The 144,179-nt window shown below is 38.9% G+C and overlaps 4 protein-coding genes across 33 annotated transcripts; 1 reads left to right on the top strand and 3 right to left on the bottom strand.

Annotated features, from left to right (window-relative positions):
• Window positions 1–7,665: 7,665 nt before the first annotated feature.
• Window positions 7,666–30,255, bottom strand: slc2a1a (solute carrier family 2 member 1a). 2 transcript variants are annotated; one of them, XM_077214573.1, is made up of 10 exons: window positions 30,126–30,255; window positions 14,870–14,965; window positions 12,836–12,996; window positions 12,502–12,742; window positions 12,248–12,410; window positions 11,987–12,174; window positions 10,255–10,359; window positions 10,058–10,159; window positions 9,757–9,960; window positions 7,666–9,672 (listed from the first exon to the last, which is right to left on the bottom strand). In XM_077214573.1, exons 1-10 carry the CDS (start codon window positions 30,195–30,197, stop codon window positions 9,484–9,486), a joined length of 1,521 nt encoding a protein of 506 aa, XP_077070688.1. In that variant the 5' UTR covers window positions 30,198–30,255; the 3' UTR covers window positions 7,666–9,483. The 2 variants fall into 2 exon arrangements, with proteins under 2 accessions (XP_077070688.1, XP_077070689.1); XM_077214574.1 differs by lacking the exon at window positions 30,126–30,255 and adding an exon at window positions 17,337–17,591.
• A 6,461-nt stretch (window positions 30,256–36,716) lies between these two features.
• Window positions 36,717–86,371, top strand: phc2a (polyhomeotic homolog 2a (Drosophila)). 5 transcript variants are annotated; one of them, XM_077214630.1, is made up of 15 exons: window positions 36,717–36,838; window positions 64,893–65,109; window positions 66,896–67,039; window positions 68,903–68,980; window positions 69,221–69,382; window positions 70,324–70,458; window positions 70,552–70,864; window positions 78,212–78,573; window positions 78,691–78,841; window positions 83,221–83,420; window positions 84,109–84,205; window positions 84,490–84,607; window positions 84,719–84,842; window positions 84,944–85,217; window positions 85,290–86,371. In XM_077214630.1, exons 2-15 carry the CDS (start codon window positions 64,957–64,959, stop codon window positions 85,442–85,444), a joined length of 2,466 nt encoding a protein of 821 aa, XP_077070745.1. In that variant the 5' UTR covers window positions 36,717–36,838; window positions 64,893–64,956; the 3' UTR covers window positions 85,445–86,371. The 5 variants fall into 5 exon arrangements, with proteins under 5 accessions (XP_077070745.1, XP_077070744.1, XP_077070746.1 ...); XM_077214629.1 differs by having other exon boundaries at window positions 69,218–69,382; XM_077214631.1 differs by lacking the exons at window positions 36,717–36,838; window positions 64,893–65,109; window positions 66,896–67,039; ... (4 more) ...; window positions 78,212–78,573; window positions 78,691–78,841 and adding an exon at window positions 81,940–82,116.
• A 1,759-nt stretch (window positions 86,372–88,130) lies between these two features.
• eif4g3b (eukaryotic translation initiation factor 4 gamma, 3b) lies at window positions 88,131–136,218 on the bottom strand. 25 transcript variants are annotated; one of them, XM_077214599.1, is made up of 34 exons: window positions 135,620–136,218; window positions 132,070–132,145; window positions 124,947–125,114; window positions 122,456–122,548; window positions 122,080–122,112; window positions 112,466–112,645; window positions 110,981–111,095; window positions 110,025–110,128; window positions 109,678–109,803; window positions 107,558–107,648; window positions 105,033–105,815; window positions 104,877–104,956; window positions 104,098–104,317; window positions 103,885–104,009; window positions 103,022–103,141; window positions 102,624–102,779; window positions 102,201–102,398; window positions 101,866–102,012; window positions 101,071–101,307; window positions 100,347–100,451; window positions 98,681–98,819; window positions 98,460–98,548; window positions 97,361–97,457; window positions 97,115–97,226; window positions 96,391–96,605; window positions 96,161–96,279; window positions 95,872–96,044; window positions 91,585–91,710; window positions 91,402–91,483; window positions 91,188–91,286; window positions 90,945–91,091; window positions 90,779–90,860; window positions 89,364–89,510; window positions 88,131–89,125 (listed from the first exon to the last, which is right to left on the bottom strand). In XM_077214599.1, the coding sequence occupies exons 1-34, from the start codon at window positions 135,766–135,768 to the stop codon at window positions 88,944–88,946; spliced, it is 5,115 nt and encodes a 1,704-aa protein (XP_077070714.1). In that variant the 5' UTR covers window positions 135,769–136,218; the 3' UTR covers window positions 88,131–88,943. The 25 variants fall into 25 exon arrangements, with proteins under 25 accessions (XP_077070714.1, XP_077070715.1, XP_077070719.1 ...); XM_077214600.1 differs by having other exon boundaries at window positions 104,098–104,314; window positions 135,620–136,173; XM_077214604.1 differs by having other exon boundaries at window positions 104,098–104,314; window positions 107,558–107,645; window positions 135,620–136,173.
• lactbl1a (lactamase, beta-like 1a) lies at window positions 136,208–143,874 on the bottom strand. Its single transcript, XM_077214639.1, has 8 exons — window positions 143,760–143,874; window positions 143,597–143,671; window positions 143,199–143,337; window positions 142,571–142,680; window positions 142,267–142,424; window positions 141,175–141,413; window positions 140,127–140,232; window positions 136,208–139,994 (listed from the first exon to the last, which is right to left on the bottom strand). The coding sequence occupies exons 3-8, from the start codon at window positions 143,302–143,304 to the stop codon at window positions 139,016–139,018; spliced, it is 1,698 nt and encodes a 565-aa protein (XP_077070754.1). The 5' UTR covers window positions 143,305–143,337; window positions 143,597–143,671; window positions 143,760–143,874; the 3' UTR covers window positions 136,208–139,015.
• Between the last annotated feature and the right edge of the window lie 305 nt (window positions 143,875–144,179).

Raw genomic sequence — 144,179 nt, 5'->3', positions numbered from 1 at the left:
GTGTCTGAAATCAAGTATCAACTCACAGCAATCATGTTGACCAGCGACAGCCCATGCATCATCAGCTCGAATGATGAGCACGCAACTTGGATGTATAAAAAGGACGCCTAGAGACCGTGACAACATCCTTTTCGTCTTCAGTGACTGTTTTGTCTCCTAACCACCATTGCTCCCAGGCTCCTCCTAGATCAGGCCTGGGGTGGGGCCCATGATGAGTTTAAGAATTCTCTGATGGCCCACTTCAGCTTGGTTGATAGGAGCGCCTTACCTTTACTTGTGAAACAGTAAAAAAAAAAAAAAAGGGGGGTTACTGAGTTTCTGAGTCCTGGTGTGCTTCATTCTGCACGCTGCAGGTTTTTATGTTGAGTGAAGATGTTCTTTACTCAAATAAAATAAATATAATTTTATTAGGGCTGTCAGTTAAACGCGTTATTAACGGCGTTAACGCAAACCCATTTTAACGGCGTTAATTTTTTTATCGCGCGATTAACGGTCTTTTTGACCTAGCAAACTTTGTAGTTTTTTTTTCACATGCTTTTGCAATAGGACGCGGCATGGACGTTTTGAAAGCGCAAGCGGATCTAGCTAGACCGGAAACAAAACAACAGGCACGCCGCACACACTTGTTTGGGCTTGCGAGCCGGATGCGCGAGCGCGAATCTCTCTGCTCGCGCGTGGAATATAATGTGCCGAGCACGAATCTCTCTGCTCGAGTCGCGCGCTCTCAGATACACGCTGCTCTTGTTAGAATTTTCTCTGGGCTCGCTCAGACAATATGTGCCTGCACTTAAAACGTGTTCAGTGCAATCGCGAATCTCTCCTCTTCCCCAGCTAACAATTTTAGGTTATAAGAACGTTTTCATAACGTTCCCATTAAGTTATAAAAACGTTATTTCTGAATGTTATAGGAACGTTCAAAACGTCCAGTTTTGAGTGGATGACGAGCGCGAGACACCGAAATGGATGCCAATAAGATTCTGAATGGAACGTTTACTTTTAAAAAGTTGCCAAATGGTTCCATTGACGAGACCAAAGTGATCTGTGTGTTTGTCGTTGTGAACTGAGCTATCATCATCGCAGCACGTCCAGTCTGAAATACCACTTGATGATGGCCAAACACACACACACACACACACACACACACACACACACACACAGCTGATGCGAATTCTCCGCCCCCTCGTCAATATCAGGACCTCGTCAGTATTTCTTTCACCCTTTTATTGATGGACAGTGTTACATTGTGTGAGAGATTATTTGCTCCAAGTAAGAATGTTTTAGTGTGAAATTGAACACAATATATGCCAATGTTGTTGTCAATAAAAAACATTTGCACAAAGCAAGCCGATCCACTTTTCCATGTTGATAAGAGCATTAAAATGAGAAAAAATAATGGGACAAAAAGAAATCAAGAGACATTTAGAATAGATAAAAATGTGCGATTAAATGCGATTAATCGTGAGTTAACTATAACATTAATGCGATTAATCGCGATTAAATATTTTAATCGTTTGACAGCACTAAATTTTATACATTTTATACAAATAACATTTTTCTCTTCTTTTTCAGAACTCGCCTCCAGTACAGAGCCGGGGACATGTTTGGTGGGCAAGGATGTGAGCCGAGCTCCCACATACTGTGGTCGCCAGGTTACAGGCCTCACCAGGCCTTCCTGGTTATGAGCTTCCACATGTCAGGTTACAGGCCTTACCCGGCCTTCCTGAATGTGAGCTCCCACATAGTGTGGTTGTCAGGTTGCAGGCCTCACCCAGCCTCCCTGAATGTGAGCTCCCACATACTGTGGTCGCCAGGTTTACAGGCCTCATCCGGCCTTCCTGAATATGAGTTCCCACATACTGTAGTCGCAGGTTACAGGCCTCATCCGGCCTTCCTGGTTATGAGCTCCCACACACTATGGTCGCCAGGTGACAGACCCCAGCCGGCCTTCCTGGTTATGAGCTGCCACACACTGTGGTCGCCAGGAGACAGGCCCCAGCCGACCTTCCTGGTTATGAGCTCCCACATATTGTGGTCGCCAGGTTACAGGCCTCACCGGCCTTCCTGGTGATGGACTTCTACATGTCAGGTCACAGGCTTCACCCGGCCTTCCTGAATGTGAGCTCCCACATATTGTGGTCCGGCACATACTGTGATCAGGTTACAGGCCTCACCCGGCCTTCCTGAATGCGAGCTCCCACATACTGTGGTCGCCAGGTTACAGGCCTCATCCGGCCTTCCTGGTCATGAGCTCCCACACACTGTGGTCACCAGGTTACAGGCCTCACCGGCCTCCCTGGTGATGGGCTTCTACATGTCAGGTTTCAGGCCTCAGGCCTCACCCGGCCTTCCTGAATGCGAGCTCCCACAAACTGTGGTCGCCAGGTTACAGGCCTCATCCGGCCTTCCTGAGTATGAGCTCCCACACGCCGTGGTCATCAGGCCTTCCTGGTTATGAGCTTCTACAGGTCAGGTTACAGGCCTCATCCGGCCTTCCTGAATGTGAGCTCCCACATGCTGTGGTCGCCAGGTTTCAGGCCTCACCGGCCTTCCTGAGTACGAGCTCCCACCTACTGTGGTTGCCAGGTTATAGGCCTCTCTGGCCTTCCTGATATGAGCTCCCACCTGCTGTGGTCGCCAGGTTACAGGCCTCATCCGGCCTTCCTGAGTATGAGCTCCCACACACCGTGGTCGCCAGCCTTCCTGGATATGAGCTTCTACAGGTCAGGTTACAGGCCTCAAAAAAAAAAGGGGGTTACTGAGTTTCTGAGTCCCGGTGTGCTTCATTCTGCACGCTGCAGGTTTTTATGTTGAGTGAAGATGTTCTTTTGTGCAAATAACATTTTTCTCTTCTTTTTCAGACCTCGCCTCCAGTACAGAGCCGGGGACATGTTTGGTAAGCAAGGATGTGAGCCGAGCTCCCACATACTGTGGTCGCCAGGTTACAGGCCTCACCAGGCCTTCCTGGTTATGAGCTTCCACATGTCAGGTTACAGGCCTTACCCGGCCTTCCTGAATGTGAGCTCCCACATAGTGTGGTTGTCAGGTTGCAGGCCTCCCCCAGCCTCCCTGAATGTGAGCTCCCACATACTGTGGTCGCCAGGTTACAGGACTCATCCGGCCTTCCTGAATATGAGCTCCCACATACTGTGGTCGCAGGTTACAGGCCTCATTCGGCCTTCCTGGTTATGAGCTCCCACACACTGTGGTCGCCAGGTGACAGGCCCCAGCCGGCCTTCCTGGTTATGAGCTCCCACACACTGTGGTCGCCAGGAGACAGGCCCCAGCCGGCCTTCCTGGTTATGAACTCCCACATATTGTGGTCGCCAGGTTACAGGCCTCACCGGCCTTCCTGGTGATGGGCTTCTACATGTCAGGTTGCAGGCCTCTCCCGGCCTCCCTGAATGTGAGCTCCCACATACTGTGGTCGCCAGGTTACAGGCCACACCCGGCCTTCCTGAATGTAAGCTCCAAAATATTGTGGTCGCCAGGTTACAGGCCTCACCCGGCCTTCCTGAATGCGAGCTCCCACATACTGTGGTCGCCAGGTTACAGGCCTCATCCGGCCTTCCTAGTCATGAGCTCCCACACACTGTGGTCGCCAGGTTACAGGCCTCACCGGCCTCCCTGGTGATGGGCTTCTACATATCAGGTTTCAGGCCTCACCCGGCCTTCCTGAATGCGAGCTCCCACAAACTGTGGGCGCCAGGTTACAGGCCTCATCCAGCCTTCCTGAGTATGAGCTCCCACACGCCGTGGTCATCGGGCCTTCCTGGTTATGAGCTTCTACAGGTCAGGTTACAGGCCTCATCCGGCCTTCCTGAATGTGAGGTCCCACATGCTGTGGTCGCCAGGTTTCAGGCCTCACCGGCCTTCCTGAGTACGAGCTCCCACCTACTGTGGTCGCCAGGTTATAGGCCTCTCTGGCCTTCCAGATATGAGCTCCCACCTGCTGTGGTCGCCAGGTTACAGGCCTCATCCGGCCTTCCTGAGTATGAGCTCCCACACACCGTGGTCGCCAGGCCTTCCTGGTTATGAGCTTCTACAGGTCAGGTTACAGGCCTCATCCGGACTTCCTGAATGTGGGTTCCCACATACTGTGGTTACCAGGTTTTAGGCCTCTTAGGCCTTCCTGAGTGTGAGCTCCCACATGCTGTGGTTGCCGGGTTACAGGCCTCACCGCCTTCTTGAGTATTAAGATCTCACCTTCTGTGGTCACCAGACTTCAGCCCTCCTAAAAAAAAAAAAGACGGCCTTCATGGTTATGAGTTGTCACATGTCAGGTTGCAGGCCTCACCAGGCCTTCCTGAATGTGAACTCCCACTCACTGTGGTCGCTAGGGTGTAGTTGTGAGGTTTCACATGTCAGGCCTCATCAGGCCTTCCTGAATGTGAGCTCCCACCCACTATGACTATCAGGTTACAGGCCTCATCTGGCCTTCCTGATCATGGGTAAAATACAGGCCTCAAAACTGACCTACTGAATATAGAGTGATGAAGTACATGTACCTTTACTTAATCTATTTTCTTTGTACGCTCCGTACCTTCTTAAACCCATACTTATGGTAAGTCCCACGACGGAACGTCTTGTGCACTTCCTAAAATCCATTTTTTATGGTAAGGGTCATGCGCTGTACGCTTTGGTCCCTTCCTATGTGGCCAGACCCAGGTCTTTCACCTTGGGACCCACTCTAGATGTGTCCTGTCGTCGAAGTATGCTACGACAGACGCCTTTCTCTAGCTAACTTCCACTTTTCAGGCACTTTCGTTTCATGTACTTTCTAAAATCCATATTTATGGCCTTTCTGGAAGTAGCCCCCACATGGTGTGGTTGTCAGGTTACAGGCCTCATCAGACCTTCCTGAAAGTAAGCTCCTACAGGTTGTGGTTGCCAGGTTTCAGGCCTCACCAGCCTTCCTGAGTATGAGCTCCCACCTACTGTGGTCGCCAGGTTACAGGCCTCACCGGCCTTCCTGGTGATGGGCTTCTACATGTCAGGTTACAGGCCTCACCCGGCCTTCCTGAGTATGAACTTCCACATGCTTTGGTCTTCAGGTTTCAGGCCTCACCTGCCTTCCTGATATGAGCTCCCACCTACAAGAAGTGGTCGCCAGGTTACAGGCCTCTCCCGGCCTTCCTGAATGTGAGCTCCCACATACTGTGGTCGTCAGGTTACAGGCCTCTCCCGGCCTTCCTGAGTATGAGCTTCCACATGCTGTGGTCGTCAGGTTTCAGGCCTCACCGGCCTTCCTGATATGAGCCCTCATGTACTGGAGCTCCCCACATAGGGGCTTATCAGGTCTTAGGCTTCAGTAGACCTTCCTGGTTTTGATCCCTCTCTTACTTCCTCAGTGTTCAGATCGAGCACTGGGTAGACCCGTGGATTGAGCGTTTCTTGAGGTTGAGACACTCTCCGGCTGATCCCGTCTCTTTGATCCGGAACTGAATGGTTTCTGCCAGCTTCGCAGGCCTTCGGTTTTCGGATGCCTTATCCAAGGCAATTTCCGGAGGCTCTGTCTCGGACAGACAGGCAATGGCCAGATGGTGCATCTTATTATAGATCACAAGGCCAGCCTGGTGGCATTTCAGGAGGCATGCTCTCCTGAATAGTGACTGGCTGGGGCCCCTTGGGTCCCCTAGCCACACTCCCTAGAAGTGACCCCTTCTTTTAGGAAGTTGTGGTCCCAAGCCTTTGAGCTGGCCCAGATATACCGTCCATTAACTATGTTCTGGCAGTTTCTTGGCTCATTACCTTGGGCTATGACCGGTAGGGAGTGCTGTCACTGACAGCCCAATGTGACGGGTGAGTGGTTTCAGTGTTCTTTGAATTACTGGTTCTGACGGTTGTCACTGCCCTTGGGCATGCACTCCCCTCAGCATGGCGGAGTCCCTTCAGACGATAGGATGTTGTCACTGTCTCTAGGCGCCCTTTTTATACATCCAGGTTGCGTGCTCATCATTCGAGCTGATGATGCACGGGCTGTCGCCGGTCAACATGATTGCTGTGAGTTGATACTTGATTTCAGACGCCTGAGGCGTTCCCCATAGCATCGATGACGTATTGTCTCGTTCCCTGTTCTCAGGGAACATAGGTTACAGTCGTAACCTGAGACGTTTTCATGAGCACTGTAATGTTTGAAGTGGATGTCATATCAAAATGTCAGTAGACTGGGAAGATTTTAAAAGGAGCTGTTCATTCATAAATCCATATACCTTACCTTCATGCTGCGGAAATTCAGACCAGAAGACAGAACGAAACGGGCACAGTGTGGGCAGGTCTACATAAGATCTGGCTTTTAAGTAGGTTGAAGCAGCAAACACATTGTGATGATCATGCTAAATCTCTGACACTGTCAGAAAATTATTGCAGGGTATCTTTGGTCGCAAGACCGTGCAAACGGCCGTCTTTGAACCTCTCTCACTGTACAACGTAGGACCACCGCTAAGGAGCCACGGCCACATATTTAACGGCTCTGGCCAAGCTGTTTTATAAACAAAACGCTATTGGCTATTTTAAAAAAGAGGAGGAGGTGGACTGAGTAGCCTACAGAGACACTTTTTGCGTTTTTATTTTTTACACAAAAATAGATACTGAAAAGAGAATTTCCTCATGACATGCCACATGACATTTTCATTAGCTTGTGTAGACTAAGATATTATCAATCAATAATACCCATACGTAGTATATATTTTCCACAATTATCTCAAAAATAAGGTGCTTTTTGTCTCAACTGCAACGTACCCATATGTGTTTTTTCGTAATAGAACTCGCAGACAGTTGACACACGTGTGTCTCAACTGGCCCCCCCTGGCCACCTCGCACATTTCTCTAGATTTTGCAATGACCTTGCATGACCGCAAACTCCATGACATAAAAGTTGAAATATGCCAGTTTTTAGGGCACAGAATAACGTTTGTGATGATACCAGTTACGTTTAACAATAAGCTATTCATTGTGAAGTGTGCATGGTGAAGTGAAAGTCTTATCTTAGAAAAAAGACTTGCCGATATATTCGGATTGGAGATGCATCCATTGTTCAAATTTCCCACGATCAAAGAGGACACTAATACGTGGGAACTTTGTGCTGCACACGCAAGTTATTTAAGGTGTCTCAACTGTACACGTCTCTGAGTCTACTCTATAATTTATAATGGTTCAGATTCTAGAGAGTATTTGATTGATGTCATCAAAATCGTTGATCCATATTGGCAAAAGTGAGAGACTTCACATTTTGAACGCTTATATCTATATATTTGGTCATTGTTTTGAAGCACAGCTTATAGATCATCTTAAGGCTAACATATTCATACTAAAAGCCAAAAAACTAAAAATTTGATTTCATAGGGACTTTAAAGGGATAGTTCCACCCTTTAGGCCTACTCACCCTCATGACCTTCCATGACATTCCTCAACAAAAATTTCTGTTGAACACAAAATAAGATATAGCCTATTGACAAATCTACTTTTTTTTTTTTGGGTAACCAAAACTATTTGGACTTGTATACCGCCCAGATTGGATTGTAGAATCGCACAGAGAAATACTGCCATCTTTTGGTGTTGGGAATAATTGTGTATTTATTTATGAATTTTATTCATCTTAAACACCTTTATGTAAACATTTATACTAAGCAATGATCTAAACAGAGACTAAACAAAAAAAAAACCAAATTTTTTCTCTGTTGCGGTTTTGTTTATTTGATTTATTTCCAACTAAAAATGTATTATTTATAACACATAGGATACCCAGCAAGGACATGTCTTGGCACTTGTGTTTGATTTCTAATGCAATTACTGTGACATAGTGAACAAAACCCAATCTCATCTTTTAGGAAGTTGAAAAAAAATTCAAAGTACTAAGCATATCTATTACAAAATGCTTTAGTAAACTTGAACTTATTTAATCCTCTGGATGAATGTAGCACATATAACTTTATACATAAAAATACATATTTTTTACACAAGAAATATTAGAAGCCTGTTTCATTCATAATGCCTAGCATATGTGGAATAAATAAACAGGATGTGAACAATTATTGCACTTTTGCTAAATAAACAATATACTAAATTCTCATTATCACATAAGCATCATAAACATTATGCACAAATCTAAAAATATAAATTTTTATATCATACTATATCAAATATATTAGTTGAGTTAATTTATTAGAGGTCAAAATGAGATGGTCTGATTTGGAAGTACATTAAACCTCAGAGTATTGGAGACCAAATCCACACTTCTGAAAAGCAGGACTGCAATATAAAATTAAATAATTGTTTTGTGTTTGTATTCCTTGTGTTAGTATCTTGACACTCCTTGGTAAAGCTATGTATCATAATCTGACACCATTATGTTGCAATATGCAGTTCTAACATAATTATGATTGATATAAAATCAGCAGACATATCATCAGAACTCATCATGTGTTAACTGGACAATAGCAAAGAATCGTTAAAACATTAAAAAGTGCAAGTCTATGAATAAAAAACTTTAAGTTAAATTGTGCAAATTGAATCATTCAAATAATCTAGTAGATCACAAATATGCAATAACCTTATTCATATGCATGTGAACTTACAGAAATTCGGATTATTATTTAGATTTAGATGCTATCACCATTTCAGAATGAGAAAACAAACATTAAAGTAAAACAATCAGTGAAGGTAGGTTAAGTTGTGAGAAAAAAAGGACATGCTGCTATTTAGCTACTGTATATGAATAGGGAACGATTTGATGAAGTATACTACTGTATATGAAGTGGAATACTAAAATACTGCATGCTACACCATACTTATATAGCATATTATGTTTAAAATATAGTGTGTGAAAAATAGTACAGTATCTAAAATTATAGAAATGTATGGAAAAATTGTATGCTACAATTTTTCTTTTTTTAACTGTAGAAAGGTACACAGTTGTTACATTGTTGGATGTTTTACATTAGAGAAAGGTGTCTGGTTAAGATCTCAGAAATAAATATGGTTATTTTGCAATATTTAATACAACTTTGTATACAAATATTCACTCTTTTGTCAGTCCAGTGAAATAATGAGTACATATTTAGAAGTAGTGTGTACTGGTCAAATAATGCACAGTTTGGCAAATGTTTAGCTAGTCATTTGAGTACCCTACTGAACAATCCAGCATAAACCAGCTTTAATTCCAAGTTGGTCCAGGCTGGTTTATGCTGGTTAGAGCTATGCCGGTTAGAGTTACATGCCGTTCTAGAGCAAAACTGAGCTGGTGTAGCTTGTCCACCAGCACTCCTGCTTTCCATGCTGGGGACCAGCATGCAAAACATACCTTATGCTGGTGACCAGCAGTGCTTGATTTTTCAGCAGGGTATTCAAAGCAACAGGAAAAATATGTAAAGTAAACACTTCATAACCTACTGCATTCCTAGTAGGAGTAATATGGTAGTTTGCCATTGTGAACAGGATAGTCACTTGGTCGGTTTATAGCAGTACTGTATAAACATGACGCAGAGCTCAGAGCTGTGAGTCTGCTCCCAGTGTATTCAGATCATCTCGGGTATACTTCTCTGCCCCTGAGCGAAAGCTTGCAGAGATCTCGTCAAATGTTCGGCCTTTGGTCTCGGGAACTTTGAAGTAGGTGAAGACGAAGAATATCAGCAGGAGGACAGTGAAGATGATGAAAACATACGGGCCAGTCAGTTCCTATAAAGGGAACAAACAGTGAGTATTTGAACATGTGAGAACGACGAGAAAAGAAAGAATATTACTGTGTTCATGTTTACATACCGCAACATACTGGAAGGACATTCCCACCAAGAAGTTGGCAAACCAGTTGGAGAAACCAGCGACAGCGATGGCAGAGGGCCTGGGGCCTTGACTGAAGAGTTCTGCCACAATGAACCATGGGATTGGGCCTGGTCCGATCTCAAAAAATGCCACAAAACTGAAGATGGCTACAATGCTGACATACGACATCCATTTCACTTCTTCCTGAGAAGGATAGTTTTTGAAGAAACACCATTAAACATTAAAGTTTACACACAAAACTGTGACAGAAGCTGTAATATCAGTGTAATCATATACATACTAGTAGCGCCATAGCTATGGTCATGAGAACAGAAGACCCAGCCATTCCCATCAGCCCAACAAGATGTAATGATCTTCGGCCAGCTCGCTCCACTATGAACAGCTAAATCAGATGGTTACCGGTCAGACTGTAACTAAAACTCTGTTACCGGTCTAAACAAAAGACAATTCACAATAAATATGCTCTTACTAACTTACCGACACCACTGTGAATGCTGTGTTCACAACTCCAGCACCAATGGTGGCATAGACTGGCTCAGACACCCCTGCTTTCTCAAATATAGCAGTAGAGTAATAAAAAACCTGAAAAACACAAATACATTCACTGAACATGCAAATCACTGTTTATGAAATGGCAGCTACAGATAGTGCTCAACCAGAATAAGTATTTTGCCACCATATTTTAGATTTTTACTCATTTAACAGGTGTATGCAGTATTATTTATTATATAATTGAGTCCTATGTTTCTCTGTTCTAATGATTATATTATTCTTGCCTTAAAATAAAGAAAAGGTTGTTTACTTTGCACAGGAGCATTAAAGTTTAATTTATGTCATTAATTACTCACACTCATGTCGTTTCAAACCTATAAGACCTTCATTCATCTTCGGAACACAAATTAAGATATTTTTTATGAAATCTGAGAGGTTTCTGAACCAGCCATAGGCAGCAACATTATTGCAACTTTTAAGGCCCAGAAAGGTAGTAAAGACATTGTCAAAATTGTCCATGTGATTTTAATCCAGGTTAACCAAAACTTTCAAAAAGACCATAAAGAGATCATAATAAAATTAATCCATACAAACTTAGTGGTTTAATCCAAGTCTTGTGAATATAACAAACAGACTTAATAAACATCAAAACAAAGATTGACACATGAACATCACATTATGGTAAACAGAAGCTCAAACATGCGAGTATGATGCACAAGTTTTTGTGTTCACCATATGTGATGTGCTCTATGTATGTGTGTTAAATGTGATTAAAAGCCTAAATTAAGCCTAAAGTTCATCATATAAAACAATTGTGTCTCTTCACACTTGCATTAAACCAATCAGTTCATATGGTTTCATTTTAAGTTGCCCTTTATGACTTTTTTTTAGACCTTTTTGAAAGTTGTGGATCACCTGGACTTTCAATGGAGGAACAGAAACCTCTCGGGCTTCATTAAAAGCATCTTAATTTGGATCTCGAAGATCAACCGAAGACTGTTGGGGTTGAAAACACATGGGGGTGAGTAAATGATGACAGTGTGATTTTGGGGTGAACAAACCCTTTAATAGTTGTTCTGTATAATTATGAATAATAATCAGGGCTTGACATTAATGGTCCTTGTACCTTCAAATAATTTGTTTTTGTCTTTAAAACGGAAAAACAAAGAAAGCGTTTATTTATCACATTTTCGACCCTTCTCATTAACATAAAAAAACTAAAAACTCATGTATTTTTTTCATAATTTTATTTTCGTTTTTATCACACTTTGTTCTGATTCACCAAATGGAAACACAATACAACCAAAATGGATAAACAGCTTGAATATCTCTACATGGCTGGGAATTAAACGCCCCTTTCCACTGATTGGTCAACCAAACATCAAACTGTGCCATCATCAGTTCCGCGCAACAGAATAATAGTCATCCACTGCTACAGGTGTACAAATTGTGGTTAGTGAAAATGCTGAGTGGCTAGTAACTATAGAAAACCACTAGCTGGTGAACAAAAAAAAAAAGTCAAGTCCTTATATTAATAATATTAATAAAAATATATGTATGTTTTAAATGATGTTTTATTTACCTTAATAAATAATAAATAAATACCACGTATTTCTAAGATAAAAAACAATAGAATTTGAAGAAAATGTGGATGGATGGGTGGATGGATGGATGGTCGGATAAATATTAGATAAGGAAATAAACAAGGAAAACGTACAGCATTGATACCGGATAGCTGCTGGGAGAGCTGCAGCATGATGGCAATGAAGATGGGCTGGCGGTAGAGCGATGAGCGGAACAGCTCAGGGATGGTGACCTTCTTCTCCCTCATCATCTGCCTGCTCTCCTCCCTCATCTCCTGCATGTCTTCTTCCACATCATCAGTGCCACGCAGCTTCTTCAGCACTGTGGAAATGAGTTAGTTAGGGCGACTGGAAACACCCTAGACAGCATCTTAAGTGGGACATAAAAAACTCACCACTCTTGGCTTTGGCCTCCTCTTTCTGGTTGATGAGGAGGAAGCGTGGGCTCTCGGGGCAGAAGGGCAGCACGGCACACTGGAGTAAGGCTGGGATGAAAGTAAAGCCAAGTAGGAAGGGCCACATTGTTGAGGTCCCCATGATTTCTTTAATACCAAAGATCTACAGAAAAAAAGAACAAAAATATCTACAATCAGAAAGGCTTAATGATTGCTAAAGGTGGTCTCAAAATAAAGAAAACACTTGAATTAACCTGTGCCATGAGGATGCCTGTGACAATACCAAGCTGATGAAGTGTACCAAGCGCCCCACGTAATGAAGTTGGGGCGATTTCTCCTACATACATTGGTACAAAGCCTGTGGACAGGCCAGAGTAAAGGCCGACAATGAAGCGTCCAATAATGAGCATTTCCCAGGATTCAGCCAGCTTGGAAAAGCCCATTAACGCAGCAGATATGAAGGCCAAAACATTAACCATGAGCATTGAGTTCCTCCTGTTAAAAGATTAGAAAGAGAAAGTTTAAAGACATACGAATCCAGAATACAAGTGGAGTGTTTGTAAAGTTCTGATTGGATAGTCAAGTTACCTGCCAAAGCGGTTTACAAAGAGGCCCACTGAGAAGGAGCCGAAAATGCCACCAACAGAGAAAATGGCCACTGATACAGACCAGAGCGTAGTTAAAGTGGTTGGCGGTATGTACTCTGAATATCTACGTTGCCATGTCTCATTGTAGAAGGTTTCAATGATCTACGAGAGAGAGAGAAAAAAACATTACTCCTTGGGTATGAGAATCATTAGAGAGAGTGTTCATTTGATACCTCAATGCAATTTTTTCTTTAAAAAAAATGTTCACACTAATAATTTATGTTTGAATGTCTTTGTAACTTCAGTCATGTCATTTGCTCCAGCTATTCCACATTGCAGTCAGCAGAGGGAGCAGTGTTACTTCATACTGACCGCTGAGTCAGAAAGATTGCATAAGAAGCTGCTTCATTAGGTTTGATCAAGTTAACTGTCAATCATAAACAAGCCTTGGCTTATTATTGTGACTTCCTTTGTTCCTAAATAAATTAAAAGGAATTAAAAAAAATAAAAATAAAATCTATTCACTCACAAAGTTGAACATGAACAGTAAAAGTTTGGGGTCAGCAAGATTTCTTTTTAGAAACTATTCAGCAGTGATGCATTAAATTGACAAAAAGTGAACATTAAATTAAGCAGCACACCTGTTTTCAACATTGATTTCTAAAGGATTATGTGACACTAAATACTGGAGAATGGCTGCTGAAAATTCAGCTTTGTCATGACATGAATAAATTACATATTAAAATATATAAAATATTATTTTGAATTTTAATATCTCATAACTGCTTTATTGTATTTTTGATCAAATAAATGGAGCCTTGGTGAGCATGTTGACCCCAAACTTTTGAATGGTCAAAAAATGATCACCAACAAGCCCGTGTCTTTCCTTCGGCAGATCCTGCTCTGCCGTCGATGTCCGGTTGAGTCATAGGCTGTCATAGGCTGGAGCCACCCCAGTGACATTCCATATGTTGTACTGCCCGGTCATCGGCCCAGTCCATATGTGTATCCTCCACATCTTACCTCCCTTCGGGCAGGATGTGGCTTCCGCTGCGTAGGCCTACTCCTTTCCAACGAAAGAACGTTTTCCCAGTGGTCTTGTTGAACAGCAGTGACTTCCCTGGCCTAAGCCCTGTCCCATCTCCGCCTCAAATAATGTGAGGGAATCAGAAGGCTTTTGTCTAGGCACTGGAAGGTGGCAGCACTATTGGCGTTTTAATTGGGATCCCAATCAGTCGACACGTCGACTACGAGCGACTGAAAGGGAACGTCTTGGTTACGTATGTAGCCTAACCCTCGTTCCCTGAAGGAGGGAACAGAGACGTAGTCCCGTCGCCACTATTGCTGGACCACCGCTGACTCCGAGTTACGCTCAGCTCCTCAGCGAAAAACAACTAGTGCGTGAATCCACTTCTGTATTTCTACCCCGCGCCGCGGGGCGGACTGTGAGATGACAGGCTCCCTAAGCGTGATCCCAATCAGTCGATACGTCGGCTACATCTACATCTATATCCTTCAGGGAACGAGGGTTACATACGTAACCGAGACGATCCTTACCATCTCTTTGACTTTTAACTTTCTCTCTTTATCCCATTAAAAGACTAATGTAACCTATGGCACATGATTTGCCACTCTATATATAGAATTCTCTCAAGTATGTGGGATTTATCCAGAACCCTAAGCTAATGTGACCCATAAAGGGTTCAAGGTCACTTATTCATTCATTATTCATGGAGAAAAAGCGTCAGGATATAGTTATAAGAATCTCAGTAGTGCTTGTCTATTATTAGAATGCTGTGCACATGTGAATCAGCAAATTTTAATAGGCTATTCTAGAAGGAGGGTTAATACAGCATACAGTTTACAGCTAATCTAAAATTAGATGCATTACATAATGACACTAACATGCAAACATCAACATTACTATAACAATGAATACAGAGAAAAAACTCTATATCCATTTATCAAATTGCCATATGCAGATATATAAGTGCTAATATGACACTTCGTGTGTCATGTCTGTATAAGTGTTCACCTTCTGAGGGGCATTGATGACTCCTGTGTTATAGCCAAACTGCAAGGATCCAATCACAGCAGTCCCAACAGCCATCAACAGATTAAATGTCAACTGCTGTAAGGGAAGAGGAACAACATTTGAGTTAAACTATAAAGCAATATTTTAATTTGGTTTGCAATTATTATTACTAAGATTCAACCTTTTATAGAACAATATTGAGAATACTTCTGTTTAAGGCAAAATCTAAAAGTCCAATGTGACAATTAATTGCTGAATTGCTGATAAATAAATTGAATTGACTTTGTGAAATTGATCAGACTTTTTATGCAGGGAAGTTCTAACGGAATGTGTGTGCTGATTGTGCTCACTCAATCAGTAGCTTATCTAACAGTCAAAAATCTTGCAAAGTTTTGAAGTTTTTTTAACCACCAAATAACAACTGTTCTCTTTATTCCACAGAACTGCAGACTCACTATGCAGTAACATGCTAAATGAGGGAAATCCTGTTGATTATCAAGTATGATCCTATTACAAATCCGGCAGCACCTGAACCAACGCACGCACACATACCACAACTACTCCAGCCTCTAATTCCAATCCACTCAAACAACCGCAGGCTCTTACATAACATGCTCAACAGGCCTTCAAAGACAACCACTTTATCCTGAGCACTAGCACGTAGAGTCAGATTAACCATACAAAAAACACTGTAACTCCAACATGTAAATTTATACATGCTCCTAAGCATTCTATCATGGAATCCAAGCGTCTACCCATCAACACCCAGTTATTCTCAAGTTTAAGTAGGTTACATCAGTAGCCTTTTAATAGTGTTTTAATCTGGCCGCTGTGTTTTAGCAAACATTCCCTGCAATTGAAGGTAACTGTTGTAGCAGGTTCAGGGTGGGCCAATTGCGCCCCCTGCCGGCCATGCTCGGTACTGCTCGGACTCAGAATGTTTGCATGTAACACTCAGGCTAAACCTAAATAAACTAAACTAAATATTATATATCCACAGGTTAATACATGCAATTAATTGCATGTTACCGTAAACAAAATTAATAAAAACAAATTAGCTGAGTTGTCTTTTTTGCATGTTCACTGGATAATGTATGCCTCAAATCCTTAGGAAAAGCTTAACATTCCAGATTAAATGAACATACAGACACATAAATAAGCAATGCAATGTCTACTGAGGCAAAGGGGTTTCAACTTTAAAGGCTATTTTTTCCTAAAGTATTGCCCAATAATAAGAGCACTGCTCTCTTATTGACACACAATTATAAAAATAAACCAAATTTCATGGTTGTACAAAAATTTGTCAGTTATAATGAACATATGCACAAATATTAATCAAGTGCAAAGCACAACTTTTATTTTATTTTTGGAATATACACTGAGAGAAAAAAAGGAACAAAAGCTGTCAGTTGTAGGCTACACCTATGTACATAAAAAGTACATATTAGTATAGACTATACCTCAAAGGTACATTTTGGTACCAGAAGTGAACATATTAGTACCTAAATGGTGCGTATTAGAACCTTTTTAAAAGGGTACCGTCTGAGTGACAGCTTTTGCACCATTTATTTCAGAGAGTGTAATAAGGGAATCAATATGCTGTGTAAACAGTTAATGTTATAAATTAATTTGATAATTTCAACATGCCAATCTTTCCCTAATGGACCTTCTAGATCTAAAAGCAGGGGTTTGATGCACAAGAAACATACAATTGTCTCGAAAAAGCAGATTTTCTCTTATTTTGTAAATATTCTGTAAATACTTATGCAAAGCAGCATTGTGTGTATTTTTCCTTAGAGAATTTAACTAACCCTGCAGCTGTTCTCTTGTTCAGAAGAGGCTGTGATCATCTTTATGTTTAGCATCACTTTACTTCCCTGGCAAACAGGATAAATCAGATTTATGTCAATGTGAAACCAAGGGTTAAGGTAATTAATCTGCCTCTCCCCTAAATATATTAGCAATGCTGTGGTCTGGGAGGTCTTTAGAAGGTTTTATCACATATTTCCTTTAAAAATGGATTTAAACCTGGTGACATGAGACCATTGTTGCAGGAGACAAAAATGGGAATTTGGGAAAAAACTGAGTAACATGGCTCAGTGTAACCGTGCAAAATTCAATCAATTTGGCACACAGCTTTACTATTAATTTTGTCGAGGTACAGATATAAACTTCAATTTAAAAATATAGGTAATAAACTACGTTATATCAGTTCATTTTTTTCATCTCGAATCTCTCTAAAATTTAGTTTTAGATGAAATATAGTTTTGCTTAATTGGCAGTTCTTTTTAAGTATTTACTGAAACAGTTACAACTCTTTCCTTGTTATATTCCTCGGGCTTTACTGGCAAACTTTCGAAATGGTAGACTAGATGACAAAATTAGGAAATGCATCACCTTTATAAATAAAGTATGGCTACAGTTAAATCACTACACTAGAGTTGTAAGGCAGGCAATATTAACTTACCTTTTTATTAGACTCCATGATGGCAGGTTAAAAAAAGTATAAAAAAATATAATAATAATACTAAAAAAGTTAGAAAATAATTATTTTCTTTTCGTCGTGGTGAAAAAAAAACACTAAAATCCACTTAAAAAAGCAAATTACATTCGGTGCGAAAATATCATAATTTAATATCCTCAATGTATCAGCCCATTTGACATTTTGAAAGAAGCCTATTAGTCGATCATTTAGTCTGTGAGGTGTTTTCAAAAAACTGCCATCAGTGGTGTAAAGCGCTTAATATAAATTCTCGAACACAGGTTCTGATTGGCTGTTGCTTGGTTACCTGTGACCGTGTGGCTATGTGTACACAGGCATGTACGGAAATGGGCGCCCCGATTGGCTGCACGTATTCAACGGAGTGACGTAAATGCGTCGATTTGTTGTTGTAATCTGGAAAATCCTGAGAGTGTTTCTAGATTTGTACCAGAATGAGCACACATGCCTTATCCAGATTTAATATGCATGGTTTTAAAAAACAAAACATTCATCTAAGACAAAAATATAAATAAAAAATTCTTAGACAGACCAGTTATAACTTGTGTATCCACATGATGTTTTGTCGTAATACATTTAATAAATAGAGGCATTAACAATCTAAAGGAGAAATATAGGCCTAACTATTTTTAAGAATGAAAACATGTGTTATATATCCTTACTTATGGATAGGACTGCACGTAAGTCATTCTAAATATTGTTTGATGTGAAAACAAATACATTATGATAAAAAGTTAAAAGAGAGAGAGCAATGTATAGTGAGAAATTAGGCTACTTAAATCTTGAAAGAAACATGCTTCTTTTATATAATTTTGATTTTATACGTTTTTAAATCTATAATTATTTTTATAATTTATCATACATGACTATGCTGATCAACTATGCCATAACTAATAGATTAATGCATCATAACTTAGTTTAAAATAGGCCAATGAAAATATCTAGCACGGCCAACACATCTGACTTTTTATCACAGAGAAAGATGCAGCTTTCTATAATAATAATAAATGTATTACATTTATGGATAGGTTTGATAATATGGTAGTGCTGGTAGCTTTGTCATTGTTATTTTATCCTGACACCATATCCTTGCCTTTTGTTCATCACAGGAGGAAAGAGTCCGGCACAATTGTATGGATGGGGGGTGGGTGGGGGATTGACAACGACTCTTCTCTTTTATTGGCTTCATTTCATAAGAAAGGATTTTTCCTCAAAAAGAAAGGAATGTTTCTGATGACTTTGGTTCCACAGGATTAAATAAATGCTCTTTGATAGGCATTGTAAATAATAACAGACAAACGATGGATCAAAGGGTGGGTTTGGAGGGTGAATCAAAGATATGTCTATGCCATGGCTTATTTATTCCCTTAAATGTCATTTTCTTTTTTTTAATTAAAAACATTTTTTTCCAGATTGATTGTTTACAATTAGGGGGAAATATATCAGTAATTCTAAGATTCTCTTAATTTAATACAGTGGAAAGTCCACACAAGACTGAGCAGATGAGAGTTTGAATCAGCTGTACTGCCTGCAGTCCACTACACACTTATCTCTGGTCTATTTCTGAATAGGAGACTTATCAATGAAAGCATTGTTGTTTGCATGGCTATAATTGCCAACACCTCTCACTTGACAGCAATCTGAGAAGGATGTAATGAAAAGGTCATCCATATATGTATAAAGTAAATGTGCTGCAAAACTATTGCAGGTTGTCAAATACAATTCAAAAGGTTCTATTTTTATAATGTTGTGCATTTACCAAAATAGGTAAAAAACAAATACATTATGATAAAAAGTTGCCCTCACAGCATTATAACTTTATTGTCTTAAATAACTAAATGAAGTGACTTTAAGTGAAAACAGTGCCATTAATATGACTGTACTGAGTGAATTTCCAGTCATGCGAAGTAGAGTCAGAGAGAGAGGTGCACCAGCCATGTTTCAGCTTCAAGAGGTCAAATGACTGGAGGATTACAGTATCATGTCCTTAAACTCATGCTTCACAGGAAAATGTCATGGCAACCATTAACACTACTGTAATTGTTACCCATTCTACCTGACCCGACCCTCTAAAAAATACTTTTGTTAGTGTGTAATGTAGTCAGGTTGATTATATTATAGCTATATAAATATATATTTAATATATGTAAAATATATGAATATATTATTATATTAATGGCACTGTTTGGACTTAGAGCCACTTCATTTAGTTATTTATATTTCATATAAAGCCATCAAGGGCAAGAACTGTAGTTGAACGAGTTCCTGGGTTCTGACCGGCCCACCAGGGCAAGTGTTCCCTATCCAGCAGTCTGTACAGTACGGACGTCACGGTTCGGTGCATGCAGTCGCATGGCGAAAACATTCAGTCACAGGTGATCCACGCTTCAATCCAGAAGGGGGTGCACACAGTTTGTTGCAGCACTCTGTTTGCTACCAGTAAAAAGTGCAGAAGAAGAAGAGACGATCTATATGTTTACATCTCCGGCCCCGTCCCAAGTGGTGCAATTCATGTGGACTTTCGGTCTCGTGGACTTAAATTACGCATGCTCGCTGAGTCTACGAGTCTGTAAGCCGTCCCATTCATCATTTTAACGCTCTGAAGTGTGCTCAGCAGCGCCCCCTTTGTACTCTTGAAGTGTTCTTCCGCGAAGCCCGCAGGGATGCAGGCTCCACACACTTTAACTACCCAGGAATCCTTGCGAAAGGCCAATCACACAACGGATGGGAGGAGATTTCCCCGAACCTGCAGCTCCTGTCCATAACAACAACCAGACCGTCTTCCTATTTCCGGCGTGACAATCGAGTCTGTCCCAAAAATACTTCTCAGTGTGCCCTCGTGGACTCGCGCCAAGGGCTCTATAGGTCTGCACTACATGACGTCATCTAAGTGTTGACTCTGAGGAATTCCACAAGTCCGGAGTGTTCCATTTGGGACAGGGCCTCAGTCTCAACCAGGGTTTGAACTGCGGATGCGGAAAGATATAAATAACAGCTTGAAAATAATATCTCATCATTACATTTACCTCAGGCATTTAGTGTCAACAGCAGGTTAGTTCACCAGAGAAATGAACTCTAGAGAGAAGCATTTTGTGTATGCACTATATTAGCCATATTTATTATATTTGCTTAACCTGTTAGTAATGTCTTTATTATTTAAGGACTGTTCGATAGGGAACACTTGCCCTGGTGGACTCAGGAACCCAGGAACTCGTTCAACTACAGTTCTGGTCTTTGATGACTTTACTGTAGCTTAAAAGCATGGAATATGTGTGTGGTTTTTTGCACACACAAATATTACTGTACACTTCAACTTCGATCGGCATGCATTTCTCCTTCACACAACGCTTTGCTGCATCATTTTAAAATGGCAACAAGATTTAAAGGGGCCATACACGCAAGCCGCTTATACAGCTGCCCCCAATTGTGTGTTCAGTTTGAATTGTGAGAAGGTTGCAAAAAGGATGCTCATCTGTATCATCTTCTGGGATGCGGGGTAGGGCCACAAGTCATGTAACCAGTCTAATATAAACCTTCCCTTGAACTTGGATTTCCACTAATCTCACTTGTGAGTCATAATTAGGGTGCACTTGGACTACTCTTCCAATAGGCCAATGTGCACTGAGCTGTTGGGAATCCATCATCATAACTCCTGTACCTGTGGCTATATTAGGGAATGTACGTGGCATTTCTGTTTGACCTGCAGGTTGGGTCATGCCAGATAAACCAAAGGTCTATCCCCTGGAAGAAGGCAGACCTGGTGAAACATGCCTCGAATATCAGCACTGATGGTCACTGCATGCTCACGAAATCTGAGTAAGACCCCTAGGAATGATAAACACAAAGTGCGGCCAGAAAGGAGGGAATTGTTCACGCTGAGGCCTGAAAGGAAAACTGAAAGGAGCAATCAAACACCACACAATTATTTTCTTTGCGGCACACCATGTGGTGTGGAATAAACCATGATTCACCATTTCTTTCCCTTTCTTCTTGACTGAGCTTTCTGATAGCTCCTGACTTTAGCAATTTGTAGATCTCTGAGGAAAAAGCTTCAGTTTGTTGCGGGTCTTCTGGCCACTTCTGAGACGTGGAATATCTTCTTCAATAGTGGTGTGAAGATAGGGCATGTCACACTTATATACTTCATAGCAGCATATTCCATCCACCTCTACTCTAACTGTCTTGATTTCCAGTAGCTCAATGGCCTTTCAGTCCTGCTTGGATCTGGTGCATTACTTTTCAGTTTTTTGAAAGGGCAGAACATCCACTTGCCACAGCCTTTTGACATTCTTGAACAGCTTTGTGGTGCTAAGGGGAATGGATATGTTTAGACACTGTTTTGGCTTGATTCTCTGCCCCAATAGGCTGGTCCAACCAAGTGTTTGAATTGCTTCTGCAGCTTGTGAATTTGGTATGAGTGATCAACGAGATCAAGCTGTGGGGCAGTAAAGGCTCCAGATATGAGCTATCACAAGATAGAATGAGACAGAAGCTCCATCGAGGGTTTGTACAGTACATCATGACAAACTGTTCTCAAAACTAAGCTTTCGAGTCCCTCACAAGCCAAGCTTCTGCTTCATCGAGGATTACAAATCTGTCTGATGTAGGAGTACTATGACAACCTTGAGTAAGACTTTATTATTGCTGACTGGTTTGTTCAGGTACAATGTCTATGTTGCTTAGCTGACTAGGCAAGTCTCTGTTTTGGATGCCTCTATGACAGGCTTCTCATTTACCCCATGGAGAATTTGTAGATGCTTTCTCTGACAAAGCGGAGATGGTTTCTTTAGACAGCAGTGGGCAGCCTGTTGAGCAAGGCCATATGCCAGCATCTCCTATTGGTGCATATCCATTCAGAGTGCTGGTCTTAAGTGAGGGTTGGAATTTTGGGGCATTGACTGAATGCATGCTACGAGTTCTGACAGTAAGAGCAATATACAGTGGGCCCCTTCTTAGCATTATAATTAACATTAGCGGAAGAATATGTAGTGGTTATTACCTCAGCAATGTTCAAAGACCCAGTTAGTACAGTGGCAGTGGTTTGACATGACCGCTTGATCAAAACCCTTGCTGTCTGTTCATCGTAGCTTTGGCATCAAGATTCATATTTTAGCCAGTCTGTAAATTATCTATCAATGAGTATGTCACCCCAGCTTGTTATAAAAGGAGAATAGAGAAAAGTAGCAATCTTTCTTAATGCTATCTGGTGGGGCTGACCAAACTGCTCATTGAGGGCCATCATGGTGTTTTTGCAAGGTGTAGGGGAGTGCAAGAAGGGGTCCACTATTATACAAGCATAGTCTAATTTCAGATGGTCAAACAGGACTTGACATTTGTTACATTTCAGTACTACCAGGTGGCAAGAGCGTGAGAGGGATGAATAACTTGGATCTTTGTTGTAGAAAAAAGGAATAATGGGACATGACCTTTTGTAATATTTCTCAGTCAGATTCATAGATGCCATGGGAGGTGACATACTATAGGATGCCATTCTGTGATGTCCATGTCATGGTCATGTATAAACTGAGGAACTATCTGTTGGGCAGGGTACTGGCCATACCTCAGCTGGTCATCATTCTGACTTGCATCATACTGGCTTAAATCTATAGTCTTCGCCACTGAAGTGAGTCTAGGCTTAAGTGTTGATTTGGCCTTTGTATTGCTGTAAAGCCTTTGTTTGTCATTATGCTGATTCATAATTTCTGACAAATGCAATTGGTGGAGGAGGCTCTGGCTAGTCTTCATCACCCGCATGCGCTGTCTGTTGGGATGTTAACTGATGGATGATTAGACAGAGTGTCAGGAGTAGATAAAGTATTTTGCAGACTATAAGCTCTATCAAAAAGCTAAATCAGCTCATATTTGGTTGTCTCGATTAATTTAAGTTCAGCTTGAATGGCCAGTTGTGTTTTGTGGAGTCTTGAATTCTTCTCAGAGATCCTTTGCAACTTTAGAGAGCTATTATCTGATTGATCGCTCTGGCATCCATCACCTTTATCATCTAGGGGAAAGAACTCTACATTGGGTTCAGACCAAAGTTTTCGGTTTGGACATTGTGGCGATGACTTTTGGGAAAAGTTTGAATCCAGGATCTGGGAGTTCACAACACTCAACCCTGACAGTTAGCCTCAAAGGGGGAGAATAAACAGGTAAACTGTGTTTTTAAGGTTTTAGAGCAGATGCTCCAATCTATAATGAAGAATAATCGTCATCAGATGACTCCACTGCTCGTTCTCTAGTACTAACTGGTGATGCTGATTTACAAAATCCACCTCATAAACTTTTTCCTCTAAAGTCTGTTTTACCTGATGCCTCTGTTATGGCCGCAGGGCACCATTGATCTTTCTGTGTCCCCGGACGGCTCCGCTATGACCCTGCAGGAGTTCCTGTCAGCCCTGACATGACCACAGAGGTCGCCCTAGTATTCCGTCTGTCCGGTTATGACCACTGCTCTCGCCCTTGAACTCCCTGCCTTTCCAGTTACGACCGCAGGGGTCACCCTAAAATCTGTATCTGCCTCGTTATGGCCACTGAAACTATTTACAAAACCTGCTGCCTGTTTCATCTCAGCCAGAGAGGCCATTCTAAGTTCTCCAGTCTCGTCGGCTCCCCATAAGTGATCTTCAGCTCCACCTGTTCTGCTGTGGTGGTCTTCTGATCTGCCGTGGGGGATTTGCTGTGGTGGGCTTCAGCACCACCACCCGGTCTCTGTCATAATGTGCTCTCGGTTTTGGGACTTTTGTGTTACTTCCTGTCTTGAGTGTTTCCTCGTTGCATGTTAAGCCTGTTTGCACCTGTGTTTATATAGCCCTTGTGTTTCCATTTTGCTTTTTCAGTCAAAGTTTGCTGCTCCTGTTGATGGTTCTGTCCCTGTGCTCCCAGTGTTCCTTTTGTTTTTGTCTTCTGTTTATATTTGTTTCTTAAATAAACCCTTTGCACATAGATCCACCTTGCCTGCCATCTTTTCAGCTCCAGCCTCATTACACACGTGCTTTCCCAGCAAACAAAATTATGTTCCAAGAAGGTTTTGCTAACGTTTCCATTAAGGTATGAAAAGATTATACGGCATAGAAAAATTAAGGGATTGTTCTATTTTATCATTTTGCAGACATTAGGGTAATTGAAACTTAATTTCTTATCCAAGGTAAATATGGAAAAGTGTGAAACAGAAAAGATAACCTAAACACAGGGTTGAACTTAAAAATGAACAAATCATTTTTAAATGTGACAAGCCCTTATGAGTATTTTTTTTTTATTGTAAGGTCTTGCAACTCAAGTTTTTGCATATTTTAGTTTCAAATAGCTCTTTGAAACATTGTGAATCTAATATGAATAGACACATGCACTGGTTTTGGGTCAGTCAGTTCACAAAGTTCAAACAGAGACCGTCATTGTCTAAGCGAGGCTTGACCAATCTGATCAAGCAAGTGTCCAGCACCATCTCTTTGTGTCCTCATCTCGGTCATTTTCATTATCTGGACTGACACTGTCATTGAGGCTCATGGCACTGAATGAAAGAGCACCTTCTTGTGGATTAAATGGAAACTTTAGACTAACAATGATGGAACATTATGACTTAGGCTAATGGAGAGGCCCATTCCAACTATATTGATGAGGAGCCTTGTGTTCCCTATGAGTAGTGCTGTACCCTCTTTTTCAAGTGGTCCAATTAGAGACATGTCCTGTCTGCTCTCAGAAATCTGGAGAAAAAAAGCAGATAATGAGCCCTTTACAAAGCATTCACTCGGAGCTTGTGGACAAACAAAGCACCAAAATACCCTGTACGATAGGCATGAATCCCACTTCTGCTACAACTGTGTATATCTGCCTTGGTGGCCTCGATCAGCTGCGAGGGCCCAATAGTAAGTCCAAAAGGAATGTGCTTCTTGTGTTGGACTTTAAACTGAAGGATTTGGATTAGGGTTAAAATCATTAATCCTTTTGAATATAGGATTAAAGTAAATATCATATTAGTAGAGTCTTAAAAATGAACTGCATCACGCACCAAAAGTTGTAACTATATACAGTGTTAATAAAGTAAAGTTATATATATATATATATATATATATATATATATATATAAAGATAAATTGAATGCAATGTAAGTCACTTTGAAAAAAATAAACGTATAAATGCATAAAGTAAAATGAAAAATGTCAAGAATATAATACAATTTTAGCAACGTTTCAGATGCAAATTTCACATTTTGGTCAACATTTTTTGATTATACATAAGAGTCCACAGGGAAGAGTTATACAAATCATCCCACAAAAGACACATCACGAGTTTGAGTTGAAGAAGAATAATTGCCTATATGATGACACAACTATGAGTAGTCGGTAGTTGAATATACTGTATTAAGACAATTATTTTACATCAGCCTTACACTTAAATGTATAAATTTAATGTATGCAATATTTCAGATTAAGGAGCAGGTCGCATATGCCTAAAGAAAGCACTTAAAGACTAACTTAAAGACATATGAGAGGAAGAAGTGCATTTTCATTGCATAATTGAAAGATGTTAAGTAAAAAGTTCTCCCCTCTGTTTTTTCTTTCCCCTGGGTGGGAATGATTTGACAGGGGAAGTACGCAACGAGGAACAAATTACTTCTACCCATCTATTGTTACAGATGGAGTCTATCCGGTCTAGCCCCACTGAGCTTCAGTCTCTTATTTATCAGGAATAATATTTTGTATAAGAACCCTGCGGAGGGGAGGGAATTGAGAACAAAGTTACAAAAAAAAATGGCCTCGGAGATGCCAGGACTCCCCATGAGCTTGTGGAATAACTGGTGACAACAAGGCAATGTTGTTCTTCCTCTTAAGCTCAAATACAAAAATAAACTCTGTCATTCACATTATAAGAGACTAAGCAAGTATTCCTATGACTAACTTAGTCACAAGGCAGTGTTTCTAAAAAAAAAAATCTAAATTTTAAAATTTTAAAAATTCTTATTTAGCAATAGAATGAGCGGTGTAATGCTGACCTCTAGTGAACTAGACTGTGTAACTGCCAAGAAATGTTTTCGAGTGAGTAGTAGAGATATGTTGTTGCATAAAAGGTCCCAATTTTATTCTTTTCATTGCAAAATATAACTGTAGTCTTTAAATGAAGACTCAATTCTCAGGTTCTAAATAACTTAAGAGAAGTATTTATAGAAATCAGTAATGACATGACTGCTTTAAAATCTTCTAAAACAGAAATTCCCTTTTTGTGCAATAATGCTAAATGTTGTCTTCTGTTTTGTATCTCTGAATTTGAATACCTAATTTGTCTGCTATGCTAAATATAAGGATGTTTGGAAAAATCTTTTAATGACAGAACAGTATTCTATAGTGTTAGCAGTGTTAATAAGATCAAAAAGTTGTTTGTACAAAGCAAATCACTGTAGAACACAAATTAGGTAGGCCTATGTAATAAAATACAGCTAATTGGTAAGAACTAAGGTGCTGATGGGAGATCAGTTTGCAAGAGCTACTGTGTCGGAGTAGAATGAATATACCTATATTCTTGACATATTTTCTTGAATATTATTACAGTTGTTGGTGTCCTCCTTGGCTTTGCAAGCAAAATACTCTGGTGGCTTGCCTAATTTTCCTTTCCTTTTCACTAATTGCATCGTATTTGTGAAAAGAGTGTATACAAGCTTTCCGTAAAATAGTCCATGTTAAATTTATTGTATCTTTTGATTATATATTAAGCAGTCAGTATAACAATCACAGTGGGAGATTCTTATCACCAAAATCACTTGTGGCTGTCATAAAAGTTCATATTACTCCAAATTAGTTTACTCCCAGTCACAAGAGCAATACATTTTTTCTTCCCTCTCTTTTTACTCAGGGCATCACAGTTTGATCATATATGTGACATTTGCTCCCGGACATGGACATTTGCCGAAATACTTGTCATATGGCATGCTTGATGATTAGAGAGTATTTACTAATGACAGCACTTCTGATGTTTTTTCTCATCCCTTTGGCCAACTGGAATTTCTTTCTACTGTCTGGAGAGATCTTAGGGATTGCACAAACTTCAAACCCGGCTATTTCAACCTATTTTCTAGAAATGCAAATCTAACCCTGGGGCTTCGATATCTTATTTTGGTTCTACGACTCCAGTAGAACTATAAAACAAAATATATGAAATCTTATTATACTAAATAATATGAATATATATTATATACAGTTTGACTAACGTGATTTTGTGTTTCTAAAATGTGTTTTGTATGAAGATGTTTTAGTAAATAAGCAATTTTACTAATTTATTTTAATAAAATTACAAAATAATGATTATTGGGAAAAATATGGCACATAAATGTAGACTGAAGAAGGATTTTCACACTACAATTGTACAAACTAAATCTAAATAACTAAACTCCATCACTTGTTCATCCCTGAATCAAAGAGAAAAGTTTTTTTTAAGAGACAATATCCAAAATATTTAATAATCATTAGCTTAAAAACTTTTTAGTTGGGTTTGTTTGCAGAAATTAAATGAATTTTTTTTTTCACAGTATATAGAAGAATTATGAAGCTAGAAGCCCAATGGTTTCCAATTTAATGAGTATTATCAAATAATGAATATCAGCTTCTGAACACCACAGAGCTGTTGATTTAGTACTTGGAAATATAAGATTAATCTGACCATGTAATGAGCTCTAGAAAGTTACTGCTTTCAGTGTCACAAAAGCTTTTGTTTACTATTTTAATAGAAAACTGGTGTCAATATTCTACAACACTGGAGCTAGTCAGTTCTCCATGTTATACTACAGTTGCTAGGAATGAAATCATTTTCTAAAAATGGTTCCAATAATGATTTTGTATTTTCAGGTCCACTCCTATTTTTAGTTAATCTTAATTTGAGTGTGTTTTGTCTGCACTAATAGTTCGCCCTGAAGCTGTGATCAGGCGCCAGCGTGCTGGTTCTCATGTGTGGTGACAGGGTTTTACCCTAAATACAGTATATCACTGTGGAGTGGATGAACATCCAGCCTTAAATGGAATATTAAAAGGTCTCCTGCCAAATCATGACCAAACATACCAGATTCAGATGACAATTATGTTATCTGACGCTACACACAACTACTCCTGTCAAATAAAGCACTGCAGTCTTCAAGAACCGATGGTCCTTACATGTGGTAAGAATAGATCACAAACATTTCTTTATAAAACACTATTTTTAAAAATTCTCTATTTTAAATAATCACACTTTATTTTACAGTACGTGTACTTGCTGTGTACTTAGTGGCCAATACAAGGTAGTGTGTTGGGTTAGGGGTTAGTACCTAGTTATTACCCAGTTATTATCATTTCGATAATAAGTTTGTAGATGCAGAACAGGACTGTAAAATAAAGTGCTACTAAGTTATCAAGCAGCTCATTATGACATGATTGACATCAATCTGACTTGATCTTTCTGTTGCTTTCCATCAGATGCTTCCTCAAGTACGACTGATGAAAACAAACTTTATTATTATATATTATTTTCTAAACTTTATAAGTCACTGTCATCCTTAAAGCAATTTTCTGCTTACTATAATAAATTTGCTAGAAAAAGATCAAATTTATATGATAAACTTTATACTTAGTTCTATTTGTATTTTTTTATTTTCTAATTTATTATATGTTTTTTTATATTAAATTGATTGTCAGTGTATGTTACATGAGATTAATGTTGACTGTCTTTACTTCCTTTACATTTATTTCACTTTAATAAAAAAATAAAAAAAATAAAACATTAGCTAGAACTGTTTTGAACTTTACATGTTAATCATTGATTTTTACATCATTTTCTGATTTGAGACAAATTATCCAATAAATTAAGATTAAGATAGTGTAAGATTTAATCAACGATTTATATTACATTTTTATACTGTATGTTTTATTAGAGTATCTTCTGTCCCAGACGTAATTACACAGCAAAGCATGTCGAATTTGTTTATTCCATTAACTGCAGTGTCACTCCTCTTGCATTTTAGAGAGCAAGGGTTTGGATCATGTGATTTGAGATCATCTGGGATAGAAAAGTGAACATCAACTGATGTATGAAGCTAAACACTGATCATGTTTCAACCAAAGACAACTCCTTTGTTCCAGCCACAGAATTGAACCAGATTGCATGGAAATATTAAGATGACAGACTGGGCGGAGTATCATTTGAAAGCAACAAAGCACATTCAGTCCCATCTAATAATCTGATTAAACCTCAAGCACTACTTCCGTCCAGACCACTTCATCTCTCTCAACACAGATGAAAAGGGAAACCCTGCCCGAATCAGCTTCTCTGTTGAGTTACACTACAACTGTCCAATAATAGTCCGTTTATAAAAATCCAAAAATCAGTTTATACTTTTATGCATCAGTTTTGGTCCAAAAAAAAGTAGGCTATATGAACACTAAAAAAAAAAATAATAGGAAAATAAAAGTGTGTTAGGTGTAGAATTATTATTTTTTTTTACATAAAGTGTTTGGTCAATATCTAGAAAGTGGACTTACATATTTAATTTTCTAATGCAATCAGATTTATGTTTACATGCTTTTTTTGCCCACTGTATAATCCAATAAATACAGTAAAACTATAGCCAGAAATCCATTCTGTGTAATCTGCAGAAAATAAATATAATATGTAGGTTTATGTGCTATACAAACCATTAGCACATGCAAGAATAGTTTGTGTGCACAGTTTTGAATCAAAATGTTGTATAATTTAATTAGCTTTTAATGAAAATGTTCGGATGCTGAAAATGAGACTTACCTGTTTGCTGCGGTCACTCGGCCTCACTAGGCTGGTGGTCTCACCAGGTTTGGCCTTGTCTGAGCCGGTCATGCTGACGAGAGAAAGACAGAATCAGAAGCACAGAATGAAAAGCAGCTGTCTGCTCCTCCTCCACAAAAGAAAACACAAGCCACTACCCACATCTCCTTCATCACTACATGAAAACACCAGTTACATGCTTCTCATCACCTGATGCCTCATTCAGCAACTGAGCAAATATCCATATCATCAGCCTTTGAACACTATTTTAACACGTCGCAGTGGAAAGGCTCACTGATTGTTCAGACTCACATTACAGATTATTATACACATACAGTACTGTCTAATGCAATCAAGCCACCAGAGGTTCCACAAGCAGCTTATTCTGACCACTGGATGCATGACAAAAATTCTCTCTACACACTGCCAAGTCAGAAAGATTTTCTAAATGTTTTGAAAGTCTCTTATGTTTACCAAGTCTGCATTTATTTGATGAATGTAATTCATTCATGTGATGCAAAGCTGAATTTTCAGCATCATTACTTCAGTCTTCAGTGTCACATGATCCTTCAGAAATCATTCTAATATGATGATTTGATGCTCCAGAAACATTTCAATATTAAAAACAGCTGTGCTGCATAATATTATTTTGTGGAAACCGTGATACAGTTTTTTCTAGGATTCTTCGAGAGAGTTAAAAAGAAAAGCGTTTATTTTATTTAATGCATTCTTGTTTTTTTAAGTATTAATTTCTTTTAAAAAATGTTTTGCAAAAAATCTTACTGACCTCAAACTTTTGAACGGTAGCCTATAGTGTATACTGGCCGGGTTTGATTTGACAAAGTAATACAGTCACGGTTCCATTGTTTTTGTCTATGCTTTCTGTTTTCACAGCCTCCCCACCTGAGTTAGTTTATTAATATGTCACCATAGTTACTCATTTGATTATTCATCTAGTTCAGCTGTGGTCTAATTAGTGGTCTTTTTGTCAGTGTAGGTTATACAAGTTCCCTTGTTTCAGTGCTCCTTTGTCGGCTCTTGTTAATGCATGTTCTGGTTTGCTTTCATTGTAATAAAGTTTATTTTGTATTCATTTTTATCATCATCCGGTAGTCTGCGACACCAATGGTTAGACTTTGTGACAAATACATTCTGAGTTAAATAAACAACAACAACAAAAAAAATTATTTAGAGTATTATATTATTTATATTATTTCTGTATAGATATATTAAATCTATTATTAGTAATGTAGTAGTGTCAAATTTACCTAGTAATTACAATAATACTGCAATCTGCTTTCTAAAATCAAAAGATTATTTAATTTTATTGACAGCCATAATTTTAGGTTTATGTTTCTCAGTGAAATGTGACGTCAACATGCATGTGTCAACTTAACCAAAACTTTTATAATATTTTACATAAATGTGTATATATTGCTATATATTACTTTAACATTTATATAATAGTTTATATATAGGTTAAATTTTAATTTTAACTTGAAAATATATAAAAATCATAAATACATAGCTGACTTTATGCTTTAAGGGAGCCCTTCTCAAGGCAACCATCACACAGTATTTGGGGGTCAGTGGTCTAAAAAAAAGTGTTTCTTTGTTTTGTTTTGATTTAAAGAGTGTAAACAAACCCAATAAAAACTAAATAAAATTGCAGGCCATCCCTACACTGAAATAAACTTGTAGTAGCAGTTTAAAAGGGACATACAATATGTCAGTATAACAGTATAATTTCTGTATGTAATTTCTGTTTTTCTTTAAAAGGAGAAAAAAAGGTTTTCATTTTAAATAAACTTTCATATAAGCCCTGCAGAGTGCAGACATGCTTGTACTGTGCTGTAACGTTACTAGGATGTGGATTTTCAGTGAATCGCCAGTAGATGGCAACAGTGAAATTGTAAGGTTCAAATGTTTCTTTGTTTTATTTATCTCCGTTCCACATTTACAACAGCTTTCAACAGGTAAATTCTACTCACGACACTTATTACATTCTGCAATCTACATATCCAGTGTATGCATTAATCCAATGTTATTCTAAAGAAGCAGAGCAAATACCTCAGGGATATTCCATTACTTATCATTAATATTTCAGAGACAAAGTTTTGCATAATGGATCATGTTGACAGTAATTGCGCGTTATGTCAGCTAAACATTGATTATGACCTCTGAACCTTTGCGGTGTTGACATAAGAGATGGAAACATTTCTTCCAGCCAGCGTAACCAGGGGAACAGCTTCCATGAAGCCGGTTTAGGTGGCAAGCCCGATATGTTTCAGTTTAGTTTACGCTAACCATGTGTTTTAGGCACCATGAAATTAGTTTGGCTTTTTAGCAGTGTTCATCGCCATAGTAACTCACCCTCCACGGGTAACCTGGTCATAGGCAGGTTATGTTCCAGGTAAGAGGTTGCAAACCGAACTTGGACCAATCAGCTGTGAGCAAAATGACACATGTCTGATGCGATAAAGTCGCCCCACATGTTTCCACTCCAAATTAAAGATAGGAGATGGCAACGTTTCTTCCTAGTGCAGCCCGCGTAACCTGGTTTAGCCAGAACTAAACCAAAACAGTGCCATAACTCCACCCACATTGAGCCAAATAATAAAAACGTGTAATTAAATATGTAATTATTGTATGTTTGAGTTCTGTAAAGGGCTGTAAAAAGCCATTATGTAACCACATCTGTGTCCACACTTTTTTTTTCATTTAAAATATTCATTAAACAGTAAATCAAACTGTCTTAAACACAAAAACTTATTCAGTCATTTTTTTATATTAAATATAGCATCTTAAACATACTATAATATGTCTGCTGATGGTAGTAATGCTGGAAGTGTCATGTCTCACTAATCTTTCTCACTCACTAGCCTATCTAAGAAAAAAAAGACTTTAGAAAAGAAATAGTTAGTACCAACGGCTCTGGTTAGTACTACACATTAGATATTATTTAAATCAATATATTAAAACAAGCGCATAGGCCTTTTACAAATTTACAACACTACACACATTCTGTTTCTACCACTTAAGACAGCCTATAGTAGCATTACCTTATCATTCAAAATCTAGTAGCCGGCTATTCTTAGAAATTTAGGCCTATTACTTAATAATACTCATTATTAGTAAAAACTTTTAAAACAAAAATAGCACTTACCTGAAGCTAATTAGAGTTTGCTTGTGCAATTGCTGTTGCTGTAAAGTGAGAACAGAGAGGGACATAACGGATATAACGGAAATAACTGCTTTTAAATAGTTGCCAATAACATGTTTAGTAATCCACCAATAGGAAATCAAGGACTGCCACTAACCTGCCGCATATGACTACAGCAGGTACCAAATGTTAACCATAAGTTAACATATTCCATGGTGTGCCATAGCCAAGCCACATATGATCCTCAGTTTTATACCGTCATCTGGGCCATATATCTCAATACAACTAGTGATCCAAAAGAAATTCCTTTCAATTCAAAAGCCATGGCAAACCATGTCATAATTATGACATAAAAAGTCACAATTATGACAGTCAAAATTATGACTTTCTATTACATTTCTGTCACAATTTCAACGTAGTATGTCATAATTTCGACTTTTTAATGTCATTAATATGAATTACAGCGTGTTTTTTTGTTTCTTATGTGGCGGATATAGGCTTCGGTGTGCTACATGTGTGTATGAACTGGCAGCAGTCTGCCCCCATTGAGAAGAGGCGAGTGATTTACAGCACAACACAAGGGAGATGGATGGGAAAGGGGTGGGCATGTCGTATATGGGGGCAATTACAGTGACACTGGGGCGTTTTGGGCTGATAAGGAACAGTGCAGTGGGGGTGAGCTATTTTTCGCCCCTGACAACAGCTTTATAAAAAGTGATGGATCCCTGGTTGCTAATCCAGTGTCAGTCTTTCCTGTTCTGGAAATTGAAATGGGATGTTCCCATTGACTGGATACACAGAGGTGTAACTCAACCGTTGCTCAATTTTATGCTCCCTTCAATGTTTTTTTTTCCCTTTACAGCTTAAATAGAACATCATCTGAGGGAATATTGCAACGTCAATCATTCAAATCATTGAATACCTATTAAAAATAACTAATCATCTATCAGTGCCTGCGCATTTCTTTTTTTAAAAGGAATGTACCAGTGTTGTGGCAGCACTGACGTCAGTGCCGTTTGTGTTACAGTATATCAGCCATATAAAGTGGGTTTAATTCTTACTGGATTTATGTAGCCCCATTTCCTACGATTGCATCAGTGACATCTAGAATAAATTGTTATGACAAGCTTAATGCTAATCAGTCACACATCAGGTGCACTTTAATTTGCATTTTATGCAAGTACTCTGCAGTATTGTTATAAAGATCTCTTTGATTTACATTACAAGCTGTCAGTATTTCACTTCACATTTTGGGTGTATAAATAAGCCCATCAATAACTGCACCAAACTGCATATAGTTTTGCTCAGTTTGGGCTTCTGAATAAAATCAAGGTGTTTTTTTTTTTCACATGGCTTTACAGGATTAAAATAAATAAAACATACCTTTCAAATATAGATATTTTTTCAAGATTATATTTCAAAAATGTTTTTATTTATCTTATTGCATCTAAGTTTGAATGGATAAAGCAACACCAAATCATTCAAACTCAAACAACAAATTCAAATTTTAACAACAACTGAATTTGCTTTTTATATTGCTTTTTTTCACAGTTAAAATATAGAGATCATCATTAGTTTCACTAAAAAAGCCCATGATCAAAACAAAAGTTTTAAAACAGTCTATTGCATAATATAAGACATACATACATAATACATACAACTGTGACCACACCTGACAGACTCCCATTGGTAACTCAGTTGCCTCACCATGTTCAAATGATATTTAAATAAAACATTGATATTTAAATGTCAGAAAACCTCAAATAATTTATTGTCATGTCTAACCACACAAAACACTGATTTACATGTAGAGTTAGAGCATATCTAGCTAAAAAAAAAATCCAGATTGAATTTCTCTTATTCCATGAACTCCAGAATTTCTTGCATTTTTCCATTTAGATTATTTGCAATGTTTTCCCAGCCATGTGGATGCTCACAATACCTGCGATAATTAGCTAGTTGCTAATACAATTCAAGGACTATGGCTAGACCTCATACCAAGAATCACACAAGTGGATTAAATCAGGGGTTTTCGATCAGTGGTTCAGGGTAAGAGGGTGTTATTTGGAAAAGATAAAAACTAAATATTTAAGTACATACATGTTTCTATTTTAATTGCGACTGTCACCTTTATAGATTTATCTATTTCTGTTCTTTTCTCTTATATTAAAACTGTTTAATATGTTAGTAAAATTGTAAAAGCAAATAACTTTGAATAGAAAATATTATTCTTTGTATTAAACAAATATTGGGTTGATTTTTTTTTAATATTTATGTAAGATGATAGCATAAATAAACAAGAATATAAATTTAAAGAAAGCAAATATGTTGCAGATAATATTTCAATAATTTATTTGGGAAATGATGACAAATAAGAACTAATAATTTAATAATGTAAACAACATGTTGACTTCATGTTATCAGAGTTAAAACTACTGATATATTTCCCTGCTTTAAATAGCTCTCACTCATTCTAAAGCATAAAACACTGTACAGGCTCATTACAGGATAATGATCTTCTCTTTCTCACACACACATGCAGACATAACAGAAGCATAAGGAACTTATTATCAGAGCAGAAAACAGCACAATCACCCCCTTCATTCTCCTGGCTGTCCTCTGACCTGTTTAATTATGTCAACGCTGCTCATGCACCTGTGTGTCCCAGGCTATTACACCTCCCATCACTTAACGGCTTTTAGTATCTCAGCATCCTGTTCCACATCCAGCCACTTTATTGCCTCACCCCACAGCCCAAAAAAACCCTAATGTTTGAGTCTCCCTCGAGCGAGACCGGCGCAATCGCGTACTTTAGGTGTTCAGCATTCAGCCATGATTGCCGTTTAACGCTCTTTGTTGAGGTGGACTCGTAAAAACCAGGGTCAAGCAACAGAGGTGTGCTGTAGGCTTCCACCCCCCACCGGCTGTAATGAGACGCATAGACTTTAATAAGATGGAGGATAGTGCACACATGCAGAAAGGACATTAGCACGCTGTTGTTGGACTACAATTCTCCCTCCCACCCATCACGGCGGAGGCTGATCTGCTTTTTCACGGCATCTATGATAGGACACATGCGTTGCAGCTTGATGCATTTACACTCTCTTTGTGGCACAATTTTTGCATTTTCATTTACATGTTATCACAGTATTTACAACCCTTTTTATTATACTATCCTTCTATTTATTGTACATATTTACTTTTGAATATGTAAACTGAGGGTCTGATTTTTAATATCAGAAGTTTGATAGCAAAAATAGGTGCATCAACAGTCCACATGTATGACAACACTGTCAAAGGGTTTCTATGAGAGAGCGAAACAAGAGAGAAGGGGAAGGAGGAGCGAGAGGTGGATCATAGCGAATCCGTGGAGGCTTATTGGTGCAGTGAAGTCACATGATTGCTTTAGGAATGCTAATTCATGCTGTATTTTTTCTCCTCCTCTGTGCTTGGTGTAGTCTGTGCCTGTTGGATAGAGCAGACTTCAGACATGGTGTAGGATATCGAAAAGGAACAAGCGATTGAAGTTGAGACGAGGCCTGTGCCGAGGGTAAGTACAGCTTGATTAAGACGTGCAGTTGTTTATTGCTTCATATGTGATTGTAAATGTCATTTAAGCAGGAAGCTTACTTATTTTTCTATATGTCTCTTCAGGCTAAGAGTCTTATATCAACAGTATGTGTGGTCTGTATGTTAAATAGAGTGCATAAATATGTGTATTCCTGTGCATGTACGTCTCGTCACTGTGAAAGCAGTTTACTTTGGAGAATTCCACCACATGTCTCCACTGCTTTCTGTGCGGTTACTAACATCAGAGAGAGCGACAGAGATTGACAGATATTATGTGGGCTTGAGGAACTAAAGACCCTCTCTGATAAAATTATGCTTCACCTAAACATTCTTTCATCTTTTACTCATCCTCCTGTCGTTACAGACCTTTCATAATTGTGTTGTTTTGTCCATTAAGGTGAAAGTCAGTGGGGTCCAGGGTTGTTTTGGAACCCATTGACTTTCATTAAAACATTCTTCAAAATATCTTGTGCGAGTAATTTTTTGGGTTGAATCATCCCTTTAATGAGTCAACCTGAATATATAATTCAGTACTATCAATGAGATAATAGTAGTTCAAGTCAAAGCTGAAGGTGAGTGATTTATATGGACATACGCCACATCATTCGCGATATTTTAAGGATTATCGATGAGTTTGCTCAGTGTACGTTTACACAAGAAGCTTTTAGACCTCTCACAAAACCAATCAGAGACAATACATTCCCGGAGAGGGGAGTGTTGCTCTATAGTGGACTGACTGACAGCTAGTGCTGATACAATTCATTTAACCTATCGCCTCTCAAATAACAGGACCATCTGCACTCTTTCGGTACATGCTAGTTCGACCCAACGCTCTGTAAACAAATCCAAGGCAGCGACGCTTGTGTGTAATCTTGCCAGTGTCATCTTATGAATATGACACTGAACATCTGGACTCTTTTAACCTGGGTCGCTTTGTTGTTACATGATATGCCATGGTTTATTATGCAATTGTGTTGTAGAGTGAAATAAATAAGTTTATCGTTAACTATTTAGGTTCATGTTGTGTGTCTTGTAGTACTGAGGTACTTACAAGTTTGTTGCAAATGAATCATGCAAAGCTTGTCGGTCTAAAACCGCCAATGGGCAGGTCACTTCTGTACGGTAATTGGGGTAAGACCCTCATGTTTTACACTTGCCTTTCCTGTGTCATGGGCCTCACAATGAGCTTGAGTAGTTCACCCTCACCCTCAGGTCACTCTTATAATCAATCAAACAGGAGGGATATAACTTTGGTTCCCCTTAAAGCTCCAGGAAATGAGGGGCACATTGAGTAGTGCACGAGGCTCCTGTTGTAAAAAGAAAGAGATAGAACTTAGCACACTCATGCAAGGTTTTTCTTTGCATCATTCTCTCTTAAGGGCTGATATTTTCTGCAGAGGAAAAAATGTTGCACTTATCTCCTAACAATCTTTGTTTCTAAGTGATTAGATACTTGTTGAGTGCACACAGGTGGATTATAAAAACTGCCTTTGATTTCATCAAGAAATTAACTAAATATAAAAATCACAAAATCACCAACAAGTAAATGTAAGGAGTATCTTTGACCATAAACTATTTTCAAAGTTGATTAAAGCAAAATAAGAACACATGTTTGAAGACAACACAAGGCCACTTATGGACAAACTGTAGTTCTTCATTTTTGTGCAGAAAACTGGCAGAAGTGAATTAGTGATGCCATATTCTATTATTATCAGTGATTTTGGACTTTTTTCCCCTAAAAATCCATCTATAAAAATGGACAGTCACAGCAGTGTGCATTGATTTTTGGAATTATTTACAGAATGCACCAGAGGAAACATATTTGAAGTTGGTATTAAAGGAAAATCTAATTTGTTAATGCATGTTAAACAGTAGATGTTACTGTGAACAAAACATGCATGTATACGTTTATTTTATTTTTTTTAAATTTTGACCTTGTAATTTTTAATCAAGATCTTGGTCTTTCAGTAATAATGATGGACTTCTATTTGTTGTTTCACTTAAACCCAGTCCTTTAAAATCAGCTGCAAGCTCACATTCATTTTTGAGTGTATATAATGCACTAAAGACAAACTCCAATCAACAACTGAGGGATGGAACCAATTCCCCACCTTTTTTTTTCTTCAATAATTGGATGTACATCTCACAGTACAGAAGAAAATATCTGTTGCTACTTCCATTTCATTGTGACTTTAGTAGTGTAAATATTACTAGATATTCTAGTGGAAAAGTCCAGTTGACAACGATTTTATAGTAGACCAAATCCCTCATGCACAACCCACAGAGCACTAAAAACAATTGCTTTCACTTTTAACTGACAGGGGCCCATTTGAGCCCATATATCACATGTTGGTGATGGTTCTTTTGAGGGAGGAGGTCTGTGTTTGAGCACATGCAGCGACCCCTTGATCTCTAATGAGCTATACAGGACTCAATATGCAATATGTGTTATGTGGCATCTAATGGTGAGATCCATCTCCAGCGATGAAAGCGGTGAGAACCAGTAACAGATGAGCCAAGATGTTTTCATACAGCGCTGTCCGAGCCCTCATGAAGATGAGACGCAGACCCACAGAACGAACGCATTCACCTCACTGCTCACCATGACATTCTTCTGTCATGCCTGATGATGCTCTCGTGTGACGCACCCATTAACACAAACTCAAAACAGACCATATGTCAGGGCTCTTTCTTTCATTTCTGACAGTTTCTGATACTTATCTGAAGTTTAGATATGTGTACAGCTCTTCTCTCCTGTCTTTCCTGAAGAATGACAAGTTTTGTCCTCAGAGAAATATTTGCAGAATGGGTTTATGCTTGTGATGCACAGGTTCAAGAGTCAAAAACCGCCGAAAGTGATTAATCAAACTGAGTGCTGTATCAGTCCTTGAGTTCAATAGGTCATTACTACGAAATCTAGTATTTGCAACAACAAGCAGATGAAGATGCCCTGATTTTATTCATTAATGCCATAATATAACACAATATAAGTAATATAACACAGTACAGTGCAAATTATTAAATAATTAAAAAAATGAAAATATAAATAGTTTTGATTTAAGATATTAATATGAATCTATTTTATTATTTATCCACTAACTAAGGGGTCGTTTACACAACACCGGTTTCAACTAAAAACAGAAGACTTTTTATGCGTTTTGAGGGTGCCTGAAAACGCTAACTTTTGAAAATGGGTTTCAAAGTGCAAATTTTTTGTGCAACGGTCTCTTGTGTATTCAACAAAAATCCTAATGTCTGAAGACAATGACGTCATGCACATGCGTATTATACATATGTTCAGTCTATAGTGTTTCATCGCCATCTAATGGGAAGGCAGAAGAATACAACTTTTTAGTCGTTTTCTCAGATCCGTGTGAATGGGTGTCGTCTGTACGCAGAAAATTTAAAGGAAAAACTTCTCTGTTTTAAGCATATCGTTGTTGTGTAAACATACCCTAAAATAGTTCAAAATAAAGTAAAAGAAGGATCATTCTCTTCTTGTTATCGAGCAAAACACAGTAGCCATGTTTCATTTCTGAATGAATCAATGTGTTTTAAGGAATCAATTGAGTGAATGATGCAATGACTCACTCATAACGACAGTCACTTGTATATATCCTGAATGAATAAGTCTATTTGAACGAATCGGTTGAATGAATGATTCAATTTCACATTCATAAAGAACACCTACTGGCGTAACATCGTAACTTGGTGAAAAATGCCACAGCCCAATCCAATTCAAGAACCGGAACTTACGGTTATATAATGAGTATACAATGTGCACAGGTCTCACTTTCCTGGCAGATGGATTTTTTTTTCCAGAGTAAAGCAGACCAGCATCTGAATGAGAATGTGTGAAAGGTGCTGACAGCCTGTAGTAACTGTTTGAGAGTGTATGAAGTGAGTGCAGACAACTTTCTCTCTCTCTCCTTCTCTATTTCTTTTTCCCTGCCTGGGCAGATGAAAGTGGTTCTTGCCTGCCTCTGAGCTCCATGCCCAGGTGTTCTCCATCCTCCTCTCCCTCTCACTCAGCAGCTACACATCTGCTTGACATAAATCTCCTTTTTTTAATGCCCTAAAGCTTAGGGCATTAATGATTTGGTTCCTCACCATTAACTGGCTGATATTGGTAATGTTATATATGTTAAAGCATTCATATTTAAATATTTAGCTTCCGTGGATGTCAAGACCTTGGAATTTCCCCAAAATGCGGTCACATTTCCGGTTTTGCATATCTAAAGTAAGATATAATGTACAGTCATTAGGTCAGTATTGCAAAATAACATCTCAACAGTGTTTCCATCTAATCTAAAGCTACTTACCAAATAAATACAAAAATGAACATAAAATACTGATTTGATTTTAAATCATTTTAATATAAATATAATATAAATATACATATTCATATAATAAATCACATAACAGAAAATAATAATTTCCTAGAATAACATTTTCTGATCGGGTGCAAAAATTCAGAGGAATGTTTAAAGGGGTGTTCAATAAGGAATTACCATATTATTCATTTTATTATGAATGTTAAATCTTGGACACAAAAGAGGAAAACTCTAAAGTGGTACATTTGTCAATCAAGTGTCTTAATTAAAACTGATATTGTCGGTTCTAATCAGATTTGGAGGTTCAAACACTCAATGTCTAATGGATTTTTTGAGTGTTACATCACTTGACATTGCTTGACAAATTATAGCAACAGAGACATGAAAGCTTCATAGTTCTGAGGTTTTCAATATTTACAGTCACTTTTCATTTCTTGTGTTACTCTCTAGGCTTTCTACCTTAGGACTGAAATAAATCAAAGATTAGAGAGACAGTTTAAATCTGAGGGCTTAAATTACATGCAGGATCTGTCATCTCTACCTCCCTGTTTGCTAAGTACTATCTGATAGCTTCTTGCTTAAGGACAGTCACAGGTGGTTGTGTTTCACAATAACAAGGTTTGCTCAGGTGTTTTAGCTATGTGTTCAACTGACAACTACCAGTCAACATCTACTAAAACTATTTTGTCTTAAATGGTGTTTCAAATACGGGAAAACTAATGCTACAAAACTGCAAATTTTTTAAGCAAAATACATTTTAAAAATAGTTGATTATTTATACATTTGATCAGCGCAACAGCAGCTTTGGCTCAGCCAATGCCATGAGTGTGGGGTGGGGCTTCTGTTTGTTTGGCCAATAGAGTGCAACAGTGACCCATTAAATTTTTTAGCAGCCTTTGTTCCGAAAGTATTTCTTTCATTAATGTTTCCCATAGGGATATTTTTAAAAGTGTTCAAGCCTTGTTTGTTAAAAAGTTATGCGCTTTGAATCAAACTGACCAGCCAAGAAGTGAATCACCATATTACAACCTTTGATTTAAAGAAAGAAAATAAATAGGACAAAAAGACAAAGGTACAAGACTGTACTTAATAGCTTTGGTGAGGAAAGAACTACAATCCCATAAAGCATTGAGAATGACATAATCAACTGGAAAAACTACATAAATATAAAATATTTATTTAATGATATTGGCGGGCACTAAAGAGTTCTTTTGGCATTATGGTCTTATTTTGATTCTCTGATTGGTGGAGTTCTTTTGCAGATTGATGGGTAATGTAGTTTTTCATAGGGAATTCTGATGTTGATAATTTAAAAATAATTCAGACTGATGGCTTCAACAAAAGCCTATGCCATTGATTAACAACCTTGTAGCTCACAGTAGGTCTTTTTTTAAAGGCTTATATGTTATAATTAAAATCAATTATCCTATGGAAAATACAAATGGAGTTTTTACTTGAAGAACATCTCGGTTACGCGATTAACGAGGCGTAGTCAAGACTGATTGGGATCACTCTTAGGGAGCCTGTCATCTTCGAGTACTGTTAAAACAAGGCAATGCACTTTGGCGTGCGAGATCTGCATCTCACACTCTGCCCCGCGGCGTGGGGTAGAAATACGGAAGTGGATGCACGCACCAGTTGTTTTTCGCTAAGGAGCCGAGCGAAGCCCGGAGTCAGTGGTGGTCCAGCAATAGTGGTGACGGGACTACGTCTCTGTTCCCTCCTTCAGGGAACAAGGGTTACATGCGTAACTGAGACGTTCCCTTTCAGTCGCTCACGTTCGACGTAGTCGACTGATTGGGATCCCAATTAAAAGGCACTTCCAGTGCCTAGACAAAAGACTTCTGATCCCCTCGCATTATTTGAAGCGGAGATGGGACAGGGCTTAGGCCAGGGAAGTCACTGCTGTTCCACAAGACCACTGGAAAAGCGTTCTCTTTCGTTGGAAAGGAATACGCTGCGGAAGCCTCATCCTGCCTATAGGGAGGTAACAATTTGGAGGATACACATATGGACTGGGCGGATAACCGGGCAGTACAACATATGGAATGTGCACGTCCGTAGCTGAAGGGTATGGAGGAACTCGACAGGGTTCGGCTAAAGAGGAACTCTGCTGGAGAAAGAATTGCGCACATATTCAGTCCATAGGAGGGGAATGGTGCAACAAGCCAACACTTCGAACCGGGCTTACAGTGAAAACTGGCTTCATGAGAAGGGAGCCCACGGGAAGCACTGGTTTGACACATAGGCTATTTTTCTAGCGAAAGTGATAGGTGTCGCCCAGCCCGCAGCTCTAAAGCATCTGTCAGCAAGGCACTCTGTGTCAATGCCTAGGCAGGAGCTATACTCTCTCTTTGGAGGAGCTCACTGCCCAGGGGGCACGTGCACCTTGGATAACACATCAATATGGCAACCACTATGCAGTGGGCCAACCTCTGCTTGGAAACAGCCTTCCCTTTCTGCTGGTCTCTGTAACAGACAAGAGCTGGTCTGAGGTCCTGAGGCTTTGCATTCTGTCCAGTTATAACCGCAAGGAGCGGAAAGGGCAGAGAAAAGCCAAGGCTGGGTCTGCTTTCTCCGGGGCAGCATTTTCAGGTTTACCAGGACGATTCGTCAACAAAAAATGTGGGCAAGTCCCCTACCCTCTTGATAGAGGCCAAACAAGTAGGAGAACTGTTCTTTTAAAAACAGGTTTTTAACTCAGCTGCATTTAGTGGCTCAAGCGGAGGTCTCTGCAGTGCAGCAGCACCAGAGATAAGTCCCAAGAGGGTATAAAGGGGGCGCAAGGCGATTCAGTTTCCTTGCTTCCCTCAGGAACCTGACGATCAAGTCATGCTTCCACATGGATTTGTATCCACTACATCATGATGTGCAATATAGAGTCAAACATTTTGAGGGTGGAGGGAGACCACCTTACTCAACCCATCTTGCAGGAAAGAAAGCACAGAAGTGATCGAACACCTTCGGGGTCTCCTCTCAGAGAGAAGACTCAACTCAATGAAAAGGTTCCACTCTAGGGAGTAAGCATTTCTTCGTTAGAGGGTGCTATCGCAGAAGTTATGGTGTCTACGACATGTTTGTGGTAGATCACCCAGAACCACCGCATCCCGTCCTTTCGGGACCAGACATGGATTTTCCAGAGGTCTGGACATGGGAGCCATCATGCCTCGTCCCTGAGAATGTATTCAGAGGAATGAGTCAGGAAGGGGCTGTCGAGAGGAGCAAAAGTTTGGGCAAACTAGGTACGGTTGGGCCAATAAGGGGCAACTAGCAAGACCTGCTCCTTCTCCTCCCTGATTTAGCACAGCGCTGTGCAAGAAGGCTCACTGGGGAAACGCTTTTCTGCGGAGGCCCTGGGGCCAGTTGTGAGCCAGTGTCTCCGTAGCGAGGGTTGTCCGCTTGGACAGGGAGTAAAACAACTGGCAATGGGACGAGTCTGGAGAGGCAAACAGATGCAACTGTGCGGCCCCGAAGTGGTTCCAGAACAGCTGGACCCCTGGGGATGGAGTCTCCACTCTCCCTGAGCCATTAGCTGTCATGAGGCCTTGTCGGACGCACAATTGAGCAGACCAGAAACGCAAGTGGAATGAGGCGAGCTCAGAAGCTTCTGACCCCATAGGAGGAGGTGGGGGGCGAGTTGTAAGATGCGAGGGAAGCGTAGCGCAACTGTCGCAGTGTTTGTACAGACCAGTACAAGCTTGCTGAGCAGCAATGGCTATGTAGCACTCGAAGGGTAGGATTTGTACAGAGACTTCGAACCCTCAAACGCAAAAACACAGGATGACTTGCGTTGCGGAGGATAGAGATCTGAAGTACGCGTCCTTCAGGTCGAACGCTGTAGAACAATCACGGGGACGGAGCATTTGAAAATGCATCTCTGCATTAACAACTTGAACGGGGGCTTGTACAGGGCCCGAATCAAGAATCGCAGGTTTAAGATTGGCCACAACCCACCACGTTTCTTGGGTACAACCAGGGATCTGATTTTTCCGGATTAATCCGGAATTCCCGACCCGAAAATGTAACCTACGTGAACCATGCAGATCTGTAAAAACAATAAATAGCTGTCGGAGAGAAAAGGAGAGGATAGGAGGACATAACAGGCTGACGTGCGTACAGATTTTTTCCTTCCTTTCCAAGTATCAACAAGGACGTATTTGCGTTCAGCTTGTTCACCTGCTCAATTTCGTACCTCAGTCGCTCTCACGCTACAGTGGTATCTTTGTCAGTTGACAAGAACATCGCCGTTAGGCCACAAGTAGGGCTGGGCGATATATCAATATAAAAAATATATCGATATATTTTTAAATGTGAAATGGAATTAGACCATATCGCATAATAGTTTAAATTTGCGCTATGATCCTTGCCCCAAGGAAGCTGCTGACTGCTTTTGTAGAAATATGTATATCGTGCATTGCTGTGCATACAACGCGACAAATACTCACATCAAATATTAACACAGAGGAACGGGACACATCAGTTCAATGAGTTCACAAAAGTGCATTATTTGCATGTGCTTTAAAGCTTTGCCGGTTAAACATGACATTCACTGCTGATGCGCTGTTCTAACATGCGCTTTACTGAGCGCGAACACCCGATGCGCACATGCACTAAAAGTCTGTCTAACAGCACCTGGTTACTGGACTAAGTTATCTTTCGAGTCTTATTTCGCTAATACTCTCAAATACACACAAGGTTTACATAAGGAAAGTTGGTTATGTCTAAACTGAAAGCAAACCGAGAAAATTTAGAGAAATCTGCTTGTCAAATGCGTGTATAGACGCGTCGCGTACAGGTCTTAAAGAGACAGTAGCCCTAATAGTAAACATGCAGCCGCTTGTCCTTAAAGGGATAGTTCACCCAAAAATAAAAATTCTGTAATTATTTATTCACTGTAATGTTCCAAACCTGTATTCATTTATTTCTTGTGCTGAACACAAAAGATGATATTTTGAAGAATGTGGGTAAACAGACAGTTGCTGGTCCCGATTGACTTCCATAGGGAAAAATATACAATGGAAATCACTGGGGTACATCAACTGTTTGGTAACCCACATTCTTCCAAATAACTTCAACAGAAGAAAGAAACTTATTCAGGTTTAAAACAACTTGAGAGAGTAAATGATGACAGTTAAAGTTCTCCCAAAAATTATCTATTTAATGTTAATAAAACAACAAAACACAGAGGAAATCTCTCACTGCTCTTGACTGAGAACTTTAAATGGTAGCTTTAATAAGGGGGGGGGGTCTCTCAGTATATTTTCCTGCTTTTTTGTCCTTAGCCAATCACATGCCTGACAACGAAGTACGAGCGATTGAAGCTGGTCTTCATATCAACTGGAGGAACCGGTTCAATCGGATCTTTCGCCAATAGGAGTGTGGTGTCCGCGCGCATGTATATGGCAGATTGGAGGAATGTTCAGGAAACCTGTCTAAAACTACTATTATCTTTTTGGTCACGCTACTAGCACTTCGGCTTTAAATTGTGTTACTCAGGGAAAAGGTGCAAACTGATTTTCACCTGTGTTCTTCAGGTTCTGTCAGTAATAACTCATAGGCTGGAAGGCTTAGAGGTGCTTTGTAAACTGAGTGGACTCTGGGGAATCTGTGTATCTGATTCCTTCCCTGTGGTAATGTAGTTTTATGGCTCTCGGAGTTTGCACAGTGAGGGCCACGTGTGCTGCTGGCTGCAGTCTATTTATGCTGAGACAAAGGGGATGAAAAAAGCTCTCACTCTTTTGGCAGGAAGAAGGTAATTTATAGTCCCAGTATGAGAGCATCTTTGAGCTGGACTAGTGACCTATTTTAGACAAGCAAAAGGAATAGGTCATTCACCCCAAAATATAATAGGTCATTCCCCGGTCTCATTTACTCACCCTCATGTCTATGGAATTTTGTATGATTTTTATTTATTTATTTTTTTTTATGCAAAAACAGATATTAATAGCAACAAGTTTTTTCCATACACTAAAAGTGAATGGTGACCATAGTTAATTAATTTTAAGGCACTATTTTCAGTAAAATGTCTTAAATTCCTCTCTCAAATCTATTAAAGGATACATAGATACAGATACATAGCATACCGATTTTATGGACTAATTTTATTAAACTTTTATGGTGCTTTTTGTTCTTTTTGGAGATTGACTCCCTATTGTGTTCTAGAGAAGAAAGGTAGGTTTGGAACAACATGAAGACTAAATAATGACAGAATTTTCATTTCTGGGTGAACCATCCCTTTCAAAAGACAAAACTTTTGTTCATTTCAGGATCAGCAGCATTTTTATATTTTTACACTGATTAAACTGTCACCTCACAATCCTAGGAAAAGCCAGAATGTAATGGGCTTCAGTCAGCTATTAGACTCCTTATTCAGATTCCTTAGGAACAGCACATGGCTCCCAAGAGTGCTGATTAAACGTTTTTAAGTGGTTTTGTGCCACTAAAGGCATTATAATTTTGATTGAGACAATAATGAGATGGTGCAAATGATTGTGTGCTTGGGAGGCCTGTGTTGTTATAGCGTGGAAATGCTTTACTGATGTTCAAATTTAGGTTATTTCACGCTTGGACTCCACCTGATAATCAGAAAGGATACACATCCAGTTTGCGAGCAGTCGGCTGAATAAAACAAGATCAAAATGGCCAAAACCATGCTCCCGTTTCAATTTATCTGGCTCGGTAAGCACCTAATTTATATGTTAATTGCGCTGTTTTAAATGATAGCTTTGAATGCACAGAATCCCAGTTCATTGTGAAATTACACCACATAGTTGGCATTCCCGTTTGGTCGCTAAAGACAAGGTAGCTCTATATTTTAACCGGACTATTTTAATATGCAAACACATGGTCTGTATATTCATCTACACTTCCATTTACATGGAGCCACCCTGATATTTTTGACCTCCTGGATATTTGCATGTGCAAAATACTGTCTGGCTTTTGTGTTCAAATCCCTTTCTGACATTGTCAACACGTATTATGCAAACTACAGAACCTCAAAAAACACTTGTGATAGCAGCCAGACAGAGAAGCCCCCCTCTGTCGGAGTCTTCACACTGATACCAAGGCGACTGGGGGTCATATTTCATGCTTTCTCAGTTCATGTGGCCCTTGCAGACAAAGCCGGCAGTTTTATGGTGGATCTTAAGGAAATGAGGGCCACAAATCTCCTGTTGCCACATAGAGGGAATGTGCTAATGTGTGGAGAATGATGGATACCAGAGAAGAGAGATTTCTGGCAGGACAGAACAATGGCTTGTCAAGTTTAAGATACATTTCTTACTTTGAACTATTTTGTGGTTGGAGAGCAACTCGAGAAGCAGAACTTCAGTTGAAGTACAGAAGAACTGCTCTGTTGACCCATTGCATGTCTTTGAGTTAAATGAAGATGGTTACTGAACGTTTCTTGTTTCTGACTCACACAAGCTGGAGGTTTGTTCTCTTTTCTAACTCTCCTCATCACTGATTTACGGCAAGCATTGATATATGCTCAACAGGGCACACTGTAAAGCGAACATGTCTTGTCATAGTCTTTCACAGCAGTGAAATCTTTCTAAGTGATATACGCTGTTGTGCTGCAGAGCAAGTATTCATCATTGAATCTGACAGAATAAATCTCTGGAGTGTCGGACACGGACATATCCACTAACAGCAGGGGCTCCTAATTGCTTTACTGTTTACTCACACTTGGCCAAAGGTGTCAAAACTGACAGCAAGCATCCTGTAATGAAGCTAATATCCTCCTGACAGATTGTTAGTTTAACTAGCAGTGTGGTGAGCATGACACGCTTAATTTCAGGTCTAATTTTAAATTGAATGTCACATGTTTACAAAACATAGACAGTTTTGGACTATATAATGTAAATAACCATTATAATAATAAATCTTACGACTTTGGTATATCAATTCAAAATATTACAAACAATATAATATTACACAATAAAAATGGTAACACTGTACATTTCAATCTGTTCAAATATTTAATGCATTAGGTATCATGAATGAACCTCAATTGCCAAAACCAATGAACCACAGCAATTATTCATCTAGGCAATGTTAATTTAAAATATATTTTTGTTCATTAATTCATGAACAAATGTTAAGTTTTATATTTTTATCTAAATTTTATATTAACTTAATTATAAAGTTAAAAATATCTTTGAGTTTGTTTATATAAATATATATATATATATATATATATATATATATATATAAAATATATATATATATATACACATACATACATTTTTTACAAATGTAATTCTATATTAACTAATATTACACCGGATAAATGGGTAGTTGTAAGATAGAAAAAAGTTTTCTAATCACCTTGTCTCTCAATGAATATTAACTCATAAAAGATACATGCATAATGCATTATATATACAGAAAAATGCAGTTTTAAATACAAGGATAGAACATCTCACACTGAATGACATATGAATACACATATGTGCAGCATTCAGAACAGTGACCGCCCATTAATCAGTTCTCTTCAGTCAAGCTGTCATTTTATGACATGACAAATGCATGACAAGACACACGACTGGTTTTAGCTTATCTTTTGATGGCTGCGTTGCTGTGATCATAGCAGACTGGTTTAACCTGGCTGTGTCCTGTCCAGACAGGCACAGATGGAGTGTCTCATCCTGCAGTCCTTTACCCTGAGGGTTAGCCCTGGTTGTTTGATGTGGCCTCTGCATTGTGCTGATAACTCATCTCTACCTGAACGCCTCGGACTAACCTTGTTTTTTACAGCTCCAGCTCGCCTGTATTAATCCTATTGTATTGCTCTGTGCAGATCTCATCCTGGTTGCTACACCAAAAGCACTTTTGTCTTCACTGAGTGCAACTCAATTTGCTGTCTGGATGTAAAAGGGTTTTGTGGACAGGTTACTCGGCTGATGATGGCACTGGACGTTCGGTTAGATGCAGAGGTGTATGGTGAGGAGGGCTCTAATGCAGACTAGAGAGCAAATTGAGTGGAATAATGTGTAGTTTGCTGGTGGAGTGTATTAAGCTTTTATATGTCCTTGAAATATTTCACATCTAATGGAAGGTTAAGTGGGATCAAACAAATTCCACAAATATATTCTGATGACTTCTATATCATCAGTACAGTCATAATAGAAAATCTCGCTGTGGTACCTTTTTCTCTTAATGTGCACCCAAACAAATGCAAAAACCTCCAAATTGGAGATTTTAGGGCCTTCTGAACGTGTTAGACATAACAGCAGGTGTAGTGCACTACAGAAGAGGATCTCTCCCATTTGGTTGTGTATCAGCAGCCTCGCTATTGGTCTAGCTGTTCCTCGGGCTGAGTAAAGGAAGTGAGGTCGGGTTTATTTTGACCAACAAGTGTCCTCCCAGCCCCCAAAAAGAAAACCCCACCTCATTTCCCCTGCAGCAGCCTTTGATGTGTGTTTGTTTAATGACATTATTGGGTCCCAGTCATCTGTGATGGGAGGAGTTCTGGTCCAGAGAAGAGTCAGAGGTTGGATTCTCCTCACTGCTAGCTGTATCCTGTCACAAGTTGTGGTGGAAGCTGTCAGACTATCTGAGTGAGTAGTGCAACTGATTCGGTTTTGGCTTGTGAACTGTTTTTACAATTTTTGTTTTAGTTCCCTCCTAACAATTTTTCTATCTAAATCCCGGAGTTAATGAATCAGCTGTAGTTAAAATGTTCGTGGAATGTTCAGCAAACAATTCTATGTTGAAAGGGGGCGGTTCACACAAAACGCATTTTTGCATTGCACTATGCTGATTTCACATTGTTTTTCTATGTAAACATGCTCTAGGCGGACATCTTTGATGGCTGCACTCATTTCTCGCATCTAGTGTCTCATGCATGACATGGCGTTCCAAAAATGAAAGTAGTTTAACGTTTAAAAAAAAAAAGAGACCTTAGGTTTTTTCCTTTTCTACTGCCCTGTGCCTTGTGTTTTTAAATGCAAAATGCATTCTGTGAGTGCTTTCGTAAAATTCCCATTAAGTTATGACAACATTATTTACGAACGATCATTAATTTTTTTCTCCTGAATATTTTAGGTATGTTAAATAATGTTTTTCAAAAAAATTAACATTCACAGAACTTTCTGAAATAATGTTTTCATAAGTTATTTAGAGCATTGAATACATTAAAATAAGGTGATTGTGAAGGGTGGATTGGGGGTCCAATTACTATGACTGAACTGAACAACTAAATTGAAAATTAAAGACTTTTAGTGTTTTACTGCAGGTGATTCATTAACCATTAATCATACACTAAAACACAATGTAAATATTTTTTTAACCTGTTAACACTGAAAGAACTTACTGCTATAATGTTTTGTTTGTAACTTTGAGAGAACCTTTACAGAGCATTGACCATAGTTCTGAGAATGTAATCTTTCTGTCATTTCAAGTGCAGATTTGCTTTTGGCATACTAACTGGCTTGTCACATGCTTGACTACACCTAAATTAGAAAATCACCATTTCAAGTGTGGCGTTATCAAATGCATTCCAAAGACACAAAAACAGTTTTACCTGAGTGGAAATCAAAGCATTAATAATGCTTTCAGCAGAGATCAGCCTGTTGATACATCTGTTATGGTCCATGAGATCCCCAAGATGGATCAAAGCTGCCTCTGGTGCTGATGACGTCATGACTGCGTTATGTTGTTCCAGCCATTCAGTCTTCACATTTGTTCAGAGCTACTGGAGCTGGCGTGGGCATGTGAATCATAAAAGAACTGAGGCCTGCAATTCTGAGAGGTGTTACAGTTAGTTAGCCATGAACTGCAAATCATCCAACAAACTATGAAACTGTCACTTTCAGTGCGAATTCAAAATATGAGTATTTAGTGGTGAAAAGGACCTGTCTGCATGGATTAAATCATGATCCTGTCAGATGGGACTGACTGTGAGAGTGACATGGATATTTATTGCAGGATGTTTAACACTGCAATCCACTAAAGTTTATTGGAAACAGGTGAGAGTCTGTGATTGATTCAATGCTGATCTCCACTCAGGTAGCGCCGGAGAGCGGAGTTTTTTGAGTGAAACTGTTCGTAGCTTTGAAACTAGCTTGTGAAACAAATTATCATGCTCATTTCCCATATTTTTACATTAAGGTGACCTTTGCCATCATCTAACAATTCACTTAATCTGTAAAATCACTAATTTATTTATAGCCTACTGTTAAGTGTAATCTTTAGCAAATCTCAAAATGAATGCCCATTTCTCATAGTGTACATTATGTGGTGGTGACTAAATTCACTTGGTTGATTTAAGATTATAGCGTTTAATTTTTAATAAATTTTGGCAAAATAGAATCAAACAGTTATCAGCCATAGGATGAAAATAATCAACGCCTTTTCAGGAAATATCAGAATTTTAGTATTGTGCATGCCTTTCAAATTTTTGATTAAACTATTATCATATAATTTGTGATAAAGAAAAAAATGCATTAAATCCAAAATAGCATTGGACCGGAATGTATGAACGCATACTCATATACAGGTCCTTCTCAAAAAATTAGCATATTGTGATAAAGTTCATTATTTTCCATAATGTAATGATAAAAATTAAACTTTCATATATTTTAGATTCATTGCACACCAACTGAAATATTTCAGGTATTTTATTGTTTTAATACTGATGATTTTGGCATACAGCTCATGAAAACCCAAAATTCCTGTCTCAAAAAATTAGCATATTTCATCCGACCAATAAAAGAAGTGTTTTTAATACAAAAAAAAAATTTCAACCTTCAAATAATTATGTTCAGTTATGCACACAATAGTCAATACTTGTTCGGGAATCCTTTTGCAGAAATGACTGCTTCAATGCGGCATGGCATGGAGGCAATCAGCCTGTGGCACTGCTGAGGTGTTATGGAGGCCCAGGATGCTTCGATAGCGGCCTTAAGCTCATCCAGAGTGTTGGGTCTTGCGTCTCTCAACTTTCTCTTCACAATATCCCACAGATTCTCTATGGGGTTCAGGTCAGGAGAGTTGGCAGGCCAATTGAGCACAGTAATACCATGGTCAGTAAACCATTTACCAGTGGTTTTGGCACTGTGAGCAGGTGCCAGGTCGTGCTGAAAAATGAAATCTTCATCTCCATAAAGCTTTTCAGCAGATGGAAGCATGAAGTGCTCCAAAATCTCCTGATAGCTAGCTGCATTGACCCTGCCCTTGATAAAACACAGTGGAACAACACCAGCAGCTGACATGGCACCGCAGACCATCACTGACTGTGGGTACTTGACACTGGACTTCTGGCATTTTGGCATTTCCTTCTCCCCAGTCTTCCTCCAGACTCTGGCACCTTGATTTCCGAATGACATGCAAAACTGAGCAACAGTCCAGTGCTGCTTCTCTGTAGCCCAGGTCAGGCGCTTCTGCCGCTGTTTCTGGTTCAAAAGTGGCTTGACCTGGGGAATGCGACACCTGTAGCCCATTTCCTGCACACGCCTGTGCACGGTGGCTCTGGATGTTTCTACTCCAGACTCAGTCCACTGCTTCCGCAGGTCCCCCAAGGTCTGGAATCGGTCCTTCTCCACAATCTTCCTCAGGGTCCGGTCACCTCTTCTCGTTGTGGAGCGTTTTTTGCCACACTTTTTCCTTGATACAGCACTCTGGGAACAGCCTATTTGTTCAGAAATTTCTTTCTGTCTTACCCTCTTGCTTGAGGGTGTCAATGATGGCCTTCTGGACAGCAGTCAGGTCGCCAGTCTTACCCATGATTGCGGTTTTGAGTAATGAAACAGGCTGGGAGTTTTTAAAAGCCTCAGGAATCTTTTGCAGGTGTTTAGGGTTAATTAGTTGATTCAGATGATTAGGTTAATAGCTTGTTTAGAGACCCTTTTCATGATATGCTAATTTTTTGAGACAGGAATTTTGGGTTTTCATGAGCTGTATGCCAAAATCATCAGTATTAAAACAATAAAAGACCTGAAATATTTCAGTTGGTGTGCAATGAATCTAAAATATATGAAAGTTTAATTTTTATCATTACATTATGGAAAATAATGAACTTTATCACAATATGCTAATTTTTTGAGAAGGACCTGTATGTGTACACAAACACATACATGACACTTTCACAAAGCAGCAGAATATTGTTCTCTTACGAGAGGTTCTCTCGTATTGCGTAAGTTTAGCTTACGCTACGGGAAAGATTCATCTTCTCGAGATATTGAAGCCAAAAAATTATCCTTAATTTTGTATTCATTGTCAACGCAGTGCAGCAGCTAGCAGACCTAGAGCAGGCCATGTCGCGTGCTCATTGGCTGCCCTGCGGGCAACTGCTGCAGCCTACCAGTGAGCCCGGCGTGACGTCACACCCAATAAAGGGCGCCTGCGCCTTCATAGCGTCACAGCCCGCCAGAATGGGCGTGGCTTAGCAAATAAAAGTAGGGGCTGTATGCTGATTTCCCTGATTTTTCGTCTCTTCGGCGAGCTCTTCGCATCGCTGGATCTGAGAGAAGCCACCGCCGCCGTCGAACAAGCGAAACAGCCAGCTTAGGACAGCACTGTGGAACCTGGCCGTCTTCCCCACCTTCAGCCATCCGTGCGAGCTACGCTATCCGGCGACATATCCTTTTATCTCTGTATTCTGTGTTCTACACTTCCTAAAAGAGCAGCGAGACGTCTTTTTCAAGATGTCTCGCACTTCCTATGGCTCGTGCAGAGCCGCTCAGCGTTGGAGACCGCCCACCTGCGCTCTCTGCCTGGGCCAGGAACACGCAGCCTCGCCCTCTCGATGGAGGATGCGAGCACTGCGAGGAACTTCCGATGTCGACCCTGCGGGCTCGAATCGAAGTCTTTAACCACAGCGCTACAAGAGAGCTACCCTGCCCTCGCGTCACCGTTCGCGTGTAATGCAGAGCCCTCTCGAGCTCTCTGCATGACCCGGACGGGCATCAACATACGCGACGTACTGGATGCGTGGTAAGAGCAGACATTTTTATACAGTTCTGCCCGACCAACGAGCACGCGGCTAGCTCTCTTTACGTTACAAGAGAGCTACCCCGCCCTCGTGTCCCCGTTCGCGCGTCATGGAGAGCCCTCTCGAGCTCTCTGCATGACCCGGACGGGCATCATCTGTGTCACATGTAGGTCCTGTGCCCACTACTTGTGCGCGCGCCCTCATACAAACACTGTTCGCAGTTCTGCTCGATCAACGAGCACGCGGTTAGCTCTCTTTACGTTACAAGAGAAAAGCCGCTCGAGTGTTGAATGTAAGAAATGTGTCCACGGGTCTGTGCCCACTATCTGCCCGCTCTGTTACACGATAAAAATAAATAAATAAATAAAAAAGCAGGTTATGAATGTAAGTCTCGTGCCCGCCAGAGAGCGTTCACGCTTGCTAACACAAACCTCCCCCCGGGCTCCGCCCGCGCGTTTAAGTGTTATCACAAAACGCAGGGCATTAATAAGACACACCCCATCCATTATGATCGGGGCGTCAAATACGCTTGCAAATCTCGTGCCCGCGCACACACGCTCACGCTTACAGGAAGCTTTTCCGCCCGGAGCGCTGCTCGCGCGTCAAAAAGTGAAAAAAGAATGTTCCCCATCCCTTATGATTGGGACATCTCACATAAATCAGACGGTTTCGGCTTTCAGCGAGCAGCCATTGCCGAGAGCGCGCGCGCCGGTTCAGTTTCACAAGCCCGCAAATGGCGGCGATCTGAACCCGGAGGCCATTCGCCCCCTAGCGGCTCACATAGCTGCATGGGAAACTATCCCAGGGATTTCAGAATGGGTGCTGAGCACAATAAAGCAGGGCTATACACTTCAATTCATTCGCCGTCCCCCGCGCTTTCAAGCCCGGACCGCAACGATAGTGAATGCGGAAGTAGCACACCTACTTCACGCAGAAATAGCAAAGCTGCGGTGCAAAGGGGCTATTTTCAGATTCAGATAATACCCCGTCACAGGCAATTTTTGAGATTCGCCTTCGACGGTCAGGTATATCAATACACCGTCCTGCCGTTCGGCCTGTCCCTAGCACCCCGTACATTACGAAGTGCATGGACGCGGCGCTCGCCCCCCTGAGAAGTCAGGGCTGCGAATAATGAACTATCTGGACGATTGGCTGATATTGGCACAGTCAGAGACAGAACTGCTATCTCACAGAACAGTGCTTCTCAGTCACTTGGAAAGCTTGGGTCTCACGGTCAACTGGATCAAGAGCTCATTACTGCCCAGCCAGTCAATTTCCTTTTTAGGAATAGAACTGGACTCGGTGACCATGACGGCTCGTTTATCGACACAGCGCGCCCGCCGTGTTCGCCACCTAGCCGCATCTTTCCAAAAGGGCAGCTTTCTCCCTTTGAAAACATTTCAAAGGATGTTGGGCTGTATGGCATCAGCTGCAGCGGTGCTTCAGCTGGGCCTACTGGGCATGCGCCCGCTCCAACGCTGGTTGAATGCTCGCGAGTCCCGCCGAGCCTGGGTTTCTGGCGGCCAGAAAATCAGAGTGACTCAGACCTGCATAGCGGCTCTGCAGCCCTGGTTAGTAGCCGACTGGTACCAGCAGGGAGTGACGATGGGAACCATCTCTTATCGGAAAGTCATTTCGACAGATGCGTCCAACTCGGGTTGGGGCGCGCTGTTCGAGGGCAGACCGGTCTTCGGCCAGTGGTCAGACCAAGAGAAGTGTTTTCACATAAATTGTCTGGAAATGATAGCGCTCGAGAACGCGCTGAAGCGCTTCCTCCCGTTCATACAGGACCAACATGTTCTTGTCCGCTCGGACAACATGTCTGTGGTATCCTATGTAAACCGTCCGGGCGGTGTCAGATCCAGAAATCTCTGCAAACTGACGGAACACCTCTGTGAGGGCAGATCTCCTCTCTCAGGCTCGCGGCGCGATCTGGCATCCCCATCCAGAGCGCTGGTCTCTGCACGCATGGTTGATCAACGGGTACTCGTTGCCCTGCCAGAAGGAGTGATGATCACGATCACGCAGTCTAGAGCTCCTTCCACGAGAAGGCTCTACGCGTCTAAATAGTCGATGTTCTCTGGATGGTGCAACGACAGAGGTCTGGACCCACGGACATGTGGGGTGGTGTATCTGCTCACCTTCCTACAAGAGCTGTTGGATAAGGGGAGGTCCCCATCCACGCTCAAAGTATACGTGGCGCCCGTGGCAGGGTTCGCAGAATCGACGCACGGCCAGTCACTGGGAAGACATGAGTTGGTCATCTGCTTCCTAAGAGGAGCTAGAAGGATGAACCCGCCGCGCCCCCCGTCGGTTCCTATGTGGGATCTTTCATTGGTCCTCGAAGCCCTAAAAGCCTTTCCATTTGAACCACTAGACTCCGTGGGGTTGAAATATCTATCACTGAAAACCGTCTTTCTGACTGCACTGTCGTCAGTAAAACGTGTGGGGGACCTGCATGCGCTGTCTGTCAGCCTGTTGTGTCTTGAGTTTGGGCCGAATGACTCTAAAGTCATCCTCAGACCTAGACATGGCTATGTTCCTAAAGTGATGGGCACTCCATTCAGAGCGCAAGTTATTTCGCTGTCAGCTCTGCCAGCATCTGAGGTGAATCTCCTCTGCCCTGTCAGGGCACTGAGATTTTGCATTACGCGCTCTGCCTCCTTCAGGCGTTCAGAACAGCTTTTTGTTTCGTTTGGTGGGCGCACCAAGGGTCTCGCCTCCTCGAAACAGAGCCTGTCCAGATGGATAGTATACGTTATAGAAGCTGCTTACGCGTCAAAAGGTCTGCAATGCCCTCTGGGCATCAGGGCTCATTCCACGAGAGGCGTGGCCTCGTTGTGGGCGTGGTCCAGTGGGATTTCTATCCATGACATATGTGTAGCGGCGGGTTGGAGCTCTCCGTCTACCTTTGTCAGGTTTTATAATCTAGAAGTTCCTGCCTTGCAGGCTAAACTTTTGTCAGTTTGAAGGAGAGGTGTATTCTGCCCAGATCTTCCTGCTCAGATCACTCTCACGTGACTCAGCTCTCCTAATTGAGCTGCACTAGTAGGGTATGTGCCATGTGCCTATCCAACTTATTCTGCTCTAAACAATGGGCGCCGCCATGACGACGACTCCGGTTGCCTATTTCCGGTTCGTACTGTATTAGCAGTGAGAGAATGAGTTCAGGCTCTACATGTGCTGTTGTTGGTTGTTTTAACAATTCAAATAAGATAAAAAACTTTTTGGAAACTGGGTGCTGAGCATAAGATAAAAAGGAGAATGCCTATGTCCGGTTCTGTATCAGCTACATTCAATACCAGAGAGTAGACGTTTTTGGTTAGCTGCGCTAAAACTGAAGCATCCAACGAAAAAGGTGTAATACGTTACCAGTAGGGATGGGCATTTCAAGCAAAAATAATATTCGAAGATCGCTGGGTATTATGCAATTAATATTCGAGAATCGCACCCCTCCATCACATCACGCACACATGCATGTAAAGGCTAGGCTACACACCAGAGCACATGAGCAAAGCGGAGCAGTGTGACGCTTAAATATAAGTTAAACAAAAAAAACTAAACATACATTTTATATTTAAGTTTCACAATATAATGTTTTTTTTAAAAATTTATTTCATCTATGTTGATTGTATGAAAAGGGAACCGCATAAGATGAGTCAGATATGATCATAAGATGCCCAATATATCGGAAAACATTTGGAATGGCTCAGACATGATTTTGACCACATATCAAGTTTTGTTTTGTAGAAAGCCTTTCTTTAAAGTGAATTTCGTTTAGTATAAATTGTATCTTCATTTTTATCAATGTTTTATCAACAAATTACCTGGAATAATAAATAAGAAGCACAAATAGTAGATATACAGGACACAGATGCGCGGGCGCGTGAACTGGAGCGCGTCTTATTAATCAACGAAACTCAGCGTATAAGTTACTTGCCTCACATACATGATAAGTATATCTATAGAAAGCTTGAAATGTGTACTTTTAAACAAAATAATTAAAAACGAGCAGAAATGGGCTGCTCTCTGCTTATGTATAGGTTAATTCGTATGAAGTGTGCATTTCTCTCTATAGGCGCGTTCACTCCTGCGAAGATGGCGAGTCAGTATCATCAAATTTATCTTTGCAGTCGACACTTACAGAAAACACTAGTTATTAATAAACAATTCTAATGTTTAATGCATAATCATTACTTTTGCCGGGTTTTTCTGTGGCAAGCTTATGCGTGCGTTGAGATGCAGAATAGGAATATATTACGAAAACGCTCATTATGGTTTAACATTCTCTCCCATATAGTATACATAACTTCCAACCCAACTTCAGTCGTGCACGGGCAGGGGCAGCCCTACTTATTTCACATATTTTGGGTTTCACGAAAAACCAGGGAAGTCAGCCAACAGCCCCTACTTTTATACGCTAAGCCATGCCCATTCTGGCGGGCTGTGACGCTATGAAGGCGCGGGCGCCCTTCATTGGGCGTGACGTCACGCCGGGCTCACTGGTAGGCTGCAGCAGTTGCCCGCAGGGGAGCCAATGAGCACGCGACATGGCCTGCTCTAGGTCTGCTAGCTGCTGCACTGCGTTGACAATGAATACAAAATTAAGGATAATTTTTTGGCTGCAATATCTCGAGAAGATGAGTCTTTCCCGTAGCGTAAGCTAAACTTACGCAATACTCGTTCCCTCTCTAGAGAGAACGGAGGTTACGTTAGTAGCCGAGTATCGTTTTCAGTCACTGCAGCGTTTTTATAATAAACAGAATTTAGCCTACTGTGTGAATAATCGCATTTTATAATCGAAATGAGACATTTACCCTTTAAAACTCAGAACTGCAATTTCTGTAGACCTGTGATGTTTAATAGAACCGCACTAGCTATCTTGTTACTGCGAGCGTTTGCGCTGCACACGTGAGTGTTGTGCGTTTCATGTGTGATTTTAATAACTCACAGAGACGGAGATATAATATGTGTGATTCAACGATTTTAGATTCAGTCGCTGTCCTCTTGAGCTACTCTCATCAGTATTGTTGTCCAAATGCTAAACTTCTAACTACATTCAACGCAGTTCATTAAAATTTGATATATATCGCTGATCATATTGCGATGCGACGCGAACCAACGCGAACCAAGTGTCATTGTTTTGTTCGTATTCGTTGTAATTTTCTTATTTGGCAGGCTGGGAATTTTCCATTATAGTTCATTACTGTTTTATTCTTAACTGTAACTGGTGTGTAGGAAAGCCATGGCTTTCTTTTGTTTTCTGTTTTACAGAATGTTGCAGTGTTGAAAATAAATAATTTATGTGCACATCATAATTATATATTTATTTTTTAAATACTTGAACGGTCAAATACAAAAAATTATCATCTGGGCTTATTGTGCCTTATATGAACGTAAACAGTTTGGAGAAAATCAATATAATATTGGATTAATGCATTAAGTCTTAATGTGACAGCAGCCTAATAAAGCTTCACCCCTAAAATGAAAATTAAGTAATCAATCATCATTTACTCACCCTGGCCTTGTTCTATTGCTGTATGCCCTTCTTTCTTTTTCGAAACATAAATGGAGATTTTGTTTTAAGTGTCCCGCTCACACTTGTCTAAATAATAGCAGTGAATCAAATAGAGCAGCATTAAACCTTTTTAAAAACAAGCAAAAGTATCACAGAATAGTCTGATACTACATGTGACTTATATTCTAAGTGTTATGGGGGATGTATGTTTGGGTTTGGTAAAAAAAAAAAAAAAAAAAATCCTGACCTGAACCGTTGGTCTTCTGTGTACGGCTGTGTGACGTGCACGTTCAGTAAGATTCATCAAGATGCGCCGCAATTCAGTCGACTCGCTCAGAAAAGGCACAGTCGTTGTGAACTTCAATCAAGACTATGGAAAATGTGAAATAAAATACATTACTTTGTTCTCTGAGGAAATGTATCCGTTTTGTTCATCTCAACAAGAAGTTATTGCGTTCACTTCTGTCAACTGTCAATCTGACAGTCAACCGGAGTTCTGGTCTGGAGATATTCTTGGGGAAGAAAGTAGCCTACACTACACACATACTTTTTTTTTTCTTTTTTTTTTCTTTCTAGGTATTGTATTTCATGTAGTGTTTTTATTCATCTTGACTTCTCACAACTTATGTGCTTTTTCTGGGCGAGTCTGAGTGAACTGCAACGCTAATCAGCCAAGTCTGTAAGCAGCCGTGCTTACAGCCGCGCAAACGGGACATTTTGTTTTATGTCTCCTTTTGTGGTCCAAAAAATTAAAGAATGGCATACTGCATTAGAACAACAACAGGGTGAGTAGACTAAATCATGACTTAATTTTCATTTTAGGATGAACTATCCCTTTAATATGAATACAAATCTCAAATCTTAATGCATTATGATAGACAGTATCCAACAAAGATAAACATCGATCAGGGGCATTTCTATAGAGCAAGTCACCGTAATCGAGTGCAGTGAGAAAGGTTGCAGCAACCAATCTCCTCCTGGTTTTCCAAGAAAAACAGGCTTTGTTTCTAAATTAAAATCCTATTTTTTATTTGAGCTTTTGTAAAAGTTTATCAATGTGCAACTTAAAAAAGAGCTGATCATCAATTAATATACCCAAATATTTGTACAATTTGACTTGTTCGATCTGCTCACCATAGTAAAAATACTTGGAAGACTTCTTAGATTTTGAAAAAAGCATAATCTTAGTTTTCTCAACATTCAAAGCTAGTTTAAGCTGATACAATTGTACCTGAACAAGGTTAAACGCAGATTGTAAATAAGAAAAAGCTTGGTGTAAAGCAGAGCCTTACAATAAATAATGGTATTATCTGCATAAAAATGGAAATGAGCCTGTGAGATGTCATCACCCAAGTTATTAATATAGATAGTAAATACAATTGGGCCCAAGACTGATCCTTGCGGTACATCACTAGATACACTCAGTGTTGCTGATTTGAGATTATCAAAATAAACACACAGAGTTCTATCTGCCAAATAGTTGGTAAACCAATCAACAGTATGGTCAGAAAAACCAATATTACGTAGCTTTTCCAGTAAAATGCAATGGTCAACTGTATCAAATGCTTTGGCTAAATCTATAAAAAGAGCTACACAGGTGTTCTTGCAGTCCATTGCCTCAATAATGTCATTAATGACCTTCATTGTAGCAGTAGTAGTACTGTGCTGCCTTCGAAACCCAGACTGTACTTCAGACAAAATATGATTGGAAACCAAATAGTCCTTTAACTGATCACCAACCAATGTTTCTAAAACTTTAGCTAAAATTGGTAATTTGGAAATCAGTCTATAATTATCCAAGCACGAGGGATCACCTCCCTTTAAAAGAGGGAGTACATAGGCCGATTTCCAAATTATTGGTATCTCATTGTTGACTAGGGTTAGGTTAAAAATAATTGCAATTGGTTTAGCAATAAAGTCAGCAGCTATTCGCAAAAAATAAGGCTCTGGACTATCAGGGCCAGGAAATTTACTAGGGTCCAAGGCAATAAGATGAACCAGCAAACAAGGAACCAGCTTCCATAAAGTGCTTATTAAAGCACTCTAACATTGCAGACGTTTCTGATATGACGGCTTTGTCCTTAATAATAATAGGAGGTAATTCATTATGAGAATTTGAGGTGCATACCGATTTCAATGCTTTGCAGAATTTCCAGGGATTGTATAGGTTTTCTGTTGTAGCTGCTACATAAAAATCTGATTTTGCCTTTTTAATAAAAAATGTACAGCGATTACGCTGCAGTCTCAAACTGAGCCAGTCTGAATCTGTCCCAGATTGCCTGGCTTTAGCCCAGGCTTGGTTTCTCTGCCGAAGAAGATTAGCCAGCTCCGAGATAAACCATGCGTTATCACGTCCCTTTACTCTTAACCTCTGAAAGGGAGCATGCTTGTCCACAATACTAATAAAACCATCAAAAAAATATTTCCAAGCTAGCTCCACATTGTCAATAATTGCAATTCTGTCCCAGTCAAATGCAAGACAAATCATGCAAAAATGCTTGCTCACAGAAGTGCCTCATATTTCGTTTAAAGATTATTCTAGGTTAAGTCTTAGGGAGTTTTGTATTTCTTACTGCTGCAATGACACAATGATCACTCAGATCGTTAGCAAACACACCTACATCTGAATATTTATGAGTTGTGTTTGTCAAAAACAAGTCAATAAGAGTAGATTTGTTAGGATTTCTGGTATTAGGTCTAGTGGGACTATTTATTATCTGTGTAAGATTTAAACCATTACAGTGATTTTTAAAATCATCTGACACAGAGGATAACTAGTCCCAGTTTAAATCTCCCACTAAAACAGTGTCACTGTAGTCAAGTTCATTTAAAAATTCCATTAAATTTGGTAAGGCATCAGCAACTGCAGAAGGGGGTCTGTAACAGCCAATAACAGTAATATGCTGACCTTTGGCTATTGCAAGATTTAATGCTAAGATCTCAAATTGTTTAACAATAGATTGAGAAAATAAGATCCTGGTGTTAAATTTAGTCTTAACATAAATTGCAACACCACCCCGCTTCTTTGGTAGTTCACAACGAAAAACTCTATAGCCATTAATCACAATGTCCTTATCTAAGATAGATTTTTTAAGCCAGGTTTCAGAAATTAGAACATCTGCATCTGTTTGAATAGCCTATGTCCTCTTGACCAAGTCCATATAAACTACAAACAAAATGAATAAAACCGAGACCCGTCCTGGATTTAAAATCTTCAGAAGTACTAAGACTATTGATGTTAGGGCCAGGGTTAGGATGCACATTTCCTGAGATCAACAATAAAATAAGAACAAGGCACTGCCTTTTTCAAGGCTTATCGAGAGTCATTATAGGCATTAGTAACAAAAATGTGATTTAGGACAACAAAGCAGTTCTTATAATCCGAAAAGAACAGAGTCACTAGTCACGATGAGTGGTGCAATTTCACAGTAAGACCAATGTCCGAGGAGGTTCCTCCAGATGAGATGTAGAAGTATGTCCATACCTTTTGAGAGTGAACCACCGGTGTATTTTCATTCCCTGTGTAGTCCACCGCGATCAATAGGAGAAAAGCTGCAGTTAAAAACGTCCCCCGAAATAGCCCGCGATGGTGCAATCAGTTTCACGAAGGGGGAAAAACCCCAACAAGCAGTGCAATGAATGGCGCAACAAAGCAGAGCAAGTTTGTTCCACACGGATCCAAAGTGCACCACACAGAACCAAAAACCCTCTCCCATCACCTGCGAGGAAATTCCACAGCTCGATGCCTCACAAACTCCCAGGTAAGGCCATTCATTTAGGCCTAAGCAAAGTAGGAGTAGGCTTCTTAGATGAAACAATATACCAAGAAGAGCAATCAGAAGAGCGCCGCCCAAATAGATCTATTTAGCAATTTGCACGGATATGAACAATCAAACCAAAATTCATAATGAAACTAAGACTTCACTCCAAACATTCAGCAATGACTCTAAACAAACGTGCGTGCTGTCATGAGTGCTGCCATCTTGGATGGCTTTTCACTGATTTATGAATGTATCAGATTTGTTTTGCTCTTGATGGTCATATCGATTGACAGCTGTGTCCACCCACTTTAAAAATGTTATGTTATTATATACGTATGTCAATCCCAAACACTGACTGTAAGAATATGTCATTGGCATATTGATCAGAGTCCACAGTTGAACTACATCCAGAAAAAGGGAGATCTGTGTACAGTATGGGTGTCTTACAAGAATGGCTTTCAACATTGTTGCTGTTTTGTCTTTCTCAGCTGGACGGGAGAGTGAAGGATCGACAGTAGCCGTGGATCGGACACAGCAAGGCGGAGGCTCCTTATGGAGAAGGAGCAGGGCAGTGTGGCCTCCAGTGCCAGTGTCACCATCCCCAGCACCACCTCAGCCTCCACCATATCAAACTCCTCCAGCAGACAGCAGGCTGTGCCTCAGATATCAGTCTATGGAGGAATCACGGACAGACAGACCGTTCAGGTAGAGCGAAATCTCAGTCACAGTCAGTCTATTGCAACTTCATATTCCCCATTTATTTGCATCATCCTCTGGCGCCATCTACAGGCTATGTGCAGCAACCAGGTATATAATCAATCAACCTTGAGGGTCTCATTCATCTTTAATGTGGTGCTCTTCTTTTGTCACATCTGTATTTAGTGATTCTTTTTATTAACACAGTATTATTTTTACAAATATAATAATTTTAGTGCAATATAAAAGACTTTTATTCTCCAGTATCCTTGAATATGCTCAGTTATAGTGCAGAACTCTGTGCATTAGAGTGAGTCCACAGCTGACCAGCAGTGATTGGCTGCAAATAACAGGACCTCTGATGTCAGCTAAATTTGAATGGTAGTATGGGGTACCACCTTTTACAGTCTATGAGTACCACTGAGCACACTGAGCTGGATTTAAGAGAGCTCAACATTTGGTCCCTCATTGGGATAAATCAATTTTCTTTTGGCGGTACGCACATTGTTAAACATGTTGATATTATATAAGATACTGCGAGACTTGTACGTTTGCTTTTTTTATAAGAAAGTAATTTTTTTTCTTTTTAGATTTGTTTTAAGAATATCTATCCCCAATCTGTGTTAAGGAACACAACTGCATAGTACTTATTTCTTGACCAAGTTAAAATGAAGCTTCTCCCTTAATTACACTGCAGAAATTATTATAATATATACAGTATATATATACAGTATATATATATATATATATATATATATATATATATGTATATATACATGAACTAACAATGAGCAATATATTTTTACAACATTTATTAATTTTTGTGAATGTCACTTAATAGAAAAACAATTGTTCATGTTTGTTTACAGTACATTAACTAATTTTAATTGATACAACTTTTCATTTTAGAAATTTTAGTAAATGTTAAATTTAAGATGAACTAAGATTAATAAGGTTAATAAAGTTCTTGCTAACTAATGTAGTCAAAGGGATAGTTCATCTCAAAATGAAAATTCTGTAATCATTTACTCACCCTCAAGTTGTTCCAAACCTGTATAAATTTCTTCTGCTGAACACAAAAGAAGATGTTTTGAAGAATATGGGTAATCAAACAGTTGATGGGCCACATTGACTTCCATAGTATGAAGAAAAATACTATGGAAGTCAATGGGTTCTATCAACTGTTTGGTAATTCTTCACAATAACTTTTGTGTTCAACAGAAGAAAGAAATTCATAAAGGTTTGGAACAACATGAGGGTGAGTAAATGATGACAGAATTTTCATTTTTGGGTGAACTATTAACTACATTAGTTAACATGAATTTACAGTGAACAATACTTCTGCAGCATGTATTAATCTTAGTTAATCTTAATTTTACCATGTTTCGGTTATTTGTTTACCAGCCGCTTTTATCCAGAGTTCATTCTCAGATTGATTGCCCTAAAGACAGTGTGTACAGATCATGTTAGGTGGGATACTTTAGCTCTGAAGGGAATGTAGTCATGCTGTCAGGCTGCTGTGATGGATGGCAGTGACCCCACATGCCATGTCATGACTCAGGCATGCAGCCGTGCTGAAACGCACCCAGTGACCCTCTGTTTACAAACGGGATGCTACAGTCGTTCTTCCTGTATTAAACATAATGTGCTGGTTGCACATGATACAATGAGAAGTGTTTTTCTTTACACCTCTATGGTGTAAAAGACATCATAAAATGTGCCCTAGCACTTAGAAGACTGGATAATAATATTATTCACATGTTGGTTTAATTATACCATCCCATCTCTTACTCAGGTCATCCAGCAGGCATTGAACAGGCAGCCCAGCTCAGCGGCAGCTCAGTATCTACAGCAGATGTATGCAGCTCAACAACAACACCTCATGCTTCAGACCGCAGCACTACAGCAACAGCACCTGAGTCTGGCTGCAGTGCAGCAGGTGGGCATATATGCCGTAGACATACACAGTGGGCCCCGAAAGCCATTACAAAATATTTGCTTTAATAACACCCGAGCTGCATGAACTCCTTCAGTTTGTGTAAAACCAAATGATCATGTTTTCTGGCATGATTTGAGAATGATGCAATTAAGAACATTTTCAGTTTCAATCGAAAAGAACATCTGACCATCTATACAATTAGTTACATGATCAGTATCACAAATGTGTCTTATAGTTTTCAAAATCTTATTTTATTTATATTTTTTTATGAATATAATTTATAAATTTATAAATTATATTTATTTCTATCTATTTGAATCAGGCTTTTGGAGCCTACTGTACATCAACATATGCATCCGTTAAATGCTTTGTCAAGCTTATTGACAATGCATAATTCATGCTGGTACATTATATTTCCTTGAAATAATTCTCTGATCTATCAAACTAATTATTATCTTATTAATGTTTGATCAAGCTTTTTTTTGTCTCTCTATAAAATCGACCAGAAAGAAATAGTTTGTTCAGTGATTTCTCGACATGGTAATCAAACATAGAGGGACAAAAAATTGCATGCTTGTGTCAGGTAGTGGTTTACTGTCTGTATCTGAAGATAGTCAGCAAGTTGTTAAAATACAATACTGTGTGAAGATGAAGAATTGGATTAAAGCAACAACAACAACAAAAACCACACATGGCTCTTTACAAATTGTGCAGGGTCATTCATCTCTTGTGACAAGTATTGATTTGGAATTCCTTGCATTGGCCAGAGGCAGTTTTGGAATGTTTAGCAACAATCTGCTTCTTGGAGAACCTCATCTGTCGATATTTGAGGAAACCAAGAGGAACAAGCAACTCTTAACTAAGAAACGATTTGATTCTTTTGACCAGCATGTCAAGCTTCGCTTCAATTATTTTTTTGAGTGGCTTATTGCTGTGAATTAAAGAACTGTGAGCAATTCACAGTTCGGTTAAATGAGGGTTTAAACTTGAAGCTAATTTTGATATTTTTAACCAACTTTTGAAATTTTGAGAATATTAAAGAATTATGTGAATTATCATAAATCATTCAAACAAACCAATTATTACCACAAACATCTCATAATTCATCAGATATATTACTAATACTGTTAATTTCGCACCAAAATTATATCATTTCCTGGAGGATGATGTCATTACAAAACTATTATGCAATAAAGGAATATTGCAAAAGAAATTGAGAACACTGATTATAAAACTATAAAATAATTACCAATTTGAACAAGATTTACAAGAAAACATGTTTTGTTTAAAACATTTTTTTAAAATAATGGAAAAAAAGAAGAAACACATGGAATATTTCTTAATAAATTGGTCATATTATTTAATAGTAAAATTGTGCTGAAACCAAAAGTAATGAAATGATAATTGTGATATTGTGAAATCTAATATATATATATATATATATATATATATTATTTTTTTCTTTCTTTTTCTGCTGAACACTAAAGACCCTTGATGGGTACATGCTAAGAGTGCACTGAATATATGCACTGCATCTGCACAGATAATTTATTTGGAAACAGGTAACAAATATTGACCTTTCTTTATTTTTAAAGATTAAACCTAATTTGGATATCCACAGAATGGAAATCCCTTTGGGGAGTACAGTAGAGTTGAATGTATTGTGTGGTTGTAGTGTTGAGTGGCAGGCTGTGGGAACAAGGGATCTGTTTCCTGCCTCTCTCTCTTGCTCAGTGTTGTTGTTATTGATTAATGAGTGCTGGGTTTGAGTTGTGACCTATCTCTGTGTCCTTCCCTCTTTTACCACCCCTCTCTCTCTCTCTCTCTCTCTCTCTCTCTCTGGCATTCACTCATTCCCCATAGGCCAGTATAGTGGCAGGAAGACAAAGCTGTAATCTGAATGGCACTACATCCCAGCAGACTGTGGCCTCCCAAACCACTGTAAGTATTACTAAAGCTGACATTGATATCTCACTCAACAAGTCTGCAGTGCTACAGAAAAAAAATGGCAGTGGGTATTACTTGCATGTAACTACTTTTTTATGTACATATTGGTGGCTTCCTTAACTTTTGGCTGTATGTGATCATTCATAAGGCTTTGGTTAAAAATATGATTTATTATGCTGACTACACAGCTTTCAGAAAATAAAAATTGTCACAATTTTTTCTTTGTTGAAGCAGATAAACCTGGCCACATCCCCAGCGGCAGCTCATTTGATCAGTCGAGCCCAGTGTGGGAGCTCTGTTCCAGTCTGCATTGCCCAACAGGCTGTTCTGCTGGGAAACTCCTCCACACCCACACTCACCGCCAGCCAAGCACAGATGTATTTACGAGCTCAGATGGTAAATCCTCTTACACACGCACAACCACAATTACAAATGTGCTTTCTAAATAAAGACTTATAATATTTTTACATGCTGATTATAATGAGCATAGATTAAACATAACCCATTTTATTTGATTAAACATGACCCATTATTTTATTTTATTTTATTAAATGTTTGCTCCAATATGACATACTTTCCTGGAGGATGATGTAATATATATATAACTATAACAAGAATATTTTTTAATATAACTCTGATTGTGTTTGGCTGAAAGAAGAAAGTCGTATCTACCTATCCTATCTAAGTCATACCTAGAATACGACTTGAAGTAAATTATGGAATAATTTTCATTTTTGGGTGAACTTTAATTAAGCACATGATTTGTTTTTGTGTAGAATTGTGGTCCCAATTCAAAGTCTATACGGTATAAACAGATCATTTCAGTTCCCTAATGGTAGCTCTCACTCTAGTGTTGGTTATAAGCACAGTCAAATGCACATCTACTGGATATTCTTCTCCAAGATTTCCTCATGAATAAATAGTATTTTTCTTGAAATGTAAAAAATAATTGCCATTTTGGCATTGCGTGTGTGTGCGCGCGCGTGTGTGTGTGTGGTATTCATACTGACCATCTTACAACATCGTTTTCATTTGGCTTTGGATTTTAAATATGGCACAGCTGCAGCTCTTTCAAAAAACCCAATAAGAGTCAGGATGGTGACCAAAATGTTTTCACTGGCACATCGACTCTATTTTCTCTAAAACTCTATTTTCTCTTTCTGGCTGGGAACTGATTAGCAGTAAATGAGCTGTTTGAGATCTGCCAGAATTCTAAATGAAGTCCTATAACAGCTGAAATGTCTCAAGTGCTTTCTCTGATGTCATATTTGATACTATTCGTTATGTAAATGACTTATACATTCAAATAAAGCAACCATTTTTGGTGTGATTTCCAGGCACAGCAAACTAATCTTGTGCAAGTAGCTAGGAGCCTAGGACGAGCTGTTCCTTTGTCCCCTCAGCTTATCTTCACCCCAACTGCTTCAGTCACAGCAGTTCAGTCAATCAATACGCCGCCCATCAGTGGACAGGTAATCCTAACGTACATCAGCCTGACTTGAAGTACTATACCAATATCATGTTTTTTTGCCACACCAAAATTGCTTTTATCCCTCTCCTCTCAGGTGCAGAACCTGGCCCCTCATGGCCAGCAGGGGGTGCTCACTTCCTCCCTCTCTCAGTCTCAGTTACAGAGCCTAAATGTGAAACAGTCCCCCGGGGCGTCAGCGCAGATTACTTTGACTAGCCAGCAGGTGGCCCGACTGAAGAATCCTGGAGCGGAGCCGAACCCTCAGGGAGCTGCTGCAAAGGGCTGTCCTGCGGAAACGCCCTTAGAGACTGTGGGAAAAAACGACAAAACCAGTGACCTCACAACACAGGAGCTGAACTTGTGTCCCAATATGACCTCAGTGGCGGGCCATCCTCTCATCAGCACAGGTAGGCCATCACTGTCCGGTTGCTGTGTGTCTTAATCAGTGTTATTATAGTTAACTAAAACTAGAGCCATTAAAAACATTTTTGTTACTTGAAATAAAACTTATTTTATTTCTGCTAGGAAGGCAACATTTCTCATTTTCATTTAGTTTAACTTGATCTACTTAGATAACTAAAGCGAAAATAAAGGACATTTAAATTTGAAATGCAATATTTTTAAACTTTAATATAAATGTCAAAAACACACAACAATATTACTAAAAACTTTCAAATTAAATTGAAAACAGAAAATATAAAAACTGATTCAAAGTATTATTAAAAAATGTAATATTATTCACCTTTTTAACGCATACAATATTGCATAAAAACAGACAAAAAACTCTAGATGGAAATGCCAAGATGCGCATAAATTCTAAAATGCCGTAAAAATGTATGCGCTTAATTGAGGCCGATACATTGAGGCCGATACATTTGTATGCCATAAGACATGCTCATAAAATGCAATGGAAACACATTTATCAAACAAATCCCTCGATGCACAACAAAAAACTGACTTTGCCAGTGTATGTGATTGGACTAACCTGCGGAACAATTTCATTGCACAGCATCTCAAATGTTGGATTGATCATCTGAAATGCCTGAGCCAAAGTCTGTCTTCAAAATGATTTGGTTTAATTTCCTCCCAGAAGCGTCGCACATGATTGCGTTCCTAAAAACCAGGCATCCGAACAACATGACAGATTGACAGACTATTATTGCGTTCCGTCTGCACGCTCTGAGACGCAAGTCATTTATGATGTAGGAAAAAGAGCCACAGTTTCTTCCCTGATTGTAGCAATTTCCATTTTTATTGCTGATATTTTGTGCCAATTATCCAGGAAGTGACAATGTTGTATTAAACGTGGGATGGAAACGCTGCTTTATTCACAATTGTTTTATGCGATTTTCCAATTTTGTGCATAAGTTAAATTCGCAACTTTGGATGTAAATATAGCTAGTGATACTAAAATAACACTGGTCTTAACATGCAAGCAGCGAGGGGAGGATCCAGTGCAAGTGTGTACCGTCTAGATTGTCTCACTAATGGAGGAGTGAAAGCAAAGCTTAAGTGAGAGGGACATCTGGCCTTGAGCATTAAACAGGGTGTCGGGTTGCTGTGGCAGCAGTCTTGAGGTGCACACTGGGCGGCAGTGTTTCACGATAGCATACCGGCTTTGTGGCTGGTGGGATTCTCTATTTTTTTGCGCTCTCCAAAGCCAGGCTTCTCTGAAAGGATATCCTTATCACTGAGACAGATGTTCAGCTTTTTTGGTTCAACGTCACAATTTACCCTACACGCTAGTAAAGTGATATGCTGGTAATCTGGTTCCTTAATATCTGCCATTTATTTAGTAATAGCCTATAGGGTACATTAACAATTTATTGTAGCAATGTTCAGGGAAGAAGGAGGCGGGAACCGGCGAACATTTAACAATAAACTTTATTTAAAATAAAACAAACAAACTAAAATACCGCCAGCAGCCCCTCGCGGACGACTGCTGGCTTACCCAAACTAAAACATAACGGCCAGCAGCCCCTCGCGGACGACTGCTGGCTAAAATAAAACACAAATACAAAAACACAACTAAAATCAGGCCTGTTCCTCTCTCGATCATCAACGTCGTCGCTCCTCCTTTATGCTTCCGCTCCTCCGTGAGAGATGCGAGACCGGTGTGCTCACAGGTGTTGCTCATTATCAATCGCACCACCGGCCTCGCGCCATTCTCTCACGTCCCTCGGCCGTCCTGTTCGCCACATACCCCCATCGCCCCTCACAGGCCGGGGGGTACCCACGAGCCTGTGCCTACTCCCCCCCCGGCGGCGGCGATCCCTGGGGGGTATGGACCGACAAGCCGAGGGAAATGGAGACGGAAGCATGAGGAGCGACAGATCGAGAGAGGGGAGAGAGGAAAAAAAAAAAAAAAAAAAATGGTCCGGTTCCCACAACGCGCTGCCATCTGGTCCCCCACCAGCTGGGCGATCTCCTCCGCGGTGCCTGGCGGTGACGCTGGATGGCCCTCGGTGGACGGTTCGACGCTCCTCCGCCGCCCGGTGGACGGCGACGGCTCCTCGGGTGCCTTGGGCAGACGGTAGGAGTCCCCCGCTCCCTGCACCTCCCCTTCTCTGGTGGACGGCAGCAGGCTCCGGCCCACGGCGAGCGGCGGCGACTCCTCCTCTCCCTCCCGGATGGCAGCCGCCCCTCCAATACACAGGCGGCCGGCAGCGAGCTCGACCGTCCAACCGGCAACTCTCTCCAGCGCACCGCCTCGAGCGTCCATGGCCGCGAGTCCCCCGCTCCCTGCTCCTCCCCTTCTGGCGGATGGCAGCAGGCTCCGGCCCACGGCGAGCGGCGGCGACTCGCGCACCATGCTCGATGACACCGCGGATTCCCCACAGCGGCGAGGACTCTCTGACAGCGCGTTCCTCCCTCTTCCCGGGTTTCGGCACCAGTGTAGCAATGTTCAGGGAAGAAGGAGGCGGGAACCGGCGAACATTTAACAATAAACTTTATTTAAAATAAAACAAACAAACTAAAATACCGCCAGCAGCCCCTCGCGGACGACTGCTGGCTTACCCAAACTAAAACATAACGGCCAGCAGCCCCTCGCGGACGACTGCTGGCTAAAATAAAACACAAATACAAAAACACAACTAAAATCAGGCCTGTTCCTCTCTCGATCATCAACGTCGTCGCTCCTCCTTTATGCTTCCGCTCCTCCGTGAGAGATGCGAGACCGGTGTGCTCACAGGTGTTGCTCATTATCAATCGCACCACCGGCCTCGCGCCATTCTCTCACGTCCCTCGGCCGTCCTGTTCGCCACATTTATTATCGTTATTCAATTGCATTCTCAGTAGGCTACTGTATGTTATATGTTAATGGTAACCAATTATTCCTATGGATGCACGATATATTGGTGCCATGTCAGTTACGTATTATAGATGTTTTTTTAAATTAAATTAATCACCATAGTTCAACACTGGATACTTATTTGACCATGCGTATATTTCCTAGTTTTACATTAACTTTACCTTTGCCGTCATCTAACACTCACTTAAGTTAATCTTTAAAAACACTAAATTTAAAAAACACTGAGATCAATCAGTTACACCTGTAAAAACGCATCTTAAAAAAACACTGCTCTGTGTCATTCTCTTTTCGAGCTCAAGAATATGTCCTGTGTAAGCCTTCAGTAGACCACTTCAATCTGATACAAATGTAAACCACGAGTGGGCTAATGTGTTATTTGTGGGTGTGGGTTTCTATGTATGTGGTAAGGTCCTGACCATTTCCTGTCATGGAAGCTTGACAGAGAGGGTTCATGCATCAATATACACACAGAACAGCTAGAGACGAAGCCAAAGAAACCACTGGAGCAGTGAGAAGGGTCAGTACTTATTGGCAACACCATCCATCAGTATATTTTTCTTTACATATTCATTGCTATTTGTAGGTTCATGAAACTCTGTTAAGCAGTTTAAACATCACCCAGTTCCAGAAGCTCCTAAATGAAGACCTGTTATTATGGTAAATCTTTGTGGATATACTAAATTTAGAGAGGAAAAATCTATAAAGAGACCAATTGGTAAATGTAAATGGTTTGTTGAATGGCTCACTCTCGCATTGGCCATGTTTTCTTCATAAGGAATTTATTAGACAAGAAAAGCACATAGCCAGGAGCATGAAACTCAAAGTATTTGGACCACAACTGGAGAGAAGCCTAAGAAAGACCAGACCTTTTTTGGAGTGACCACTGCAGAATTGAAGTGTTGGGCCTCCATGAAGTGTTTTGATCAAGGTTGAGATTGTGGACCCACATATTCTTTGATCAGCTGTAATGAACAATGGTTAGGAGAGTTTTTCCTTCAGAGACCAATAACGTCTGTACATGAGCAGAGACCACCCCCTTCACTTTGGGACTGTAATCAAATTGTCAGTCAGAGAAAAAAAGCTACTGCGCTTTTTTAAAACTGTTTAGATGGGAATGTCCTAGACCAGGATTCTTCAAATCTTGCCATAGAGGGCCAATGCACAGCCGAGTTAGGGTACGTTTACACGACAACGATATGCTTAAAACGGAGAAGTTTTTCCTTTGAGTTTTTCCGTGTACAGACGACACCATTGTCAAAACGATCCCCATTCACACGGATCTGCGAAAACGACTAAAAACGCTGTATTCTGCTGTCTGGCCATTAGATGGCGATGAAACACGTAATACGCATGTGCATGACATCATCAACTTCAGAGATTCGTGTTTTATTTTTGTTTACACGGAGATGCAAAATTTTGCATTTTCGGGCACCCAAAACGCCGTTGTCGTATAAAAGAATGGCCAAAATGCATACAAAGTTTTAAATGTTTTAGTTGTAAACTTTGTTATGTAAACAGCCTGTGGCGAGCAGGGCGAGGCCGAGGGCCGTGAGAAAACGGCGCGAAGCCCGTGGCGTAATTAGTGATGAGTAACTCCTGCGTGACGGAAGCGGAAGCAAAGGAGGAGCGACGACAGTGAAGAACGAGAGAGGCCAGGCCTGGATTTGTGTTGTGTTTTATGTTTTATTATATGTGACAGCAGTCGTCTGTGAGGTGTCTTAATCAAACACACCTGAGCAAGTTAATCAAGGGCTGTGTTCGAAATCGCCCCCATACCCTCATTCACTATTGCCTACATTACTCCACTACTACAGTCCACTTGAAGGAGTGAATGAAAAAGAGTGAGTGAATTCGGACACTGGCTGGGCAGAAAGGGCTGCCTGCTATTTTTGCATAGTTTGTGCTTGCTGTTTAATAATAATTTGAAACTTTGCTAACTGGCAGCTCCAATAGTAAGATGAAAAGATTTATCTTGGAAACTAGCATATATAAACCATAATTAAACAATTTAATAATAAATTAAAAAGGAATTTATACCTGTATGATATTACGCTGTAGCCACATTGGACCAGCGTTTTGGAAAATGGATAGATGGATGATTTAGCTGTGTGCGCCATCTTCTGTTCAGACACGGGAATTCATTCTGCGCGACCGTCACTGTGCATTATGGGTATTCTCTTGCCATTGAGCGTACATCGGTTGTACAATCGTTATTGCGGTGCATTGTGGAATTAAATGAGTGCCCTCGATAACGTCCATTATTGTTTCGGACACCAATACAAATGTCTGTCCCCTCAAATAGTGCCCTATTTAAGGGTAAAGGGGACAGTTTTGGACACTTCAGAGTTACTAGAAAATTACAGGCAGGTGAGTTTGATCAGTGTTTGGATTCTTGGAACCCTGCCCTTGACTGACGTTTTTTATGGTTGTGGTGTGTCACGTCATTTGACTTTGGCAGTGATTTTAAGAGGCTACATCGATTTCACACAGAATGTCTTCTTCTGTTTAAAAATATAGTGTGCAGTTAAATGCGTCTTTATAATTTTACTTAGTTTCAATTATTTTCACTATTCTGTGTCACATTAGAGACACTGAAAAAAATAAAGATGCTAGTCTAGCGTATATTTACATAAAAACTATTAAAAAGCAGAGCAGTGGAAAAGTTCTGTGTGAAAACGACTGTGGCCAGCTGGGTGGGGCCGAGAGCCACGGGAACGGAGCGATTCTCATGGAGGAGCTTCTGAAGGATAAAAGGAGGAGTGACGACAGTGAAGGACGAGAGAGGATCAGGCCTGGACTTTATGTTGTGTTTGTTTTAGGATATGCGGCAGTCGTCCGTGAGGGGGTGTCATTTTTGCCACAAAGTTTTCCAGTTTCCCGCCTAGTTCCTTCTCATGTCAACAAACTTTGTTAGACTGACGCTGTGCGTTTTCACACAGAATGCAAGACATGGGGCATTGGAATGAAAAACGCTTTCTGTGTGAACTGCCCCCCAAAACTTCAACATTCTTTGATACTCTTCTGCAGCTTTCGGTGGGGTTTATTTTATCGCAAAAGCGTGTTCTGTGTCCCTACATACCTCATATTTCTGTATACATTATTGAAGTTAAGGAAAATACTATGTGAGTTTGGTCATCATTTCGATACTGTATGTCAGGACAAACGTGAATGGAATTCTTTTTGTTTTTACTAGTGTTTGAAGTAGCACTCAGTATTGAAGCTGGCTAAATGCTATCCTTCAGCACTTATCCCTCAAAGGCCAGAAAGTTTTGTAGACGTTTTCTTTTTCTTTTTTTTTTTTGTCATATTGAACTGTGCTGAGAAAGGGCAGCAGTTAATTATTCATCAACACAGGTGGAACTTGAACCAGAATGTGGTCTTCAATGCTCAAAGTAAGCCCTGCATCTGTTGTTGCTATTCTGTAAATGCTTTGAACTTGGCAGGCTGTTGGGGAGGGTGTGTAAATATGGCACACTATCTAATATTGTGTTCATTTTGAACACAGAACACCACATAAATGATAAAAAAACACACTCCCACAACCTCTGAACAGACTGTCTGTTTGCTTAGGGGAATTTGATATCAAGACCATGGCGTTTGATCGCCGGTCTTATCACAACTTGTTTCTTTTCTGAGAGAAAACATGGCATGAGAATTACATTTTCTTGAGTAATAATGCTCATCGATCTCAACAGTACTCCGTAACACGTTATCATGTGATAGAGACTGTGTATAACTTAAGTCAAAGTAAAACTGGTCCTTCATTGTTCAGCCTGTTAGAACAGAAAGTATGAACATTTTAAAATGACTCACAGTGCATGTAAAGGTCCTGCACAAATTAGGCTGGCATTCCTTAGAGTTACACAGCAGAGGCTATCAGAGTATGTCTAACTGAGGTTACGTAGAGCCATCCGATTAATCAAGGTCATATGTCACGAGTGGGTGAGTAGAGCTATGCTTTATACACCTTACAGTTGACATTCCAGATAAGAAAGCTGAACTCAGCCAATTGAACCCATTCCCTCCGGGAATCTCACAGGCATCAGATTCAGTATGTAGTGCCACAGTCGACAGTCAGACATTATTTTACATAATTTTCACATGGCGTAATTGTATTATGTACGTGTTCTTGGCTACTGAAGTATATGGTAATATAGTTTTATAAATATAAATAATCTAATATATGTATATGTGTGTGTGTGTGTTGTTAGATTAATTTATTGAGAGGAATTTTCTTGTGTAGAACAACCAACAGTTGCTGTTAAAAGCTTGATTAAAAGTACTAATTATATGGACAATTTGATGCTGATATTATTATTTTTTACATACTTATCTGTCATGCAACATATCTATGCTCTATAGTGTTGCTGATTTATCATACTGTGAAGTGAGTGTCACATCAACCTTTAAATATAGTTGTCTTTTGTTATATTTATTCCAGCATATACCCAAATTCAAACCCATCAGCTGCTCCAGCAGCACAAGCATCAGTTTGTGATTCAGCAGCAGCCTCAGATACTGCAGAGAGGCCAAGCTCAGCTCTTAGAAGCTGCCACCATTCATCCTCACACAGTGCAAGCTGTGGCCATTCAGCCTGCCCTGCCAGCTCAGCCTCAGCAGTGCCCTATCCCTTTGCTGCCCAAAGTGCCTGTTACCTGCCAACAAGCCACCATCTTCCATTCCACTACTGTGAGTCAGCAGGCAATTGCCCAGAATGGACAGCCGCCCATGCTGAGCCACAGCAAAGCAGCACCTCTACAGCTTACTGCAGTAAATGTCCAGATCCAGCCAGTTCAAACTCAAGTAAGTGAATTAAACATTGTGTATTTGTTTGTGTCTTTATTTCAATGTATCCTAATTGTATTTGTTTCACTTATTCCCTCCTATTCTGACTTTGTCCTGTTCTGACTTTAATTCCAGCTGGAAGTAGCTACACAGGATGTGTCAGATAAGGATGACCCTGATCCTCTCGAACCGCAGCTGCTATCCATAACACAATTGCCAACCCGGACAGAACAATCCCAACCAGTCAAACAATCTCATCAAAGTCAAGTGACTGAAAGCATAGCAGGTACTGATTCATTTACTATTTGTTTCATTTTCATGACTTTCATTAACTTATTTTGTTGGTTCAAAAAGGGTAAAGGTTGCAAAATGATTTTTTTCTTTCAATTTAGCAATATCTCCATGCATTGTTTGTGTTTTGATTTACACAAATATATATGGTTCCCTCTGCTTTTATCCTAATAGTCTGAACATAATCACTAACTTGGTGAAATAACTTTTTTCTTATATATATATAGGAAATAAGACAAATATAAGACGAGTGAAAATTCAAAAACAACCAGCAGTTGTTTATAAAAACAATCATATAGATGCAGATATTATGTGTCACAATCTTCGTCTGCACCACTCTGTCTTCGTCTGCACTACACTTCCCAGAATCCCTCGTGTCTTCACACCTGCACTCGCTCCCTCATTTACACACCTGTTCATCGTCATCATCATCCGTGTCACCTGTGCTCACCTCGTTATTGTTGATTTCTATCTGTATTTAGTTTCCTTCTTTTCAGTTAGTCCTTGTCGGTTCTCGTCTATGTATATCGTGCGTGCCCTCAGCCTGTTTGCCTGCCTGCACTGGTGTTTGTTTGTTTGTTTGTTTGTTTGTTTGTTTGTTTGTTTGTTTGTTTGTTTGTTTGTTTGTTTGTTTGTTTGTTTGTTATGAGTAAAAGTTTGAATTGGATCTTTGGACTCCATCTTGTTCTTCAACCTGTACCACACCTGTGACATTATGTAGTTATTTATTATGCACTATAGTGTATACTATAATGTAGCTGATTTTTCATACTGTGTTTCTCTGAAACTGAAACGAGAATGTCCCATCAATCAACCATTAAATATTGTCACCTTACACACTTTATTTATTATATATTTACATATCACAAATATATCACACTGTCAAACACAATATGATTAAACAAAAATGTTGAAAAAAGACATGGAATATTAAACTATTTTGGTCACATCTAGCTATACTGGCTGCAAAAGCAAGAGGAAAGACTTCTGCAGCAATCTTGGTCTAGCCAGACGCAGAGTGACTACTACGTCACCACCATCTGTAGGTTTGCCAGTCACAAAAACACAAAGGCCAACTACGCAAGCTCTCTCCTCAAGTGGAAGAGTAGATCTGTCTCACCCCCAGTGTCTATTGTCCAGTCGAAGCACTTGCGAGAGTGTGACAGGCAGCTTCTGCTTTAATTATGGGCGAGGGTCTGAGCTCCGTTGTTCTTGGTAGGACGTGGCAATAAAGGTGGACACACTCTGGCTGACTGGCAGGTGTGTTGGAGGCCTAACCTCTCAGACGTTAAATTACGAATGATGATAAACTGCTCTTTTATAGGCGAAAATGGCTTGAGGCATCAGAGCACTTGAATCATAAATCATGTCATATTTTATTGTATCATGCTGATAATTTTGCATGATGTGATCATGGTGCATTCATAAAAATTGTAAAGCGTATTTTGTTTTAGATTAAACATATTTAGTGTTTTTTTATGAGTGAGAGTAAAAAGCATATACTTTAATTGGCCATTTTCATGTTAACACATAGGTGAGTCTCACCGAATTGAGTAAGTTCAAGTTCAGATCAAGTAACATCTTTTTAAAGCAAACAACAAAATCACTGTGGTTATGCCTGATTAATTATTATGTTTCAATAGCTTGCAATAGATGTAATTGCTTCAGACGTTGACAATGCAGTGCAGGACATGCTTGGGTTTAGCTTACGATACTTTTACTCCATTGTGTTTCGACTCCCAGCTGCTGAGTGTGGGACATGAGTGGTGTTGTATATCTTACGAGCGATAGACTCACTATACATGCCCCCTGTGTTACCCTTAGTCTTCCTTTGTCCCTGAGGAACCCAAGACCCTCTTATCGAAACGTTTGTGTCTGCTCTCGATACGAGATAATCTTGCAGCAGTTAATGCAGGGTAGAGCTTTAAAAAAGAGCTAAAATTGTTTTTCCCAGTTGTATTGGAGATAAATAATAGTGTAGATCAATTAGTTTTAGAGACAACTTTATTTGCAATATATTTTATTTTCTAATGAGTAATTCATGTTTTCTTTTTGCATTCTTAATTTGGTTGAAACTTCCAGTTCAGATGGGCTTTAAAGAGAATTAAACTTTAACATTTTTAAGTCCACATGAACTAGAAGTTTTGACCGACTTTACTTCAGTATTGTGTCAAATATTAAATCTGAAAGAAATAGAGGACGAGGCTCGATTTTAGTGTACCTCTTCACAATCTCTAGCTTGCAGCAGACTGAAGTCATCAGAGAAGAAATGCTATTTCAGAGTGGAAGCAGACTTTGACTAAAAATTATGAAGACAAACACATTTTTTCCCCCTGTGGATTGTCTTGCATGGATTAACTGTTCACCACAGCACAGGACCCTGTCTGATTAAACAAATTTTGAATGCACATTTAGATCTAGACCTGGCTAAATCATTTGGTTACTAGTATCACTTCAATGTGTCTTATATTTGATGAAGCTTACATCATTGATTATTACTTTCCTGTTTATTACAGTGAAGCTGGTTGAAACAATTGTATTGTATAAAGCGCTATAGAATAAAGTTGGCTTGGCTTCACTGTATATAGCCTATGTATATTGCCTACTATAAAAAACAGTAGTATGGCACACTTTGTTGAATTACATCACATTTAACAAGTTATCTTAGAAATAAATGTGGTTATTTTTCCATTTTCAGTCTTATTTTATGTCAAAATGTCAACTTTTGACAGTCCAATCAAGTAAAAATTCAAGGAAAGAGATTTCAATTAAAAAATAATTTTAGATATGCCTTCATGTAATTCATCACATTAGAAATGAGACCGTAAAGTCCAGCGTACTGCAATGTGGCATTCCATGCTGCAAAAATAGTAGTATGCAATTTCAAAGTTAGCCATGGAGTAGTAGATGCTCTTTCTCTGCCTACGTGCCCCTGTCATGGAGCCGCTCACGAGTTTTAACCAATCACGGAAGGCCTCTCTGCTAAATATGACCTGCTATTGGACATAATTCCAAGCGTGTGGGACCAATCGGAGCGGCGCAATGTTTCCTATTCAATTCCTCCATACAAAGGGGATTAGAGAGTGCGGCCCCGCAGCTCACATTGAGGGAATCGGTGAGAACAAACAAATCCACGCACACAAAAAAAGTTTGGATCGGTTAATTTGTCGTACTGCTTTGGGCATAACAACAGTGGATTATGGAAGTGTAATCGGAAGTGTTGAAATGCTATATTCACTTTAGTGTTTTCCTCTTTTGGCGCTTGAAAGTGTAAGTAAAGAGTGCGTGAGCGGAACAAAGGCGTGTGCTGTTGACAATCACCAGGACGCTTGTGCGTGAGCGTTTGTCTGCAGTGTGAAACCCTGCCAAATATTCGGGATATGAACTTACAAAGTTGCACGCTACTTGTTCTAGGACGGTAGGGTGCGACCTATTGGTTCTTTTAGGTGCCGGAGTTTTGTTTGCATGCGAGTGTTTTGAAACGTTTCGAAGAAGCATGGGAGTAATGCTGCTACAGTACATGCGTAAATTTGGCAGTTTTTTCAAAACGGGTAGTAATAAAAAAAATACTAATGACTTTTACCTGAAAAATTTTCATATCTTAATAATAGACGCATATCTTTTCATAAATCAGCTTTGTTGTTTGCTTTAACCAGACATTACTGGTCAGTTAGAAATAAGCAAGTGGTTGCAGGTGGAGTGACTGTATTCACATGCACAGTCCAGTATAACACAACTACATGTGAGCAAATAATGCGAGAGTAGTTTATACATCTAACATGTATAATGATGCAGTGCCTGATCTCTAATCTTTCGTGCGTTTTATGAAAACACTGGGAGAACTATGAGATTGTTATGGAATGGCATATCGTGATTTTTTTTGTATGGTCTTTTCCATGAATCGTCAGAGCAACGGTTCATAAACCGTTCTAAACGATTATCCAATAATCAATAACGAATATCAGATGCTACAGACAAAGGATACTGTAAATAGGTTTATTACGCGGTATGATCATTTTATCAACACGTACGAAACTGAGTTGTAATAAAAAGCATTTCATTAAAACGTGCAGGAACTTATTCATCCAAGAAATGGAAATTCATTTTTACCATAGTTTAATAAACGACCCGTTTTTATGAAATTACCATAAACACCAATGTTATTAAAACGCAAATAAAGTATTAAAATAAACAGCAGTTGATCTACACATATGGCTTTTAAAACAGTTAGAATGTCACTGCAGTCTGCACGCAAAAATATCACTGAATCGGATCTTTGGAATTAGCTGTTCTAAAGAACCGATTCGCGAAACATCTAGGATTTCTTATCCGTATTATAGTGTTGCTGATGGATATTGTTGTGCTCATTTTCAGCAGGCAGATTGAATGTAAAGGCAGGTGTGGGTTCACCTCTAGCCATGACCTCGGGCAGCGGGAACAATGCGCCCACGGTGACCGGCAGCGCTCCGCAAAATGGCGAGAGTAAACCGCCGCCACAGGCGGTAGTAAAGCCCCAGATCCTCACGCATGTCATCGAGGGATTCGTGATTCAGGAGGGAGCTGAGCCTTTTCCCGTGAGTGCTGCTTATTTCAGTCCATCTCGTATGCTTGTTTACGTTTCGGTTGCTGTACTTGTTTCGGTTTCCCTCATAATAATGTATCTTAGTTTGTACTTGGTAAACAATAGTGTTTTAACTATAAAACGAGATGATTTCTTGTATTATGTTTAGACAGATGTCGCTTGTAAAACTAACTTGTCTTTCAAAGAAACTATAACTAAAGCTGCTGAAGTAGAAAATGCCTAAATATTATTGTTACTGCAGTTAGTGTTACAATAGTAACATGGTACATTTAGGTACATTTTAAACATGCAGCTGTCATGCTACCGTGTATATCAGCTACCAACTTAAGTCGACCCGCTTACTAGTCATTTTCACTCAACTCCAAGTGTTGGAGCCGATGTTGTCATTTACTCACACCCATGCCATATTAAACCAATATGCATACTAAAAAATATTCAAAAATATATAGAAACGAGTCAAATATTAAATAAATTAAGTCATTGTTATTATTGTTTATTAAGAGACACACTTCCCTCTAGTGGACAATGTATACCACAGTTCTAACTTGTATCCACATACTTTTGTAGAAGTTTTAATAGTGAGCAAGCACATATCCCATATAGGAGTACATTTGAGCATGCAGCATATGTCCTTGTGTAGTCAATGTTTTCTTTATGCAACATCTTGTGGATCTATCCAGGTTGAACGTCCGTCCTTGCTGATGGAGAATTTAAAGCAGAAGCAGTCTCAGACCTTTCACAATGCTGACTCTGAGATGGAGGACCTTTCACAGCAAGGTAAAGGGTTACTTTAATGCAGCCACACACTACACAACTTTTCCTTGATTAACAGTCTGGACAAGTCAACGTTATTTGCTGAAAGTAAGAGCCTGTCTTCAGATTTGAAGTCCAGTTTTTCTCTGTAACCATTACAAAGTCTGCAGGTGTATGATGCCTAGTGTTTTAAAATCGGTTCAGATTTGAAACATCGTGTTGTGTATTCCGGCCTTTAATCACACACCTGATGGATCACTGATGCTCAGACTGTTGTCCAATCAGCCATAATATAACACTTTTTATAGAGCTGCTGAATGATCAGATCGCCGAGCCAGTGCTGGCATGTGAATTCTGTGGGAATCTAGACTTCGCATTTAACTTCAAAAGATCCAAGCGGTTTTGTTCTACGGTGTGTGCAAAAAGGTATGTGGATCATTCTGAAGACCACAAATAATTTTAGATTTTATATAAGCATTTTGTTGCACATGTAAACACTTGATTGAGTAGGTTGGTTTACTGGTTTTCTTCTTTCAGGTACAATGTTGGATGCACAAAACGAATGGGACTTTTCCCAGGAAAATCAACCTCGGAGAGCCCAAAGAAGCCAAAAGCCTCCAACGCCAATCATCAAAACAGCAGCACGGATATCAGGAAACGGGTAATTCCCCTTTCTTTCTTCTCTCTCACTCTCTCTCATTGCAGTGTCCCAGTAGGTTTGTCTTAGCAGAAATGTGATTAATTGCTTGTGTTCTCCCATAGAATCCAAGGGCTCGAACAGCCATGGGAGCCTCTCTGTTGTCCCCGCACTCCTCTCATCCATGTCATGGTGATTCCAGCCAGTGCTCAGACATGTCCAGCTACGAAGAGCCTATTTCACCACTGTCCAACTCAAGCTATGGAACCCAAAGGCTTCCGAACAAGGAAAGATTCGATCACAGTAGAGATCTCCCTCTTCTCACGCAGCACTTCCTGGCCAGCAACCCTACCAAGTGGAACGTTGAGGACGTTTATGAATTCATCTGCTCTCTTCCAGGTAGCTATCATCATATTCTGTTGCTTTTTGGGTCGCAAGTTAGTCAATCAAAAATCTTCTCTTTTGCACCAGGCTGCCAAGAGATCGCAGAAGAGTTTCGCTCACAGGAGATCGATGGCCAGGCCTTAATGCTCCTCAAAGAAGATCATCTCATGAGCACCATGAACATCAAACTTGGTCCCGCACTGAAAATCTTTGCCCACATCAGTATGCTCAAGGACTCGTAGCCTTTCTCACAGCTCCATCTGGTTTGGAAAGGACACCCTAACACCTCTGCACTGATTTCCTCATCCCATTGTGGCTTTGGGTTCTGGGGATTGCTGCTCCTCAAAACCACAAACTTGTGTACAGTTCTCGTCACAGTTGAACGATTTCATCCCTAAAGCATGATGGCTTGACTTGATTACAAATCTCTTGTGTATTCAGCTGTGCCAGGCCTGGGAGGGGGCGACAATCCATCATGTCAAGGAGACAAGCACAAGTACTTTGCCATTTGTGCAAACAATTGTTCATCGTATGGTAGCATGCAAACAGGTTTACAGTGTATTTTCTGTTTTGTACTGGACTTGTGATTTGTGTCATAAAGTGATAGTTCTGGTTCTCACTGTCACAGCAACATGTGATGTTTGGTTAGGCAAGGAACATTTTTTACCTTTAGCCTTGCAGTGTGCCATCATTCGTAGGTAGTAAACTGTTCAGGTTTCTTCATCTCACAGGATATTCCACAGTTCACATTATATTACATCAGATTTTTGTACTCAAATGTGGCATTTTTGACACTAATTCACAGGTATAATGGAATGAAACTTTGATTCTCCAAGATGTGCCTAATATTTTCTAAATATCCCAAAGACTAAACACACATCATGCTTTTAGTTCAAGTGAAAACCGTATTTTTTAAATTTCCAAACATTCAGGTTTAAGGACTGCTGTCAATACCACTTTACATTTAAGTTCTGAACCCATCTTTGGTATATGATAAACTGTGATCATTTTTCATAAATCGCTTTATCCCAACCATTAATGAGTGCACTCATGTTTGGAAAGCTAGTGCAGCTTGTCTATTTTTACATTCATCATTTGATCAAATTCTGTATTTATTGAAAGCAAGTCTCCTATTCTGTTTTATATTTGAAAATAAAACTGAGAAAACATTGAATTTGTCATGATCGTTTTTCCACAGAATCAAAACCTCACAGACCCTCATATTGCAGCATATATAAAGGTGAGCTATGTGATTTGGAAAGCGACCGGCAGATTTTGAAAATACACAATTCAAATGGTCCTACCTTCTTTCCTCCAACGCTGGCCCTGACTCCACCCATTCGAAGAACATGGAAGCACAATCATGCATGAGCGAAAACTTAGATGCGCGAGAGATTTTAATGGTGAATTACTACTAATCATGGGACTGGCTTTACTGACGAGATGCGCATGCTTTGAGTATGCGCAGGAAGGGTGTCATGCGCGCTGGGGGGAGGGGTGTGTGGTACGACCGTTTGATTGACGAATTTACTGTCCAATGATTCTAGGTGGTCTTGGAAATGATTGGCTGGAGTTTTTCGAGTCCTGCCCGTTCCACAGATGATTAAATTGCTTAATTTTCAATTTCAGTGCTTCTAACTCAATGGCTTTAAGTGGGTTAGGAATAGGATTTCAAGTTATTTTGAAAAAATGGACAAAAAAGAGAATCACATACCCCACCTTTAACTCAGAAATGTCAAGTAGATAAAACTTACTTTTGGATGTTTTCCTAGTGCATCATGTAGTTTTTGTTAAAGCTTCCATTAGCATCGCTGTTCGCAGTATGGCACAAATAATCAAATAAAATTGACAAATGACATAAATTATAGGAAATTGTAAGGTAATTATTATAAACTCAATTAAACTGAAATAATACAATAAGTACAGATAAACAGACAGATAGATAGAACTGCAGAAAGAAAGATAGATAACGTTAGGCAGACGGCCCTGGATCACCATGCTCAAAAGGTCGGTCTGAAAAAGAGTTCATAAGAATATCAGACATGAGACAAAGATTCACAGTGCTATACTACTGGTCACACGAGCCAAGGCCCTTGCAAAGACTGCGTGTAGGTTCTGGGCGTGCTTAGTAAATTATCCTTGTGAAAATGGTAGGTTTTTGGACAATTTAAGAGAAAGAACAAGTAGATATTCGCGAAAGCACACTGGACAAAGTTTTGAGCGCGCACGCGTGAAATTTGAGCGAGAGCAGATCCATATTTGAATGCGCGCGTCAGCAAGTTTTGTGCTAGAGACTGAAGGAAATCCACCTGCGAGCGACATTTAAGTTAACGCCATTGAAACGGCCTCAAATTAACTATATAAACGAGGAGAAAGTCGTGTCTGAGAGCTGCATTTTTTTTATTGGTTAAAATGAATGGAGTTGATCGGCGCTTATGATTCGTTATAATTTGTTACAGGATCCATTTTTTTACCCGTCAGACTTAACTCTCTGACTCGAAGTTTGTTAGCGTTTGTCTGTGTGCTTAAGTTTGTCGGTGTCTGTTCGGGCAGTATGAACATGACAGTTATTTTTTCATACATTTCTAAATCCAACAGCCAACTTGGTGTAAATTGGCTTTTATTGTAAAGCATTAGCATTTGGAAGACCCTTTGTTACATTTTAAAATGTATTGATATAAAAAAGTTATTTTAATAATTGTAACAATATTTCACTGTTTTACTGTATTTTTGATCAAATAAATGCATCTTTGGTGGCATAAGAAACAAAACAATTTCAAAACCATTAAAAAAAATCTTACAGACCTTAAACTTTTCAATGGCACTGTACCTGTTGACTAAATAATGAGCCATGGGACCATTGTCACACGAAACCAGCGAAGTACTCACCGGCAACACTGTAGAAAATGCACACCACCATCACCCCAGTTTTGTACTTTTATGAATCTTTTTTTGTCTTTAATTTATTTACAAGCTTTAAATTTGCTCTAAGTATGAAGAATAACAAGCACTTTAGGTTCAGCGACATCTCCTTAGTGTTTTGTAGACGTCACCATCTGCTCATTGACGTCCATTTTGAGCTCTCGTTGTGTGATCCCAGCAGTCCCCTAAATGCATAGTTCCTGCCGGATTAAATGTTTCACAAAGAGCAAGCTAAAGCAGAGGGCATTTGGAATGGTTATTGAGATAACCTTAAACATGTACTAAACACTTACTGATGTATTGAACTCAGACCAGGTCTTGTCTGTGCTCAACGTGAAAATCACGGAAGTTGTTTAATAATTGTTATTGTCATTATATTAACAATAAAACTATTAACAACATTATTTCTCTATCCACCAATAACTGCTCACTGCGACTATCTGCAAATGTTAAATACCTTTTGTGTATGCTGTTCTTAAAAAAAATAATAATAATTATGAGTCTGAACTTGCGTTTCGTTTCATTGTGGCATGTTTGTATTATTAATGTCCTCTTTAAAAGTAACAAAAGAAAAAAATTAAAAACTTAAATGCAACATTTCTATAAATAATACATGTTTTTAGCGCTCCAGCAAATGTAAGTCGTCATAGGGTCGCTGCATGTCAGTGAACCGTACCATTCGAAATCTTGCTGCACTCCATCCATCCTGATGCATAATGTGTTGCTTGTTATGTTACATTTGAATTTGATGCAGTTAATTGTTTCAGTGACTATTGTCTCTTTAGGACTAGTTGGCAAATGTGTCCGTTTGTCCCCTCGTCAATTGTCCTCTGACTCCTCCTCTGCCTCGCGCAGCCACGTGAAGAAGGCAGTGACTGACTTCAGGGCAACACCCTTGCCTTGCTGTTCTGCAGGGTCTTTACTGACCTCCCACTTATTGAAAGCGTCTTCAGATATCACATCCTCATCGTACAAACAGTCAAAGAACATCCGGAGCAAATCTGTAAAAAAAGATGTAAAGTTAGTTTAATCACTCAAAGTATCAAAAGTAAACTAAAAAACAACAACATTTAAATAAATTCAATGGTGGAACAAAATTATTTATCAGTTATTTTTTTATACTGGAAGCTCAAAGATAAAAATATGTATAAATAAAAATGTAAAAAACAAAACATCCATTATATAACAAGTATTGCATTTGGTGTGAGTTTAAGTGGGAATGTGAAAGGTTTTACTCACTAGCAGGCTGGTCCAGTTTTACTATCAAAGCTTGAAGTGCGTAAAGTGCTTGCAACTGTCTCTCTGTGTCTGAGTTAAGGTACTTGTGTAATACAGGCAACCTCCTCTGGATTATGGTCAAGTCCACTTTGCTTGAGGAGCCATCGGCTGCAGGCAGAAGACAAGATTTCAGCGTTTGACATGATGTCATTAGAAACTGTACCACATAAAAGGCAAACAGAAGATGCTGCCCACTAATATCAGCAATCCTCTGCAACACCAAAGAGATACCATCTTTAGAACTATCTACAATATTAAATAGTTACAACAATTTGCATTGGGTGAAATATCTCATGAAATATTACTAAGCAACTCCCCCTCCATTTAAAAAAAAAATATATAATATGCAGTGCACACACATTTTTATATATATAATATGCACACATACACAACTCAATGCATTTAGGCATGTAGTCATGGTCAAGACATTTAGGTGAGCATCAGAAAAGGGAAGAAAGGTGATTTAAGTGACTTTGAACGTGACATGGTTGCTTATTTTAGAAACGACTGGAATCTGCTGGGATTTTCAAGCACAACCATCTCTAGGGTTTACAGAAAATGGTCAGAAAAATAGAAAATATCCATCAGCGGTAGTTCTGTGAGTGAAAAATGGTTGATGCCAGAGATATTTTCTTGGCACACTTTAGTACCACACTAAGTACCAATTGAGCATTGTTTAAAGGCCTCAGCCTACCTGAGTATTGTTGCAGACCATATCCATCCCTTTATGACCACAGTGTATCCATCTACTGACGGCTACTTCCAGCAGGATAACACAGCTTGTCATTAAGCTCAAATCATCTCAAACTGGTTTCTTGAACATGTGAACATGAGTTCACTATACTCAAATGGCCTCCACATGGGGTGGAATGGGAGATTCGCATCATGGATGTGCAGCTGACAAATCTGCAGCAACTGTGGGATCCCATCATGTCAATATAGACCAAAATCTCTGAGGAATGTTTCTAGCACATTTTTTAAATCTGTGCCACGAAGAATTAAGGCAGTTTTGGAAGGGGTTCAACCCGGTACTAGCAAGGTGTACCTAATAAAGTGGCGAGTGAGTGTAGATATAAATGTTTTTTATTTTATTTAACTGATTTATTTACATTGCATTTTAACTTCACTTAATGTGGGAAAGTGAGATGTTTAGATTTTTCAGAAAAATAAGTTAAGCAATTATTGGCTGTTGAAAACCCAAAACCCTGATGTGTTGTCTAATTGCATTGTAAATTATATTATTTTGGGGGGTTTTAATGATCCTTGATATAATACAATTTTGGGATTAATTACAGCTCGGCCATTTGTTTTATGAGTTTCACTACCCAGAACTGTTCTCTGTTGTTATTGTTTAAAAGAAATACTGAGCCACTTACTTTTTACTGCTGCCTTGCACACAGAAGTCATTAAAGCTCTGAGGAAAGGAGGTGAACTCATTTCTGATTCATCTAGATTTGCCTGTAATAAATGATCACACATCAATGAGAAGAAGGTTTCACATCCTTCAATGAAATGAGCATGAAAAGCCAGCTGTAAATCTACCTCAACCCAGTCGAAGATTTGTTCATCGCCAGCCAGGTCCTCAAGTAGTAGTTTTTCAAGTTGCTTGTTCAGTTCCTCAGGCGAGAGTGTTCTCTTAGAGACAGCCTCGGTCAGGTTTGAGCCGTCAGAAAGAGTGAAGTCTAGTTTCTGTTGGAAGGTATGGAACAGCTGCTTAATAAGTGAATGTTTTGATAATTAACACATATTAGACTAAATGAAGTGTAATTGTAAATGAGGGCTCACATGTTCTGTGATGAAGCTGTGCACATCCTCTGTTTCAGGTATAAAATCTGCCCAGCTCAACTCAGAGTCCCTCCATAATGATCCCACTTTCCTATGGCTCTGAATCATACACAATCCATTTATTTCCACACTTGTATCTTCACACTTAGAATTTTTTTTTATAAATATGGCAACACAAACAAATAAAATGTTTGCTTCAAGTGTTTTAGCTTACCATTTGTTTGCATAGAAGGTGCAATATTTCAGAAAATAATATCCCAGCTCTTCCCACAGGGAGTAATGGTTTGCTAAATTCACTGGGGAAACAAAATAAGCAAATGAAACAAAACTTGTGTACAGGCAATTACTAAAACCGATGAGTTTATATGAATCCAATAGCACTGTGGTAAAAACTCACCTAAATAATTCTCTCATAGAGATTCCCCCCTCTCGTAGCACAGGGGTCACCAGCTCCGCAAGGTACAGCCATATATGCGGAATATCAATGGCCATATCATCTGCTAATTCAAGAGTTTCAGAAAACCTGTGGAGATGAAACAAATGCATTAAAATCCCAGAATAGAATTAAACATTTTTTTTCAAAGTTGGCAACTGGAGTTGTTTTTGAAGGTTTTTACTTTTTTCAGAGTTCAATGCATTGATATAAAAAAGCTAAAATTAAATAAAAAAATACAGAATTTCATGCAATATCTGACATAAACTGAAAGCATACTTCAATTTTGATGAAAACACTTTAGTTAATGCAAACAGCTGACTGCATAGCCTTTCAAATATCCTCCATAGTGTGCACGAATACAGGCACCTGATACATGCACGCAGGAAAATTTCATCATTGTTCATTGCGCTATTCTAGAAGTTCCAACCAATAAAAATGTCACTGTACACTAACTAGTTTGTAGGTGTCTCTTAACCACCTCACAAACGCTCATCAATGCCACCGTCTATTGTTGCTGGTCAAGCCCTAAGGGGCGAAGAGCCCTATTGCTTTCCTAAGGTAAAACATTCTTTTTAAACTTTTAGGCAATTTATGGGCCCTTAATATAGGCAATTAATGGTTACACTTTATTTTGATAGTCACTTTAGACATTCTACTAACTATAAGTAACTTTTCAACTACATGTCAACTAACTGTCATTAGAGTATTAGTAGGCTGTAATAGACTGTCAGTAGACTGTTAGGTTATGGTTAGGTGTTAGGGTTCGGGCTAGGAGAACAAGTTGACATGTAGTTGCTAAGTTACTTATAATCAGTATAATATCTGTTGGGGGACCAACAAAATAAAGTGTTAGCAGATATTAAGCAGACAGTCTACTAATACTCTAATAACAGTTAGTTGACATGTAGCTGCAGAGTTACTTATAGTTAGTAGAATGTCTAAAGTGGACTATCGAAATAAAGTGTTACCAACTTGGGTTGTATGTTCGACGTAGGAGGCCGATCACATGGATGTGATTCAAATTGTGATTCTATTGTGAGTCAAAGTCATAGTGCCACAGACTGGCAGCAGGAAGTGTGCCACTTTCAAAATGCTTTGAAATCTTCTTCTCATTTTTATCGGAAAGAGCTCACAAATGTTCTAGTATTTGTACAGTCTACTGTACATCACTGCTTATTGCTTAGAATAAATCGAAATTGCAGTTTATCTTTGTTTCTGCAGGCAACATACATTTGATTTAAATGTGCTCTAAGCGATGTCACACGTTTTTTAGGCCAAAACATTTTTTGTCACATACAGCAAACATCTCCTCACTATCCGCTAGCTGCCTCACCCCTGAACGCACTGTAAAAAAACGCAGTCTCTGCAGACACCCCAGGCTCCACAAACAGCAACAAAAACAAACTGGGCTAACCCACACCACGAAACATAACAAACTGTTCCAGCCAATAACCGAGAAGAAGGATTTGGGGGGTTAGTGCGCGGATGAGGAGGAGGGAGGGTCTAGCTAGCCTCCGTTTTGTTTGACAATACTTTGAACGTCAACAAGAAGTGACGTCACCCAACATCGCTTAGAGTACCTTTAATGTTTGACACACTGATTACTTTTTAGTAAATCCACTATTCACTGTTTGCTTCCTGTGATTTCTGCTCCAAGAAACTGGTACTGTCCAATAATTTTGATTTGGAGTGGCATTCTTCACTTTTCTTCTAGTAAAGATTCTTCTAAAGGCACACTTCCTCTTCTTCTATGCAATTGCTGAAATCTCACTAGATTATTGGTCCAGAAAGCCGTGTTCTTCTGTAAGGTAGTATCACTTGTGCAATATTACATAGTGACATGTGAAGGCCAAGTGTGGTAACCCATACTCGGAATTTTTCCTCTGTGACTGCCTAATGGTTAGAGATATATATTGCTACTGAAACAAATATCAAAAAGTATCAAGTTGAGTTGTTTGCTCATAAAGCTCCCTTGCTCTCTCTCTCTCTGTTATATGGTTGTTACAATTTTTTATCTGGAGTGACCTTGCTTGTTGCTTGTTTTTAAGCAAAAGTTAATTGATTTGAGATACAGGAATTTTTTTATTTGAAAAATAGTCAAAAAGTTATAACCCTAATGTAAACCTGTGAAAGGATTCTTGATATCTTGAATACTGTTGTCATGGCAACAACGTCATAATGTTGAAATAATTATTCCAAAGATATCCGGATGGTCTTCCTTTTCCGGGTTAGAATCCGAAGTGCAGATCCACGCACACTCCAACGGCTAATATTGCCCACAATCGATAGCGCATTGACGAGCATTCTATTAGAACTACAAACACGAATAAAAAGTGTTTAAAAAACTACAAACATGGCGGATGTGTGAATCAGATGGTTAAGTAGAAAGGTTTATATAAAAGGGTTTGAGTGATTCATTATCAGTATCTAACCTGACGAAAATATATTTATTCAATGTTATCCACATTATATTTAATCTGAAATAGCATTGTGAACTTTTGTAATAATACGTTTGGTCATTAACTTTTAAATGCATCACTATGTTAATTACAAACACATGAAAAGACCCACAACTGGCAGATCAACGTCCTACTACTTTTCTCTCTGAAATGGTAGGAAATTAAAGGATCTTAACTGTGACAAGATGACTGACAGGGCAGTTTAAACGGTGACAGGAGGCACACAACTAAGCGACAGATGATCCATTAAAGACGCGATTATGATGAAGTACTATGTCCTAAAGCTTACCTACTCTTCTGCTACACACATTTAAAAGTATATACTTTTTTATCACAAAAACAGTACATACTTTTAGGGCATAGTATAAGTAGGCGAATTGGGATGCAGCATTAGTAATCCTGAAGACATTGATTAGCTTGTTCAGGTGTGTTTGATTAAGGTTAGAGCTAAACTCTGCAGGACAGCGACACTCTAGGACCGATGCTGCCTATTCCTGACTTAGGATCTGTTTCTTTCAGTTTTAATGACAAAATAAAGGCATATAACCAGTTTATTTGTTGAACACTGACATAGTTTTATATAATTAGTTTAATAATAAGGTTAATAAAAATATTTAAAAAACTTAATTAGTACAAAAAAATTGCTTAAACGGACAGAGTTTGGAATACAATCTGACAGCATGTGAACAGTTCAGATTTTATGTAGATGAAATTTAAAATACATGCTGTGTATGCATAAGCTAGTGTACACATAAAAACCGAAGTATACTTTGGGCTTAAGTATATGCTTAAGTCAAATGTCACGCATCACCGTTTCTGGGTCCAATCGCTCCATTAAATCCCAAAAGCAAACAACAAACGGTACTAATATACATTCACAGTGTGCTGTGGTACAACTGAAAAATCATGATCTAAACCTTATCTACTTATCAAAATCTCAGTTGCGATAGACTTACGTATACACGCAAGTTCTTAAAGGTGTGCTATAAATGAATAGTGCTCATAAATGGCTGGTGACAGTCTTTTAACCGTCATTTTATGTCACTTAACTCTTTCCCCGCCATTGACGGAATTTTCCGTTATTTATTAGACAGCGCTTCCCCGCCCTTGACGGAATTTTCCGGCTTTTCGTGTTTTCACTGTAACACGGTAGGGTGCGCTATTACGCATCTTCTGAAAGAGTAGAGAATCTCCAGATCAAAACACAGGCAAAAAGCAGCAGACACAAGCGATAAAAGCATTGCTTATGCACGTTGTATTCTTAAAAAACAAAAAACAAAAAAAAAACATTTTCTCAGCTTTTTGTACAAAATGTTGCTTTTTTATGAAACTTACCCACATTCAAGTGTTGATAAAAAAGAATGGTAGAAACAAGAATAAAACTTTTTTTGTTTAAAAACAGAGGCTCTGTTCTTGATATATTGCATGTTCAGAAATTCATTCAACAAAATATTCTAGGGGCCATGATTCTTTTTTTAAAAAATGATCAAAAACGCTGGCGGTGGCTGGCAACCTTAAAAAAACAAAAATGCGGACGGGGAAAGAGTTAGACATATATACATTAGCTTAGCAACATGCTAATGGCAACATTCTTGTTTTGAAGCAGAAAGTAAATAAAATTAACAAAATTTCAATTTTATATATTTCAGTGATTTTTTTCATTATCGATTATATTTAGTTATTTAGATTACATTAGTTATTTCATGCGACCTTAGTAGACAGTAGATAGTGAGGCTCTTTAGTATGTTTTGGAACAGAACTCGAAAAGTTAAAAGTGCTGCAATCTTACCCTTTAAAAAACTGAAGTTTGAGGAGGATTCCAGCCAGCAGGAGCTGATAGAGCAGCTGACCCATATGGTCTCGCGTGATCTGACTCCTCTCCAGCGTGGACTCCACACCCACCCGCACAAACACATAGAGCATGGCAGGTTGCTCTAGTTCCTCCACACACTGCACTGCCTCCTGCATCACAAGTATGCAATACTTAGAAAAACCTCAATTGCCATTCTGGACTGGGAGACAGAGTTTAAGAAGTCATAAAGAAAGCCGTTCTTGGCAATTAAAAATATGGTACAAACCTTGTAATCATTAATGTGCAAAAACTCATCAATAATGGACTTGGACCGCCTCTCCATGTCCTCTTCTGTGAATGCAGGCTTATCTGGAGGGGGTCCTGACAGTACTTCAAGTTTAACAGCTGCAATAAGAGACAGTATTTAGTTTTCTTCCCATGTATTTCATGGTACTGTAACCAACAACACATTGTGTACATCATCATAATGTGTGTGAGGGTCTCCGTGCGGCTCACCAGACTCCCTGGATTGGCTATGCTCCAGTCTGCTTTTGTCTGCAGTGCTGGCGGGCAGCTTGGGTGTGTCTGAGGCATTAGAGTCTCTGCGGAACACTTCCTGGACCGACTCCTCAGGAGCATCCTTATTGCTGCTACCCAACGAGATGGGCCCTGTCCGGGCGGGACCCACACTTAATGGCTTGTCATTGCGCTCCCGTCCTGAGCTTCCACGACTTAGAAATTCACAACCATACCAGAAACATACATTTATGAATCTCGAAAGAAGTGTTTTCCTTCAATTCCTTACAAATGAAACAATATTTTCAATTTAAAGACTTGCTAAAATAAAAAGCTAATAATAAAATAATAATATAAATAATTTAAAGTTTATTTATTGTTTAGTTTCATTTATCATAATTTTATAATTTCAATGTATTATACAATTAAATAATTATTTTAAAATGATTTAATGATTTAAATGTAAAGTATAATTACTTATAATTTGCTAATAGTATTATTCTTATAATAAATAAACAAATAAGGCAGCACAGAATGAGTTAGGAGCCATTTAATATGCTTAATAATAATATTAATATGCTTATAATAATAATATGGGTATAATAATAAATACATCCAACAAATATTTACATACATCAAATATTGATAAACACCACAGACGAAATGTAAGGATGAAAAGGAAGCTTCCACTTCACAATTACTATATTTTACATGTGTATAGTACCTGCTGAGAACTCTCCTGGCATCAAAATCCGGGGATGTAGAGGGTAAAGAGGAGGTTGGGGTTGGTTGCAGGGCTGAGTAACGATTCAAACTGGCACTGGGGCGAGAGACATCTAAAAGAAAAAGGTTGCAAAACAGGAAGAAAAAATATATTTTAGTATAGAGCCATAAAATCCTGCTAAACTATAAAACAGCTGGAATTGACCGAGCCAGCAGCCCATGTTTGACTACACCACTCTTTCTTTACCTGACTCACTGGCCTTGGCTCCAGCCCCTCCACTGCTGCCCTTCATCCAGTTCAGCTGAGCTCTTGGTCCTAGCTGAATCTTCTCATCTATTGTCGGCTGATGAAGGCAAACACACATGGTTTCAGTATATTACAGTTCCTCATGTATTCATATAGATCAGTGGTTCTTAATAGCCCTGTCCCAAATGGCACACTTGATATGCACTTACGGTCTAGTGGACGTGACCGTGAAGTCCACGAGACCGTAGGGTGTCCCACTGAGCATTTTAGGTTTCAGAAGGGTTCTCGTGAGTGTCCCCTTTGTAGTCAATATGCGCCCTCGATGCGCACTTTTCCAGAGCCCGTACTGAAGTGAGCTCTGCAGCAGACTTCTTCCCGACAGTCAAAGTGGAGTTATGTTGGACTCATAGGAAGACTGCAAGTGTTTAGGGTGCAATTTGGGACCGGGCCAATCATCACTACACACTTTGTATGTCTCCCTTATTTAATGCACTTAATTCAAATCAGCAGCTCATTAGCAAAAAGCTTCATGAACTAAACCTGGTGTGTTAGAAAAGGTATAAAATGTGTGCACTGTCACAATTAAGAATCAATGAGATACTAAGATGCTACTAAAAGCAAACAGAACAACCATCAGGTGGGGCTGCTGAGTCAAATAGGCAATTCGCTTATTTAAAAACACTCAAACACTGCAAAAAATAATTTTCTCAATCAACATTTTTGTCTTGTTTTCTACTAAAAATTAGTTTAACACCGTTAAGCCTCACTAAATGTATGCTCATAACAACAGATTTGCTAATAGGGTTGGAAAGGTCATCCAGATCTTTTGTTGTTGTTGTTAGTTTTGATATTTTGGGGTGGTGCTTTAACTGTTCTTATGCTGTGCTTTAGCTGTCAGACAGTTTGCACAATCAATGACGTTGCATAGTGTAGTTCACACAACCTCCATAAGTATGATTCAGATGATGAGATCAATTGTTTACCTAGAAATGCAGCTTCCTCCCTTTCAAGAAGATCATTGGGGAACGTGAAAACACAGCTATGCTAGCAATCGATAGATGTGACCGAAAAGAAAAAGTGTCTTTGTTTTTAACTCTACCTTGGAGATCTTGGGAATCTTAGTGGGATCTATTGTTCTGCTGTTCTTGGTCGTAGGCACAGTGCTCCAGGTCTCCTCTCTTGGCACCGCTGCAACATAAAGCGAAAGAGCGGTTGGAACAGAGTACAGTTGCTTCATCAGCGAGTGAAAACAGACAGGAGGCCCACAGGACTGAGTAAGCTGTAAAAAGGATTAGCCTATAGCAGAAGTCTCTTTCTGACCTGGTCTCCTCTTGTTGTCCTTGGACAGCAGTTGCTGGTGGACCTTTCTCTGTTCCTCCTGTTCCTCCAACTTTGCCTCTTTATGGATCTGCTCGATGGTCTTGGGGCCCAGGTCAACTCTCCGAGACACCCAATTGTGCTGAGATGAGTAAAGAGCAGAAATAATGACCTGAAAATACCAGAATGACTGCCAAAAAATACAAGTAAGTTCCTCACACTATAAAGCTCAACAATAGGATTCAGCAAGTAAAAAAAAGTTCAAATAAATATCTTTAATATTTACTTTTATTTTATATTTACCCTTTGTGAATAAAGGAAATATTGAATTTTATTATGTACACTACTGTTCAAAAGTTTGGGGTCAATAAGTAAAACCAATTATTTTTTTAAAGAAATACATTTTATTCAGCAAGGACACATTAAAGGGATTATGCGACAGGAAGCTTCCGCTCCAGACTGTCGTCAATGTGCTCAGGACTGTTTGCAGAGGCTGTGGATTACAGTAAATAATGTTTAGTTTCTTGCACAGACCGACCGTTTCACTTCATAGGACCACAATGAATCGTCAGGAGCTACGGGTATTAACTTTGTTTTGCCTGTGTGTTTTTTTGACTCTCAGAGTGACGTTAATGGTTTACTTGCATTATATGAATAACCAAGGACTAGTTTCAGTTTAAAATCTTCTTTACTGTTGTACTGAAAAAAAAAATACACCTACATCTTGGATGGTCTGAGGGTGATTAAATTAACAGTTGATCCAAAGTGACAGTAAAAGTAAATTAAAAAATATTTTAATTTCAAGTAAATGTTGTTCTTTTGAACTTTCTATTCATCAAGGAATACTGGAAAAAATGCATGAAGGTTACCACAAAAATATTAAGCAGCTCAACTGTTTTCAACATTAAGAAATTTCTTTCCTGAGAATCAAATCAGCATATTAGAATGATTTCTGAAGGATCATGTTACTCTGAAGACTGGAGTAATGATGCTGAAAATTCAGTTTTGCCAACACAGGAAAAAATCCCAAAACCTTTATTTTTATTTGTATTTTAATTTAATTAATATTTCACAATATTACTGTTTATACTGTATTCTAATCAAATAAATGCTGCCTTGGTAAGCACACAGCATGAGTTTTTCAAAATTACATTTAAAAAAATGTAATACACATTTATAACACCATATATTGTGTTATATTTCCTTGTCAGTAAATGACAAAAAAAAAACGATAAAATGAATGCTGCTGCAAAGGCTGAGAGAGTGACGGCAAATTTTTCTCTTCTGACCAACGTAATCAATCTCTCTATATGTTTTCCCTCTTTTGGAAAGTTGTGGAGAAAATAGAAATACAAAAATTATATTTACTGTTGTATCCCGTGCAATAGAAGTTTACCCAACTACGACAATTCTGCTTCTGAGAGCCCGGCAAATGTGAAAAGTGTCCATAGGAAAATACATTAAACAAACACAAAACGCCCGAATGATGAGATTACATCATCTGAATACTTTATGGTACGAGTACTTAATTCATTCACTCATACAAAATGTTAAGAAAACCATCTTGTACCCTTGTCTTTTCCTTTTCAGTTTACTTCTGGAACCCAGGTTGCTAAAAATGTTCTCTTGATCACCACTTAGAAAAAAAAAAAAAAAAAAAAGAACTCACCAATCGCAGGTCAATAACGTCCTGCAGCATGAACCGAATGCGTGACGAAGTCTTTCTCTCTTTTACTATCTTCTCCATCTGGTTAAAGTACTGATCCATTCGTGGCTAAAAGGAAAAAGAAAGCATTTGTAAGACGCACAAGCTTCAAAAAAGACCTGAAAACATAAACAGAGCCCCCATCTAAAATATAATGGACTGTTATTCTGCTAACAAAGCCCAGGAATTCATGTTAGCCTTTATTTAAAGTAAAAAAAAACAATTCAACTAATGACATGAGGATGAGTTAATAATGAGAGAATTAAAATTTGTGGGTAAACCATCAATTCAAGTGCATTAGACACAACCTCACAGTCATGTCCTCAGCTGAATCTAAAGTGAGTTTCGAAACCGGAGCACATTAAAATGACTCATTTGGGACTAACATTTCCAAGCTAACATGTAGGTTTTGAATTGTAGCAATATGTTCTGGAGAGCTGTACGGACCAGCAGGGGTTTATTCAAATTGTACTCAACACAAAACACTTTGGACAAGAGAGGCCAAAGAATATTATTTTATGAGTGCAGAGAGAGGATAACACAGATTTCTTTGCATAATTACACTGAAATAAGCAACAGTCTCTGTGCGTTTCCATGGGTTGCAGAAGCAATTAAAAGATTTAGGAGGATGTTTTTTTTAATGCCCGTTATAGAGGACATCCTCCCTATTAGTATCAGCCTGGCTGACCTTAGCTTTCTCGAAGTCTAGGTCCTTGCCAATAGTGGTGAGAAGCCTGCACAGGCACTCCAGTGACTCTGCATCATGGTTTTTCAGCAATTTCACCACACAGTCATGCATGATGGCCTCTGTCAGCATTCGCAGCTTAAAGAGCTCGCCGATGAACTTGATGTTGCCAATGGAGCGTCTGCGGGCTTTATCTTTCGCCTCTTCCAGCTCTTCCTGCAGTCTATCCCGCTCGCTATCCTGAGAGTGAGAATAAGAGAGAAAGAGGAAGACATGTCAGAAAGGATCATTGTGGGCCCACTGCAGCAAAAGCAACATTTTTTTGCTTATGAAGAACAGAATTATTTTATGGGAAAGAGCATAAATAACACTAAATGTCTCCTTTTGTGTCAGCAATTCAGTCTTCATTTTAATATGAGGGTGAGTAGATGACAGTAATGTGTAACTTCCTAAGTATAAATTTGCATATAATTATAAAAAATAATGTTAATGTACCATTCATTTTTTTTTATCTGTTCTAATGCACAATATTGGATCAGGATTCAAGTAACATAATTATTAGTGACTTTATTTTTTTAAGATTTACTGTATCAGTATTATGAAAATTCATAGAAATGTATGCTTATGACTTCTTAAAAATGTTTGCATGCCATTTAAATCCACACAAATAATTCTAAGAAACCTGAATCATCTCATGGCATGCGTCATTTACATCATACACAACATCTAGGAAATTTGAATGGCCTGTGAACCATTTAAGAACAGTCCTAGAGATGCGTTCGGCGCTGAATCACTTACCGAGGTAGCCGCCTCCAGCTCCCTGTGTTTCTTCTCGAAGGCATCGTCATCTACCTTGTCCTTCTCAAACTCTTTCTGACAGCGGTTCAGAAGCAGCTTCCGAAAATTCACAGTGCTACTGGGCTTATCCGTCATAGGCACTTTTAACTACAAACACAGCACATGTACGTGACTAATCTACATGTTAAACATTCCAAGCCAAACATTTAGTTTGAATCTCTATTTGCTTCCAAAATCACAAATAAACATGCAATTTATTAATCAGTGATCTACTGAACTTATATGCTACTGTTACATTTTAACTGGCCCCAGTTTTAATGGAAAGTCTGACTCACTGTGGCCAGACAGCTGCACATATTGCCATAGGCCACAGAGAAGCTGGGTTCATCGATGGCTTTCTCAAAGACAAGGTCTATGACACCCTTGAGCCGCTCCTCCGTGTCAATGGTGAGGTCAGTCACCTGCTTCATCAGCTGGCTGAACATCTGTGGCGTCAGTTTGTTGAGAATACTACGTACTTTTCGGAAAAGCTCCTGCAAAAAACATTAATGAACATATTACTGAAAGTCTTCCAAGGGAACAATCAATCCCAAGTTCCATTTCCTCTTTGTATTAGAGACAGTAATGAGGTAAAAAACTATTCAATCATAGCTGAACACCTGGATACCGCAACACACTTTTTCGTACTGCAAAATAAGCTACATAAGGCCATCTGAAATGTATATTTGGTTAAGGACGCAGTGAAAGTGCAAGAGGACCTGAGTTTTCTGGGCATCTGGATCTTCAACGGCACTCTCCCGCTTCAGACCAGGCTTCCAAGCATTTTCTGTTGTCTTAAGCTGCACCTCATCGTTCACAGACACATTTGTGATGATCTTGCGTCCAGATGGTCGCCGCAGGCCAACATTCAGCAGCTGAAGGAACCGACATAATCATATAGTACAGACAGGGATAATAGTGTTTTAATGAGTGCATCTAAGATAATGTCAAGTGAAAATGCTTTTATTCATGGGTTAAGTATAAAACATTCGATTATATTAAAGACAAAGGGTCTAGAGAGCATCATAATTGACTTATTGTAGTTATTAAGACAAAGCTCCATATTATTTTCAGTATGACTGTGAGAATATGTAATGGAACGGGTAATGGGACAAACCGGTGCTCCCCTGCCTCCTTGAAGCTGTCGGCCGAAATCCGCAAATGCTGGCGTGAAGTCTGGGCCTCTGGAAATCACACGTGGGTCTACCGGCCGCATGGGCAGCTTATTTTGGTTAATCTGTTCAGTGAGGCAGAAACAAATTAGGCTTCTCTTAAAGAACAACTTACTACTCTGTACAAGAGCAGTAATGAGTTTTACAGGGATTTAAAAGAGGGCCATAATCAGGTTACATTTACAATATCCCTTTATTCCCATAGTACTCCATTTAATGGTGTGGTGCAAATTAATTCTGGTACAAGTGAAATTCATATGGAATGTTTGTGTTAATAATTTTCAATTATTAACTTTAATCTACCATTCTATATGTTCAAAATAGGGCTGTTAATTTAACATGTTCAATTACATTTATTCATTTAGCAGACGCTTTTATCCAAAGCGACTTACAAATGAGAACAATAGAAAAAGTTAAACTAACAATAGGACAACAATATGCAAGTGCTATGACTCTTCCCAGTTTAATCTAACGAAGTACATGTAGAAAGAGATTTTGTGCATTTTTGAGATGGCACCACAAGATGATGTTCACTTGCAGAGCGCAAGTTTCTGGAAGGCATGTAAGTCTGAAGTAATGAGTTTAGGTAGGAGGGAGCAGAGCCAGTGGTTGTTCTGTAGGCAAAGTCAGCAACTTGAATTTGATGCAAGCGGCAACTGGTAACCAGTGCATTTTTGTGAGGAGAGGAGTGACGTGTGCTCACTTCGGCTCGTTAAAAACGAGAGTTGGACCAGAACTCTATACTTGTACACATTTAGTACAAGTATAACGCTATTGTATTAAATTTTTTTTTAATAAACAGTCTGACCTTATCTAGAACAACATCAGAAATGGGAGGAAGCCCCTCTGGTTTATGCACACACGCAGGCATGAACTGGAAGCCCAACAGGAAGTCTCTGTTGTACTGCTTCTTTCCATTCTTCTCTGCAGGCTCTGCAGAAGAGCAGAAACGCTTTCAGTGGTAAAACCTGGCAGATACACATGTGGGAAACTAGAGAACATTGAAGAGAGATGGCCTTACGTGGCACTGCTTTGATCAGCGGCTCTTTGTCTGCAGGCGAGTGGATGCTGTCACTGCTTTCGTTTTCAGAGGCGTGTTCAGCACCGTTTCTCTGAGGATCTACTTCCTGTTCTCCGTTCTCCTCGAGCTCAACTCCTACTGACGGCCTCCTCTCCACCTCCACAGGAGGAGGACTGGGGCTCTCTGCAGCAGAATCCATAGAGGACTGATCCATGTCCTGCTACCAAACACAAAAACACACATAGCCACCTAAAGCCTACCTTACTCATTTGAATATAAGCAACATGGTTTGCCAAATCATTCAAATTCCTGAAACACTACAAATTTCATGAGGTATTATGCCCAACACAATTATTAAATAAAATAAAAATGTAAATAATTTTACTTAGAGAGGGAAGTCGTATTTATATGTAATTATTTATATATGCAGTCTGACGTACCTATCTAGCTATCTATCTATCTATCTATCTATCATTTACATACATACAATTATAATAATAAAACTGATGTATGAAATATGCCTAATATATGTACAGGCAATTATAATCCAAGGGCATCATTTATTTATAACTTGGTTTCATCCCTTGTTGGCAATGAAACTCTCGACTACCACAAAACACAAGTAAAAGTTTCATTGATGAACAAAAATATAATGAAGCCAATAGAAATGCTACATAAATGTTAAATTCAATGAAAAATACCTGTTTGTTGTGATTAGATTAAATAAGAATAAAAGCCAGATGCATCAAATGATGCATAAAAAACATGCATTATTTTACCTCTTTGTCTGGACACTGATCTTGCCCTACAGGCATGATCTTTTTTGGGTTCTTCCAGGTCTTTGGTGCACTAGATGTAGCTGTACAGAGAAAATGATTGTGTTATTTAAATGACCCTCACAACATTTATCTTAGCTGTATCTTCCGAGTGTTTACCTTGACTTGAGCTTTTTACAGACTGCAAGAAAGGCTCGCCTCTCTTGTCTGACAAGGCCTCTGTCTCCTTCCCTGTTTCTTTGAGCTCTGCTCCTGTAGATGGTCTTCTGGCTGACCCTGCAAAAACCTGACTTGGGTGCACAAGTCCTGGAGGAGGAGCAGGTAAGCTGGAGATAGCAGCAGTAGTGGAGGTGAAGAGGAATGGGGCGTCAGGAAATCCAGCACTGTCCTCAGCAGGAGGTGAGGGACTATCCGTTTTTTCCACCGCAGACTCAGCGTCCAGCGCCGGTGTGATGGGCCTGGGCTCCGGGCTGGGGGACTGGGGCACACTGGAAGTAGGCAGCAATGGAGAGACTTCCCTGGGTTGGGATTCCAAGTCTTCACTCAAGGGAGCAGCATTGGTGTCCGTCAGCCCATTAATGGCCTTTTCCGGCTGGGCCGGGGATGTAGACAGGCTCTGAGGTGAGGGTTGCTCTGAGGAGGAGGAGGATTTCTCTGGCTCAGAGCTATCAGGCTCTGGTGTGACAGCTTTAGAGGGGCTGAGCTCAGCTGATGGGCTCTGGGCGTCAGCTGACTCCACTGTTGAGGCAGGTATGGAAGGAGTGGGGGCTGTAGCTACACTTGAGGCTGTTTCTGGACCGGAGGGGGGAAGCTCAGTTTTCTGTAAGGGAGAGGGCTCTTGGACTGGGCTGCTAGGATCACTTCTCTCCAACGGAGCCTCTGGCTGCTGCAGTCCAGGAGATGCAGATCTTTGTGAGGCAAACTCTAGTTTTGGCTTGTCATCTAGAGACATAAATTAAAAAAGGAAATGCATCAGAGGTACAGTATATAAATTGACAGATTAGGGTAAAAAACAAATAATGTGATATATTAAAGGGGTCATAAACTGACAAATCAAATTTTCTTTGATCTTTTGACATATAAGAGGTCATCAAACTATAAGAATATCCTGTAAGTTTCAAAACTGAAAACTTCCTTGTTAGTCAAAAGCAGCTTTATTGTAACAAAAGCCCAGCGAATGACTTGTTGTGGAATGTGTGCCTATCTAAGACCTCCACAGAAGAAATTTAACGCCTACTTCATCATTGCAACTTTGACCCCGCCCACTGGCGTCTAAGTGAGATGATGAGGAGAGAAGAAAGATGCAGGATCACTCCACTAAAATAACATTACCTTCCAAAGGATTCTAATGCTAGCAATGTGGTTAAAATTGATTATTTTCAACCATGTGAATGTCTCAGATGAGCATTATTTAATTGCATTCAGTACATTTCACTGTGGATTCTTTGGTAAATCAGTCGCAATTTTGGCGGAGGATTTTCAAACAGATTTTTACGATATGGACTCAACAGTATTGCCACAACATGTAAGTATTTGTGTTGATCTGTGACCAGTGATTTCTGATATGTAATGATACAGTCAGATGTTCTTGGTCTCTGTGTCAGTAAATCAAACCAGTGACTAAACGGTCAACTTCACATTGTTTCTCTTAGTAGGATGAAAATGTTCTGTTTTTATTTAAACTCATTAAATTATATATAGAAAGCGATCAAAGAACAGCACAAGTTTATCAGTGACTGAGTTCTGGACTTTCGCCAAAACTCCTATTTTAACAAAGTCCCTTTTATCTATAGTCTTTGGTTATAATCAACGAATCTCTTATTTGCATCGTGTTTGCACTGTTAGTTATGATGAAAGGATTCCTTAGTGTGCAGAAATCTAGTTTCAATGATGAGATCACAGCATTCATGTGCTCATCATGTCTGTGATCGGCTACAATGCTCATCAATGCAATCTTTCATGCCACAATCTAAATATAATGCTATAGATCTAAATATAATGCCACAGGTCTAAATTACCCCTTTAAACATTTGCATAGTATTTGCAGTGATTTTGTTGGCAACAAAATTAAGCAACATCATGAAAGTGGTGATCTTTAGCTATTTTTATGTTTTAGTTAAATAATTAAAAACGAATAGTAGATACATAACATACATAAATAACATACAATGTAATTGCAGTGATTTTGTTGGCACTGTAAAATTAAGATAATGGGGGGAAAAACAGAGCAGTGGTTCTCAACTGGTTTTGTTTCAGGGCCCACATTTTACATTGGAAATCAAATACAAAAACTGTAGGTTTCATTGTTTTGTTCATGGTTTTAAAAACAATAGGCCATGACAGATTGAAAACCTGTCCAGGCTGGTATCAGCCTAATTTGGTGAACTTCTAGTGATGGATGAATGGATGAAAAAATACAATATAGATACAATACAGCCTTTGACATCAACAATAAAAGATGTGATGTATTGTCTCTTCGTCCTAAAAGCTGAGAATCCTATTTATTTGGCTTATTTTGTCTTAAGGCAAGATTTTATGTGGGTAGGTGCATTTTGTTATTTACATTTAGGATTGTTTTTTCCCTGATGTCAGGTCTCTTAGACCTGTGACGCATTGTTGGGTCAAGACCCACCAGTTAAGGACCACTGCTCTGAACCTGCGGGGAGAAGGGGGCAATTTCTGACCTGCTTTCAAGTTGATGGGTGCAGGAAGGATCTGGGCTCTGTCCATATTATACATTACGTGCCCGTGATCTGCTACCTGGCTGTTCAGCTGCTGGGATTTGAGGTAGAAAATGTGAGGATAATGAGGGTACAGACATAAAAACTAGCAACAGAGAGACACAAGGCACACGCACATATGCAGCACACAGACAGAGCAGGAAAAACAGAAACATAGAGAATGGAGAGGAGAGAAGGAGGGGCAGAAATGGACGAAACATGGGGAAAAGGGGAAAGAGAGGAGAGACGAACACTATTAATGTTCAGGGAGAGAAGACAGAGGAAGAGTCAAAACATAGTGAGTGCTCCATCTACATTGTGCCTTAGAACAGGGTTTTTAAACCATTTTATACCCCCCACCGCCAAAATATGATCCTAAAATATTTAGAATCAGACACAAGGAATTTGTCTTGGTGACTATAAAAGGAAATAGATTTTCTTGTATTCAGACTCATTTATACCACGTGTGAAATGTGTAACATTATAAAACCAACAATAAGTTGTTTCTGAAATTAAAAGTAACTATTTTAGATTTAATTTTTAATATTTTACTTTTAATACAGCCAAAAGAAATGACTGGTTATTATTCATAAACTATTTACTTATGTATTAAATTAACACCATATTTTTCTTTACTTATAATCACTGTTAGAACAAAAGAGAGACATTTACAAATGAAATGTATTTGTATAGGGATTTGCATAATAAATATAACAATGCAAATAATGAGCAAGCTCAAGGTGACAATAATAAGAAAAAACTCCCTATAAATACACAACCCAAATAAAAATTGTTCTTGAACATACACTACTATTAATAAGTCAGGATTCAGTAGAATTTTTTAATTTTTTGATAGAAGTCTCTTATGCCACCCAAGGCTGCATTTATTTGATCAAAAATCAATCTGGTAAAAACTTTTATATTATGAATTATTATTACAATATATTAATAATATCTGTTTTCTATTTTAAAATGTAAATAACTCCATTTACATGCATTCTGTGTGAAAAGCCCTGTTTTAGATAATGCACACTGAGGATTGGGGATATTCTACTAGAGTGAGTAGATGAGAAGCCACTGTAAAGGGAACACACAGGGATCAGGATGGCACAAACAATCATGAGGCAAAACTACAACACGTGACAATATGCAATATTGAAACATTTTTGAAACTTCTAAATAACATTTATAGACTTACACAATTACTTCTACAGGAAAAACAATTTCCATTTTTCCATTGTCGGGCCAAACCATTCTCATAGCTTAACCGTTCCATTCCGTGCCGATCCAGAGCAGCCAGTACGGATATGGTTTCATTTTCCACTGCGGGGCTGATAACGGAGCTCTTTGGACATACAAATGCGTAACGCAAGAGTTTAGAGTTGACATGAGATGTAAATACTGATCATGGAGGATGATCAGATATTTCTTTTTAATTTTATAATTAACTTGTGTTAACTTCGCTCAAATAGCGTGCTTGGCCAGATAAAGAGAAACTAGCAGCCAGGCAACAGACAAGAAGTGACCAATCCTGATTGGCGACGTCACTACACGCACTCTACCAACACGACCTCTGAGGATCCTGGGCAGAGAACGGTTTGTTATTGTGCCATGCCGAACCAAGCTCAAGTGGCAATATAAATGGAACCGTTCGTTATCGTTCTTAGAACCGTTCAGCCCGATGGTGGAAAAGCAGCTAATATTTCAAGGCTACATGCAGAGTTCTTCATTAAAAGTGCGTAAAATTGGTGGGTTGTGGGTAAAAGATCAAATTGTAAAGTAATAAGCCCCACAGCAAAGGAGCTGACCTAAGGACATAAGCTGTGGCTTTAGATAACAAGATAAACTCCTGAAACTCTGGCAGTGTTGCTACAAAGTCAATATGTGGGGTTGCTATGGTGTTCTGACTTGATTTTTGCATGTTTCTATGCAGTTACTAGGGTTTTCTGGGTGTTTGCTTACTGGCCCAAGTCAAAAGAGCCCACCCCAAAGGTGCAGAGATTAGAAATGGGACAACATCAGACTTCATCTGTATGTGTACATAGGGATTTTGGTGTTTGATTTGATGTGATTGGCTGTCTTACCTGTGGAGGTGTAGGAGCGGAGGAGGGTCGTCCCACAGGTGGGGTTGGGTTCTGACTCCCACCCACCCCTGATAATATTTCATCTGTGACATCCTTGCCACCCTGGTTGGGGTCTCGGATGCGGATCTTAGAGAAAATTTTTACACAAAATGAACTGATAAAGAATCAGAAGCATCATGTACAATCTAATTCCTGTTTGCAATTACTCAAGCCTGAATAATTATCTATGAAATAAACTTGAACCTATGAAGTTTTTCAATACAAATGTCCTCAAAGCATTATGGGGACATTCCAGTTTACATACTGCTATAAAGATGACGCAGAACAAACAGTTCATGTACACTCACTGTTTTCTTTTCCCTTTTAGTAGGTGGAGGTTGTTGTGGTGTAGGCACTATGATGGGTGGAGATGGTGTGTACATGGGCTGCCCAGGATAGTAGGGAGGTCCTGCTGCACACAAACCGCACAAGACAATAAGTTCCATATTAAAGAATCGTTCAGACCAGATTTGATGCAACTAAACTATGTCTGCAAACTAAATGATTCTGTTGATTACTTCTTTAATCGATTAATCGAATACTTCTTAAATCGATTAATGGCATTAAAAAAGACACATTTTATTTTCTGAATATACTGCAAAAAATATTTAAAATATAAAAACTTAACTTTTTATACCAATTATTTAACTGTATATAAAAAAAACAGATAATGAAATCCTGCCCAATTCTCTCCTCCAAACAATAGGCCAATTGAAGGCTATGAATAAAATATGTATGTGTAGGCAATGTTACGCATTTTGCGCAAAAAATAAAAATATATAATTAATATAAAAACTACTATATAATAATATTCATAAAATCTTTCTAACAAGTATATAATTTTTTATAAAAATGTATAAAATCCTAAAATGTTTGAAATTCGATAATGAAATTATTGTTGACTCTTTTGTCACTATCAATTAGTTGTTGCAGCCCTAGAGTAAACAAAATAGAAGTGTACAATATTGACAAGCAATTTTTCGTATTAAAACGGCTAACAAGCAAATGTCACATTTTTGTAATTTTCTGAAAATTTGTCAGCTACATAAATTGTTTTGCAACTGAACTAATGAACCAAAACTAAATGAATGACAAACCATCACATAACAATGATTCATCTAAAAATTTTGTTTTTATTCTAAAAATGCACACTTACAAGATTAAAACAGTAGACAGCAAATCCATGCAAGTCAGCAGACTGCATGAGAAAGTCAACAGCGATCCACAGTTATTTGTGCGCTGACAGTCAGAGAGGGAAACTCACCATAGGGTGCAGGGAAGTCCCCTGGACTGGGTCCAGCATAGAAGGTACTGGGTCCAGTGGGCTGGACTGAGTATTGTTGAGGAGGCCCTACATACTGAGGAGCACTGTGACGGTACTGTAGAATCACACATGACAAACAAATTAGTGAAAATTCAACATGTATACCTGCAAACAAGACATCAACTAGGGATGCTCCGATGGATCGGGCCGATAATCACATTCCCTGACTCGATTGTTAGTCACTACATTTGGCCGATCTTATGAACCAATCGCAATTTGATGACATAAAACAGTAAAAAGTTGCCGCCGAATGTGCATGTATACAGACTTTCTGCTTTTTAACTTTGCAAAACATTAGTAAACCTTAGTAAATCAGGCCACACACAACATAAAATGAAGCACTGATCTTGAGAAAATCCTCACGGAGTCACATGACATGCTGCTTGGCTAGAGCTATAGGACTTCAGAGATCATGACGCAGTGTTTTCCAACAGACAGGTCTTGATTTATTATGCACCATAGAATAGGAGTGCACAGCTGAAACATCACTGGAAGATCATCACTCATCAACCAGGATCTTATAGCTTGTTACTTATTCTATGTAATTATAAATATTTGTATGCGTTGTGGTGTTTAGACATGCAAGTGGTTCTAATGTTCAGTGAAATGCAGATCACTTGTTTGGAGACTAAAGGTTTTCGGAATTTTGATAAAAAGGCTTCCATTGCTCCAACTGCCATAACTTTTGATTGCTTTGATATATCAACACAAAATCTGGCCCAGTTGACATGATTGTATGATCTGTCATATATACTTTCATGATGACTGATAACTAGGGGTGTAACGATACACTATTATTTTATTATTATTATATATTGTTATTATTAATATTCTCCCATTGCATTATCATTCATTATATTCAACAATATATATAGTAATTTAATGTAGTAAGTTAATCATATAAAGCCATCGTGTCTCTTAAGAAGACTTGGATTTGGATTAGACCACTCGATTGTTTTTTACAAAGCCTTATTTTTTGGATCTTTTAAGTTTTAGAGGAATGGACTTTAAATGGAGACACAGAAATCTCTCAGGTTTCATAAAAAATATCTTCAGTAGTGTTTGGAAGTTGAACAAAAACGTACAGGTTTGAAAAGACATGAGGGTGAGTACATGATGGCTGAATAAACATTTTTGGGTAAATTATACAATATAAATATAGTAAGCTGAGCCTTGAATAAAACTATATCGTGAATCATATTGTTTACATCAACGATATACATTGTCGCATTTTTCTATCGCGATATCTTGATATACAGTACATCCCTAATATCAACCTGAGACAAACTGATAATCTGTAATCTAATTTTTAAATAAACAACACAACAAACAAAGTCTAACACATTAAAATAACCTGATGTAAACACATGGTCCAGATATAGTAAGTGTAATGTGATTCCTGTCTGCATTCTTGTGCTGTCTGACCTGAGGGATGTAGTATTGCGCTGTCTGAGGGGAATGGAAAGACATGGGAGCCATGGTCATCATGATGTGTTGATTGGGGGGATAGACCGCTGCCGTGGGGGTCTGAGATGTGGGCCGAATGGAAGGGTTATTGCTTGGAATGGTGGGCCGGGCCGTTTGCATCTGCGTCCTCTGGAAAAACTGTGAGGAGAGATAGACAGGAGAGATCAGTTATGTGGCTCACCTTTGGCAAACTGATACGTGTAACGTTAGAACATCTAAGATGGCATCTGATGAAGTCCGCTGAATAAGTAAACATATTTGTACAACTATTTATGTAAACGCATGCAAGAAACAAAGACAAAACACATCATCCTAAGTAAAACGCAATATAGGGGTATATATATATATATATATATATGTATGTGTGTATATACTATGTATACTATCTGATGATATAGTTGTTACAATGGCTTCATAATAGATCATGTAGGTATGAATCACAGTAGAGTTTTTTTGCTTTTTCTTTTCAACTCCAAACAAAACTTTCTATTAATAAATTCCTCAAATAGACGTGTTGACCAAAGAATCTCACACTTGTGACTATGTATGTACAAATGCCAAACATCAACAGTGAATCATCAATTTTCATCCAAACTGACAACAAGTTTCCCAGTTCCTCAGTGTACTAAATGTTGCATAAATGTGTCAAAAGGTCATAAGGGCCACGTACACACTGCGGCTAAATACTGGTGTCACTCCACACTTAATATTCAACAAAAATATTGTCTAATTTTTTTTGTCTAATGCTTTGAAATATTGATCTGACTGTACTGACGCTGTTGTATAAGAACTGAACTGAGCTGGATGATGACATCATTTTTTGCAGGACTGCTTTATAGATGAAAGGAACTAATTTAATAATTGATGATCTTTGCAACGGAACTAACTTCAGCTGAACAACAGCCGAAATGCATCATTTTCTTGTAATCACTGTAAAGCTGCTTTGAAACAATCTGTATTGTATAAAGCGCTATTTAATTAAAGGTGTCTTGACGCCTATTCGGTGCGCTTAGTTATGCAAATGCAGTTTGGTTGCACTTTGTACAATAAGTGTAAGTTTAACACGTTTTAGATATTTCTGATTAAAAAACACCTTTCAAAAGCCCGGTGTCAGCAAGATGTTAAGTAAGAAATCAATACTTTTATTCAGCAAGGACACATTTAATTGATCATATGTGACTGTAACGATTTCTTTTGTGAATAAATGCTGTTCTTTTGAATTTTCTGTTCATCAAAGAATTCATATTTCAAAAACAATCAAGCAGCGCAACTGTTTTCAACAGTGATAATAATAAGAAATATTACTTGAGCACCAAATCAGAATATTAGAATGATTTCTGAAGGATCGTGTGAACCTGAAGACTGGAGTAATGATGCTGAAAATTCAGCTTTGCAGCACAGAAATAAATTACATTTTATAATATATTAAAATGATAAAAGTAATAATAATAATATAATAAATAATATTTTACTGTATACATGCAGCTTTGATGAAAATGGAGACTTCTTTAAAAAAAAAAAAAAATTCGTAATACAATCTGGTTTAATAACAACAACCATCAGACCATAATATATTTGCAGTCAAATTGTTGAAAACAGTTTTGAGCTCTCTGATGTTGAAAGTAAACCAAAAGTACACAGCAATTCGACACTGTGGGTGTGGCCAATACAGCAGAGTTTCCTTAAAGGCTTAGTACACCCAAAAATGAAAATTATGTCATTAATGACTCACCCTCATGTCGTTCCAAGCCCGTAAGACCTCCGTTCATCTTCGGAACACAGTTTAAGATATTTTAGATTTAGTCCGAGAGTTTTCTGTCCCTCCATTGAAAATCTATGTACGGTATACTGTCCTTGTCCAGAAAGGCAATAAAGACATCATCAAAGTAGTCCACGTGACTTCAGGAGGTTAGTTAGAATTTTTTGAAGCATCGAAAATACATTTTGTTCCAAAAATAACAAAAACGATGACTTTATTCAGCATTGTATTCTCTTCCGGTTCTGTTGTCAATCCGCGTTCACAAGGCCAGTGACGCTGCTGACGTAAGACGCTGCTGAGGTGTATCTGGTGCGTCCGTGTATTCGGGACGGGTTCAAATAAATATGTCTGGTTAAAAAAAAATGCAAGTCTTCCCCTGTGTCAAAATCCTTAGACATGTTTGCAAAGATTGTTTTGTTTACAGCGTGCGTCTCCCTCAGACTGTAAACGAAGCTCGGGCGCACCAGATAACACGTCAGTTCGTCTTACGTCAGCGGACTCATGAACGCGGATTGACAACAGAACTGGAAGAGAATACAATGCTGAATAAAGTCGTCGTTTCTGTTATTTTTGGAACAAAATGTATTTTCGATGCTTCAAAAAATTCTAACTAACCCACTGAGGTCACATGGACTACTTTGATGATGTCTTTATTGCCTTTCTGGACAAGGACAGTATACAGCACATATATTTTCAATGGAGGGACAAAAAGCTCTCGGACTGAATCTAAAATATCTTAAACTGTGTTCCGAAGATGAACGGAGGTCTTACGGGCTTGGAACGACATGAGGGTGAGTCATTAATGACATAATTTTCATTTTTGGGTGAACTAACCCTTTAATGACAGTCAGCATATTGCTATTTGAACACAGTAGTTGTACTATCTGCAGATTTAGTATTACTCTAACTGGCACCGATGATTAGGAACCAGCAGCTCTGTCCCAAAACCAACAGAGGCAGCATTTTAAGGCATCATTGATGAACACTTTCAATGCAAATGCTGTTGCAAACATCAGCATCATGATTGCCATCATGCATGATCATGATTATGCCTTTTAGGATACCTTCTTTTGGCCAAATATCACATGTTTTAAAGAGAAGGCAATTCCATAACGCACTGTGACAAGCTCAATGAGATATTTCCATCCAAGATGATAGATAAACAGAAAAATGTCAAATACAAATATACATATATAGTCTATTCAAAGAAAAAAAAATGAAAGTGAAAATGCAAATCTAAAATCCTAAATTATTTTTAAAAATGGCTTGTTTCATTCAATTCAAATTATAGTATTTTTATAAGTGATAACATTTGTTCTTTCTTAAGTTGACATGAATAAAATTATATCTAGACAATTTTGACTAAAATACTTCATTTGTCCTTTAACAATATCCATCAACATTTACATTGAATTAAACCTGAATTTCTCCATGTCAAAACTCTGTTACTGAATGTGAAAGTAATATATTTCTCTTTCAGGCATTAACTGAAAAAATCTGATATAAAGCACAACCATTGACAAAGAATATTAACATTTTCCTTTCTGTCAGTGAAAGGATTGTAAAAATGACGAAACCAGGCCATAATTTAAGACCTTTTATAAGTTTGAACATTTTTTTTTTTAACCAAATTTCATTCCCTGGCCTAAAACTACTTTTAACATAGTAATTCTGCAATCCTGGGCATTGTGGTCTTTCCATTTTATTCTGACAGTCTCGATGCCACCACATTACTAAGTTAACATTACAAGCCAAGAGATTATTTTAATATCACTCTGCTAAGCGGCTTATTTTTTTAAACATAGATTGTAAGGACAAGTGGAGCAGATCTTCTTCAGCCAGGCTGACTGTTATATCATTTAAACATACATCATACAATGATGCTTTTAATGAGAAGACTGAAATCTATTTTAATCAAATGATACGATCCAGTTTTAGACAACAACAACAATGCCTTAATGTTATACTCTTTCACGACATCACTGAATTACTTTAGAATTTATTCCTTTATTGGTAGAATATGGTTAATGAAACTTTGGTTATTTGGTCATGAGTGTAAAAGGCCCGTTCACACCAAGCACGATAACTATAAAGATAACGATAAAGATATAATTCTAAAAATCGTTCTCCATATTAAAGAATAGCAATATTCTTTATAGAATATTCTTTATTTAAAGAATAAAGTAGGATCACTTTCAGAATGATTTTTTTCCTGCTGTCAAACGATAAAACATTGACAGGCCTACAATTTATCTTCAAAAGACGACAACTCTCTAATCAGACTGATGGATTCTCCCAACTCCTCTCATCTTTTAAGGATATCGTGTACCCAAAAGCGCCTGTTTTTCTTTTGACATTTTTTTGTAACGTAAAGCAACATCAGGTCATCCATTTTCGCTACTTTGAAACCGCAGCGCGGGCGCGCGCGTGCTTAGAATAAAAAGACCGTTATCGGTTGTTGGTGGACGCATATATAGTTATCTTTATCGTTATCTTTATAGTTATCGTGCTTGGTGTGAACGGGCCTTAACAACAGTTTATGGTTCAAAAATAATACAAAACTAACACTAAAGCGTCAACTTCAGGCTCTACAGAGCCATAAGTCAAAAGTAGAACTACTGTAAGGTTTCACATGTACTGGAGAACATGAAGACAGTGAGCGTCCTCTTTCCCATTGACAAATTAAGTACTCATAGTTTTTGACATTGATTCATTGATTCGTGGAGATACTTGGCAATGTTAAAGGATTTATTGCTTCTTCCGCACTGGTGATCTGACAGCAGGTGCTTTTTTTCTCTATATTTTTTAGTGCCATTTTATTTTGTTTTTGTCATTCGGTAAAAATTACATTCACTTTATGACAATGTGCAAAATTACCAAAAAGCAACTGACCAAACTAAACCAAAATTGTCAAATTTTAAACATAAACAATTAAAAGAAAAAGGAAAATCAACATAAAATGCATCGACTTGAATATGACAGTGGTTCTTAGTCCTGGTCCAGGAGTAACGCCAAAACTTTCCAGGACCCTCTCTTATCTAACACACTTATTTGAGATCTTGGACTCTTTACTGATGAGCTGATGGGTGTGTTATCAGGAGTGCTTAATTAGGGAGACATTTAGGATGCAGCTGCATCCGAAAACTTAAAAATGCTGCCTTGCATTCCAAGGTAGGAAGGCATCAAGGCATTAGCTTCAATTCCTGTCTCCTGAGATACCTTCATCTGATTGATTCTGAAGGCAGCATAGATATCCTTTCACTGCCTTTGATATCCACAATTCTGTGCATTCCATTCGGTGACAGTTGAGCTAGAAAAAAAAGATGGCGTCTAATTAGAAAAAAAATATGCGGTCTAGTTGCGGTTGCTGGTCAGTTTGTGTGCAAATGTCGATTTTGACCAACATTTTACACTTCTGATGTCATTTCTAGCCAGAAATTACTATTGTAGTAATTAAATATTTGTTTAGTCCTCACCAAAGCTCGCTGTATTTTATTAAACTGTTACGCTGCCTCAGAAGTCAACAAGTCAGCTGCCGAAGTTTTCGGATACAGCCAACGTCTAAACTTATTCGGATACATTTAAAAATGTTGTTGTTTCAAAACTCTTTCCATACACACTATTGTTTTCAAGGATTTTCCAAACGTTACTTGTCCACATTGAAACGTCAGAAGTAGTTAAATAGTTTTACAGCGTATTCATAAAATGTAATAAAAGCTCACTGAAATGATATCGAGAGACCAGAAATAATAAAGTTCTCACGGCGGTCTATGGCACAATCAATCACTTTGTTAGCAAAATCTCTCACCACTTACTGGTGTGTTCAGCTTGCACTCAATCGTCACTCCACGTGTGGTCTAAAACCCAAGTGCCCTAATGTTTTGCCACAGCACAGCAATTGCGAACAAATTTTATGTTTGTAGGAATGTAATATAAAGATTAAACTAAGTAACATATTTAGCAAACTGTGACAGCACATGCCGGTATAAACATACCTGAACAATTTGTCACATTGTTTAAACATACATCAGTTTTTTTAAACACCTCAGTTTTCACAGTCCACAGCTCCACACCATAACACAAAAACTGTGTTTTCAAATGTATTTACTTGGGAGAGCATCTTCAAAAAGCTCTGTTTTCGCAGGACAAAAATGCCTTCTCAGTGTGGACACAAGGCCAAAACCTAGAGAAACGGATGCATTTTCAAATATTTCGGATTAGTGTAGACATAGCGATATACTGCGTAGTTCTGGGGGTTTACCCAGTACCAGGATTTTGGAACCACTGCATTATGAAAACACATTTGCTGTTTTAATGTATACTACCATTCAAAAGTCTGTGGTCAGTAATAAAAGATATTAATACTGTTGTTTTGAACTTTCTATTCATCAAAGAATCCAATTATCATGCTGTACACAAATTTAACCAGTACAACTGTTTTCAGCATTGATAATAAAAAGAAATGTTTCTTTAGCACCAAATCAGCATATTAGAATAATTTCTGAAGGATCATGTGACACTGAAGACTGAAGTAATGATGCTGAAAATTCAGCTTTGCCATCAAAGCAATAAATTACATTTTTAAATATATTAAAACAGTTATTTTACTATTACTATTTGTTTCACTGTTTTGATCAAATAAATGCAGCCATTGAGTGCATAAGAGACTTCCTTAAAAAACGGGGTTTTTTTTTTAAATTGTGTATATGTTGCTAATTAACCTGCTATCGGAGCAAATAATTCAGTTCACCGGTGTTCAGATCTTCCAGTACAAGCAGATCAATCCTCAACAAGCTGATTCAATTTGTTCTTAATGTTTTTATTGTTTGAGTGCAACCATGTTTTAATTAAAACAATTTAATAGCATCTTTTTTGACTAGTCTTCAAGACCATTGGTGCAATAAAAGAAATCCTTCGGTCAATAAGCATGTCACTAAAGCGGTTAGAAATCAATGTCTAACAACTGAAAAACAGCATGAAAATCCTCATATAACAGACACAGAGTGTCTCAATGTCTGCATTTTAGCAGTAATGTTTCCTAAATCATTACAACACTGCAGAGAAGAGAACCACCGTCGACAAGCAGCTCCAACAGGGAGCAATCAATGCATATAGAAAGAAACCATTCTACATGCATACCTAACAAAATAAAAATACAGCAAGCACTTTCAAAAAGTCAATCAGACCAACATGTACAGGGGTAAACTGAAATGGAGGATTCTGCCGTCTTTGGGGTGGGTAGCTGCAGTGCAGTTGGCTGGGCAGGGAAGCAGGAAGATGATGTTGAGAGAGAAACAGAGGAGCTCATGCCATGCGTTTTCCTCAAGACTGCAAATTACCTGAATGGGTCTGAATCCTCCCTTGAATATTGAAGCAGGAAAGAGAGAGAAGAAGCTCATGGGATAATGCACTAATTGGTATGGAGGGATCGAGAGAGACCAACACACACACTTAAGGAGAGATCTGCAGTACAGAGCATGCAAAGAGCCTTTCCTTCAGGGAAAGCCATTTACAAAACAAGAGGGCACTATGCTCTGCTTTTTAGGTAGCCAAGTGACATCATCTTTATGTGGCAACACACAAGAAACAGGACCTGAAATCCGCTAACCCTCACAGACGCTCACAACGAACTGAAAAACTGAGAAGTTCAAAGCTCACTGTAGGTGAGATGATGATGATTGTGTTAAAAATATAAATGCAGAATTATTGGTTTAGTGTTAACTGCATGTAATTATGCATAATTTATAATTATTACTATGGTGACCACATGTAACGTGTAACAAAGAAGGAAACTGTAAAAATAAAGTGTTACCAAAATAAATATATACTAGTAAAAACAGCAATAGAAATATTTCTCAAGTAGTTTCGTAACTCATATTTAGGCTAGCATTACTTAAACGAAAAAAAAAGAAAAAAAATCACACAAAAAGATAATTCTTTCATCTATTAAATATTAAAGGAGATATTTCAAGCAGACATCAAGCTAGCACATGACTTTGATTACAGTGAAAAAAGTTGTATTAACTGCTCTAATGATGCCTTAATGTTCCTTCTGTCTTTTTTTTTAGCTTTTGGTCGCCATCTATATTTTATTGAAGAAAGCAGAGCGAACATACTTCAAAACTTCTCCTTAATTGTTTCATGGAAGAAAGCATATAGGATTGGAATGACATGAATTTTCATTTTTGGATGAACTATTATTTTTAAAAACACAGGGGGTCCATGTATTAAACAGTGAACGTTCACTTGTTCAGCCTTAAATTCTGACCTTAACTTTATATTTACATGGCCTTGAAGTTCAGATGTCAATTAAAAGGTCATTACTGTGTCAACTTTTGATCATTTTTAAACGGTCACATTTTCAGGCACAATTATAGGCTACATCTCATATTTTCCAGTGATCTTCAAAGTACAACAAATTACACAAACCGTTCTGAACTGCATATGTTGCTGTACAGTGTGTTCCCAGACGCTTATTTTTGAATGTGTGTTTCTGTCAGTATGTGTCGGAACTGCTCCAAGAGCCAGAGGGGGTGAACCTTGAATGTATTAGATCATGTATCTAGTCAAGCTTACAATGGACTACTACAGACTAGATATACTGTACTCTCTACACCAGGCTATTACTTCTGAACAAACACTCGTTTGATCTACAGCCTAAGCTCATAGTAAACACATCCTCTAATACACTAAGCACACTACAAGACCGAAGTTTATTGCCATTTGATGGTATAAAGGTAGTTCACCATCATTTATTCATTCTCATGTTGTTTTTAACCTGTGTGACTTTCTTACGATAGATTGCAGCATCTGTCTTGCTGCTTTATCTGCCTCAGACAAATTGCTGTCTGACTAAAGCCTGTTTTAAGCTTCTGCGTCGAATCGACGGCGTACCCCCGCAGAGCCCTCTGCGTCGCCGCGAACCCCTCCGCCGTAGCTCGACGTGCACCTCCAAAAAATTGTAACTACGCGTCGAGGCGACGCAGACCACAAGGGCTGTGATTGGTCAGATGCAGCGCGATGCAGCTCAACCTGACGCAGAACCATAAAACGGCCACGACGCCGTAGGAGTGACGGCGTAGCTACGCCGTGGAGTTGACGCAGAAGCATAATGAGGCCTTAACTGGATTGCAAGACACTGCCAAAAATCACTTGGCAGAATCAATGACAAAGTTTTAAATTCTGCGTCACAATGCATGACGATGATGGATCATTGTTTACAACTAATTGTTGGTCATTAATGTGACAGTGACCTCAAAAGGTTACATTTTGTCATTATTTAATCAACTTCATGTTGTTTCAAACCTGTTTAAATTCATTCCCATTACGAAACACAATTTTGAAGAGCTTTAAGGGTGAGGGTGAGTAAATAATGACAATTTTTATTTTTGGGTGAATGTCACTTTAAATGAGCGCATGTTGAATTCCGTTTTGTAGTGTTTGTTTGCTATTAAACTTACAGGCCTTACAAATTATTTAGATTGTTGTAGTTAAATTAACAATCTTAATTAAAATGCACTAAAAATAAAGACAACACTTTTATTACAAGGGGTATATAGGAGGGCCTTCAAATTTTGTCTTTCTAGTCAAAAATGTTGGGACCCAGTGACCACTGCCATAGCGGACATTACTAAGGCCCCATTGTCAAAGGGCCGGTAACAAATTTCCAGTTTTCAGTCTTGAATGTACTGGAGCTGTAAACAATCTAGCGAAAATAATCGCAACGAACCGGATCAATGTGTTACTTTCCTCTAAGAAACACAATAAAGCTTATGAGATGTGTGAAAGATGGCCATGCATATGCGTACATTACCTGGTGATGGGTAGGACGAGGCCCAGTGGCAAACTGATTGAAGGCAAAGAGTGGCATGGCAGAGGGAGAGAATGAGAGAGAAAAAAATAAGCAAGAGGTAAGAATGATCACCCATAAACACATAAACCACAAGCTGTGCATGGCATATGCAGCATACTTCCAGAGAGGAAGTAATGATGCAAGGCATGTTATATGTACCACATATACACACAGCACCACCTGATCATCAAAAACCACACTATAAACAACAGCATAGCACTTAGCAGAAAGGAAGCATTTCTGACTCTTCAGTGTTGACAATTTTTATTTTTTTTGTACAACAGAAGTCTAATTTGAAAAGATTAAATATTATCATGTTGAAGTCACCGACACTCACCGGGCGGCTCTGAGGCTGTGCGTTCATTGGATGGTTTGGCGAAGAGTAGACCAGAGGGGTCGAGCCGGCATTCTGCCCCAGTGTGTACGGAGACTGCAGAGTCACAGGGTCCCGGACAGGTCGAGGTGGAACGACCACCAGCGGAGGAGGAGAAACAGCAGTTAGGATGGATTTGAGTGTTACCTTCTCTGGAATAAAATCCCTACAGCTGAGTGAGCGTGTGCTGCGTAAGTGTGGGTGACAGAGTGAATGTGTCCACTCCCTGCCGCTGCAAACACTGCGGTCTGCTGACACTGACAAATCTGCCATCTCCTCAACGCTGCCTTCAAGGCAGAGAAAGAGAGAGAGATATAGAGGCGTAGTCCTGAGCAGATGTGAGTGGGTGCAAACAGAGCATTTGTGTGACTGGGTTCAGACTATGTTGAACTATACAGGATGGCAGAACAGAGCTTTAGAGGCTTTCATTCGAATCAACTTAGTGTACATTTATTTTGCTGTCAGTCTACCTTGCTCATGGGCAGACTAAAAGTCAGTCCAGCAAATAAGATGTATGCAAAAGTAATTTAAGTCAAAAAACACTTATTTTACACCAATATTTTATAAATCAGAAATAACAGTTATGATGACGATAAATCTGTAATAATACATCTATAAATATTTTTACTAGAAGGAAACTAGAACTTTAATCTAGAATTTAACCAGAACAATTTTTACTGTATTCGATGGTTCATTGATTGTTTCATGACAATATTTAGCGTCTCTCTGTCGATGTTATAAGCTTCAATTATAAGTGTCAGACTCTGTGCTGCCACGTCACAACAAACCTCCACAGGGAGTCGAGATGTGGCTCCAAAATCCTCTATTCACCTCTAACATCCACAAACCACACCGATTCTTCCTCTGGATTCACTTGCACGTGTTTTATCAAGGAAAGAGTAGATAGGTTATTAAGGTTTAGCCTTTGGAGCACTCTTAGCCTATTAATAGGCAGTCGTGCCGGCAGTGCGGTGCAGGAGTGGAGTGGGAATGTGAGCGCTGGTCTTAGACAGATAACAAGCTTGAGAACTGCTGAGTCACCCTGACAGACTTTCTATTCCTGTGGCAGAGTTCACCGGGCATCAGCGTGAATGTTGGCTGTGTGTGTTTGCGTGACAGGCCGCGAGTTTGGTGGACCTCTACACACCGGTAATGTGCATACTTACACCATGAAAACAGGTAATAACTTCCCCGCAGGCTAATTATGATAGAGAACAAGCGGCATACCCAGATAAGCTGGGTCTCAATGAAGTATCAACAATATAGACCAACATTCACAGCAGAGAGAGGAGTCTAGCAATGACTATATGTCAAGCATCTTATTAGTTCGCCAGCTTTATTTAATCATCGCAGTAAGACGCACTGCTTTCTGTTTGACAGCCAGCACAGCAGGTTCCCAAAGATTATGTAAACTTACAATTCTATCTGCAGTCAGGTCTCAAACTGATTTTCACTGAGTGCAGAAAAGCGATCAAATCCGCCTTAACCCAGGGAAACACACTAGGCTTTAAGTCCTGTCTAAGGAATCAGTGTTTTTATAGATCAGAAATGATTAACCAAGGTAATCAGAGATATATCACGTTTCATAGGTAATCTTCAATATCTGCATCCAATCATCTGAAATACTTTCCTACTGACCTCTAAAGATTTTTTTATCTGTGTGTAATGTATTTGTAAGAAAAAGACAACCAAACAGTGATGTGTTGAATAATGATGGCATGCATTAGGGCTGGGCAAAACAGCTAAAATTGATTTTTTTCTCAGTAATTAGAGCCTTTTAACAGCATTCGTTATCACAATATTTATGTATTTGCTTCAAATAGTGGTTACTTTTTAAACCAAAGGACCCATCAATTTGACCAAATGGCACCTGAAATAATTCAAATTAGATTCAAAATGTTTTGCAAACATTTGCAGGACACAAGCAGCACCCACTAATATTTAGACTTAGAGGGTTAGATAACCAAAAATTCTGTCATCAATTTTGATATATGATGAACAGATTTTATTTAGGCTTTCATTTATGTATAAATACTGATCAACACAAATACATAGAGCACATCAAATGTGATAAACAGAAACTCAAACGTAATTGCTCAAATCATATAAAACGATCATGTCTCTTTAGAATACTTGGATTAAAGAGCTCAAGAGCTCATATGAATTTTTTTTTTTTTTACAATGTCTTTATGAAATGTTTGATGTGTCAGTTTTGGTGGAATGGACTTTTAATAGAAACAGTCACTTCTGTTTCGAAGATGAATCAAAGTCAACATGAATTTTCATTTTTGAGTGAACTCTCCCTTTAAAGTCAAATTAAAACTGCAATAAAGTCTTTGCGGTATTCAGAATGTTGCTTACTTTTATTTATATTTTATTAACATTACAAATAATTCAATATATTGCCCAGCCCCAGCCCTACCAAGCATACAAACACTCAGGTGGGTGCACTCACCCCTACTCCTGCCTCCCATCCTTTAGGGTGACCATACAGATGCGCAGTGGATACCGTTGAAACTGATACCTGAGAGAGTCCAGGGGAGGAGGCGTGACCCGGCGGTGTGGCTGCTAGGTTAGGGCGTCCCTTGTTGATTTCATGTGCTGTATATGGGGGTCTCTGTACCTGAGAAAACAAAATAAAATTGTCAACCCGGAAGAGTCAGTAAAAACAAGCATCACTGTTTTTTAAGTCAACATGAAATGACATTTCGTAAACTAATTTCACTTCGGTAACATGACAGGTTACCAAATAAAACAATATTCAATAAGAAGAAGAAAAGGAGCTTTGGAACTGGCTGGATTGAAAATACCAGAAGTGGCCAAAAACCTAGTTTAGAGGATTAATTCTCTCCTGAAACCCCATATTTGATGAGGCTTTGTGACCAGGAAGTCTGAAGGTCAAAGTTCACCCTCAACAGCATTGCAACGCAAAGTCCTTTAAGAGAAGTAATTTCACTCTGTGGTCATCTCTCGGCTATCATTTCAGTTATGCAAGTGCAGCTCCTATGTCTTTGATTGGGGAAACATCAAATTATCCACAGCTTTTCACATAGATTAAATTTCATATTTTAAATCACCAATGAAATCTGACAATTTTCACATAAATGTGGTTTCTTGTTAAAATAGTATTAAAATTTATTTTAAAAAGTTAGTTTATTTTTCAGCCTGGACCAGCTAACGCGCATGTGCATTCCTAAGCGCGCGTTTCAGAACAGCTCTTACAGCAGCTGCAGTGACACAATGACTTTATCAATCAGCGATCGGCTCTTTTCTTTAGAAGGCGGGACTTATTCCGCTATATTGCCCGCTGCACTTTCTCCCATTAATATGAGTGCATTGTCTTTCTGCTGTATATTAAAGGAGTAGTTCACTTTAAAATGAAAATTACCCCATGATTTACTCACCCTCAAGCCATTCTAGGTGTATATGACTTTCTTCTTTCAGACGAATACAATCAGAGTTAATATTGATAAATATTACTAAACACCCTGAGCACCCGAAGCAATGTGGAGTTCTTTTATGAAGGATGGATGCAATATTTTAAGCTTCAAACTGTTGGTTGCAATTCACTGCCATTATAAAGCTTGGAAGCTTAAAGGGGAACTTGGCAACTCTAGCCATTTCTTCGCTGATTTTCACTTTTGTTGTCGCTGTTTTCTGTTGTCGCTGTTTTCACTGTTTTGTTGTCTCAACGAGCTCCCCCTACAGGTGTGGGGCGTATATTTCACAACACTGTCGTAAAAAAACTCACTTGTGGCACCCTCCTCCCCCTTTCAACTGCTGCTCATGTGCATTTGTTATTATTGGAGCCGGACAACTTTATCATGTGGAGCTATGTCTACTGAGGTGGCTAATACATCATACACAGTATCATAAGGCATGTGTATTAAAGTCTAATTGCCGTAAAGCAGTTTGTGTTTCTCGCTCGTTCTCACTTCTCACGAGACTTCCTATTTCCAAATTACCGGGACTTTAGTCCCCATGTTGCAAGGTTGGTTTTCCACCTGGCAATGCTGGGGGAGCGGGGAAAGTCACCATTCTCACCGGAACAGGTTATTTAACCATCCAAAAGATTTCTAAACGGTTTTATTAAGTTGAAATAGTTGCCAAGTTCCCCTTTAAAAAAGTGCATCCATCCATCATTAAAGAACTCCACACGGCTCCGGGGGTTAATGAAGCAAAGCGATGAGTTGGTGTAAGAAAAATATTCATATTTAAAGTCCCTGTAAAGGCAATTAAAAAAAAAATTCTAAACACATTATAAATGTTAGAAATGTATTGCTAAAACATATTACAAAGACTGTGAACTGTGAAGTACTGAATTGTGGAGTAGACTTTTAAACAGTTTTTTACCATTGATATTTTCCGAATTTTTTGGGCGGATCTAAAACGGGGCTCGATGACGCACTGGAGTGCTTGAGCTCCTGGACACGCCCCTACTTGATGACGCACTGGAGCCACTGAGGCTGGCCCCTACCCTAACAATATAAATAGAGCACATTCACATCAGTTTGCCGCTCAATCACAAGTTACTGTCAGTATTATTAGTTACTAAAGCCTACAGTTTGCTAGCTAGCTATGCAATCGTCACGGAAACGCATACTACGTGGATGTGGTCACATACAAAACAGATCGGTGCCCTTATTTACATTTCCGAAAAACGATCACATCAAGAAGAGGTGGATTAATTTTGTGAAGAGACACTTTGATGGGAGCTGAGGAAGACTGCAAACACCCGCCTCTGTAGTGATCCTTTTACAAGGGATAGTTTTATAAACTGTCGTCGGAGACAACTGGGATTCACTTATAATCCGCTGTTACTGGTGAATGGAGCCGAACTGACTATCTCCCGCCTCGGCTTCATCCTCCCGTTGCGCCGACAACTGGTGAGTGCTTCCTGCGAGTGGGCGTGGTTACAGCGCAGCCAGCGAACACGCCCCCAGCGTTTGAGAGCAGAGACTACTGCTCGTTTTTTCAAGATTTTGATAGCTTACCGGCTTTTTTTATCATTCAAATTTGGTTGGGGGCTAATAACACATTTTTCTGTGGTGTGTCAAACTCAGAACACATACTTAATTTTGACTTTACAGGGACTTTAAAACTTTATAAAGTAAAATAATTCGCTTCTGGCTAAACAAACATACGGATTCGACTTAAGTCTAAAGTGCAACTTATGCAAGTAATGCAACTTACTACTCGTCTCCATAGGCGTGTGATGACTCCGGTCTTCAAACAGATGAACTGCATAATATAATGTTCCGATCCAATCTGACTTCTGACCTGTAATGCTGTCTGAATCATAATCATACACTGTTCGTTCGTTGGCCAGAGAACTGCGTAATGCCATTTGACCGGAAGCTAGAATTTTACTTTGTAACGTGTTAAATATGAATATTTTTCTTAGACAAACTCATCACTTTGCTTCAAAAGGCCTTTATTAACCCCTCGGAGCCGTGTAGATTTATTTTATGATGGATGGATGCACTTGCAATTCTCTGATTGTATTCGTCTGAAAGAAGAAGGTCATATACACCTAGGATTGCTTGAAGGTGAGTAAATCATGGGGTAATTTTCATTTTAAAGTGATCTACTCCTTTAAGTCTTTGTTACAACGTCTCCCAAAGAGAACGATATTTCAAACTGATATTTATTTGCTATTGCTGTAACTTTCTGTTCAGTAATATGTATCACAATAGCTATTGCTTGAACGCTTATGTTATTGAAAGAAGCCTCTTTTGCTCAAAAAAGGCTGCGTTTATTTGATCAAAAAGATTGCAGCATTGTGAAACATTAATATAACTTAAAATAACTGTTCTCTAATATATTTTAAAATGTAATTTATTCCTGTGATGACTAAGCAGAATTTTCATCACTACTAATTCAGTCTTCAGTGTCACATGATCCCTTAGAAATCATTCTAATATGCTGATTTGATAAGAAACATTTCTTATTATTAATAATATTGAAAACAGTTGTGCTGCTTAATATTTTTCTGGAAACCAGGATACTTTTTTCCCAGGACAAAAGAAATTACATTCAAAAAAGAACAGCATTCATTTGAAATAGCAAACTTTTGTGATATTCTGAACTTTATGAATGTGTGCTTGTTGAATAAAAGTATTAATTTCTTTAAAAAATACATAAATAAATAAATAAAGCTTACTGAAAAGTAATGTATATTTAGCTGCAACAGTAATCCCAAACAAATCAATAGCTATTTGGTTATTGGTTTGGCTAACATTATTTTACATTACGTCGATTTTAACGCCATGGTCCGAGGCAGCTTTCCTTGTTTAATTAACTATGAACAAAACCCATATTCCTTTGTACTGTAGAATATCTTGTAGTCACCACATGAAATTCTCCTGTGAACACTCATTACAGCAGCAGCTCCATCATAGGCATTGGAGAGAGTGAGTGTCATTGTCAGTTCTCCCAGGATTTTTAAAGTTGCTGCTGTAATTATAAATTGTAAATGTGGGCCGGAAACTGATAATGAGATTATCTTGCTGGTTGCACAGTGAGTGATTGCAGCAGGAGCAACTCCATAACTCATTAAAGAGAACGGGAAACATGCAATCCTCTCGTCTTCCTTGCAGATCAAAGGCTTCAAACAGAGAGCGCACAGTTTTTACCCACTCTGAGGGCTTAAATACGACAATCTGCCAGCCAGACGTGTTCCTCTGGAAGGAGCTTGCGATAAAACAAACATCCCCACCTTGGTCGTACACCACATATCCAATGACAATCAGTCAGTTCTGAACTGAACACTTAGAACTTCACATGACTGGCTTTCCCGGGCAACATCAGCAGGTGGAGAATGACCCAGTTATTTGCAGGGATTACACAGCTTACCCAGCAGCCTGGGCTTTTCCAGGGTGCGGTGCTGCTGTACTAAGGAGGGATGGGCGAAAACACACACACAGCCCTGTGGCTCCCAGAATGTGGGGCTTTCTGACCCAATACAGGAAGCAGAAACAGGAGAAAGACCAGCTGAGCAGAAAAAAGCACCGCACCCGATCACTTCCCTTGTACTGTTCAAACATCATCAGTCCTACTCTCTCAAACTCACGTCACTCCAGCCTACTGTCGGAAATCCATTTTCCTATTAAAGGGCAACATCTGCACTCTGGAATTGATTTTACGGTCACATTTTTACTTTATATGAGAGTTTTTTTCCTAAGATATAGAAAAATCTGCATGCCCTCCATTTACGTAAAATACTTTAAAACCAAGAATAAAATATAATGAAATATATTAAACTTTTTGTAACTATTACACTATTGTAACTATTTTATATACACACTGTATATTAGCGCTCTCAAAATTAATTAAAATATCTTTAAAAAATGTCCCACTTCCCCTGGATGTATATACACTACTGTTAAAAAGTTTGAGGTCAGTAAGATTTTTTTCTTAAAGAAAAGTTATATTTTTATTCAACAAAGATGTATTACACTGTTTAAAAGTAACAGTAAATCAGTAACGTTTTTTGGCACGGGCGAACCGGGCAGTCGCCCAGGGCGGCATTTTTTCAATGCACATGGGGGGCGGCACGAGCAGTTAAAAAAGAAAATTGGAATTGGCAAATTGGCGCCTCCCCTGCTTGCTGAGAAGGTGCCGTGCACAGAAACTGTGTGAGAAGGGGATAGGGGCAAGGGGGACAGTTCACCTCTGGGTCTCTCCCAAATGGAACGGACAAGGGGGGGACGGGGGATCCACTGTATAGAGCAATACTCTAATGGAAATAGTGGGCTAAAGTCAGTCACACCTCGACTTTCTTCCAAATAACGCTCATTTCATTCATAATATTATAAATACAGGCCTGTAGTTTCTGCACATTTTTGTTTTTCTGAATTGTGTGAAATGGCTAATAAAAATAGGTAATACAAAACGATTATGTGGTCACAAAGGTGAATTGGAAATCTGTTGATTGTCGAGTGCCAAATAAACACAGAGATGGAGATGGACAGGAAAAGGTCAAACCCATCAGGTGCCCAATTCAGAAAAGAAGAAGAGGAGAAACGAGCAAAAGATAAAGGTATCCAACTATGTTTTCTCTGTATGATTACGGTATCCATGTCATGAATGAGGGGCTAATGTTGGTGGGTATAACTCTTACGTTTGTTAGCCTTTCTGCTATGATGCTTGCTATGTTTATACAACAATAATTCGGTTTTAACTCAACAATCACAAGATCAAATTTCACCATAATATTGTGCTTTGCAACAAAACTGTTACAAGTTCAGTTATTATTTTTTTCCATAAGTTGTTGGGTTAACCTTAGACCCTGTAATTAGCCAACGGATTTTTCGAATCTGTAGGTAGTTTCAAAGACGAACATTTGCTATTTACTTGCTACAACTCTATTTCGTGACAAAGTATAGGCAGTAACCAAGGAGCTAATGGTTTGTGTGATGAAAGATTTGTGCTCTTTAGAATATTTATTCTATATTTTATTTGTATATTATTCTTAATATTTTATGTTATTGTTGCTCTCTGCTCTTGCTACATTTTTTTATATATCTGATTCTATATATTTTTGCCACACTTATGTATATAGTGTATATATTTATTTATGTTGCCAATTGTCAATCAATTTTCAAAATGAGTGGAAACATTAAAAGAGAGAAAGTAATAAGACTTTCTATTTTTGGAGCCCTCCCATATCATTACCTACTTAGCTATAGCTATAGTAAACAGCTTCCACCAGTACACATGTTGATGACTCAAATGTACTGCGGTAGTGCAGTTAGGAGTCAAATAATACATTGTTACAGGACATCTGCAGAGGCAGGGTAACTTGATCTGATCCCAAGTTAAGGCCGTGACACACCAAGCCGACGTCAAAGAACTAGCGGCGACGAACGCCGACTGTGTTGTCGCCTTGAGTCAGCTGCGTCTGGCCCAAAAAGCCAACTTTCAACTAATAAGTACGTTCTGCGCCTGTACGCAAGGAATAACTGTCAATATCAGCAGGTATCAATAGTCTATATTCGTCATTCAAAAAGGGAAACCAAAACTTAGACTGCAGATATACAAACTGCAAACAAAGCAGTTCTTGCATACCATTTTGAATATCAATCATGCTGATCACTTTCTTCATTCCAGGAGGCTCATGTTGTTATGGAAATATTTATATACTGGAGTGCTCATGTAAGATGACGTAAAATTAGTACAGCCGTCTTAACTTCTTTGCTCGCTTTCATTCTCGTTCGCTAAACTGAACAGCCAATCAAAGCGATCTCTCTCACTGAAAGCCCAGAAACCGATTCAGCATGCGGGCAGCCACCGACGTGAACCAGACTAGAATCGACATGTGGAACACACTGCAAAAACTAGCCTGACAGACATTCATCGAAGACCCGACGGCTTGGTGCGTCACGGCCCTTGGAGTCCAAGCAATCAAGCAATGTGCCGACATGGCTTCATTTCTACAGTATAAAGCATACTTTAAAGCCCCTGTCATATCTTTGGAAATGACTGCAACAAATAGGGGCACGCTTCAGATCATCTAAGGTAAAGTCGCCTGATGACAGGTTTAGATGTAAAGAAGGGGAATGGATCGTTCAACTCACACATGAAGTGAAGACAGCAGTGCCGGGATGTGTGGGGAAGGTTCGCTCTTCCCGGGGAGGCGGCAGTCTTGGAATCCTAGGGGGGATATTAAGGAAAACTCTGGGGAAGAAAGTACTTAAGGCCAAACACAGCAACAAGGTGGGAGAACACACATGATGCATGAAGGAAACTGTTCAAGCGCAGTAACATCAGCAAGAAAAGAGGTGACAGAGTCAAGCCGATCACATTTATCCACATGCAAATTAGCTAATTAGCTTGTTTTTCCAAAGTTATATAACCCAGAACTGTTCTGCATGACAGATCCGTATTATTCATCTTCTCCTTATTTTTTTGCTTCTGCTTGCCCTGCCAATATTTTCACCGGTCAAATTAAAAATATATATATATATTTTGGCAGCACGCAAAAAAGATTTTTTAACATGATTTATTTTTAAAGAAGTCTCTTATGCTCACCAAGGCTGCATTTATTTGATAAAAAAAAACTGTAAAAACAGAATATTGTTAAATATTATTACAACATAAAAACTGTTTTCTATTTTAAAATATATATAAATGTAATTCATAAAATATAATTGTTGTGCATTGATGTAAACATTTTTACTGCCAGGCTTGGTCAATTTTATGCACCTTTGATGAATAAAAGTATGAAGTATTATTTTTTCCAAACTTCTGAACGGTAGTGTACATGTCAGAAAGAAATATATAATTATTTCTTTAAATATACATCCATATCAATTTATTTATAAAACATTAATAGCTAGAAATATACAGCTATAATACACAGAAACTCCACCATAACTATAAACTCTCATAAAAACTGTCATACAGTAATTTCTCACTTTCAAACATTCTAAATGATAGAATGTTTATGCTGATTTATTTATTAAAACATGCTTTTTAAATAAGATACATAATTCACATTAATAAAGTGATTTTTGATTAAATGATTTTTAACTCTGATTTAATCTGAGTTATTATTTAAAATTGACACATTGAATTGATATTTCTGTAGCTCAAACAGCAGACCAGGGTGCTATCAACACCAATGTCATCAGTTATTATACCAATAAAATGTGTACATTTTAAATATGTTACAAACAATATTCAATACATCACAGAAATGTATATGTTTAGATTTGCAAAGCTTGAAACATGTAAACAATCAACAAACATAATGACAACACAGTTCTGGGCCCAATATGCATCAAATGACCTGAAACTCTCTCACATTTGCACTGTTAAACGCTGAGTGTCAATCCCTGCTCTCTTTTCCACATGCGTCTTAAAAAACAAGGGAACGTCAACGTTTTAAAGGAAACAAGTATTTTTTGTCTCCAAATCATTTTTCAGTGTTTCCCTGTTCCTCTTTGAGCTCACAACCTCCAACCACACCAGAAAACGATGCAAAATTCACATAAATAATACTTGAAACTCTTCCATATAATCAACCATACTCCACATTACTGAATAAACAGTGTATTTTGAATGATGGAATCATTCCGTGCGATTCCTCTAAGAAATGAGGTTCTCGCACAAACGAACATCATCATCCGTGCTGCAAAAAGGTGCAGCAAAACTGTCCAGCACAAGAAGCAGATTGTGTATTAACATGCTGCTGGAGTACAGAGGACGGAGATGCGTCTTCCATCTCCAGCCCAGCAGCAGATCCGTGATGCCTCAGTTCTGTCTGTACAACCAGGCTATTGTTAACTTCAGAGGGTGGGGAAGCCTTTCCTCCTCCACTGCACCACAGGCACACACAGAGAGTTCAAACAGGGATAATGTACAGTTTACTGTAACAACAGCTGTTAGTTACTCATTTTAACTTTCCCTTGGCACGCTGCCAAGACACTTTCACAGCATTCTCATGCTCCACAATCACGTCACCCTTTTACAGCCACAGTTTCAACCGGTTTGTAGGTTACAGATTATTTAAAGTGCTAAAGTATGATTTACCCAGATATACATTTGCAGTGACACAGCATTGTCTTGTTTTCTCTCTGTTTCACTTCAAAATGATCTTTAATTGCTTTAGATACTCCACAGGTTTCCTCTGCCATGCTGCCATTGTCTAAATAAACTCCTGCTTAAATCAGAGTGCTATATGAGAAACATGAAACGCAAATATTGACTGACTTTAGTTATATAAGAGATCAACTACTGATTTGCTTGATATCTCATGTTAGAGTTTATAGCAGATAATTCTCAACTAACAAATGTTTGCAAGTAGATTTCCTGACAACTAACTCATAAATGAAACCAGTGCATTGAGGATGCATTTTTTATATAATCTAAAACAAGGAAACAGAAAGTATTAACTGTAAATGTGACATATATATATAGAGTTACTAGATTATATCTCTCTCTTTATATATATATATATATATATATATATATATATATATATATATATCCCTGTTATTTTATCTCTCAAAAACATATTGCAAATGCCAGATCAACATATATACTTTCTTATGATGAAAAAAGAGAGTGAAAGTTATATTAGAAAACTACCCTATAAACCCATAATCAAAAAGCAACTTGTTTGTCCAGCAAATAAGATGTTGACAGAGGGACATGGACAGTTACAACAGAAGGGAGTTGACTGTTAGAGCCATAAAGAAATATAAACAAGATGTTGAGGGTAAGCAAAACAGTTTCTCTCTATGGGAAAACATATCAGCTGAACATTGCTTAGTTCACCCTACCTTACTGCAAGGAACAGATATCAGTGGTATATGTGGGCAGCCAGATCAATCTTATTAGAAGACACTACAGGCAATTGGCAAAACAATAGTTTTTTTTTTATTTTATTTTTATTTTTTTTTAGCATTTGTCAATTTTTAGGTATTGGTCTATTTTGCTTCTATAGTATTTTATTACATTTTATAGATTTGCATCTATAGATTTAAATTGCAATGCATATCTTTAAAGACAATTTTTTTTTTCAAAAAATGAATATTTACTCGCTATCATGACGTGTTATCAGAATCACAACCATTGTATGGAGAAACATGCAATAAAAGTAAATGGAGACAACATTTCTTGTATTTCGCAAAAGTCTACCCTACTCAGTCATAAGGGTTTGTAACAACATTAAAAGTGAGTAAATCACTACATAATGATCGAAATATAATTTAAATGCGGTATCTTATTTTTAAAATGACACGGAAAAAAGAGCTAACGTTAGCTGCCCGGCTGGATCAGACCAAACAGGCTGTGTGTTGACAGCTTTTGACAGTCACATAAACACTGGTATTCTACCTCCATGATGTAGCCTACAAGAAACAAAACCGGACTTAAATCCCAAACAAACAAAACGTTTAGTCTTGCAGCAAGCTGTGCTGACACTAGCGGGTAACGTACACAGTACAACACACTCGAGCGCTGTCAAAACCTTAGTGACCCGCCTGCCTAGACAGCAGTTTCTGGCATCAAATCGAATCCCTAAGATGTTTAGAAATACTGTCCAGGCAGGCAGCTGAGCTCACTAGGTTTTGGAGGGGGGAAACACATATTTGTGATAAGAAGGTTTTCAGAGAAGGATACTGTGTCTGCGGTACTGGCGGAGGCTGTTGAGCCACCGGTGTCCCCGGCGGTAGCGGGAGCAGCTGGCTCGAGGGTGACGGCCCGGTTCCGGTTCCAGGTCCAGTTCCAGCGGCGGCTGGTTTCGGCACCACTTTCGGCGGCAAACTCATCGCAAATAAAACAAATTAAAAAACGCACGGCTTCACATATATTTACAAATAAATAAGCTAGCGGCTAAACAGTGCAAGTAAAAAAATATTGCTGGAGAGTTACGACAACACCTGGCCTTGCAAGAGCAGTTAGCCGGTGTCTGAGCCGACAGAAAAGCTTGAGCTAACAGGCTAGCTAGCTTATTGAGAGAATAGCAGGCTGAAGTTAGCCAGCTAACGTTAGCGCTTATTGTGGTCTATCTTCATTGCTAAAGGTTGGGGGCTGTTCCCCCTCCCCGGCCGGGGTTTCCGAGGGTCTAATTTGCCTCTTCTTGCCAGGGCGATCTTGATAGGTGTGCCGCTTTTGGAAAATAAATAACACCTTGTTTACAACTACTCTTTGACGACAGTATTTCCACGGAGTGTGATGATTCCGTTCAACATGGCGCTGTGGCCGCCTCAAGCAGTCCCACAGGACCGACCTTTCGTTTCAGTTCGTGTGTTTACGTGAAACTTCGGAGAGTGGAATTAGCAACGAGTGTAAATGGAAGAACGGAATGCGGGGTCCGGAACTAACCTACTTGGATGTGAGCCAAGGAGATTATTATAAACGATGTAACCGCCAAAAAGAATGACTTTAGATACAACTTGCATTTTAAGTGCCATCTCTGTATACCTATATAAAATAGCAATCCTTTCCATGTTTATGAAGCGGTTTGCCCCAATTTGTTATGTTACAGTGACATCTTGCGTCCAAAGCTGAACACGCATTTCAGCCCATGAGATCTGCGAAATATTCGGAGATTTTTGATGTATAATAATAATCATTATAAAGGCTTTTTTATTTAAAAAAAACTCTCTTATTATTAAATACACACATTTTATCTTTCTATAAAAGGAACAGTCTGAATGACTTCATAGAGAATGTGAGCTCCATCGCAATCAATAGTAGGCCTAGGCTATTTATATAGGCACAGGTGGACATACTTGATATAAAGTACAGATAGGCCTACTACTGGTCAAATATTATTCCGTTACAAGTAAAAGTTGTAAAGACCGATTTATACTTAAGTAAAAGTACAGAAGTAGGCTACTTGTTTTTAAAAGTAGCCTACTTAAGTATCAGAAGTAAATGTCAATGCAATTGTTTTATTATTTTTGCTTCGTTGTATTTAATAGGCTACTTAGGACCTTATACCTCTGAAACTATGCATGTCTACCTACCCTCATATAAATATCAAATATATTTCTAGAACAAAGTTCCAGTGGGATTGAATGTGAGATTGAATAAGTGCACAATGGTTTCTGACGTCAATCTGACGACGGGTTCTGACGTCAATCTGATGGCGGGTTCTGACGTCTGGTTCTGACGTCAAACTGACGCCGGGTACTGACTTCAACCCGACTTTATTTTCCAACCAAAATCCAACGTCTGTCCGAAATTGAATGTTGACGTCAATCTGATGTAAGGTTCTGAAGTCAACCCGACTTTCATTTCCAACCAAATGCAATCCATGCAACCAAAATCATCCCCTGACTGACGTTACTACTTTCTAAGGACCTTGACAGAATTGTAGTGGAGTAAAAAGTACAATATTTGTCTTTCAAATAGGGTGAAGTTAAAGTAAAAAGTTTCCAGAAAAAAGCCTTATTAACGGTGAATGGCCATCATTCAAAATCGCGACGTAAAATGACTTGTGTTTTTACACCAAAGGGGCTCTTTTTCCAGTATTAATGTGTAAGGTAGAGTTGAGTAGTTAATATAATACTCAAGTAAAGTACAGATACTCAAAAAGTGTCTTTAAGTACAGTACTATAGTAAATGTACTTTGTTACTGTCCACCTATAAGCAGGACTAAATGTATTTATGTAAAAGCAAATCTTCAATGTAAAAAGTCAATCTTATTTCAAAATGCAATCTTTTTGCATATGTTAGCTGAATTCCAGAATCAAGATAAAAACGTTCACTTGGACAGCCTACAAGATGAATGCCTGAAGGTTGAGGACTGACTGGTAACAATGTTTTCATCTTTGAGAGATTTAAAAGGCCTTAGTGACATTTACTCCTTCGTTACCCCAAATTATAAATGTTAAGATGAATTACAGTGTTAAGTGGGCAGACCTTTATTGTGCTGGATAACAGAAAGCTGGTACATAGCCTATTCCCAGTCTCTTATCTTTTGCCAGCTTATTTTATGATAACTGTCCTCTAACATAGGCCTATTGACTGATAGGTCAACAGTGATGTACAAGCTTGATTTTCCCTCCTCCAGACTTAGCACAGTATGAGCCCATTGTTAAACTTCACTTAGCCACAACATTTTATAACTTATAATATCACAACATTTGGCTGCCTCTGTACAACAGCACGTACATAGTGTCACTGCTAAAGTATTTACTATATTGTTTCCTTACAGCTGCTTCATAATATCCAAGTATTTTATTTATTTATATATTTGTATAAATTAAACCCATGTGGGGACACACTTTTTTATTATTTATTTTATTTTATTTGTTTAGTAGCCTGCATATACCATGTAAGAGTTTTTTTTTTAAATTGACATTTACATTATCAATAAAACTTAAGGGGATTAAACGAGGCCCGTTCACACTAAGAACAATAATATAAATATAACAATATCAATAACCTTTTTAGCATCCATCTAACGTACAAGAACATTCTGTTTATTATAAGTGTGCACTGTGGTGGGATTCTGATTGGCTGTCATTGTTTTTTATCATTCATCAGGTGGAAACATAATTCTGAAAGTGATTCTAATGATATCGTGTCAATATAATCATTCTCATAGAGTTAGAACGCTTATAGTTATCGTCCTTGGTGTGGGCCTTTTACACTGCATTTAAAGACAAGTAAATTCTAAACTCATTTAAAAACTCAACATTGGGTACTTTGGAAACTGGTCCACAGGTGCAAATGCTTAGGAAAGGCACACACTTTACTTTTAATTAAGACATGCAGTTCAAGCTTCTCAGAAACACACAAAAGAATGGATGGTTGTCGATTGTGTACTAATATTCCTCTAAGAAATGGGACAAACGATCATACGGTAAGAGACACTAGCCTACATAAATTGTACATTTAAAAAATTGTCAAAATAAGAAAAAAGTATTTAGCTCTTATCTTAAGGCAAATATTTATTAAAATGAACACAAGGTTGAAGTTCCTCTGAGTTTGACACTTGGAGCACCTTACTTAACTCATGATCAAATGATTTCAGATGATCAAAAGCATGATCAAATGATTTCTTCAACTGCTGAAAATGGGTTTGCGGATTATCCGTGCGATTTTATAAGTGTTTAACCCTGGGACATCAAAACCTGGTGAGTGCCCCTTTTTGTTGAAGATGTAAAAGTTAAAGAGCTGCCCGTCCTGAGATTCAAGAGACACAGAGGCAGCGTTAACTTTCAGCTGACATGGGTACTCCTTCTCAAACACCACCCTGAACACCCTATCCTGCAGATAACTCAGTTTCAAACTTCTGTATTTCATAGGAACCATGGTGTCTACTTGAGGTCCGAACTGCTCCAGAGACAGCACTCCATCTGTGTCTGCTTTGATCTCATAGAACGTTATGTTGCTATAAGTAAAGTAGCCTATGTAGGGAGCAGGGTCCGGTGGAGGGATGAGAACACGAGGTGCATTTCTGAAGGCACTTTCCATGGCAGGGATGAGATAACTGTAGGCCTTGGCCACGAGATCCTCATCTTCAGGTTTGGTTCCAGCCATTAAAATGACCAACCCGAGCTTCAAACGAGGAACGAGGGAGATTGAGGCTGAATAACCATCTAGATCTCCATCTTTGCGTATGACGTCATAGCCCAACTGTTCATTCACCTCCCAAGGTGTGCCTGTTTGTTCTGCAAAGTAACTGTTTTCACAGCGAAACAGAGGAGTCAACATGGTTTTGAGGGTTTCGGACCGGAGAACTTGACGGTAGTATGCGCCCAGCAGCATCATCACCAGTTTGGCCATGTCAGCAGGTGTGGAGTACATTTGCCCTGATGGTCTAAACCAGCCGAGGTCATACAGGGGTGCAGGCCGCCCACTTGAGTAAACGCCTATGGCCATCTGGTCCTCAATCTGTGGGGTGATATCAAATCCGGTGTCCTCCATTCCCAGTGGTTGCAAGATATTTTCAGACACCCATTGCTGATAATCCGTCCCTGCTACCTTCTCCGCCATCACGTGGGCCAGCAGGGAGAAGGCCAAGTTGCTGTAGTGGCATCTGAGGACAGCAGAGGACTAGAATTACTTAGAGAATCCACAAGTGCATGACTGCATCTACTGTAGTCAATTATTTACACCTCCTATCTTTCATTAAACATCCTCCCCCGACAAATTCTCTGTACTAACTTACTTTGTTCCAGGGTCAGCCACGAGAACATCATCTTGTAATAAATCCACAGCAGCCTGAGTGTTGCCTTTCCAGAGTAAAGTAGTCGCCCTGAGCCGCCTTGGTAAACCTGTAGTTAGTAATGAATCCAAAATATCCAGCATTTCATATTTTCATTCATTTGATGTGGTGTTTACCTTATCTGCAATTTCAAAAATTAGTTATAAAAGATATTTTAACATTCTGTTTGCGATTTGAAAGTAAAATTATTGGGGATGCAGATGAAATCAATCACAACATTATAATGTGCATTATGAAAAATGGATTCATTTTGAGATTTTTTAAAGATTACAATTAAGTTTCTTAATATTAAATTTAATTGAAGGTTAAATGACAGAATAAGTAATGTAAATGAAAAATAGAGAAAATGAGCACTGACAATAAAATATAAAACATCGGTCTAATACTGAATAATAAAAAAATCTCTAATACCAGATGATTACTGATTTGATGCTGCTGTATTGTGCAAGTTGTGCATCCTAAAAATGATGGTAAATAATAACAATAATAATAAAACAATTGTAAGATACATTTCAAAATAAGGTCACATTGTAAGATATAAACTCACAATTATGGGGAATACAGGCACAGTTATCTTTATATTGTTTTACTCTAAGGCAGAAATGGTATTTTGAGTGATGAGTGATGGCAGAAAAATATTCCATTGTAGATTTCTTGTCAAAAAACTTAACGGTTATTCCTGAATGCAATTAAGTGTACCGCAATAATCATCACCAGTATTTCTGACACATTATATAAACATCAGCTTGGGGACAGTATATGTTAGAGACATTCCTTCCGGTCTAATCCTAAAGGACCTGTGGCAATCCCACTTAACCATGTCAGGTAACAGAGCTGATTAGGATAGCCGTGAAAACTCCTAGTCTAAAAACAGTTGATCTTTTTCACCTTCTTTATTTTTACAGCACATTGAACAGTGGAATGTGCTTTTTTTATACATGCTAATCATCTATCGGTGAGGTCAGTGACAGACAGATACTGTGGTCCTCACCTGACAGCTGACTGGCCATCCTTCTCAAGGTGACTGAGGAGATGTGAGCTTGAGCCTCTTTAGTGCTCATGCCTTCAGAGATGGGCTTGAGGTCATGACCCCATCTTTTTCCCAGAGGGTTTTTCATGGTGAAGTTCTTAACATACTTTCCCAGAGGGTCATCCAGGGAATCCACTTTTCCATCCTCCCAAAGTTTATACAACATCAAGGTGGGGAAGATTTTTGAGAGGCTTGCAATTCTTTTGTAGTATAACCATAACCATAAACAACAAAGAAACAAATTACAAAAAAGAGCACACAGCTATGAATGTACTGTACAATAAAAATTTATAATGTATTATCTAAATTTGAGGTTTAAAAGGGTGGACATCAACTTTTCCAGGTCAATGGAATTCATTGTCAATGAATGTATGAGGTCCATTTTGCACAACTCACGCTATTCTGAAATATTATTTTAAAACAATAGTTTTTTTGCTGCTTCACATTTTTATGGAAAAAATGATGACATTCAAACATTTGTGATGAGATTAAAAAAAGAAAGAAATTGATATTGCATTAAAATAATTTAATAATGTATTAAATGTATTAAATGTGACAGTGAAGACGTTCACATTTTATTGTTGGGCGACCACCGTTACATGATGTTACAAAATATTTATATTTTATAAATGCTTTAATAAATAAATACATTTAATAAATCCAAATGCTGTTCATTGAACTTTCTATTCATCAAAGATGAAAAAATGTATTCAAATAGAAAACAGTTGTTTTCATTTGTAATAATACTTCACAATATTACTGTTTTTACTGTATTTTAGATTAAATAAATGCAACTTTTGAAAGGTATATATATATATATATATATATATATATATATATATATATATATATATATATATATACACACACACACACACACACACACACACACACACACACACACACACACACAAATAATAGACAGTTAATTTTCTCCTTAAGCTTAAATTAGTTAAAATAAACACCCCCAAGAACCAGAGCAATAAGAGAAGGACCGCTGCTCTTATTGCTTCCAAACTCAAATCATAAGTGTGCAAAGCAACTGTAACCCACCTGTAAACTGTGTACTCATTTATTGGGGTAGACTTTGGGTCACTTCCATTCTTTCTGCCAAAATTACCATTCCACAATACAGAATCATTAAATATTACAATGGCAGAAACGGCCGGCAGTTTTGTGGAATCAAGACTGGTTCTCAAAAGCACATCCACCTGTAGCACATCGTATAGTAATAGTTATCAAACTGGTTATCAATATTTATAAACAGCAAAGAACTGATATTCCAATCAGAGTGGTCTAGGAATTTACACAGAAAGAACTTTGATTTTTACTCATCATTTGACTTCAGCATTCTGACCTGGTCCAAAGCTTCCATGAGGACAGGTATCGGGTGCTTTAACGGGACAGGCTCAGGGAAATGTGGGCACATCTTCTCCTCTTTCACTTCTTTTGCAGCTTTAATATCCACTGTAAAGTAAAAAGTTCATATGTAGCCTGTCATATAAATACATATAGATAAATATAGAACTTTTAGTGTGACCCACATGTAATATATAACACAACAAATACGATATATAAAATAACATAATGCCGTCATCTTATCATTATATAATATACTTTTAAGATGTAATGGAGGATGGGGATGGTCCATAATCATGTATTTTACACAAAGTTACTTTTCCCCTCCCCCAAGTGATAATCAGGCTTTACAGCACACAGTAAGCCACTATGTCGAGCTCTGGGTAATCCATTGCCATCTACTGCAAACGATTAATTAAGCATAAGGAGATCGAAAAGCCAAATGTAAGGATGTTCCCCAATTCTGTAAATGCTTTCTAGGCACTTCTACCCATTATAAGTGAAAAAAATCTTGATTTTCTATTTGTGGGCACAACATGCATATTTATTTCTATATAAGCATTGACCATCCATTCATTGATGTTTGATGATCACTTGCTGGATTTTTTAATTTGGGGCATTTTTACCTGGTGTTGCTTTGGGAAGCCTGTACTGCCAAAGAAAACAGCCTGTCATTATAAAAGAGAGAAGCAGAAAGAAGACCATGCCCAACTTCGTCCATTTCACTTTCATCTTTGCAGTCTGGTGGTCTCCTTCTCTGGCAGGCTTAAAGAGAAAGGACAGTTTCACAGACGCAATCTTCTGAACTTCACATATAAGCTAGTGACATCAATATATACTGTATCTACAATTTATTCTTAAGATATCTTAAATAAAATCATACAAAAAATCACACTGATAATTGCAACATTTTCTATGAGCATGATGAAACATTAAAACAGCATTACTCAAAACATTGATTCTAATATATTTTCTAATGTAAGATATAATATTCTCATTAAGGATAAATTATAAAATGTCTTACCACAAGGTTTACTCAGAGTTTACTCCTCCTTCCACATTGCATATCTCCCAAATGATACGTCTATTCACACAGAGGCTTGCCACAGACAAAAAAAATAAAACTTTTAAAGTGGAATTCCATTAAAGCTGAAAACAGACACAACCAGAGCTTACCAGCCACTCACCAGCCATGCTTTAATCTTTACAATAACCCGTAACTTCTCATCATCCTCTCGGCCAACTGCAGGCCTGCACGTCATAATCTGAAGATCTCTTCCTTTAAAGCCACACTCCTGTCTTTACACATCCATTCTGGTCATCCCTTTATTTATTTTACAAATATATTTTTAATTTTACCTTTAACTTTTCTTTTTTGTTTGATGCATTGTTTTAAAAAAAACATTTCTGTTATTTAGTTATATTTTTTTCTATATAATAGGCCTATGATGTATTTTTTTTTAGAAATTATTATATTAATATTTAAAGTAAAATGCTGTTAATGGATCATGCAGAACACCATTTGCACAATTACTCTATTTGTCTTAATAGGTTAGTTAACGATGTCCTGACTTACTGTGGTTGTTAATTGCCACTTTAATTATTAA

This window comes from Siphateles boraxobius, unplaced genomic scaffold (assembly GCF_051911475.1).
Source record: "Siphateles boraxobius isolate OS27281-9 unplaced genomic scaffold, OSU_SipBor_1 68, whole genome shotgun sequence".
Lineage (NCBI taxonomy): Eukaryota > Metazoa > Chordata > Actinopteri > Cypriniformes > Leuciscidae > Siphateles > Siphateles boraxobius.
Note: the sequence above shows the minus strand (reverse complement) of the source record. Positions and strands in the feature narration are given on the sequence as shown.

Coding starts and splice junctions, on each gene's coding strand:
- slc2a1a (XM_077214573.1), bottom strand. CDS start 30,197: ATGACCGGCTCAGACAAGGCCAAACCTGGTGAGACCACCAGCCTAGTG. Junction 12,743..12,835: donor TTTGTAAACCGCTTTGGCAG/GTAACTTGACTA, acceptor ATCTTTTAACAG/GAGGAACTCAATGCTCATGG. Junction 10,360..11,986: donor AGCTATCCGGTATCAATGCT/GTACGTTTTCCT, acceptor TGTGTTTTTCAG/GTTTTTTATTACTCTACTGC.
- phc2a (XM_077214629.1), top strand. CDS start 64,957: ATGGAGAAGGAGCAGGGCAGTGTGGCCTCCAGTGCCAGTGTCACCATC. Junction 70,459..70,551: donor CGCCGCCCATCAGTGGACAG/GTAATCCTAACG, acceptor CTCTCCTCTCAG/GTGCAGAACCTGGCCCCTCA. Junction 78,574..78,690: donor TCCAGCCAGTTCAAACTCAA/GTAAGTGAATTA, acceptor CTTTAATTCCAG/CTGGAAGTAGCTACACAGGA.
- eif4g3b (XM_077214593.1), bottom strand. CDS start 135,768: ATGAGTTTGCCGCCGAAAGTGGTGCCGAAACCAGCCGCCGCTGGAACT. Junction 109,804..110,024: donor CTAAAAGGGAAAAGAAAACA/GTGAGTGTACAT, acceptor ATTTTCTCTAAG/ATCCGCATCCGAGACCCCAA. Junction 91,092..91,187: donor ACAGCTTCATCACAGAACAT/GTGAGCCCTCAT, acceptor ACCTTCCAACAG/AAACTAGACTTCACTCTTTC.
- lactbl1a (XM_077214639.1), bottom strand. CDS start 143,304: ATGAAAGTGAAATGGACGAAGTTGGGCATGGTCTTCTTTCTGCTTCTC. Junction 142,425..142,570: donor TCATGGAAGCTTTGGACCAG/GTCAGAATGCTG, acceptor GATGTGCTACAG/GTGGATGTGCTTTTGAGAAC. Junction 139,995..140,126: donor GTGGCTGACCCTGGAACAAA/GTAAGTTAGTAC, acceptor TGCTGTCCTCAG/ATGCCACTACAGCAACTTGG.